Source organism: Bactrocera neohumeralis, chromosome 6 (assembly GCF_024586455.1).
Source record: "Bactrocera neohumeralis isolate Rockhampton chromosome 6, APGP_CSIRO_Bneo_wtdbg2-racon-allhic-juicebox.fasta_v2, whole genome shotgun sequence".
Lineage (NCBI taxonomy): Eukaryota > Metazoa > Arthropoda > Insecta > Diptera > Tephritidae > Bactrocera > Bactrocera neohumeralis.
In genome coordinates this window covers 50,646,564-50,778,839 of record NC_065923.1, presented here as the reverse complement: position 1 = coordinate 50,778,839, position 132,276 = coordinate 50,646,564, and the positions used below count along the sequence as shown (strand labels likewise).

Below are 132,276 nucleotides of genomic sequence, written 5' to 3'. Positions count from 1 at the left end.
GGTCAATTAGCATTTCAAATGAGTGTTTAAGGTCATTTTCGGAATGCTTTTGACAATATCGGTCGTCGCCTTTTGGATAGCTGAAATGTCCTTGCAAGAAGGAATTTCATATAAAAACGAATTGTGGTTGACCAGGCGCACAGAAAAAAAAAATAGCAGAGCAGAGTTATGAACGAATGCATTTGACTTTATAGCATGGGCGTGATTGTTATGGTTGTTTTTTGAAATATTAACAAAATATGTTGCAATTTTCCTTAATACATACATCTTCCAGTTGCCAGACTCCCTTATAGGGTGGTGAAAATTTTCTTGGTTCCTTCTACGAGTTGTGAAGTTTGATGAATTCCCTTATATAGTGGAATATTTTGTTGAGTTCTCTTATAAAGCGAGGAATGTTATTTTATGACGTGGTGTACTTTCATTTACAAACTTCTGCTTTTTCAATTTTCTCTTATAATATTTTACATTTTAGCCAGGCAACATTTTCTCTATTGATTAACATTCTCCCAATTCCATCAAGAGCAAACGGAGAGTTGCACTTAATTTCCAAGCAGGAACCACGATTTGTTTATGAAAATGTTCTATCGTCTCATTTTAGTAAAAAATAAAATGCTTTCTTATTTATACAAACATTAACTATAAATTTTTGGCTTTCTTGGTGTTGGGCAGTACATCAGTTTTGGTCCAACATTTCTGTCATCGCAGTATAAATCGAAACTAATGTCCAATGAGCATTAACTGAATTGAACAATTTTCAGTTGTTAAGTTTTTAGGTTGGCAGCATCAATGAATCTTTGACTGAAAATAGTTGAAGTTCGAAATATCAAAAAAAGTTGGGTTGAACAGAAGTTGAATTAACTTTTGTTTTTTTTTCCGAAAATCTGGAACAAATATCCTGAGGCCCCGTTTTGTTATAAAAAAAAAGACAGCTTCGATCAGGCACTTGATAATAAAACAATTTTTTTGGCTGCTCGACTTTAGATGAATCTCCGAGGATTAGTGAAGGTCACCGAAGGAACTAGATAAATACATTTAACATAAATACATTTAACAATTACTTTTTAAATAATTTACTTTTTGTTTCTTTCAAGTCCTGCCAAAAACTTTTTTAAAGGTGCAATTTTTTTTAGTTTTATAAAATAAAATACTTTTTTGATTTCATTAAAAGACTTGGAGGTCTGATACCTACCTTGATGTAATAAGTTTTCCATTTGAAGTAATACGTTTTCAATACAAGTATTTGTGTATTAAAATAGCACACATTTTTTTAGCTTACAATGAAGTGAGTTGTGCAAAAATTACGATGTTTAATGATATCGACAAATTAAGTTACATAAATATATATGTATGTTACACAGTATATTTCGATATTTAATTTTTTATCATCTTAATATGGAGCTTGGTGATGTTGATATTGTTGAACATTCATATTTTGTTGATTCGGTAATTGTCTTTGAAGTTGAGCGACTAAATTTGGAGTTTGTTGCTGGTTTATAGTTTGATTTTGAGATTGCACCATTCCACCTAAAAGTAGAAAGTTTTCATCAAATGGTTATGAAATTCTAAAATCCACTGGCTAGTCTTGGCCTAAACATATAATGAAAAATTATTATCTCACACACTTTTAAATTGCTAACATTATATAAATGTTTATTTCTTTAGCTCGGGTTTTTTTCGGTTCTTCTAGCATGTTTCTAACTAATACAACCCCAATTTTTTATTGAGACCGTTACTAAGAATTTGTATTAAAATACCTTTTTGCGAAACGTAAAAGTACTAAGCCTAAAATTATTTATAAGAATTATGTAAGTTTCATCCGATTCTGGACGATGAAAGAGGTCAGCACCAATTTAATATATTGTCACGAGCATAAAGTCCATAAACGTGTAGTGCATATCAAAAATAGAAGGCATAATTTTAATACAAAAACGTTAAATGCCGTTCGTACTATGGTTGATGTTGCAGTACCACAGAAATTTACTAAAAACAACAAATAGGAAAAAAAAAACACTATTCTGAAGTTACCACATTCATTATTTTACTAAGCAAACGCTTAGCAACTACCTATACTGGTTTTTAATTTTTAACTCTGGGTTGTCTACCGCTATACAGAGGTACATCAGAACATAGGCAATAATATTCAATACTAAAAATTATAATATAAAACACCCTCCGCCCTTTGGTATCGGATGTATAATATCGAATATTTATATATGTATAAATGAAAAATTATTTAAAAAATTAAACAATAGATAGTTTTGCTTACCTTGAATTTGCATCATTTGGTGATGTAATCGCTGCTGTTGAAATTGTTGCTGTGTGGAAACTACACTCGGTTTTCCACCTGTACATTGTTGCCTTGAATAAGGCTGTATAGTATTCTGTCCTATAATATTTCCCATGGTTACATTGGGAGTCGGATTGACAAACTGACCACGATTATTAGTTACAGGATTAGTTCCGCGTTGTTGGAGATAATCTGCAGAACCGCTCCTCTGGTTCATTTGATTGTAGGAGCCTACCATGTTGGAGGGTGGAACCTGGCTATTTCCGCCATTATTCATAATTCCAGACTGTTGATACTGATTAAAATTATGAAATGGATTCGTTGGTTGATTAATGATGTTCTGATTCGAATTTCCACCTCCTATGTTAACATTTTGCTGTAAAACATTTCCTGACCCTACCAATCCAGATGCAGATTGAACATTCATCAAGTTGTTTTGATTATTTGATGACGTATTTATGATACCTGTATTTGGGGTCATTGGCATTGTTTGATTACCAGCTTGTGAGTTTACATTCTGGGCGCCCTGCTGCGCAGCCAGGATTCCGTTTGCATTTAATCCCTGAGGCATATTACCAATATTACTTGTTAGCTGGTTCTGATTTGATGTTATTCCTCGCATCCCTCCTCTAACGAATTGTTGTTGGACGGAGTTAACAGCACCTTGCGGTTGTAGTCCCTGTGTCTGTCGTATTTGTTGATGCTGCTGAAGAGCGTTAAATGATGATGAATTATTTTGATTAAAATTAGGTTGACGCTGCCGAAGCATATTGCATAAAGCCTGCTTAGATTGATTATGTTGTGGGCGCTCAAAACGATTTGCTATTCAATGAGAATTGATAGAGAATTAATGAGAAGTATACATCTTTGGTCCCTATGTTCCATTTAGGCACTGTATAATAACTATATAAGTTAATAAATACTTGCACACCTTGATGTGGATAAAATTGTGGTTGTTGCTGCATCTGGTGGTATTGATTTTGTCCTATCCATTGTTGTTGATTTTGACCAGTTAATTGTGTTACTCCCTGGGGCACGTTTCCCATAAAACCAATTTGTGTATTTTGAGCATTGCCAAGCTGCTGTAAATTACCTTGCATTTGTTGTTGCATCATCATCGCAGAATTTTGTTGAAGGAGTTGATTAGAATTAAATTGTGGAACAGTAGCCTAAAATGCATAAGGAAAAATTTCATTTTTTAAATACTATTAGGAACATATTTTACATTTTACAACGAAATTTATTATAAACAAATAAATTATTTTGATTGAGACTTCGTCGCGCTCAGTTGGCAAAGTTTACGAATGTATATCATAATTTCATATTTCAAACAGTTATTTATTAGTTAGTAGTCTGCCAAAAATCCAGTTTTCAGTTTTTTTCCATCCAAGTTCTAAGTTAAGGTTTTAACAAGAGCACGTATTTTTTCACTTTAGATGATTCTGTAAGGAGTTATCATGTCAATGCCGGCGCCGAGGAGTTACCGGAAATGGCGTCGCAAAGGAGGAGTTTAAAATATTTTCTTCCAATAATTTCAGAATTTCTTTGTTAATAGTGTATGTATGTAACTAATAAAAAAAATTATAGTAAAATAATTCATTTTTAATATGAGAAAAAAATTGTTGAAAAAATGATGTTATCCCCAAGAAGAAACCCATGTAATCCCTTAATAAGAGATAGAAACTTCAAATCGCGCCTCTAACTACTAGGAAAATAATTTTCTTTCTTATGATTTTTATAATTCAACTAGAGGATCCGGCCACGCCTTGCTTGTGGTATACATTTTATACTATTATTCATTTAATAAACTACTCAATACAATGAAAATTTTATTTACGTATAATTTTAAGGTTGCTTTCTCAATGTCTGGTTACCAGCTTTTCTGTCCAGTTAATAGAGTTCTTCGCTTAATAGATTGTACTTAATAAACATCAATAATGTGCACGGTTAATGGAGATGTCCGCTTAATAGGTCGTTCATTTAAAAGAGCTTTCACTGTATTAATTGTTTTAACTATCCTATCTTCTAAATTGGTTCGAACTGGACACAGTGTACTCAATTTTACTAAAATCAAACAACGTTGGCCTACACCTGAAGGTATTTTCCCGGATTTTACCCTTGCTAGAGTATAAAATGATAAACGATGCATGCGAAAAGCATACCATAGTTTACGCAATTGTGCTATGAATTGACGTTTTATAATATATGATAAAAAAATAACGTCCTAACCAACGCTAGAATAATAATTATATGCTATTTACTAAGTTTCCAAAAGTAAGACTTAAGTGTTATGATGTGTAAGTTCCACATTCAGAATCTTTCTTATAATATTGGCAAAAGTTTCTTGAATTGACACTTCAGGAGACTTCTACTAGAAGTAATAATAAAATATATATGCATGAAAAAAGAAATCATACCTGTGTATTCATTTGAAGGTGATTAATTTGACCTTGTGGGTTCATCTGTTGCGGTGTCTGCGATTGAACTTGAGGCTGCTGCGATTGCGGAGTCACCTGGGCATGCGTTGGGATATTTGTAGGAGAAGTTTTCGAAACTTTCGGCTTACGCTTACGTGTGGTTCCCTTTCCTCGTGTTCTCCCAGTGGTAACTGCACTAGGTGATTGATCAATTGATGAGGGAGTATCTGGTTTCATCTCGTCTTTCTAGGATGTATAGAAAAATTTAACAAAAACTAAACAACTAAAGAATTCTGCTTTCGTTACAATGCAGATCTTTTCCGGCACAGGCTCTATGTCTTCTGGAGGCAGCGGTAAGGATTCATAAAAATAACTAATGGGTTTAACTAAACTATGCGCGTGATATTTAAGACTGCGATGTGTTTCTTCATATGCTAAGCTTTTTCTTTCAGATTTGACTGCACCAAACCAGACCCATGATAAGGGTGCTGGATTCTTATGACCTTCCAATATGTCCCAAACACTTATACGTTGCTTGTCTGATATACGAAGTTGTTTCTTGTCCATATCACATATTTTATTTCCTTTCATATCGATACCGGCCGGCTCACATGATATAACCTGCAATGTACATCAAGAATTAGAACAATTATAAAAGTTACAATGTACTGAAACATTAACATGTTACAATTTATATTTTGATTTTTATTTTTCCCTTACAAGATAAGAGTTATATCATAACTTTTATTTATTAATTAAGAGTTTATTAAAACTTAGCGCATAACTATAATTCTGCGTCGCAATATACAAAAGTTATGAAATAACTCTTATTTTTTAAGCGAAAAAAAATCAAAATAAAACGATAAAACAATCGAGAGGAAACAAATAAAAATCAAAATTTAAATTTCTTTTAATTAATTTTATTTTCACATATTTGTGTACTCCTCACAAAAAACAAAAATTTTCTACTACTACATCATACATACATATACATATATCTGACCATTCCTTCATAATGTTTTTTAGTCAAAAATTATGCAATAACTGTTATTTTCTGTCCTTGATAAAAAAATAAAATTTATATACTTTCTTTAAAGATATTCAATGTATTCCAACTATTCCAACATTTACAATAGTAAAACTGGACATATGCAAAACAAAACTTGGTAGCATTGAAAATAGCGATTCTACCACTTTAAAGAGGCCATTTTAAAGCGGTATTCGATGTTGTTGCTTTTACATGCGTTTGTTCTCTTAAATGTGTTCAATCCGTATTATTTTTTTATCAATAAATCAAAAATATCTTCTTATTTAGAATAGGTAATTAAATAACAATATTAACATACCTCGGTTGTTTGCTTGTAAAGTGGCAGTAACTGACGAATAACTTTTATTGAAGCATTATTTTTTTCACCAATTTCTTTTTTCAACTTTTTCATCAGGTTAAGGTACAGTTTTTTATTTTCATCTCGTTCAGAATGGTTCTCTGTTAATAATGTTGAGTGAACCAGCGTAACTAACATATCCACTACAGTAGTAAAGAGTTCTCTAAAATGATAAACAGAAATATTTTGATATGAAATTTTTATTTTATTTAAAATTTTTTATTTGGAATAATAAGAATAGTAAAGATTATATTAATTTAATTCATTTACAAAATTTGTTGAAAGAAGAATTATATTTTCCTGGTTCCCTAAAATAGTGCTTTTAGAATATATGGTAACGATACAAGCTGAAAGAGATAGTATAAGTTTCAAGAAATATACAAATAGGAGTGTATTAAGGGGTTAGGGGTAGTCAGAGGCACGAAAAAATTAAAATTTCCAGTTTTTTTTTTGCTATTAAATCGTGTTATTTTATAGAATGTGTTGACTTGAAGTCACGATAATTTAAAAAAAAAATAATTTCCAAAGATATAGTTGTTTGTGTTAACCCAGTTCCAAAAAAAAGTACTTGCGGTGACAACCATAAGTCCTTGGAGATTCATCTAAAATCAATCGGACAAAAAAAATAGTTTTATAAATAGATAATCCTGGGGCTGATCAAAGGATTTTTTTTTTCAAAAACTAACAAAATGGTGGCCTCAGGAAAATTTTCTCTAAATTTTTGGGAAAAAATCAACAGTTAATTGGTCTTAAAAAATCGAAATTTTTGAAAAAAAAATCCTGCCTCCGGAAAATTTTTTCTAAATTTTTGGGAAAAAATCAAAAGTTTTTAAGACCAATTAAAAAATCGAAATTTTTGAAAAAAAAATCCTTCGATCAGTCCCGAGTTTATTATGCAATCTAAAAGCTGTATAAATTTCATTAAAATCTACTGAACGGTTTTCGAGTTACAGTTGTCACCAGTTCAAAAACATAGTTTTGAGAAAAACGCGTTTAAAGTTTTACTCGAGCGCTTAATTATCGGATCAACGTGAAATTTTCAGGGAATATTTTTAAGATATTACACTTAACGAAAATGCGAAAAAAAATTATTTATTGAAAATTCTGACTACTCTTAACCCTTTAAGATGAGAGTTGTACTGCTACCAATATAGACCTCTACTATCCCCGCAGCATGACTCTCAATCTGATCACAGTGTGACAACCGCCCCTGCGGGTTGTATAGATCAACACTCCCTCTCTGCCAGGGTCACCCAGACACCCGCGACAAACTCGAAGAATCGCGGAACTCCACCCCAATTTCTCAGCCAAAGCAGCTATTTTACATAACAAGCGACGCAGCTTTCGCCACGCCGGTTCCTGTGATCCTACATCGAACAATCTACGTCTTTTCTGCAAGGAACCAACACTCTCCCCCACTGAATCCACAGCGACCATATTCACGAATTGACCTTAACATTGTTAACAATCTTAAAATTTTTAATCTACAATTTGACAGCCTATGCTCTTCACTATTAATACGACCGTGATAACTGCGGAAAAGGCAACGAAACGTTATTGGAAACATATAAGGCAATCGGTCGGCCGGTCTTAAACTACGCCGCACCGATGTGGTCGCCTGGATGCAGTGAACACAGACGAAAAAGCTTTAAACGTTTCAGAACACTGCACTGCGGACTATAATTTTAAATAGATATTTTGTATTAGAATAATACTTTTTTTTAAGTTGTCGATTTACTTGTTCAATGTAAAATATCAAAAATTCCTTTGTTATACAAGTATATATAGCAAAGTCATATGATGTTGGCACGGTTTAAATTGAAAATATGGAGCTTATTTACGTTGAATTCTTGAACTGAAACATCTGTTCAAAGAAAAATATACTTTTTAAGCACTTATATGTATTGATCAAAAAAATTGGTCTTACAGCGTCTTCTGTAATTGAGATTTACGTTAGCATTGCGCTTTAACGCATGCGGGTGACCTATTACTTCTATTATTCTTGAAGTGTCCCGATCTCTTCCCAGAAAAGGTTCTAATCCCATACGTTTACACCGCCGTTTTAAGTCGTACAACCAACCTTAAGGGGAACACAAATTTATAATTTGTAGGAATATGTTGCAAGAGTATAAAAATGTGCGTAAGAATTCAACATTCAGTGTTTGACGAACCCATAAATTGTTTACAATCTATGAATACGATAATAAAATCAACCCAATCAACTGAAATGAGATACATTGCGCATAAACAGATTATTCAGTAAGCATGGATCAATTGACCAGCTCCTGCGATATCTTTCTAGATTTCTGCCGCTACAACAACAATAACAGCGTATCTTTTTAGCCCAAAGTGGAGTGTACGACGTTCATTGAATTACTTGCCCTTAGCAAAATTCATCTCACCATAATGATTACTTTATACCAAATCCAATAGCTGTTATTTGTCAAAACTTCACTTTTTAGGTTGGCAAGATCAATGATCACTACGACTGAACTTAGTTGTAGATATACAAAAACTTTGGTTGATATCAAGTTCAATTGCTTTAACTTCATTACAACTGAGTCATGTTTCAAACCGTAATAGTGTATTAATAGATTTTATGCAAATCAGTATTAACATTCGCGTTTGAAATTTTTACCGAGGCAAAAGGTTACAAATGCTTTTTATATTATGTACCATTTACTCACCGATTCGAACTTGCATCAATTACTCCTTGACAGACCAGCTGCGCCAGTAATATGGCCCATTCCGTTGTAGAATTTCCATTTTTTTGAATTGTTTCAAACATTCCCCCTACCAGGGAAAAACGTAATTGAAGCGCATCTAAAATTTCTTCTCGGTCTAGTAGATCATTAATTCCATTCGAAGAATCATACTAAAATTATGAAAAAAAAAACAAAATTGCTATTAAATTTAATCAGTATGCCTAATCAATGATTTTGTATTTAAATTTACTTTAAAATATTATATATGTAGAAATTTTGTAACACGTTTTAAACATCGTTATGTGTTATGGATCGCACTATAATTCTATGGAAAAGTACATTAGCTTAAACAAGAAAAATATTTAATTTCGGTTGCAGCTAAGCTATAGTAATGCAATCTGAAAAAAACTTCGGATATTGTACCGTCGCTTTTTCGTGAAAAGTTTCGTCAAGATATCTTTACAAATAGTTTTCCATAGAAAGGCATATATTTGTTCGTTGTGTTCGTATGGCTAGTTCGTCTATACACAGACAGACATACGGACATGACTCACCTTGTTATGCTGGCCTTTTTGGGGATTTTTTGTCTTAAAAGGATGCATAATATTTTTAGAATGTTGTGTCTAAAGTTGATTGCAGCAAAATTGAGGAAGTTATGAATATTTGTATATCCTGGTCATGGTATATTAAGTTTATCACAAAGTTTGTAACACCCAGAAGGAAATGTAGGAGACCCTATAAAGTATATATGTATATATGTATATATATATAGGAAAATATTTAGCCATGAACTGATCCCTCAGTTTTTGAAATATCGACTTGAAATTTTGCACCCGTCGTTTTCACCCCAAGAACCTGTTCATTCATCGTAACCGTGTATATGGGAACACTATAGCACATAGCTGCCTTACAAATTGAACGATCGGAATCAAGTCCAAGACGAGGTATCTTCTTTAAATTTGACATGACTAATAAAATTGTTCACTTCGGACTACTATAGCATATAGCTGCCATACAAACTGAAATACCGGAATCATCGGAAACTTTTTCTTTTATTGAGGTATCTTCACGAAATATACCACAGATTATTAAATCGCATGCCAAGTGCAACCCTAAGTAAGGCGGCAATTACACTAAATTATGTTTTAAACATTCATATCTTATAAGTTTATGTAACGTAAGAATTATATACATAACCATATGGAATATAATATATGAAAATATTGCATATTTACCTCAGTAAATGACTGCAAGCAATGAGAAAGTTGAGAGTATAATGAACTCAAAAGACTCTCTTTATATTCGTCCTGACCATTTAAACATGAAAGAATTAATCCTAAGAAAGGTTGATAGTTTAAAGAGAACTTTTTGAAACCAGTAGAAATATTGAATCCGCTTAGAGAGTAATTCATAGAGGTACTGCTTCGTTCTCTTTCTTCTCCAATGTTATTGCAATTATCAGATTTGGGTATTTTTGCACAAAAATTCATACTCTCAAGTGCTCGCCCCGCAACGCGTAGAATTCGGCCTTTAACTGCTGGTGTGAGTTTTGAAATTAAGGGAACTATTAACCACGTAGATTGGTTTTCACTATATACTTCTTTTCCTTCAGCAGATAAGGCATCTTTCTGAAAAACGGCAATTGCAGCTTTGGCAACAGTGTCTAACCAATTATTAAGTTCAGTTTGGTTGTTCATAATTTGACGGTGCATTAATTCTAAATCTAACCACGATATTCGAAGAGTCCACTGTTCTAGATTTTCCAAAATTCGAATAATCATTGATCTCTGATCCATTTCGGAAATTATATTATACTCAGCTTCCGGATAACAAATCATATATAATACTCGCTGAACTTGTTTTGTAGTTAGCATATCGTCTATAATCATTTCACATAAATTATCAGCATGTTTCAAACAGCGTTCTAATACATGCTCTTGTGAACATATTTGCTTCAAGACATGATTCGCAAATTCAAGTAAAGACACCTGCTCCAAAGATTTTGCACTACTATTTCCAGTATTCGGTTTATTGACATCTTGGTCATTGCCATTACTAACATTTGACAAATCACTAGTACCAAGTATTTGGCTTAAGTCCGCGGGCCTGTCGGTATTTTTTGGAGTACTCCCCGGATGCACAGGTGTGTTAACGCCACTACGCTTGCCACTACTTATAGCAACAGAGTTATTGCTTGACATAGTTGGTGTTTTCAGATCAACAACAATTAATATTGCCTTTATGACAGCTAATACTGCTTGTATTGGTATGTTTTTGTGTGCGCCGACTAAGAGGTGACGATCGCAGCTCAACTTTATGTTGAAAGAATCTTCAATAACGTTAACGGGATTCGGAGAAGTGCTCACAGAGTACATTCTTGGTTGCGGTATTTCAATTGTTTTAAATAATTTCAAGACCAAATGGCAGGTAAGACGTGCGCCAGCTTCAGCATCGGTGGTGAATTCACCGCCTACTGGATATGCATATGCTAATGTTGGTAATGCGAACTTAAGGACAAAATCAGCCAACGAGAAACAGTGTCTTGCTACCAAAATGCAAATGAAAACAGCTAATGAGTTGTGAATTTTGTTATCATGTATGTCCACTTGTTCAAAAAGATGAGGATATCGAAGTTTTTTCGAAGCATTGCAAATACTTTGCAACGCAGCTATCCATTCTTCGGAAAGACTGTTACACGAAGCCGTTAACTCTGCACATAAAATGGCGATTTCATTTAAATGATCGTTATCAGTTGCTTGACAAACAGCCAAAATAGCGTTCGATACAAAACTATAAACATTGGCTGTGGACTCCTGCAATTGACGAATGCAATGATATTCTATTCTACCGCCACGTTTTGGAGAAATAAACAATTCTTGCAAAAAATGCGGATTATAAGACTGCGGTGCGGCACTGAAAATACATTTAAAATTAGATTTTCTTCAAAAATATAATTATTGTGGTTTACCTTAATTGTTCCGGTGAATTGTAGATTTCTTTAAACGCCTTCATTGTTCCAATTATCGGAAAATACTCTGTCTCATTTTCTTCAGATTTAAGTAAATCACACATTTCATATAAATCGGAAAGATACGCGAGTATACAACGTTCTGCTGAGCTGCATTCCTTTGGATTGTTTACGTGTTTAATTGTTTTGCACAACCCTTCGAATACTGATAAAGTTTCTTCTGTGCTCAACAAAAGGCATGAATGGTATCTACGTAGTATGCCAACGATATAAAGAGCTAAAGAAGTTGTATACATTCGAACCAAAATGGACTTCTTAGCTTGTAACTGATTTTCAATTTCGGGCAATTCCTTTAAAATGTGGTCACAAAAATCCAGCAAGCTATGTATATTCAAAGCCATTTCCATCAGATCAAACAAAAACGCAACGTGTTCTTGAACTGGCAAATAGTTATTACTGCCCGTTGCAAAGCCATTGAGTTGCTCTAAAACAATAATTGCACACTGGGATGTAACCACATGCTGTTCGAAGTACGACATGCTCTTGCATTTGCTAGTGGTAGCCTCGAAATTGAATTCATTTCGAGAATGCTTCTTAACTTTGCCACCTTCGGCGATGTCAATACTGAACTTTTTAGAGAAGAGTTTACAAATTTCCTTAGACATTTTCTTAACGGCGTGCTTTTTTTCATCACGTTCCTTTCCGACGCCAAATAATAAAATATATCTCTGATTACATTCATTGCTATAAGATACACATGCCTCCTCCTGAGGTATGGGAAAATGTTTGGTATATATGTAGTGGCGTGAAATAAGGTATCCACTCAAAGTCATATGCGAGTTGTCAGCTATTTTCGGACTATCTGGCGTTTCTAATGCACTCTGTCCTTTCTCTTTAATGTTTTGTAACAATTTCCCCAAATCATCATCAACATTGGAATCATCAAATTCACTATGTTTAAAATCAATGGCAGAACTGAATTCATCATCAAAATTATGGGAGGGAGAAGGTTTGTTATCTACCGACTCTAAACCACATACCGAAGAAGCTTCATTTCTGTTTACGTGCTCTAATTCTGGAATGCAGTTTTCTCTTAAAAGATCACCTCGTGAAATCAAAGTGTGCATATAGGCATTATGAGAAAATACATCGTAACGAATTAATGAACTGAAAAGATGCACAAGATTTATAAATTGTGTACGATTTTGTGTTGTACCATTTTCATCCAGGACGGGAGCATCGCGATCAAGAAAATCCATTAAAACGGATTGAAATACTGGAAGTCCACCAATCAATCCAACTCCAGAATTAATAGAATCTTTCTCATCCGGTGCATTTGAATTTTGTTGAGGATCGATATCTACAACTGAAGTAACTTCAATTTGTCGTTTATCCAGCAATATAGCAACAGCTATTGCACGATGTTCACCCCATCTAAAATTAAATTTGATTTAATATATGTTAGCAATACGTATGTAAGTAATTTACCTTTGATTAGAAACCGCCCATTCACATAATATTTTTACAGTGGCAGCGTCTTTATCAGAATTGTAAGTGTATTTTTTACGTTTATGCTCAGCGTCATCATATTTTAAATCATAGTTAGGAAATATTTTGGAGTAAAGCGAGTCTATGTTGTTATCCTTATCTCTGCGATCAAAACAGTGGGTGTCCAAACTGTCAAGAATATCTAGTACGTGAGTAAAACAATTTACTTTGGAACTACGCCATTTCTCCGCAAACCAACGATTTTCAGCATGTTTAGACCTCAATGCAATTTCAGCTTCTGCGATTTGCAATTGCCGCCTAATATTTTCATTCGAGTTTTCGCACTTAAATGGCATTGGTAGTTGAGAAGGAACGACAGAAATAAAATCAAGTGGGCTACCACACAATGAAGATAGGGCTCGACTTTCATTGATTCCATTCCATATTAAAGCGGTGGGGCATTCTAAAGTTATGGTTTGAAGTATTGTACTTAAATATATTACCATATCTCGGTGATGAGGGCAATGGTTGCAATCACTTAAAGGTAATTCTAAACTATGTGTGACATTTTTTTCCTCTGAATTGGAAGCTTCCATGGTTGCTGCGTTTGCCTCATGATGTTTTGCTGGTGCAACAGTTCCTGAACCAAGTTCCAAAAGTATAGACAAATTTTTTGCAGCCAGCACTGCCAATTTTCTACTTAAGCGCTCTGATTGAACGAAGTCAGGCATGTATTGCAAAGCAAATACAAGAATTAACTTTTTTAAAGACATATCAAATGATATTTGTGAACGCATTTTTTCTATTAATTCCAATATCCAATTGAGGAATTCTTGTCGATCAAGCAGTGATTCTTCGTGCATATACTTGCAAAGACGTGTGCAATATTTCCAATATTTCAATGCATTTCGGCAATCCTCGAAGTTACTGCCAATACCAGATATAGGAGATCCTGATCCAGAACACAGTATACTTCCAGATGGGTTTGATGATGGATTTGTTGAATATGAGGGGCAACTTGTAGAGGTCAACGTGTTCGCGGTTAATGGACTATGAGCAGTTGCAGGACTACTGACAGAGGGAGCTGACATCATATGACCTAAATTTATTCCCGAAGAGAAATTGCTAGAACCCTGAATGTTTTTATCAGCTCCAACTGAAAATAATATTTTTTAAGAATTTTTAAAATTTATTTATCACCTATTCTTACGTTGAAAATACTCGTGAAGTTTTGGTAAAAGTTCTCTCATAAATTTTATTATGTTTCCAGTCCATTCTACAGCAGGATCATAAATACTACGTTTTTTATTTTTTGATTCGGTGAAACTCAATGTGTATGCTGCACTTAATTTAATAAACCATGCGGCTCGTTGCATATTTACTTGATTATCACAGAGGACTATTAAAATTTCTTCCTTTTTATTAAATGACGGTGCTTTTTTAGCTAAACTCAATAGAGGTTTGTTGCCTGCAAGATCTTTGAACCACGCATCTAATGCCGTTTTTGTACGCGGCGATACTGGCCAAAAATTATCTTTACAATTAATTTGTTGTTTTTTCCTCATAGTATCTTGTAAAGTCATAAGCTCTTCCTTTTTTGACAAAATAGAATTAATAAAAGAACCCACTTTACTTGCATTCATATTTGAGTTATGAGCAGTTCCAAATTCATCCGCCAATGGAGGCGTAGTTGCAAAGCCGTGTTTCACATTTGTCGGCGTTAATTCATCTTCTCTCTGCTTAGCTTCTTGAGGATATACATCTGGAGGCCCCAAGCGAGCTCTCTTTAAAGGTCGTTTTTCTTGTAATAATGACAACATTATTAGAAAACACGATTTACTAATTTATTAAAAACAGATAACAAACGTAGCGCCTATCCCACACACTTAAACATTTTCCAAAGTAAAACATAAATACTTAGCGATAATAAAAAAATCGATAGCAATAATCGAAATAGCATCTGAATAATATAATTCAATTTTTATATCTATATATAAAGGTGGTCACAAACGATATACATGTTCGTTCAACCGGTATGTCTGCAAGTGAAATTTACTCATGTATGGGCTTGTGTGTATACATATCCAATTAAGGAGGAAAAACCGATTTTTATTTTAATTTTGGGTCTACATAAAGGCATTTACATAAATATGCTTTTATAAGAAATTTCTACCAGATTTAAAAAAAAATCACAATTCATTTATTCTGAAACATGTTTGCCCATTGAAAGGCGAATGTAAACTTTTATTTTAATGTCGTGTATTGAAGAAAAATTTATGAAATTGAATTGCTGTTGAGAGGTCTCAGGCCGGTCGCACTTAATAAAACTCAGGGTACATCTAGTCCTTACTGAGTATAAATTGTGGTTAAAGTCTACGTCAAAACTGGTAATCTCTCAAAACGGAGTTGAGGTTTTCCTCTTCCTCAGCTTCCATCGGCGAGTATTGAATCATCGTTCCATCGACTAAAGTCGTTTTCAATGAGCAAAGGACCATGAATGTTCCGCAAAACCTTTTTCTTTAACATTCCTAAAGCCGACTCATCAGATGATTGAGTGAAATGGAGTATAGTCATTCTCCTGGCTAAGCAGTTACAGTCGTAGGGCTGTAACTGATTGCGATAGATTCTTAATCTTGCGTCCTATCAGCGCACTCTGGAAACATGAGTAGCCCTTTTGTAAGATGTAGTGGTCAACACCTTTGAAGCGTGGGGTCACGACTTGAAGAGAAGAAGCTTAGGCGAAGCCACTCCGAAATTTTCGGTTTGCTACAGAAATATATATAAACTTCATACTACTCGCTAGTGAGGTGTTTGCGACCAGCCTGGTCTAATGAAAGAGAAGCAACAGCTTCGGAACGCTCATGTTTTACTCATGAACACGAATTGATGTTTTTATATATTTTTTTTTGAGCAAGAACTTTTTTTTGCAGTCTATGATTGTTTTGCCCTTTTAGACAGGCTGCCGCATTAAACCTCGAGATTTGAGGTTCTCTTAATAAGAAAATGGGGTAGTTTCGGCTCATTTTTTCCGTGTATATAATTCTTTAGGGTAATTAACCGATAGTTTTCTTACCGGGTTAAAGTAAAAAATCGTTACAAAACTGATAATGCTTCGTCGTTGATTACCTTGGAATTGATAATTAACCGATAGTTTTCTACTGGGTTTATTTAAAAAATCGTTACAAAACTGATAATGCTTCATCGTTGATTACCTCGGAATTGATTGTTCGCGACCATTCCTGTTTGACTTAAAATCATAATGTTGTTTTGTAATAATTTGCGACAGAAACTTGTTTTACGGGGTGCCAGGACATTTTCATCTTTGGTGCAGTCAAAAGCTTTTATAAATGGGAATTGGATTAATGCAAGCAGTAATAAAACCTTTGATGTCACCAATCCTGCTAATGGAAGTGTGGTCGGATCAGTACCTAATATGGATGTTAATGATGCTGCTCTCGCAGTACAAGCGGCTAAGAATGCTTTTGAACAATCTGAGTGGTCTAAATTTACAGCCAAAGAACGTTCGAGTTTGTTAAAGGTACTGAATTTTTTTGGAGAAATAAAATAACTCAAACTTTATGTATATTGCAGAAATGGTTTTCTTTGATTGATAAAAATGTAAATGAAATATCTTCTATTATGAGTGCGGAATCTGGAAAACCAATTAATGAAGCTCGTGGAGAAGTTGCCTATGGCAATGCATTTATCGAATGGTTTGCAGAAGAAGCGCGCCGAATATATGGGGACATAATACCAAGTCCGGCTAAGGATCGTGAAATAATTGTAATGAAACAGCCTTTGGGAGTCGCAGCTCTTATTACTCCCTGGAATTTTCCTTTGGCTATGATAACTCGAAAAGCTGGTGCGGCATTAGCAGCAGGTTTGAAATAATGCATACCAATAATACATTCTTTATTTTTTCATAACAATGAAAGGAACGGAAATCAACAAATACCTAAAAGTAAATGTTTATGAGCAAATAAAATCAACCCGAAGAAGGTAAATACGGTGTTAAAAACGGGATTCTATCGAATAATAATATATATTTGCGTGCAAATAATTAACATCGACAAGGCCCTGTAAATATTTGGGAATGTCAAGCGGTAATCAGCTTTAATGATTTTGCATAAAAATATTGAGTTTTTTAAAATATTTGTCTCATTTAAAAACTCGTAAAGCGTTGTTAATTAGTTGAACGACCCATTTATACTATCTATCATTATAAACTGTAGTTTTTACAGAACTGTTTTTGGAGATAAGCAACTATGATTGCTTTGTATTAAGTATGCCCATACCTTTCTTGTAAAGAAGGCTAATTTTCAAAATCTAAAACCAAGATAAAAATCAACATACCATTGCTTGGTCTTATATTGTTATTAATTATTAACATGCAACTGTACAGTTTAGTGCTGCCAACGATTTTGTTATGTAGTTAAACTTCAGGTTAATTTAGAGTAGAATCCGCCGAATTCCGGTTAAACTTGGAATGGGCGGATAAAGAAGGCTTTCCAGATTAAGACTATGTATGTATAATCTATATAATATGTACATGTAAATGGAAAAATTTATTTATACAAAAAAGGAGTGTGGATGTAAGAAATGGTGCGATCAAAATTCGATACAGTGCGCTATTCCTAGGTATGCTCTGTTTGAGTAAAATTGTTTTGAGTAGATGTGTACAGCGTTTCGCTCCTCTTAATTCACTGGAGTTTAAATCCACTGTGGACAATTATAGTATTGCTTAGTAATTAACACCTCTTTAACAACAATATATATGTTATGTTGTGCAAAACAACGTTAAATTCAATTCTACTGTCAGCAAGGAAATATATGTATGTAAGTTGCGCATCTTTGAATATAATAAATACGGCAGTTTCAGGAAATGTTCCTTTTATTAATTAAAAAAAAAAGAAAATGATTCCTTATTTGAACAAAAATAAATTAAGAATCTTCCATAAACATTATATAAAAGCATTTTAATATGCTGAAGTTGTTTTCAGAGAGAGTTCCAAACACCCCACACACCTACACAAAAATTACCACGAAATAAAAAATATTAATCTGCTAAAGAATAAAACCGTTTTTTCACATTCATGCCTGTTATAACCGATTTTATGTTTTTTCAAAGCGTGTATAAAAGTTTGATTGATTGAAGCTCGAACAGATGTGGCCGGACAACAAAGAAATTTAAAAGTACCAGAATATTCTAGTAATTTTGAAGTGGTGACTCAGCCAGGTTATCAGGAGTATATCGACTACATAATCCCAAAAGTCTCTCTCGCAATTGTTCTCTTGTACTGAGAGATAGAGCTCGTAGAGAAGGTGATGCCTTGAAAAGCAATAAAGAAAAAAATTAACAACCAAAAAACTCATTTTTATATCGTATCTCGATTGCTGTTAGGGGTTACAAAACACCGTTGAACAATGGTGACAAATTTGTTAGTGTTTTCATTTTCTTATAGTTTAAATGGACAGAATATTAAGTGATATGAATGTTCCTCATCCCGAATAAATGCCTAATTTTGTTGATTTCTTTGGGTTGCTTTTGTTGTTGTAACGGTTGTATAAACCCCGCTTAGGTGGTAAGGCTCAGGTTCGTTGTCATCTGTAGGTGTATTCAGTTGCTGATATCAACATTAGATTTTGTATCTGTAATATAAGAAAAATTGTTGAGAATATGAATTACTGCAAGTCATCATCATCTTTAGTTTTATTTTAATTGATGCAAAATTAAAAAAAAAATACATTTGAAGAAAACAAATTTTTTCACAACATTGAATATATCAACAACATATAAACTTTCTCTTTACTATTCGAGCACTTCAATATTCCAATTAGTTAAAGTTAGTTTCAACTTTTTTCCGGTACATTTTTTATTTAATAAAAGTAAAAACAGCATCGTTAAAAAAGATTTCAACTTGATATAAATTAAAATTAAATTAAAAATTCTAAAAGTAATGGCTGTTTATGTTGATGCTGTTAACCGAAGCTCCTTGCGAAAAGTATTTGTCGGATAATGCGATAGAAACGAAGTTAAGTTGAAATTTGCATTAAAGCTTCTTTCACTAACAGTAAAGCGATAGGTGGAACAGCATTAAGAGTATTATAGGATATAGGAGCTATCATTGGTGGTTCAGAAAACAACATATTGTCAAGAAGTCAAGCCAAGGGTTCCCTTAAAATCCAAATTATTCTAAAGTGTATTATTTATGTACATTATTTCCTATATGTAAATTAAACTTAAGTTTTAATTTTCAAATAGGCTGTACTATTGTGATCAAACCGGCTGAGGACACGCCACTTACAGCTCTAGCCCTTGTTAAACTGGCGGAGGAGGCTGGTTTTCCTGATGGAGTGATTAACATTGTAACGACGAATAATGCTGCGCCCATTGGTGAATTGTTTTGTAAGAGTCCCGACGTTAAGGGTATATCTTTCACTGGATCTACAGAAGTTGGGAAATGGTTATTCCGAAACTCCTCAGATGGAATTAAACGTATATCATTGGAATTAGGTGGAAATGCTCCATTTATTGTGTTCAACACTGCCAACTTAGAAAAGGCTGTGGATGCTGCCATTGCTTCGAAATTTCGAAACTGTGGACAAACTTGCGTATCAGCTAATCGCTTCTTTTTGCAACATGAAATACACGACAAATTTATTGATTTACTAAAACAACGGGTTGAATCACTAAAAGTTGGCGATGGCTCAAAGCCAGATGTTCAAATCGGACCGCTTATAAATAACATGCAATTTAATAAGGTAGGAAGGTAAAGTTATAGCAAAAGAATTACTTATATTTACTTTTCCCAATTTAGGTTAGCGGTTACGTTGAAGACGCACGTTCAAAAGGTGCTGAAATATTATTTGGTGGTAATCAATTAGAAAAGTTGGGAAAGCTTTTTTACTCGCCGACAATAATATCAAATGTACCATCTAATGCTAAATTGTATACGGAGGAAGTTTTTGGTCCCGTTGTCTCAATAGTCAAATTTAAAACCGAAGAAGAGGTTATACTTGCGGCAAACAATTCCAGGCGGGGTCTTGCTGGATACTTTTTCAGTGAAAATATTCAGCAAGTATTTCGAGTTGCTAGACTTTTGGAAGTTGGTATGGTTGGCGTTAATGAGGGATTAATTTCTGCCGCTGAAGCACCGTTTGGTGGAGTTAAAGAATCGGGTATTGGCCGCGAAGGTAGTCATCATGGTATTGACGAATACGTCGAAATTAAATATATTTGTATGGGAAACTTGAAGTATTAAAAGTTACCGTTTCCTTATTAAATAATTTTCTATTAGATTACTATATTAGAACATAATTAATTATTATGTACTATTGAAATATAATATTATAAAAGTCATATCAAAGTATAAATTATGGATCATGTAGCAAAATTTGTCTATACATTAAAAGTGTGTACATGTATATATATTAATGCAACGTAATAACGTTATAAATGGTTCCTATGGATTTATTTTCTTGTCTTCCAATAAAATCTTATGCAAAGTGCATACCGCTTTATGTAAAAGAATGTGCATATAATATGAGTATTTAAAGCTTGTCGTAACAAATTTAATAATTAATATTACAGTTTTGTCGTGGCTTCTTTTTTATTGGCGTAGACACCGTGTAGGTTATAGCCGAGTTTACAACAGTTCTTGCTTTTCACTCTTTCGCGCCAATAAGAGATTCCAAATGTAACCAGGTCCTTCTCCACCTGGTCTTCCTCTTCCTCTGCTTCTCCCGACGGACACTCCGTCCATACTCTCAGAGCTGGAGTGTTTTCATTTATTCGGACGACATGACACGCATAGTCATTGTCTCTCAGCTGAACTGTGTCAATGTCGTATATTTCGTCCACCTCATCGTCCCATCGATTGCGGTACTCGCTGTTGCCAATGAGCAAATGACTTTTCTCTCCAACAGTCCTAAGAACGGCTCATCAGATGTCATCCTCCATGCCTTTACACCATATAGCAGGACGGGGATGATGAGTGACTTGTATAATTTGGTCTTTGTTCGTCGAGAGAGGACTTTACTTCTCAGTCCGAAGTAGCCCCTGTCGGCAAGAGCTATTTTTCGAGGCTATCGAGACTGCATTCATAATATGTCACACTATATATACAATCAGTGAAACCGTTCTTTAGAACTTAGGTAAGTTGGGTGGCTGTCTAACGATGCACGTAGACCTTTGGAGACCTTAAAGTTCCCTCACTCTATGGGTTTGTCAGTACGAAAAGTTTTTTCTGAGCAACTTAAAGGCCTTACAATCGCATAGAAGGTATGTATTTAATTGTGTCTCAAAGCCGCCATACTATCTGATATATATAAATAAATTCCTTATTGTGAGCACATCCCTTGTCAGACGGGAACTTTTTAAGTATTATAGAAGTACTGACGACTAAAAGAGAGGATTTCCTCAGTCTAAGAGGAGTTGGCTTACAAAACAAATCTGTTGGTATTACGTGTAAAATTACTTTAAGTGACTGGCTTGGCGTTGTTCTGAGGGCTCCACTGATGAAAATACTTGCTGCTCTTTGTATGCTTTCCATATGTCTTATTGCGTATTTCTTTTCCGTTATTGACCATATATCGTAAGTCCTAATCGGTCGTACAGTGGACTATCCGAGGTGTTAACCCCCATTTGGGACGCACGATTATATTACACGTATTTTGGTTTCCGTGTGAACTGCCTGTGAAAAATTATATTCCAAGTAGCTTGCTTTATCTCCTATTGCTACCTTAGTAACATTTAATAATGGCGGCAAATTTCTGTAATCCTGTCTTTCTTAGTGAATAATACTAGCTCATCGACTAATATCATTTAAAATTGTCTGCGAGTTAGCAAAGGTATTCGGAAATTTACATCTAATCGGAACCACAACGACAGCGTAGCCAAAACATGTACTCCTTCATTTCCAGGTCCGCCAACAATATCCAAAGAAGTGGAGATAACGCCAACATTTTGTTTAATGTTAATATCCAAAGAAGTGGAGATAACGCCTCCTTGCATCCCTTCGGACAGATCTGCACATCGTTGAAACTTTCGGCGTTGAAATTATTGACCTGTTAATGAGCATCTGGGAGATTCCCGAGAGATTGAGATATACCCAAATCTTTTAGGGCGCTCAGTTTTGTCTTAGGCTGGATGTTGTTGAAAGCGTCTATGTCTAGGGAAGCTACTAATGTGTATTCTTTTACGTCCAGAGATTTTTCAGTCTCTGCTACCACAGAGCTTAGTGTTGTTTCAGCGGATTTCCCTTGGAATTCGCATGCTGTGAAACTGCCGTTTTTTCTGGGTTTAGGTCGTTTCGTCTTCGTTTGTGTTACCCTATTAGCCTTTCCAACGTTTATAAGAGGAATCAGGAACCTTAGCTTTTCTCTGTAAAGAGGAAGTATGTATAGTTGAATTGCAATGCGTCTTTAAGCATGGTTGTTAACAAAGTTATTATGTCGCTCTGGGACTCGTGCAACTGAACTCCGGCTTATTTGAAGAGGTTGAAATTGCATACATTACTAACACAATGTCTTTAGGAATGAACTCTGTCTCTACTTCACTGCCCAGTTTACACTTCATTAGAAGGCATAAAGACTCTTCACTGGATACCGTCCATCTGTGATTTGGCTTCTGAAGGTGTTATGCACCAAATGTGCCTTTATTTTTCTAGGTCTTCTGTCATATTCTCAAAGACATTATATTCGAGTTTTATAATACTTATACCACTTCTGTTATCCATGGGATAGTGCATAGTTTGATGATATCCGTGCTGACCTATAATGTGTGGTGTGCTTTGGAGTCGTATTCAAGTAGTAGTTTAGAGAGTTTGTCTGGCAGCTGAGATCCTGGAGAACACTCACCTTTCTACGTCAATGAATTAATACTTCCTCGACATAGTTAATCTCATCGCCTCTTTTCGTCAGCGGTTCTATGGTTTCTTTGTTAACAACAGCAGAATCTGGATTGTGGCTCCTTTAGTCTCGACACCAGATTCTGCTGCGGGGTCTTCGAAGGTCTTGCCGAGTCCCCGTTTCTCTGCTGGCAGATTCCAGCTGCCATGGTGAAGTAGGGATTTGTCTTCCCTTAATGGAAATGCTTTGTTAAATAATTTCACTCATAGTTAAAATCGCCAATTGGACTTTATTTACTTCAGAAAGATAAGCGTATACTAGGCACTAAAAATTTGAATTATTTTGAAGTGACATTTAGCACAGATGTCACTGACAGTCATATCAACATGGAAAAACCTATTTCATAACTTATATTAAAAATATTAGTTCATCGATATAATTAAAACTATGCGGTCAACCGTTGGCCGCAAACTATGTGGTCAATAAGGCCGGCCGGTCCTCAACTACGCAACACCAATATGGTCGCCTGGATGCAGTGGTACGCAGATGAGGAAACTCCAGACCTGCCAAAATACTGCACTCCGGACCACGTCGGGAATGTGTTTTGATGTCTCCTATCGAACACCTTCACAGTGAGACGCTTATGCTCCCAGTTAAGGAGCATAATTAACTCCTCTTCAAGCAGTTCTTGCTGGGATGTTTATGTAGAAATCACACTTGCAGCCATCTGCTTGGAGCGGAACTGCTTCCTAGGAGCATCAAAAGGTCTTTCCGTATGTGGCGTTCGGGACTTCGCACACGGACGCGAGAAACTGACTTTCGACAGGATATTGAGCCATTCATACTTTTCCAGTGGAGCCATTAACACCTTCACTGATCTAACACCTTCCCTTTGGTAAGTGGAGTTCTTGGAGGCAAATCACCACCCATCGCACACGAAGAGCTCCGTTAAAACAACAACAACAACAACGCGAGAGACGTTGATATTGCGCAACTTTTATCGTTCTGGATATTAAAGCAGGTTAAACAATCTCTCTTTTCCTATACGAATAGACTTTTAGCACTGATAATACCCAATGCCTTACCAACCCCACTCATCTAACACCTTTTCCCTTTGGTCCGACCCAGTCGAAATAGCACGTTTCCTGGGCCTCCCGTTAGATGACGTCGACGACAACACAGATGACCCTTACCATCCCAACGGGGATTGATAACCGTTAAAACAACAACAACAACATAACTTAATGTGAGACGTTGATATCAAATCGGTGTGCAAGTACGAAAAGTGTGTGTTTGTTAGTGAAAAAGTGTGAACATATTGTAATAGAAAGAAATTTCATTATCGTGTAATGTCCGGGTAAAATCGATAACGATAAAACTATTTCAACACTTCTTCAAAACATTGCAGATTGTGTACGAGTAGTGTTGATAAATAACGCATGTTGAAAATATGGATATCAAAAGGAGTACTTTTAAAGTGAAAAGCAACTCCAAAGTAAGTCGAATTAGATAATTCGCTAACATGATTTTTCTGTAAATGATTTAGGAAAGAAACTTTTTGTTACTTTGTCAAGTAACGCTTAGTACCACTTTGTTTGCTTGTTTACTAAAATCAAGTTTCGGCTGTGAAGTTACACACGGTTCTTGGCTGTTAGAGGACGGAGCCGCCAGATTAGGAGTATATATATTTGGCATTTATAATCATCCACCGAATTCGGGTCACAAATTATATGGGCTGATGAAGGAGGGTCTCCAAATTAAGAATATGTATATAAGTATAAATGTAACTTCTGGTTTCCAATAACAATCAGACTTCTGTATTGCCTTATATATTGAATCAGAGTTCTTAAAATTGCCAATATTAGTGTATTTGAAAACTTAATCACGGAAATTTTGTAAAGTTACCGCAAAGGTACAAATTTATTTAATTCTGCTAAACATACTCTGGCAGTCGTTAAAGTTAGCCAATTAATGGGTAATTCACACTTCTATACAAAATTTTTCTATTCAGTGTTTTCAGACATTTTCTTTGACAGAAAAGTTCGGCGTATGCTTTTGTACGAATACTTTCACATCGAAACGAAATACAGCAAAGTGACGCAAATTGTCGGCAATTCTCATCTTTAAACGTTTTGCCAGGCAAATGCGCTATTTTTTTATTAACGATTAGCACGAAAAGCAAAGCGTTAATTCTGAGATAACCTTTGCTTTCTTCACTCTGTTATATTATGAATTGTCAAGGAAAACGAGGAAAGATGTATGTGAATCAGTTATAAGCCTTAATTGAGTATTTTACTATGTGTAATTATGATGTTTCATCTTTTTTCCTGTATGGTTCTCAGTATTTAGCCATTATACATATGACTAGCGCAATTTTAGTAATGATATTGTAAAGTCACTGATTAAATATTAGAAATATAAATAGGTTATACACGTCGATCGGTATGAAATCTCTCTACAAGACACGTATAAGTTAGCTAACTGGTTACCGAAAGGTTATCAGAAAATAATGCATTCGTTATTCGATTGGTTACTTTTGTTCTAACCTCGGTAAAAAAAGTAACTACTTCTTTAAATATACGTCGGTGTGATTATTTTACTCACTCTCTCTCACAAACATACATTTTACTGCTCTGATTTGCGGACTATTTTGGAAACTATCTATTACTCTTCTGTTAACAGCATTATTTTCACGGCTATTTGGTTAGCTATCTGCTACTGAAAATCGTTTCATAAATTTTGTTGAAAGTAAATCTAAAATTAAAAAATCGCAAAGTTCCTACATGTAAAACAAAAGAATATGCTGACAGAGCCATCATCAGATATAGCAAAGTTGATCCTTTTAACCATTATCGAGAGATTATGGCGGAAATTAATAAGAAATTTGGGTTTAGCGTCTCCAGTAGACTTGTACGAAGGCGTCTCAATGATGCTTAGTTGTTGTACGAATAAGTCGAAAAAACCATTGCTGTCATAAAGAAACATTAGTTCACGACAGAACTTTGCCAAAGAACATTTAGAAATGGACTGCAAATTTGGAAAAAGAGTACTTTGGAGCTTTGAAATAAAAGGGATTAAACCCAATGGAAAACTTGTGGAGCGATGTTAAAATGCAGATTGCTAAGAAAACATTCAAAAATGCTAAAGAACTTATAAACTGGGATCGAGAAGGCATGGCACGCAATTCCACAAAGTAAGTTCCAGAAGTTAGTGGAGAGTTTGCCTCCACGATACCAAGCAATTTTGAAAAATTGTGGTCACACTACAAAGTGGGTGCTTAAAAGCAACAACAATGAAACATTCCAAATAAAGTTTCTAAAATTCTGCAGAAGGTTATCTATGGCAGAAGCGCTCTAGTGTGCTATTGCTATCTCCAGACCAAAATATGCAATTGGAAACTGAATATTTTTTTTTTAAGATTTTTTGAAAAAATATATTTTATACATATATATTTTTTTCTTAATCCACAATTTATTCTATGCTAAAGAAAAAATTCAATTTGCTTTCTGTTAATAGTAATAATAAACGGGTCCCCACACCATAAAGGAGCTAGGAGCTACTTCGCAAAGAAGAGGGAGTGTGCAGAAAGAAGTATTGGCTACGAACTCACGGCGGCATGCCAGGTTGCTAATGGGAGGGTACAACATGAGCAGGTTCAAAGTTGTAATCAACCTCCCCAGGAATAAGCTTAGGCTCTTGGTCGCATTTTATACTGGCCACGATAAATAGGCATTTATATAACATGGGCCTATCTTCTTGCACTAACTGCCGGTTCTGCGACATGGAGCCTGAAACACCGGAACACCTGCTGATCGACTGCACAGCAGTCTGCAGACGCAGGATTAAGGCCCTCGGATCCATGTTTCCGGACAGGAATTGCATCGACTCATTAGCACCCAGTAAAATATTGGAATTCATCGACATGCTTCGGCTAAGTGAGTCCATGTGATTTAGGAGAGGGCACAATAGACACAAGTTGCGGTGCATTCCTCATGAATAAATCTAATCTAATCTAATAATAAACGTCCTTTTAGTACATGCTCAAAGTGTATTATTTCTTTGTCCACGATTTCAAATACATACATACACTTCCGACTATCTTCAGCTATATATAATTGTAAATTTGAAAAAGTTCCACTAGATATTGTAGGTTCTGAGAAATGAATAATTTTTTTTTATGAACTTGAGTTGAACACTTCATTTAGAGTCGTGTTTTGGTTGTGTGTTTGTAAAGTTATGCAAAATGCCAAATAATCAAGTAATTAACGCGTAACCAATAAATTCGCATATTGCCATTAGATGAAGAAAAGTGATCTCAGCAAATAGCAGCTAGAATTAATTTTGGGAATTCAACTATTGTTCGTCTTTTACAAAATAAGACAATTGAGATGTATTGGAGCGTAAAATGAGTTTAGGTCGTCCTCGAAAGTCAACTGAGAGAATAGATAACTTACTGCGACCGGTTTAAAAGTGCATTTTATATTATAGCGAAGATGCAAAATTTTCACCAAATGGATTTAAGTGTCGAAACCCTATGTCGACGGATTTTGATTTATTTGTAAGATGCCCTGTAATGTGCTAATAATGGGTACTATTAACGTAAAAAATTAAGGGTGCACGACATTTTTGGGCTAGAAAGTACCAAAATCGGAACAGATTATGTAGTCTGACGAAAGCAAATTTAATTTGCTAAGCTCACAAAATTTGCTTTACCTGCGCCATTCATGTAGTGAGAGGTTCCAGGATAAATGTGTAGTAAAGAAAATTAAGCTTCCTCACACAAATGATTTGGGGTTGTTTTTCATACCATGTTTTGGGACATCTACACTTTGTTGATGGAATCATGAATGCAAAAATGTTAACTATTTTTAGTACCCGCAATTGAAGAGTATTATCCTTATACGGATCGCCTAATCTTCCAGGATGATGCAACGCCATGTTGCGCCAGAATTTTTATTTTTATTTGAACAATATATATAACGATCTAATGATGCAACGCTTGGATTGGCGTGGAAACTCGCCCTATGTAAACTCTATTGAGAACTTATGACACATAGTGATTCGGTATGGTACCGTCATGAGGAAATCAATTGAGATTCTAGTGAATTCCACGCCTTCAGTAATTTAGACAATTAGGAGCTAAAGCAGAAACGACTCGTTATTAGAAGATCCTGTTGTGAAGCATATTTTTAAAACGTTAGTGGTGATTATGATTAATTATACATGAATATAATAAAATGTAAATTTTTGTTAAATTTGTTTAATTAATTCGCTATTCTTTAATTTATGATGCAGTTTTAAAAATAACGTTGATATGTTTTTGCTATCGTTCGATGCTAACAAACTTTTTGTTGCCAAAAATGGAAGCTTCAAACTGAACTTGGTTGACATGTGGTTTCAACAAGATGGCGCTAATGCCACACAGTCTCGCGATTCTATGGCCATTTTGAGGGAAAACGTTTTCGGAGAAAATTCATCTAAAAATGGATTTCCGTAAGTTCGTCAAGACCATGCGATTTGAAGCCTTTAGACTATGTTTTTGTGGGGCTACGTCAAGTCTAAATCTACAGTAGTTGGTTCAACTATTCCAGCTATGAAGACAACATTTCCAAATTGCTATTCCGGCCGAAATGCTCGAAAAAGTTGCCCAAAATTGACTTTCCAATGGACCACCTAAGACGCAGCCGCGGTCAACATTTAAATGAAATTATCTTCAAAAAGTAAATGTCATGAAAGATCTAACGTTTCAAATAAAGAACCGATGAGATTTTGCAAATTTTATGCGCTTTTTTTTTAAAAAAAGTTATCAAGCTCTTAAAAAATCACCCGATATAATACAGGTGTATATGACCCAGTTAGAATTTTTATTTTTATTTGAACAATATATATAACGATCTAATGATGCAACGCTTGGATTGGCGTGGAAACTCGCCCTATGTAAACTCTATTGAGAACTTATGACACATAGTGATTTGGTATGGTACCGTCATGAGGAAATCAATTGAGATTCTAGTGAATTCCACGCCTTCAGTAATTTAGACAATTAGGAGCTAAAGCAGAAACGACTCGTTATTAGAAGATCCTGTTGTGAAGCATATTTTTAAAACGTTAGTGGTGATTATGATTAATTATACATGAATATAATAAAATGTAAATTTTTGTTAAATTTGTTTAATTAATTCGCTATTCTTTAATGTTTCGAAAGATGATCGTTGCACACCAAAATGACGTAGCCCTGCAAGAGATATCTCGTTAATTACGGCAGTGGCGACATATCTGTGAGCATGCGCTTATTGATGTGGAAAATCTTTCGCACATTCCAATTCATGCCCTGCTAGTATTTGGTCTTTTCAACCGTAAAGTAGAAAGTAAGGCAATCTGCCCAAAAAACAACAATGATGACCTGACACAACGCTCCACGGGGCACAATTGATCTCACTCGATATGCCAGCTCGGTTTGCACATTGAGAGTTCTCCTCAGTTCTGTGCAATTATATAATCAATTCTTTAGAAACCACATATACTTAATTCAAGAACTTACCTTTTTTTATAAACGTCTTTTGACCCCATAAACAAAATAAGATTATAAAAAATTTATTAATGATATAAAAAACCGCTTAACTCAAAACATTTTTCCAAATAATGCCGGGCATTGTTGATGGAAAATGGTATATACATATGTATATCTGTATATCTGTATTGTAAAAAAATTCCAAACGAAAATACATATATTAACCAAATAATTTTTTTAAGACATTTTACAAAACAGTTTTGATATGTTTTTGTAAAGTTAATTATAAATTAATTGCACTTTATTCTGCGTTAAACACACATACATATGTACATCTATAATAGGAAAATTAATTTATTCTTAAAATAAATTACATAATGATTCATTTATAAAAAATCGTATATCCACGAATTTTTTTTGAAAATTTCAGCCCATCAAAAAAAGTAAAAATAAGGAGAGACAGTAAATTCGGTTGCACCAAAACTATAATACCCTTCATAAATACAAAATATTTCTTACAAGAACTTGATTCCGATCGTTCAGTTTATATGACAGCTATATCCTACAGTCATCCGATTTAAACAATTTCTGCGGTGACTGCATTATTAGACAATAACTCTTGCTAAATTTCGTGAAGAGATCTTGTCAAATGAAAAAGCTTTTCATACCACACTTCATTCGAATCGTTCAGTTTATATGACAGCTATATGCTATAATGGTCCGATATCGGCCCGACAAATGAGCACAGACGGGCTTGGCGAAAACGACTGCTCGTCTCGCTGATCATTTAGTCATGTATATATTCAATAGGAGCTCTTTCGTTTCCTACTGGTGTTGCAAACCGAGTGGCAAACTTAATATGTATTCCTTATTTTTATTATGTTATTTGATTATCCACGTATTATTAAATTAAAAGAAAACAATTGTTTTATAATTTTAGCCTTCCAGCAGCAGTCGCAGTGCTGAACTTCTTGGTACCCAAACTGGAATTGGATTCCCCACACAATCAAAGAAAATCAATCGATCAAATGAAATAGCGCATTTTTCTGATTGCACAACTAATAAAAGCCTTCATAATGCAATTCGTAAGCTCAATAAAAAAGATCCGACTACTAAAAAAAGGGCTTTGGAAGAGCTGATTCATGACATAAATGAAAGGAGTGTCGAGGAACTTGTGGTAATTTTACCACTTTGGACTAAAATCTACCTTGAATTTGCATATGATCCGATACACAACATACGCGAACTTACACAGGAAGTACAAAAAATGCTTGCATCGAAATGTAAACGCATGATAGCCCCATATTTAAAAGAATTAGTACCCGTTTGGATCTGTTCTCAATTTGATAATTACGTTCCAGCTGCTAATATTGCTCGTGCCAGCTTCTTCGATATTTTTAATGCCAAAACAGACCGTGTTAAGGAAGTCTGTTTACATTGTCAATCAGAGATACTAGAATACATATTTAATAATCTTTCAGAATCGTCAGATAGCAAAAAAGGTACTGACATTTATGCATTTGGCTATAATAAAGTTTACGGAAGCCTCGAACTTCTTGCTTTTTTTACTGAGCAAACGAAAACCGCAGATTTGTCTTCAAAGTCCCACAATATATTACGTTCCATTATAGAGTTTAAGAGCTTTTGGAACTGTGGAAGAAATGGCAATAAATTAACAAGGTTAGTAAGAATTTTCATATTGCATTATGTCGGTAAATTGATATAAAAACTTTAGAAACATTAAATTTTGCAGTAGACATAAAATAGCCTACTTTTGATTGCAATCTCCTATCATAATCGACACATTTTAGCCAAATTTGGTGCAAGAAATTATCTTACATCTTAATGTTACGCTGCTCAAATGGGCGAGATCACGCCTACTTTGGCTCACATTTTTACAATATAGAAATCAAGTGCCAACGATCACAGTCCCTTGTTGTTGTTAATTTTACACCGTAATTTGTATACTTACGGATAAAAATTAACTTCAGTAAAATGAAACTTAATACACGTGTTCCTTGACATATCGGGGGGATGAACGTAATTGCATCATTGCCTCGGGAGCATTAGTCTAATTATATTTTTTTTTTGTTTCAAAGTAGATCTATGTCGCGGCCACTTAATTTCTCTCCGGCTAACTTTTTTTTATTCTTTAGAGAATAGAGAGAAAAAATCAAACGGTGGATGCTGAAGAAACTTAAACCCCAATTATATGGAGTACTTTATTACCGGGATTGTTCTTCATCATGCAAATATGGAAGAGAAGAAAACAAACTGATATAGAAGTTTTCACTGTTTATAAACGTTTGGAAACAATGAAAATGACATACATAACTTAAGAAATTAATTGAAACAAATTTGCTCCAGTATTTAATATTCGCTGTTTTCGATTGGTAATTTTTCTCCTCTCTTGTCAAAACATTGACATGTGAAAAAAACAACAAAATTATCGAATTAAATTGATGTCAGAGACAGTGGCGTAGCTACAACTTCGGGCGCCCGGGGCCAAGGATGTTCTGCCGCCCTCCTTTATCTACCTACGTACAAGTTCCATGAGGTGGTTCGAACAAAAGTGAATTTTTACAAAATATCTTCGATATTAAGTATATAAAATTTAGGTACTAGAAGCCACGCAAACTCTGAAGTTCCAAAATCCTCACAATACGGTTTTTGAGGAAATTGATAGTAAATTTACAAGACATCTTATTAAAAGTCATAGAAAAAACCCATTTCCGCCCTATATCTCGTACATTTTTGACACAATTTGCAGGAATTTTTGCCAGAATTGGAGTTTTTAAATTCCATTTTTGAAAAATTTGGAGAAATAAAAGTATTTGGTACATTCAAAGCATAAGGTAACTGTGAGAGTGACACGTCGCCACGACAGAGTAAAAATAAAGATACTTTTTTTTTGTCACTCCTACGTCGCATTGTGTCGCTCTCACAGTTTGGCCTATCCTTCCACTGAAGTATTTTTCTGAATATTAAAAAACAGCGAAGATCGTTTTTCCGCCTCCAAGACGTTGCGCCCGGGGCGACGGCCCCCTTTTTATGCCTTTTAAATGGCTGTACTTTTCGTCTATAATAATTTCTGTAAAATATTTAAATATGTATATATTCTTATAGGAGAGCGTGGTTCAAAGCAATACACAATATGATTTTAAACACATCTCTGAATGCCATAATATCTGAATGGAAAAAGGATATTATTGAAATATGTTTCTCAGGAATTGATGAAAGCGATCGGATATTATCTCTGCATATATGGCAATGCATATTGCTTGTACAATCAACCTACGATGATTGGTAAGTTCAAATATATGTATTATAATTTACGGATTTTAGTAATAAGAATAAGAACTAAGATAGAAATACTCTAAAAAAAAGAACACAAAAAGACATGGATATATATACATTGTGACAAAAAAGTACCCGGAAATTGCAAATTAAACGCAAAATATTTAATTATTCATCAATATTTATTTTGTCGCCTTAAAGCAATCCCCACCAGATGTAATACACTTATGCCACGATTTTTCCAGTACTCGAAACAGTCCTTTTAATAAGCACTTTTTGGGATGGCCTTCAGCGAATTTAGTTTTATCTCTTCGATTGACTGAAAACGGGCTCCATTTCGATGATTGTTGACATATCTTATCGGCAGTTGTACTGCTCTTCATGAATGTGGGATCGGAATTAGCAGGATCAAACATGTCCAAGAGACATGTTTATGATGCTCTTTTTGAAAAAAGCTTAATCGGGACGAGTCGAGCAAGAACGCGTTTCATACCCAAAATATGCACCAAAATCATTCGAACGAACTCGCGAGAGATGTCAAGCTCTATTGCCATCCTTCTAACTCTTGCCTGACGATTATCATCAACTCATTCTTGCCTTTTTTAATATTTTCTTCAGTTGAAGAGGTCCACAACGAGTTATGTCTTCAACGATCTCTCGACCATCTTTGAAGGCTTTATACCACTCGTAGGCTTTTTGATAAAACTGAATCACCGTAAGCATTTTTCATTATTTGCAACTATCCCGCGCATAAAATTTGGTTAGAAGTACAAAATTTGAAATAAATTCGTTGTTCGATATTTTTATCCATTGTAAAAGTCGCAACACACTAATGAGGTGTACCGACTTAAGTAGCTGATGTAAACAAACTGGTTGACAGATCGCGCTCATCAACTTAGCAAAATACATTTTTTGAAACATCATTTACCCTGGGAATTTAATTACATTTTACAGGTTTTGTCACAATCCATGTATAAAAGAGCATTTATTTCTGTAGTAGGAGGAGTTTAATTCCAACATTAATGTTTTTGTAATATGTATGTAAATAATGTAATATTTTGTGGGAAGATAACAATACAAGCAATGAAAATGAAGCCACTGCTAACTCTTACACCTGGTTCACTTTTTTTCATTTTAATAACCAAATATTTTGCAAAGAGAACACATTATTCACACAGATACATATATTACATGAGTAAAATATTTTTGTTCTTCTTGAATAATTAAATTGTTTCTCAATTGAAGCCCGCACAACTTAAATTATATTATATAATAATCGATAAAAAGAATGCTGAAGGATAAGTTTATGAGCCAAACAATTCATTTAATTTTTCCAGTGAGATGAGAGTATTAATACTTAAAATCAACTTTAAAATAGGGAATATTATTGCCCGATCAGTAAAGACAACTAATGAAAACAATATTAGAAGCGGTCCTTAAGTTATGATAATCATTAATAAATATATTTACAAATATTTGAATACTAAATTTACTCTATTTGTAGGTATATACATTTGGACTTCAGCAATTCGGTTGAATACAGGCTGTGGAGTTTGCTTCAAAATAATTTCTTTAATAACTATGAAAGCATCTGTCCTAAAATGTTACCATTTTGTTCAGCATTAATATCAATTCGTATTAATAATTTCGACTGGTATATTTTTATGAAATTGTTTCTAGAAAAACTAAAACATGTTTTTTGTTCTGAAACCTTTAAGCCTAATGGAACAGATCATCTAGCTATGTTGAATTCATATTTTGACTGTTTAAAGCTGGTATTAAATAAGATGAATAGTTCGGAAATATCGTTTGATGAGAAACAACGAAATACCTTGGAACTTTTACATAAAAACATAATTGATCCTACTAAATGGTTACTCAGAGCAAATATAATTAATTCTTGTAAAACATTTTTCGATTCAACTCTTCAAATGTTTGCTGACATTCAAATAGAAAGTGAAGATAATGATCAAATACAAGCATATCTTTTAAAGGAATTCTGGAATTCGATATTTGATTTGGTAGCTTCACTAATTACTGATACAGAACATTATCCCGAGGGATTATTGATATCTTCCAAAGTCTAGTTAAATTGAATCAAGAAGGCATAAGTAATAAGTTGGACTTATTATTACCTATTGAAGAAAAAGATAGAAATCAGATTAAATTAAAAAGCCTAGCCTCCGAATTAGTTAATCATTGCTTAAAACGAATTTCTGGTAAAGAATGCGAATCTTGTCTAAAACACCTGTTGTTACTTATGGATCTATTTTCCGACACCAAATTCCATATAAATATTACAAACAACTTCGATATTATAAAATCTTTGGAAATATTTATTGACTTAATACCTATGGCGAATGAAAATCTTTACGTTGATATTGCCAAAAATATTTTCAACTTTTTAAATTACTTGGACGGTGATCAACAATTCGATTTTATCAACAATAGACTAATCTGCGTAAGTGGCTCTAGAATTTTTTTGTTAACTTGATAACAAGCATGTGTTCTATTTTCAGGTATCTTCTAGGCATATGCAAATTTTGATTACTGAGCGTTTATTGTTGCAACCATTGAAAATTGGAAAACGTAAAGATATATTGTTATCCAGCCCAGATGTCAGGACAATAATAAGTGATATAACAAGAGAAGCATTACTCGAGAAGTCGAAAGAAAAAATTAATTGGTTGCAAACACTGTTTCTACAAAATGATAGTGGTAATTTCTTCATTGGTTCCACCTCATTGGATGAACTGCTAAGCATAATTTTTGAGCCTCTTGAAAGAGATGACAACTATGAGCTGGTTGAATTATGTAGCCAAATTATTTCTAAAGTGTTGCCGAAGATATTTTCATGCGGAAGTGTGTTTATTGAAACAAAAACCAAATCATTCATTAAACTATTTTCGTTTTTGATTAAATCGTCAGCAAATATTTCCCTTAGGGAAGAAACACTTTCTGAGCTATCCAAATGTTGGGAAAGTGTGTTATGCGATGAACATATCGTAAATGAAGTGACAACTTTACATTGCATTTCAAATTTGCGAATGATGAACACGCTTACCGTGTCCAATATATCAAAAAGTGCAGATTTTATAATTCGTTTTATATTCCGCAGTACTGCCAAATACACTACAGCTCAATTGAGACTTACTGCTCAAAATAATCTAATAAATATGTTTACTACGACTAAGGATATTTCTGCATTGCACGAAAAATTGAAAAATTATACTTTATTTATGGAAGCCATAAATGGCATTGTTTCCACAAAAGTAGAAGTGCACTATGAATGTTTAGAACTTCAGACCATAATCACAATTTTAAAGAGATCACTTTTGAACGTATATATTATCAAAAGATTACAAGAAAATGATTGTAAAGAAATGAGCACAATAAATCGCCAATTATATGATGAATTGCTCAATTGTATAGTTCTTACATCTGCTGCAGAAAGTGTTTTAAACATTAAACCTGAGGTAAGAGTTATTTGTTTGTTGCATGGTTTATATATGTAAAAATATTTGTCTATATGTACATTTCTATATCAAGGCTAATTCATACTCTGAATAATGTATTCTGTTTGCAAGCTTCAAGAAATATTCAACTGTTTTTATACCCTGAACAGAGTATGTTAAGTTTGTCACGGACATAAATGAGCAGCATGATAAGCTGAGTTGATTTAGCCACGTCCATCATTCTGTATATACACGAAGTTTTTGAGATATCGATCTGAACTTTGGCACACGTCGGTTTGTCGGAACCGTCAATATCGGACAACTATAGCATATGGTATACCTGTCATACAAGCTATCCTATCGAACTCAACATATACATACATGTCTCTTCCTTCCTTCCTGAGAACAAGCCTTTTTTTCCTCTCCTTACCTTTTGCTGATCTGATCAAAAAGCTCCTAGCCCCCATAATTAAATAAGAATTTCAAACTTCCGGTTGGCTTTATGCCATATACATATGTATGTATATCAGTCAATATGTAAGCCTTAGCAAAATATGTATAAATATAGTATAATATTGGGCTACTATTGGTATTTTAATGACAAAAATGTGCGATATTGATCCATGAATTACCGCAGCTTCCATATACTACTACAATGTGACAAAAAAGTAAAGTTTACATATGTTTTTTAAGATATTCAATGTATTCAAATTCGCAAAATAACTGCTATTGAGCTGTTTCCTGATTTTTACACTCCTATCTTCTAATTGCTGATAGTATTCGATAAAATATTCAATTGTCTGAGGTATGTTGACTATATTCTCGAGTAATGAGGAATTTGGTATCCTCTTGTCGAATGGCAGCTGTATACAGGCAATTATAGATGCGTAATAGGTTGGTAAGCCTCCGTGTTATTAGAATTATATTATAATGGCATGCTATTGTTAATATGTACTTTAAAATACAGTTTATATTTGATGATTTTACATTTAATAATATTAATTTTGCAGGAATGTGTTGCTCTGAAGATTTGGATTGAAGAAGTACAGGATCAAATTAAATTTTTGATTCAAAATGAATCTATTCTATCGGAAAAAGTACATGAGATTCTTCTTCGAAATGCTATAGAAGCTGACGAAATATCGTATTGTCGTTCTTTACACATATTAACTTACCATCACCGATATTTGCCGTTCGAAGAAAGCGCATCAATCGTTTTTAACGAGGAACTTTTCAAACATCTTATTGCTAAAGACGCTTTATCAGCTTACATTAATTTCTTACAGGTACATATTTATATAATATAATTTTTCGACAAACTTTTAGAGTTATTATGTGATGTTTAGTTATGAAACTCTACTCAGTTGAATTCAACTTCAGATCAACCGAACTATTTTTATGGTACTACGATGGTGACATGATCATTTTTTTCCTGGTGACATCAATTCTCACGGTTCTACGCGCCGTGCAGATATTTTCTTGATATTTAATTACCAATAAAACCTTGAATTACTTCTTGTTCAGAAGTTAAATTTTCTTTACTATACCAAAAAGAAGTTTTAATGTTTTGAAATTTAATTGCTTTAGTGTTCCTTCAACTGAGTAGAGTTGCAAACCATTGTAGGGATATAAAGTTTGGCTTACACCTGAAAATATGTAGCCGTTTTAAAGCCTTGCGAATTGCTAGAATACGCAAAGGTCGGTTATAACCGATATTAGATATTCCTTACTTGTTATGTGACTAGCTTTGCGTTCTATTACTACGAATATAATCAGTGGTAACATGTTACGGTACAACTTATACCCCTATAGTTGGTAGTATATTAACCTTGGCTATCCAATCCATTCAAATTAAATTATTTAAACTGTGCGCACGACATAATTGACATAACTTTTTGCCAAGCTGGAAAATTTTTTGTACCCTGACCAAAGAATAATAAGTTTGCCACAATATTTGTAACATCAAAAAACAAATGTCGGTGACCCGATGAATTATATGTATTGTATATCTAAATGATCAGCGTGACGAGCTGAGTCGATTTAGCCATATCCATCTGTCCGTCTGTCTGTATGTATATGCGCGAGCTAGTCCTTCAGTTTTTGAGATATCGATCTGAAATTTTGAACGCGTTACTCATTAATCGGAACCGCCGATATCTACTATATCATATAGCTGAATCAAATGCTTGAATGGAGAATATTTTTGGGATCGCGTTCTCAATTTTTGCCTTTTTGTAGAGCGGAAAATTTTGTATTAAAATATCACTTTCTTAAAGTTGCGCACTTGTTTGCTTTGGAGATAAATAATTTTATTGCTAAATATCAAAAAATTCCTTATAAAGTACATGGGTAAAGAAAAAACAATAAATTTTGCCCATTTTAAACTGAAAATAAAGATCTTATAAGGAACCATTTTTAGAGCAGTAAATTCCTTACAAAACTATGAGCTTTCCGATTTATGAAATTTTTCTTCATTGAGTTATAAAATTAATAAGAAAAAACTTCAACCGTTAAGATCTTTTAAACGGTTAGGCTTACGAAAAATCGTAAGATACCTTTTTATTAGAGTTTAAAATTTCTTACAGAATGAATAAAATAAGATACTTTTTCAAGTAGTTGAAAGTTGATTTTTTCAGATAATATGAAAAAATAGAACATTGTCCGTTACAATTAGAGCTCATATTTGGACAGACTTCCTTATCTATTCTTCGAAAAAAAATAATTCGATTTCTGTTTACCCATCTTAATGTTCATAGGTTGCTATATTAATAATAATGGGTTGTCAAAAAAGTCTTGCGGTATTTTTATTGATTTTTTTAATTGAAATTGAAATGAATTTTTGATGACTCATGCCCAGCTCTTGACCGATGCTACGGCTGCTACTATGCCGGTCTCTTTCGATCAATTCAGCGATTTTATCGCAATTTTCGACGACAGGCCTTCCGGAGCGTGGCGCATCTTCGACCACCTCTACACCAGAACGAAAACGTTGAAACCATCGTTGTGCGGTGGAAATGGAAACTGTATCGGGTCCATAAACTACACAAATTTTATTGGCGGCTTGAGATGCATTTTTGCCTTTATCGTAGAAGCACTGTAAAATATGCCGTATTTTCTCTTTATTTTGCTCCATGTTTGCGACGCTATAACTCACGAACGACTTAAAAGAAACGACAATCAATCAAACACGTGTTAGCGCGTGAAATGAGCTTTCCAAAAAGGTATAGCATGACTCGATGCGACGAATAAAATTAGAACTACGCGCTTTCAGCGCCAAATAGCGAAAATACCGCAAGACTTTTTTGACAACCTATTATAATCTAGGTATAACTTTTATGTATGTAAGTCAACATTTATTTATTTTCAATTCGTTTTAGTATCAAACTCCGCGCCTGAATTACCGTAGTATTACCGTAAGCAATATTTTTGATTGTGCAAAATCAAAAGATATTTGGATAAAATGTGCAGCCTTGCGCTGTCTTGTAATAAATAATTTTAACTGTGATGAATTAAGGATCAGTGACAGAAATGTAATCAAGCAGTTGTTGGAATCTGTTCGATCAATTAATGAAAATTTTTATATACGAAATAAAGTGTAAGACTTATTACTTTTTATATTTACCATAGTGTATGTAAATAAAATAATTACTTTTTTTAGAGAAATAAATGAGCTTGAGTACGGGGCCGTTATTGAACTAATTGAATACATTCGACTCTTAACAGAAATACTTAAAAAAATACCTTTGAGTCTAGGTGCTAAAGATTGGGATAACATTATCATTGGACTAGGTTCTTGGGTACCAAGCGTACATAAATCAATCGAAAATATTGAAAACCCAAAGGTTTGTTTTGTAAACATGTGTAGTGTGTATTGTAATTTTTCATAGTTGTATTTGCCGTTACAGATGACGTTATTTACGATCAATATTTGTAAGCTATTTTCTACGTTCCTACAGTTTATAAAAGGCGAGAAGGAACGTAGTTCAACCACATTGCTGCAAGATATGGTAGATGAGTGGGAGTCGTTATTTTCAAAGGATGCAATTTGCAAAATATTCGAATCGTTTTTTGGTCTTTTACATCTACAAGGTAAATATTTACACAGCAAAAATTTAAAATTACAGGCTTGGTTAGATAACGCCTCATTAAGGTATCTATGTTATTCAGGGTTGTTGTGGAAGCATTTTCATTAGTGTCACAAAATCTGATTATTTTTGTTTTGTTTGAGTATGAATGATTTTACTGCATATCTGAATACATAAATTAAAAGTTATTTCTCAATTCTCTCATCTGTAAGTGATAAAATTAGATATCTATGTACATGTTGTTACAATACATATTGGAAAAAATCTTTGCAAAAATAGTGTCCCTTAAGGTATACTATCTTAAGTCTAAAAATTATCGAAATCGGACCATAACTTTTCAATTCTGCAAATACGAAATCTATTACCGTAAATATCGGATACTCTGTTCGAAATAGTAATGAAACATCTTTGATCTTTGAAACCTGTGAAAAACCAGTTATAATTCTAAGGTCGGCACTTCCTTTTTTCGTTTTTGCAGTTTAGTAACTGCTCAATAAAAAATAGTGATTACAGTCACATGTTATTACTTTTCGAAAACTTGAGTGTGAAATACAAATATAAATACAAATTTCATATTTTTATCTATGTATATTCAGAATTTTAGACAATCTCGCTACAGCCACTTCTACTGCCAATACGTACGTTTTAAAGCTTAGTTGGATTTACAATTTTAAACAGTAAATCTTGGAAAGGGATAAGTTAATAATAAGTAAAGTGTATATATGTAGGTACATTTAAAGCTGCGAGAAATCACATGGAGATTTTGAAGTAATATCTCGCTGTAAGTGGAAGTTCGACTGTGTTTCGTACATTACCGTATATTTTGAAACTTTTTTCATGATTTCATGAAAACTTATAAAGTGACATAACTAAACATTAACATTAGTGTAAATTTAAAAAAAAAGTCTATCTGCGCTGAGTTATAGATTAAGGTTTAGAAAAGAATGACATTTTGCTGCTCTCCAACAACTTTGACTTACATACTTACACAAATTGTTAAACAATTAGATTTTTCCTTGCTTTCCATGAAAGGGTAACATTTTTTTATTTTCAGAAAAGTTCACACCTGAATACTTCATGGTGTGTTTTAGGGAATTAAAAAGCGTAATAATACTTTCCGATTTTGATGTCATTTACAACGTAAGTATTCGTTATATTTCATTGATAATTAATATAATTAATATTTTATATAGTTTTGCAAGTATAGTCGAACCACATCTACGGAAAATGTTTTCAACATTTTGCTCAAAAACTTCTTTAACCCTAACATATTTTTAAAACGGACCTGCCATCATATTTTGCACGAATTAACTCATGCCTATGTTGTTGACGACATTAAGAAAGTTCACACATTAAATGATAACTTGAGTCATGGTGGAAAAACTCAGCATTATTTAAAGTTATTTGAAGGGGTTTTAACATCTCAACTTAATTTTGTTAATAAGTATATATCAGAATTCAGGTAATTATATAATGTTGTAATATTTATTTTAAATTAATTATTTTTTTGATTCATTATGTAGTTTCAAAATATCTGAAATAGATGAATTCGAGCCTATTGATGTTGAAATGGGATTTAGCTATTTCTTGATGTGGGACTGCATAATACATACCTGTGTTAAATCTCCACTCAATATACGCAATATATACACTTCTTGGCTTTATGAAAACAAATTCTTCGAGGTAAATTTTAAAGTTTCTTATATTACTTCATAAACTGGAACTGCAAATATATACATACATATGAAGCATCTTATACCGTTGTGTAGTCCAGGGGTGCTTATGCAATAGCTCTTTTGGTTCCGAAAAACATCTTTTATAACAAACACCGCATTTCTAAAAACAGAACGCCAAATGATCACAGCAAACAAGTTTCTCGAACTAACTAAATTTACATAGCTATATCATGTAATTTTTATACTCTTGCAACATGTTGCTACAGAGTATAATAGTTTTGTTCGCCTAACGGTTATGTGTATCACCTAAAGCTAATCGAGATATATATAGGGTTATATATATATACATATATATGTATGTAAATGATTAGGATGACAAGTTGAAATACGGGATTGTTTGTCCGTCCGTTCAAGCTGTAACTTGAGTAAAAAAGGTACGAGTTTGTAGATGGGCGTTTTCGGACCACTGCCACGCCAAGAAAACGCTATTAACCGAAAACCTATAAAGTGCCATAACTAAGCATTAAAATAAGATATAAAACTCTAATTTGGCACATGGAATCGCAGTGGCAATGGGCATCTGTGGGCAAAAATTGGTCCCGTCCTCTAATAAGTTTAATTTACTATCTCCTGAACCACTAAAACTACAACAACCAATTTCGCCTACCGCAAATATCATAGCAACTTCTACCGACAGTGTGAAAATGAATGATCACTCTCCATCAAAAATCCATTTTTTTTTATTTCTTACTACTCCTAAAGCTGATTTCGTTAATTATTAAATCGTAAAGCAGATGAACTTCTCATTAGAAATGAGATATATTTTTTCAAAAGACTGCGGCCGAAACCTTTTTATTACGTTCGCTAAAAACTCCTATACGACCATGAAATTCTGTTTAACGTAAAAATTATTTGAGGATTACAGAACTTAACAAACAACATTTAAACATACTTTTTAAAGGTGGCAAACTAACACAAAAAATATCGCACCTTTTTTTTAATTTTACGTCAGATTAGAAAAAAGGTTATAAATCTCACTAACCAATTTTTATAAATAATATGAGAAACAGCAACTACTGTTTATTGTTAAAGTCACATTATTTTAATTTTAGATACAATTTTTTCTATTCTAGCATATGACTAAAACGAAGTGCATTATTTGAACAATATTACATGCCATTGTGGCGTGATTTATTTATTTATAAAAATATGCTCTTCCATTTCAATGCTTGTTGGATTAATTTGTTTTAATGATTCTTATTTTTCAGAAATTTTTGCTTTTTGTTATACGGGCGATGCCAGTAGAAGTTTTAAAAAACCATGATAGTAAATTTCTATCGTGTGAAATTTTCAATCGTCTTTCCCGGAAACAACTTAACGGTTTGTATTAGTTATTGTGTCTTCAGTATTGTACAAAAAATCATTATCTTCTTCATCCTCGGCAGAAAAATAAATATTCTGTTCCGTCTGGTATTCTTCACTCTCAACCAATTCTGAACATGATATATAGTCTTTGACAGGCAAAAAGGTATCAGGCTCTAAGTTTTCAGTTAATACTGGGGGCGGCGCCAGATGTATGTTGAGATTAGATATAAATTTATTTATCCATACTGTGAGATTGTTTGCTAAGACTTGTTGATATTCTCTTAGGTTACTTGTAGTGTAGAACTCATTATCTAAATTTTAAACATTTAATGAAAATAATTATATTTTAAGAACTTTGATATAGGAGATCAGCCGATAAATTAATATATTATTACATTATATTTTCATTTAAAAAACAGAGTTTATTATTTATGGGAAATAATCGCTTGTAAAAATTAATAGTTTTAGAATTTACATACCTGTGAAATTCCTAATTTGCTCCAATATAACTGCGCAAAGAGTTGACCGCTCATCTATCAAAAACTGGTCGTTAAGTAAAAAATCTCTCATTTCCTCAAATAACACACAAATAATCTTTCTTATTTGACGTCGCTGCTTACGAAGTATATGCTTTTTGAGTCTGCGACATTGTCGCTTCTGCAACACTTTAGCAACTCTTTCTAAACGCTTTTCTTCTTCAATATAAGAAAGCGCTGTATTTATGCTATAGGACACAACTTTAGATTTGTGATCCAAATGATGTTTTAACGACTTTATTTGACGTTTTCTAAGAAAACTCTTATGTACGTCTAGTGTGTAACGGACGCGCTTTACATCGGGCATAGCCAGTTGCTCTATGCGTGTCGTACAATTTGGCATAATAATCTTTTTTTGGTAATATCTAGGTCTTTTTCGAGGAGCAGCCACATTTTCTCGCGGGGTGGATAAGTAACACATATGTTCCTCTTTGGTAAGAACATCACGGTCAATTATTACGCTACCGGTATGCTTACAGGCATATTCGGGGTTGTATTGTGGGCACACGCAAAAGAATTTGTATCCATATAAAAGTGGCGCCCGTTTGGGTCTTTTGTATTTATGTTTTATGGAGGCGCACTGAGTTTTTCGTTGATGCAGCAATGCTTTCGCGGCCTCGAGTTCTTGTGAAACGGTTAGTTTCTTGACTGGGTCCAGTTGAATTTCGATTACACTAGGAATTTTATCAAATGTTGAATACATTTTAAATATTTGATGATCTTAATAAACTTAAATAACAGAATAAGAAAATGTTTTTTCTGGCATTTGATTGTTATTTTTTTATTTTTATAGATGAAAATTTAACTCTCGAAAGGTATGCTTGCCATTTATATATTGAAGTTTTGAAAAAATTACCAGCAGTAGTTCGGAAGTGGTGGAGTGTTTCCCCATCCCGCCAAAAAGCTTTTGTAGATAAATTAACTATTAATTATGTTTCACCTTTAATCTGCGAAGAGGAGTTAAAGGCAATTGGTGCTAATAAAGAGAGACATGAAAATATGCAAGTAAGTATAATGTTAATATTTAATACATCAATATTTATCCTAAATATATAAACATTTATAAAGGTGTCCGTCCATTACTCAACAAGAGAAGTTATAGCAACGTATTTCATTGATGATGTACGAACAGAACTTACGATTACACTTCCATCTAATTATCCATTAGGTCCGATTAAAGTTGATTGCGGAAAAAGTATTGGGGGCCGCTTATCATCACGTACCGATGGCATGCAGCTAGCGTTATTCTTAATGCATCAGGTAAGCTCTTATTATATTCATATTATATTTAAACAATCTTAATGAAATAAGTAAGAAAAATCTTAAAATGATTAGCCAAAAATATTTTTTGTTTAAAATCATTCCATACACATTTTGTACTTTGATATACTATATGTATTGTTCACAACAAATGAACCCCGGAATCCTGATTAAAGCAAAATCAACAAAACACTACAGCGATGAATTTGTTTACCCCGTACAAGTTTATAATATGTGTACATAAGTGCGCCATGAAGACAACGCTACAAACTCCGATCAAAATTAAGTTCTTGTATGGAAACGGTACAACCGTTGTTAACATTTTTTTATTAGAGTGTAAAAACAGCTCCTAGCATAAAAAATATTACCAAATTTTACACGAATTTATTTGTGTATTTGCTATCATTAAAATTGCAATCTTTTTCACTTTCTTTGTATTATCTTTCTATCTATACTATTTTTATCGATTGTCTCACATGACTAAATTAATTAATAACAGGATGAGTTCTTTGCTTTCTTCGCTTATTTTTAAATTACCCATAGCACCATAGATAAAATAGATAATAGTTAAAAAATCATAAACTCTCGTGCTGTTGCAAAACTCTTGCATGGTGCAGGGGTTGTAGGGATTTCAAAGTTTTACAACCCCAAAATAGGCAATGGCTGCAAAATATGCTACACCAAAACCTGTGTTAATTTTCGTGCAATGAGGAAAAACAAAATCATTTCAACGCTGTAATTTTACATACACACAAACTTTTCACAGATATTTATGTTACTGCAGTGGGGTGTTCTTATGCCCTTGCATATTTTGGTATATGACTTTTTTTAATTTCGTGCAGGAGCAAGAGAATCCCCCTAATATTACCGAACTGACTAATATAGCACATTGTTAATTAATTTTCATACAGAACGGAACAATAATAGATGGACTAGCGCTGTGGAAGAATAACTTGGATAAAAAGTTCGAAGGAGTCGAAGAATGTTACGTGTGCTACACCGTTATTAATCAAGATACCTATCAGTTACCTAAACTCACATGCAAAACTTGCAAAAAGAAATTTCATGGATCGTGTTTGGTGAGTACCATTTTATATAAAATTCATAAATTTTTTATCACTATATTTGACAAAGGATAAAGTTTAAAGTGAATTTAATAATCATCCAATATATGGTATATTTAAGAAAAAAAAACCAATTAAATAAAAAATCATTGGGTATGGTATTGAAATTATTTTTGCATTTAGAAAATTTGCATGTTTAAATAAAATTAAACTAACATTTTTATGTGAATATATGGTGAAATATTTAGGAAATTTATGCTTTCGAAGCATTGTAGAATTTGTTTGTATTGTTAAATTGTATGAATATTTCCCACTATTTCTTGTCCACTGTATTTGGGATGATTATCTTCAAACAATTATAAATCAAAATTCTTTTCACCAACGTCGTTGCTTGAAAATATATTACAACCAGGGCTCCAATTGTTCATTAAAAATAATTGAATTGTGTCCTGGTGTTAATTAATTTTAAAACATATTTATGTTTCTTTTTATGTTAGTAATAGGTTGTCAAAAAAGTCGTGCGGTATTTTCGCTAGTTGGCGCTGAAAGCGCGTAGTTCTAGTTTTATTCGTCGCATCGGGTCATGCTATACCTTTTTGAAAGCTCATTTCACGCGCTAACACGTGTTTGATTGATTGTCGTTTCTTTTAAGTCGTTCGTGAGTTATAGCGTCGCAAACATGGAGCAAAATAAAGAGAAAATACGGCATATTTTACAGTGCTACTACGATAAAGGCAGAAATGCATCTCAAGCCGCCGATAAAATTTGTGTAGTTTATGGACCCGATACAGTTTCCATTTCCACCGCACAACGATGGTTTCAACGTTGTCGTTCTGGTGTAGAGGTGGTCGAAGATGCGCCACGTTCCGGAAGGCCTGTCGTCGAAAATTGCGCTAAAAACGCTGAATTGATCGAAAGAGACCGGCATAGTAGCAGCCGTAGCATCGGTCAAGAGCTGGGCATGAGTCATCAAAAATTCATTTCAATTTCAATAAAAAAAAATTCAATAAAAATACCGCAAGACTTTTTTGACAACCCATTATAATGGTTTTTTTTTTTTTCATTATGTTTCACTAAATCATAATACATACCCAGACGGAAAACAGTTTTGGCGCAGCGGGTTTTGGTTCCTTATGATATCCGTAGTTCTGTTAATATCTTTATTTATTTTATTTGAGTAATTTAAATCCGGCGGGCCCTGCATGATTCTGTACCACATAAGAGTAACCGTTAACTTTTAAAGTGGAATATGGTCTTGCATAGCGTCAGTAGTAACCACAGTTCCATAAAATGGGTCGCAAGAGAGCGCAAACCACAGCAGAGGAGCGAAAAAAAAAACAAGTACTATAGTAATTATCCCCGAATTAATATTAAAATTGTATCGGATATCTGCTTTAGAAATTTGTTTAAAAGAGGTGGAATTATCTCAACATTTCCTTTTTGACTGCCCCACCTTTGCGAGGTCAAAATTCAAATGGCTTATACCTTCAGAAAATCAGGTGAACTAGCGGAAATTGAAATAAAACGTTTAAACAGATTTGTGAAAGGTTCAGGCACATTGACGAGACTTGAGATCCGCTTATAGGAGTTTGGCCGGTGTCAATAAGTACTGTCCTTAGCCGTAAAAACTAATTTAACTTAACATATGCAATAGTGTAAAAATAATAATAGATAATAAAATATTAAATGTTAAAATACTCGAAATACTATATATATTTTTTTGTTTTAGCTTGTCAATAAATTGCATTATATGTACAAAACATTTATCTATTTAACTTTACTTACAGTATAAATGGTTTACAACCAGCAGTAAATCAACATGCCCAATCTGTCGAAATGTTTTCTAGTGACGAAATGAGTCAACCAATAAAAAAGACAAGCCAATAGTGGAGAGGGAAGGATGTTGTTCATTCCAAGGCTGCTTACAAACAAAATTAATGGAAACTATAAATATATGTACTAATAAATATTCACAATGTTTTTTGATTCAATTCTGGTGAAAACGCGTTAACACTCTAGATGTATGTAGCATTGACTATCGGTTGTCCATTCAAAGCACAACCGCTATACCTTCAAAGAAGAATATACATATACATTATTTATTGTAATACATTTTGGATTGTTTATATATTGTTATTGCATTGAGCTATGTGTAAATTTTTTATTTTTATATATTTAATTTATCATCCTTGTCGAAGTAACGTAAATAGGTGACAAACGCAAATTTTAAAATGTATAAAAAAATTAAATTAATAAATAATGTGTCCAGGTGTTTCCATTTTGAGAAAAATTAAAAATTATAGTTGATATCATTAATATTGGAGAAGTTCCCGCGAGAAATGAAAGCGGATAGTGCCGGCTTGACGAAGAACCAAGTTTTTACGAAGGGTATGGTTATTAAGGTGTGCCAACGAAGTTCGCAATAATGGGAGTTCTAACGGGACACTATCCTATTGGTACTGATCGTTTGTGACGAGAGATGGATAGGAAACATCTAGACACTTCCTCCTCTATTGTCTCGTTTTCGCTAGACTTAGTTTTTCCATCTCGGTCATTATAGCTTCTCCGACACAAATTCGTAACAGGCTCGAAGCGCTTTGTCAATATGGTAGACGGTCGTATTGATCCATACTTGCTCAACAGGCCAGCATTTTTAACTGTCCCAGTGGGCTCATTCATACATTTTATAATAATAATTATTCTTTTTTTTCATTTTCGACATGCGTTTTTCACTTTTCTTTGCTAGTTGCATTTAGGAAACTATAAATTTACAAATTCGCCAAATCATTTAATAAAACTTCCGCAAATTAATAATGTCAAAAAAATAGTTTGTGTTATATATGCAACTATTTGTGAATATACACTTACTAATTAATTATGGATCTCTTTATCTTTATTACTTACAAACACGTTTTATATTTATCATTACCAAATTGAGATTACCAAAAACTAGAAAAAGACTGTCTAAAACTTCTCTGAGAAAATAAAAAGGTTATTAAGTTGTGGTTTACGACTTATGTAAAAAAAAAAAGAAAACTGAGAAATACGTCATTAACAGGCAGGGCGGGCTTATGCATGATATGCTTAATTGTACCTGTCTTGGTTGTTACGTCTGCGACGTGATTACGATGACTCATCCTAATACGGTAGACGAGGACGAGGTTATTGGGGTGCAGCTATTTGTTGCGCTCCTAACTGGCTCACTTTGCCGCTTATATTGGTCATTAGTAAGTGTTCTGGCATTAATCTGTTTTTAGTCCTCCAAGGGATCTATATCTTATCTTGCATCTTTCGTAAATTGATCTCGTAGAAAGTGGGCGTCTAGGGCTAGTTTTAGCGACTTCCCACAACTCAATAGCCAGTAACTAGCTCCATTTCTCAAATACCCCTAGAGGATAGCGTTCTTACCGAGAATATGAATAAACCCAGATCTTTTGGCCTTTCTAACCAATGTAGTGGATTGGTTTCTTCTTTTTCCTGTTTTTTGGGTTTTATACTTGACTGCAACTCAGGTTTTGTCCCTTGGGGTTTTCGTTTTTTTACGTCGACCAGATTTTCTACTTTTTCCTGTAAGTTAACAATTTGATTCGGCATCGCTTCATCATGGGAAGTTTTGAACTTTTTTGGTGCCGAGTGACTTTTCCAGAATTCCATCACTTAATTGTTAAATAAAGTCCCAATTTAATGGTTATGCACTTATCTTTATTTCTTACTCAAACAACTTAGCGCTTATTACTCGTAATTCGAGTTTATAACTTATTTCTTATAGCTCTTTACTAAGAACCACTCTTATTAGTAGATTGTTACCAAAACATCGCCACTCGAACATTCTGGCAACTACGAACTTCGCTACCTTGTTCTTCTTTACTGGCATAGACGACACTTACGCGGTTATAGTCGAGTTACGCGTTTCTTCTTTCCACAATGTGGCGCAATGGTGATTCCAAGCGAAGCCAAGTCCTCCTCCAAAGTCCTTCCTTCATCGTCCATGCCTCTGCACCACATCGCAGGACAGGAATAATGAGTGACTTATTGAGTTTGGACTTTGTTCGTAAGGAGGACTTTACATCTTAATTGTCTGCGCAGTTCGAAGTAGCACCTGTAGGGAAGAGTTATTCTGCGTTGGAATTCGAGGCTGAAATTGTTGTTGATGTTAATGCTGATTCCAAGATAGACGAAATTATAACGCGACTTCGAAGTCATGACTCTCAACAGTGACGTGGGAGCCAAGTCTAAGAGGACTAACGGCGCGGATGATTCCATTAATATCATTAACATCGGCATAAACCAGCAGTTGTTCACTCTTATATTAGATTGTACCTGATCGATTTAGCTCTACAGCTCGAATTATTTTCTCCAGCGTTAGATTGAAGAAGTCGCACGATAAGGAGTCGCCTTGTCTGAAACCACGTTTAGTATCGAACAGCTTGGAGAGGTTATTTTCAAAAGGCAGCTTTAAAATCGACAAAGATATGGTGTATAGATTCTATATTTTCACGATCTTTTCCAAGATTTAGAACATGGTGAATATCTTCACTTTAGATTTTCCAGGCCTAAAGCCACACTGAAAAGGTCCAATCGGTGTGTTGACGGTGGGCTTTAATATTTCACACAATACGCTCGATAAACCCTTATATGCGATGTCGAGGAGGCTTATCCAATTGTAGTTGGCGCAGATTGTGGGGTCTCCCACCACGGTCAGCCTTAACCCATTTGGGGATATTTCATCATGGAGTCTGAATTTATCTACCGTAGTGACAAAGTAGTGGTCCCAATCGATATTAGGACCTCGGAGGGAACGCACGTCTAGAACACTGGAGGCGTGATTGGTGGCTTTTCGATCCAGATACAGCCAGGTAGCTTGATGTATTTTCTTATGTTAGAATCTAGTACTACAGATAACCATATTTCGGGCCCCGGCGAAGTCGATCAGCCTCAACCCTTTTGGAGATGTTTCTTCGTGGAGGCTGAATTCACCGACTCTCTATACCTTTCTTGCCCACCCTGGCCTTAAAGTCGTCAAGCAAGATTTTGACATCATGGCGGGGGCATATCTCATATGTGCGCTCCAAGCGCTCATAGAAAGCATCTTTGGTCACATCGCCCTTCCCTTCCGTCGGGGCGTTGGCGCAAATCAACGATATGTTGAAGAACTGCGCCCTGATGCGGATAGTGGCTAGACGTTCATCTACCGGAGTGAATACCAGTACTGGGCGACAGAGTCTCTCTCTCACCACGAGTCCCACACCAAATTTGCGCTTTTTATATGGCCACTGTATTAATCATTTACAAAGACCTTGTCCCGCCCATCGTATTTATTGGACAGCGGTTGTGTTACTCTAACGAGGACATCAACCAACCGGGCAGGGACACCTCCCAATTAAAGGACCGGATATTCCAGGTGCATGCCCTTAAATCGTTATCGTTAATGCGTTTGCCATGGTTATCATCAAAAGGGTAGTTTCTCTTCCGCGGCTGTTTTTTACTTGTCATTGGGGGCGTTTTTTACTTGGCGGGTCCCAAGGGATAATTTGCCTTCTCACTTTAGTTTTTATTCAAACCGCTACTTTTAGAATACTTGGTCTAAGACCAGAAGTCGTGAACTGCTTGAGTCATATGTAAAATAATCGTTTCTGGCCGCTCCCAAGCGAATGGTAATCAGAGAACTTTCCTCACTTGCGTAAACTTCTGCACGGATTTAATTTCAGCTGGCAGATACGGTTTTTCAATTTGTGAAATCTTCAGATCCTTTATATTGCTATTTGGAATTTATTAGATAACGCACTTCTAACACTAATTTTAACGGATTTCTCGATCGTCTACCTTGTAACTTACTCTTGAGTTTGATCATTACATTGTTAAATAAAACTCCCAATTTAATGGATATGCATTTATCTTTATTTCTTACTGAAACAACTTAAAGCTAATTACTCAAGATTCGAGTTAGCAAATTATTTCTTATAGCTCTTTACTCAATAACTCTAATTAAAACTGTGTCCGCGTTATTACCAAAATATCGCCACTCGAACATTCTGGAAACTACGAATTTTGCTACCTAGTTACTACTGACAATTTATCGTCGATTCTATTTTGTTTTAACATTCGTATTTGCTACAATATGTTTGCTGAAAGCCTTACAGAATACAATCACGTTATATTAAGCATACGCAATAAGTAGCCTGCATTGGCTATAGTGAGAGCAATAATGCTATCTAGACAACGTCTCTTATCAGTGGAGATGCTCCGTAATGGGGACCGTTTCATTTTGATTAAAAATGTCAGCGGGAGGACAGTGTGAGGACTTTTTGGAGTTCCAGGTAAATTATTTACAAGTGCATATAATGACCATTTCATTAATAAAATGTAATTAAAGGAAAGCATAAAACAAATGCGAGCATTAGACGACAATATAATATATATGCTAAACACATCACTGCCAACTGAATCTTTTAAAGGTCAGGTTAATTCCGAAAAAGTGTGTACGAACTTATTTAACCAGCTTCAACAAGTCCACAAGTCGCGGGAGAAAAAAATTAATGATTGCATACTTTCATCTGCTGAAACGTTAAAAAAATTGCGTGAGTTACGTGAAAATAACCGCGATGATGTCGACATTGATAAGAAATTCAAATCGGAGCAGCGTAAGGTTAGTAATAATTGATAGTGAGGTGTTAAAGGAAGGAGAAAATCACATCATAATAGGTCTCAACACTTGAATTATAAAACCGGAGCTCTTTTCCTGTGTCTACAAATTGTTGCGCAATCAAAAATTATGTGTGGCCTGTTTTCCGCATCATGTCACAGAACCGGCAGTTTACACAAGAGGCTATACTAATGTTAAAAATGTGTTGCTAGAGCCTCCAATGTCCAGTGGTAAATTCCAATAATGGTCGCAATTTGTCTCTAAGAAGAATTATAATTATTTAAACTTTGTTAGGTTGTAACTTTCAATTATAAGCATCATCTGGTGCATGCCTGCCGCTTCGCAGCATCTTCCAACATGGTAGAATCACAACACTTTAAACACTCTATAAAGGAGCTGCAACGTAAGGAGGATTAAGCAGGGCAATTCCTTTCGGCAACAACTCCAAGGTATGCGCCATGCCAAGTTGCTAATGGTGGTTACAATCTTAGCAGGTTTAAATATGTAATCAACCTCCCCAGGAACAAACTCCGGCTACTTGTCGTATTCTACACTGGCTGTTCTAAGCTCAAGATGCACTTATATAATATGGGCCTAGCTTTTTGTGCAAATTGCCGGTTCTGCAGCATAGAACTCCAGAACACTTGCTGATTCACTGCACGACCAGAGTATACATCCTTCTGATGAATGCTAGTATACAGCGCCAATTCGCGTTTTTAATCAAACTTCACATCAGGGCTAGGCCTATTCGATTTCATTACTAAGTTCTAAGGTTTTTACGAATAACCGAATCGCATTGTGAGTGAAAAGGTGAAGGAACTCTTCAGTTATGCTCCATAACAAATTAATTAATATGCACGCAAAAAGTAGTTTATCGAATACCTTTAAAATTATTTATACATTATTTTTTAAAACTTCTGTATTTAGCGTTTAAGGCTTGAATTGTATTGAATACGTTCTAACCTATTTTGTACAAAAATTGTTTTTATTTTAATTTCAGCTTCGTCTTTTACAATCTGAAGTTAACGTGGAAGACATTGTAAATCAGAGGTCATTGAAAGCCTTCAAAGAACGATGTCGGACCTACATTCGTACCAGTGCAACATAGTGGATTGTGTTAAAATATCTAAAAAATATATTTTTTTAATTTTTAATAATAATGAAATTTTAATAGATTGATCAAGTTTTTGTTGACAAAAATTTACAATTTCTTTTCCTGGATTTAGCGTTGAAAGTTAAGATTATGATATTTTATCCACCTATCGGTTGAACCAACGGTTAATTCCCAAAAGCACATCTACAGACTTAAGTTAAAATGTTTAAAATGAGTTTCTTAAGGTACAATTGAATTGACAATCGAAACTTGTGTACATATTAAACGTTTCGTTCTATCGCAAATTCTTTCGATGTATTGGAGTTTCGGAAGCGTTGATGTCCCGGGACCAAATTTGCGGCAGGCTAGTGGATTATAGTTGCACTCATGCTTGCGTTGTATACTTAAATAGGATTGTTATTTACAGAGGATTACAGAAATGGTCTACTTGAAAACGCAGATAGCAACTCTGAGTTGATGTTCTTGGACTGTGGTTCCTTTAATGAGCGTGTCATTTTTATGGCAATTAATTGATAGAAAATCCATTGAACTGCAACGGTTTTTGAATCAAAATAAGTGCTTATCTGAGAACTATAGGGGTTCACTACAATTTAGCGCAATATTTGCTAAATATATTCTAAAACCAGCCTTCAGCATACATAAAACACAACAAAAGTTTTTACCGTTATCAATAAGCATCGAAATCTCAAGAAAAATACAACAAAAGTAAAGAGCAAATCATACATACAAATTTGAGTAGACTGGCCACTGCTCATGTCTATTTTTTTGTACTTGTCTCTGCTTTCCATATATACTAAATAATTGCTTACTGAACAAGTCTGCTGGCAGCAAGTATAAAATTACATTTAGTGCCTGACTTGGCGTTGCTCTAAAAGCTCCGTTGAGGCATATACTGTCTGTTATTTTTAGGCTTTCCATACGCCGTACCGCGTATTTCTTTTCCATTTTTGGCTACCATACCAATATACTGCATGTCATAATCGGTCTAACAACTACCGTGTACAGCAAATGAGTTGCCAGAGAGTTAATGGCCGTTTGGCCTTACAACCATTTTACAAGTGTAAACTGGTGTGGTTGCCTTCTTCACCCTAGCGTCTAAGTTTGACTTCCAGAAACGCTTCTTGTCTAAAATTAGTCCTAGGTAGATTGCCTTATCTCCGATTGTTAGCCTGGTACCTTTTAATAATGCCGGCATAACTTCTGGAGTACTGCGTTTTCTAGTAAATAATACCAGCTCTATCTTGCTAGTACGGTCTAACAGCTTATGCCATTTAATGCTTAGTACTGTTTCTGTAGATTTTCTTTGAGAATGGTTCCTAACCATCCCATTATGTAGTTTTAAGACTGCGGTAAATGAGCCTCGAATAAACTATCTGGTCCCGGCGATTTGAAGGACTCTGAATTTCTTATTGCCCAATATACAATGCTTTCAATATCTGCAGAAATGGAATCTATACCGACTCCCCTGTCTTTTGTTTATTCAAGCGTATGGTTTTCAGGCTACCTGGGAAGTGCGTATCCATTAGTAGGCCTAAAGACTCCTCACTTGATAAATCAAACTGCTTCCTGCAATCTTTCTGTAATTTTTTAAGGGAGACCACATTGGGGCCTAATTCTTCCCCTACTGCGTGTTTTTGGACAACCTACATCCAATGCTTGCCGGTAAGATTCCGTGAATCATTTAACGAGGATGTCTAGGATCTCCTTGTTCTTGGGTAGAAATGGTGGAATCCTAGGAATACGTTCTTTTAGCTCATTTAAGTGCACCTGCAAATCCGCTTGTAGACTTTGCCCACACTTTCTTCATACAATGTATTGGTGATCTGAAAAGGAGTGTACTTCAAAAACTCTCCAATGGATTAATTTATTTACCACTTCATCCGATACAAGTGTGATATTTAACACTTCTTGTCGGATTCTTGTGATAAACGTTGGCATGCCTCTGTTGCACAATAGAAAATTAGTGCCTAGCCTCAGCAATATTCCGCTGGGTGCTATCGAAGCGATGTGATCCCTCATTTGGAAACATTGATCCAAGGGCATTGCTGGTCCTGCCATGTTAGTGGATGCTGCGAAGTGGGCGAGGTGAACCGATCCCCTCCGACGTTTTCTAGCCTTTAGTGTACCAAATGATCGTACTATCCCTTAGCAGTAGCTCGAAAGTGGAATCATTCCATTCAGCCTTGCTGGCAAGAGTACCTTGAACTTCTTGGTGAAGTTAACCCTTTTAGAAATCCTGTCCCTGGAGAGAAGGGCCAATGGTATAGTACTACTTAACTCTTTCATCCGCTCAGACGAGATTACCTTACCTCTGCCACACTCTTCTGCTGTCATTTGAAGTGTGTGCTTGGCAAGTCGTTGCAGCTACGATAGTTGGAGCCCTACCAAAGTTTGCGAAGCTTTTGAGGACCAGGTCACCGCCACATACGTGATTATCGGTCGCACGAGCATGGTGTACAACCACCTAACAATCCTTGGCCTGCAGCCCCTGGATTTCCCAGCCATCCTATTGCACACCATTAGTGCTTAAGTTGCCTTGACCAAGGTCAGGTTAACATGCTGCTTCCATCGCATAGTGGAATCCAGCGTGAGACCAAGATATTTGGCCATATTGATCATATCTACCTCTCTGCCCCCAAGTGTAAGGTTTTTTAGGCCGGGCAGAGACTCACGTCTCGTGAGCGGGACGATGGTCGTTTTAGAGGGATTGATGTTCAACTCTACCCCAGTACTCTACGCTTTTGCCAGGTTTAAATCTCTTTGTATTAAGCCACAGAGAGTGTCTTCGAATTTACCTCTGGCTGTGATGGCAATGTGATCCGCGTAACCTTGACAGCGGATTATCCCATTTTCAGTTAGCAATACTAGACATAAAAGAGACACTTACCTCTATCATTGACGTATGTGTTGCTTTTTGAGTCATACACTTGGATACTTCGCTGCCTCGTTCCAACTGGAACGTTTTCCTCATTGTATGGTATATATCAGTGATCGGCATTTTTATAAAAATACACCAGGTTTCTTTTTTAAATTAACTACATAGATATTACAACTATATGAAAAAACTGACAAACGGTACGTTAACGAAAGGGTTAAAGAGCGACGATTAAAAATCTTTAAATATGTTCAATGTATTCAAACTCAAAAATTCGCAAAATAATGCAAAAAATTGCTTTAAGTAGTTCCTGATTTTGACACTTCTATCTACCTTAATAATGGTTGATAGTATTCGATATATACATATATTACCTATTTGGTATTCTGTTGCAGTTACACTTTATTTTTGTTTTCTGTAAGTTACTATAACTGATTTTAAGAGAGCAAAGACGAGCCTTTGAAAGTGAAAATTCTAATATTCTCATCAAAAGGTTGTGATATTTTAACCTAATTATGTGGACATGTTTTCTTTGACTTAATGGGGTTTAGTGGGGAATATGTATGTAATTAGTCTAAACCCCAAATTCCAAATGTAATGACTTTTGATTATTTAGTTGAGATTTTTCTTTTTTACTTTCGCATTCACTAACTTTCCACACTTTTTTTATGGGGTTAACATCTGTAGACTTTGCATATAAATGCATAACTTCAACTCCATTGCTTAAAGGACATTTTTTGCCAAACCACAGGTGTGTTTGGGGTCATTGTCTCGCTAGATATACCCATATTAAAATCATTTCCCACTCAGCAAAAGGTGGCATAATCTCTTCAAGTATTTGGACGTAGGTCTGCTTTTGTCCATGCTTTCCCTAATATAAAATACAGGCTCAACACCAGGCGAGGAAGAACACCCCACACCATGATGCATACATTTGCATGATTTTCCTGTATTAAAAAAATTTTGTTTGGCGGTTTACAAACTTTTACGTATATTAGTCATTGTTTATGACATTTTAATGAAATTGGATAAGTTTTCTTGACCACAATGTGGTTTAGCGTCGAGCTACATTAACATGAATAATATTAAATCATCACACTTCCATTCTTGAATGTGAAATAATATTGTCTCTGAGGTGACTTGTAAAAAAAAAACAAGAATAAATCGTTATCGAACCTTCTGCCTTTAACAAAACCGGTTGAAAAGATAATCTTGTAAAATTGAAATTTGGCAACGTATTGGCGGGCAACCCTTCAAATTAACATTTATTATAACTCATCTAAGTAAAGTTTTCAACGTTTCATGTTAAATAAATATAAGCTACTGGTGTCTACTTATACTTACCTAACATTAGTAAATAAAACAGATGAATTTAGACCTTTATATCTACAAAAACAGCTATACTAATATATTTGCGAGTTAACTTATAAGTAAATTTAATCGATTACATCGATGCTATTATCAAAAAATTTAATTAACTTATAACAATCATTTAGTTTTCTCTTGTCGCCAAGCTTTTCCAGAGTCTTGGCAGCTTCAGCTAACATTCCAACTCTTTCTCCAGGCGAACAAATTAACGCATTTGGTAAATACTTACATGCAATATAAAGTGCTGTCGCTCTTTCACGTTGAAATCCTACACAGTTATTGCTTTTATCTTTTCCTCCACATATAACGGATGATCTAAGAGTTCTATGCCGCAAACTGCGATCCAAAAGTTGTTGTGTAGGTCCAGGTGCTACTCCGGCCATAAGACGACATACAGCTTCATACAGGTAAATTCGTTGATGACCAATCTAAAAATAAATAGATATACGATTTGTTGCGTTTTATCCACATGATATTTTACCCTTAAGTCTGTGTAAATAAAATAATAATGTAAGCTTGTATTAATCGACTGTACGCTAATGTAAAAAACTATGTGTAAACTGCGATTAAAGCAAAACTAAGACTTTGTATGTAGACCAAGATAGATAATTTTTGAAACTAAAAGAAATCATTGTAGTATGAAACATATAATTTTGCATTATAACTCTTTTCCAACCGATATAAGCCTTTTTTAACTCTTAAAAATTCAAACACTCCCCTACTCATCGCTTCCCGACCGTATATCGCCCGTAAATTACTTACCCTTTAATTTTTGGTATTTATCTTTCCTTTCAGATAGGTTTCAATCTACTACGACGACTTCTTTTAACTTTTTATCCTTTTAAAGGCTTCTGCATTGGCCTAATAGTGGTCAAAACATAAACTACGTAGCAAATAACAATTAAAAACAGCAAAAACCGAACTATACGTATCTATAAATATACTTAACTTATAATAACGGCCTAAAAAAAAATTAACGAAGAGGAACATAAAAGAACTAAAAACAAAAATTACATTCCATGATAAACAGGTCCTTCCTTTTTAAAGTTAGTTGATGACAATTTATCCATGCATAATGAAAAATATAGGGGACATATTTTTAACAGATGATTGTTGTCTTTTTGAAGTTCACTTCTCTCAAAATGCCACAAATTTAAAACGATTCAATTATCTTAGAATTGACACACCATGGCAACAGCACAAACAATTAACTATCCCAAATACGATATATGTATGTAGAGTTACCATATTCCCTGATTTGTCAGGGAATACCCTGATTTTGACCTTCGGCACTGATTCCCTGATTTTCGTGAAAAATGCAGATTCCCTGGTTTCTTTCTGAATCAGCGATTTTTTTTTTAATTATTATTTTTTTGAGCGAGTGCGTCAAAAAAATGAGCATCACAGCGGTTTAGCCTATGTGGGCGTTTTGAATATGCGCGTCACGCGCAATCATATCATTCATGCTTGCGTTCCAAAACTCGCCCGAGTTCAACTCGCGCAGTTTTTTTTCCGTATAAAATTCCGCCTCTCAGTTGAGACCGTTAAGAATATTGTACTTGTTGAATATAACTTCAAAGAAATTAATTGAAAGGATCTTCACAAGTATTTGGCCAGCGATAAAAATTTATATATTTTTATATGGAAATTTTTTGCTGATTGTCGGAAAACTCTAGCTACTACTGATGTTTTGGTAGCATAATGTACCACCACAATCACCAGATATGAATACCATAGAGAATTTGTAAAAGAATTTAATTATAAATAACGAAATTATCATTCAAGAAGCAAAGAAAACTGAAAACATAAAATAAGTAAGACTTGGGAGGAAAGCACACCCGCAAATTAGTAGAATTCTTACCGCCACGAATGCAATATAGAGGTGGATCAACATAATTTTAAGATCTTACATATTTTATTAGAGTAAGATCGAGTATTGTGGGATGTTCGGATAATGTGGGCATGTGTATCTGTAACTTCCATAGTAACAAGCCTACACTACTATGCTTAGGTGTTTGATTTTAAGTTTACATAACCGCTGTCAAACTCTATTATTATTTTTGTTTGTATTATGTGATTATATTGCATATTTCTGTTAAGCTTAATACGAATTCAAATGCGAAAGAATAGTTTGCTAAGTAAACAAGTATCCATAAACTTTCAAAATCTAGCTAGACTTATAAAAGGTGAAGTTAATGCCAATAGCAAAGATTCCGAAGCTTAAAGGAGCAAATTATCAAATAATATGACCCATTTAGATGAAAAATATTCCTGTTTAACATAAAATTATATGGATTATCAAAATATTGCAAATCTATTAATATTATTAGCCAAGAATAAGAAAACATTTGCTGAATTCCACATAATTTCACACTCTGCAGTTGTGGCTAGAGCACAGCGGGGGGATCGGCGAGGAGGATGATGTCGTTTATGAGGCTGTTGCGGAACTTGCCCTTCTAGAGGGGAGTCTAAAGCATGGAGATCCTTCAGACTAATCTCCAGTACGCAAAAGCGGAATCTGAAAATGTCGTGATTCGTCTGGAGCAGTGACGGTATCTCTGGGCTAGGGACAAAGAGAAATAAAGCAGCAGACAGCCAATTATTCAGTTAGAATTAGAGCTTGTTTGCTTGTCAGAAATGAACTAAATGTATTTCTATTATTTAATTTTAGTAAAAGGGATTTCATCACCGCAATGCTAGAGTTCTGCGCCACAGAACTCTGGTTGGTTTCAGCTTATGTGCCGCAAAACCACTACAAACCAAGGGGAAACAGCATTTTAATTGATTCCGATGCGAACTCGAGACATACGTTAAAGGGTGGCTTCTTAATTTTATCTGCAGCGAAGGTTTGATATTTATATTTTGTAGTCCTCTACACGTTCCCACTTTCGGCATTTTAGATAAGAGTGATGTTCTGTACCCCTCCTCCCCTGATCTAAGAATTGTGGGTTCTTAATGACCGCTTCTTCTCTGATCATAGAAATACTAGTTTTAGCTTAGACGGAATGTATCAACGTTACCCGCAAGCGCGACTGATAAGTTTGTCAGCGCATGGTTAATGTGGCATGCTGCTAGTTGGAGACTTGGAGACAGATTATGATGACATTGATCCTGAAAGAAATATGCTGTAGGTTGTAGATATTAGCCGCCTCAATAATGTTATGAAAAGCCCCAAGCGCTTTTTTCTACGATGTGTAAGTGGGATTTCGTGACTTATATCTCAAAAATCGACCGTATCTCCTAACCAATTCAAACCATCACCAGTAGTGATTGGATTAATCTGTGTCTCTTTGGCCACACTGCTACGAAATTAAGCAATAAAACTTACATGCAAATCTTCTATGACATAACGCATCGAGTTAAGATCCTTTTGAAATTTTTCCAAATAATCGCTGGGAACTTGTTTGCACAGAATTTGATCAGCGTTCATGTATTCCGTCTCCCATAGCTGGGTTCTTGTTTCGAGCACCCAATCACAAGTTAGCAATTGAAACAACTGTAATAAAAATGAAGGGTATGTTAATCAATTGTTGTCAAACTAATCAATATAGATTCAGAGTTATCTCAAAATGATCAGAATGACACGAGTTTAATTCCGAGGGACTGTCTGTACTTGCGTAGCGATGTGTTCCTTGGTAATTTACATATTTATGTACGAAATTGTTTTATTGCCGCGGTCACAAAATGCAGGTAATTAAAATTCTACAAAGTACTGTAACTAATATCAATATTAAGAAACAAAATTGTAATTTTGTACAGAAAATCACAGTGTCTATAGTAAAGCGAGCCGATTTATTCTATAAAATCGCGTATGCGGAAAATGCTCTACTTATTATTCTGAACAACTTTGCGTAAGAGACTAATTTTTCAAGTCTGAGTTTTTAAAACAGACTATGGGTCTAAAGCCAGTCTCGAACCAGCGATTTTTAAGACGAAATTTAAAAAATCTGAAAAATTGATAGTGTTATCTCCCATATGGGATATAATTGTCCGAAAACCGATTCCGAAAAATGATAAATAAAATATTAAAGATGCACCTAAATATTAAATTTCACTGGAACATCTCAAAAACTGACAAAAACAAGTTTTTACGATCCCTTAAACAACTTCGCCTTAAAAATTGCTGGCTCGAAACCGGTTTGTGACCTATTGTCTGTTTTAAAAACTCAGACTTGAAAAATTTAGTTGTTTTTAGAAACGCGCTGGGGAGTGAAACACATTTTGACATGAGTATACGCATGGCTAATGTGGAAACGTGTTCATATTTTATCTCAGAAACGGTAGGGTTTAGATAAGTATTCAATTATTTATTTTTAGCAAAATATATGATACATATATGATATTAAAACTTACCAATTTAATTTTTTTCACACTTGTAATTTTATTAAATGTTAAAGATTCTTGAAGACAGTTACTGGATCGATTGCAGATATCTATTATACTTTGAGAATCACGTTTGTAGAAGCCCGCACTATACCTGCAAAATAAGGAATCTTGTACTTTTTGTATAAAACACCACAATTTAAACCCAGCATAACGCTGACCGACTAATAGGCGTCGGCCATTTATGCCGATTCTCTTTGATTTTAAAATTAACGTAAACTTTAAAATATTAGTTAACCGCTTTTTATCAATCAGCTAAATAAATTTCATATGACTCAACATGTAGCACGCTCAAAATTTTTTAAATTGCGATCTTGCAAATAAAGCTAGAGCCTGCCGATGATGATGATGGGTCAGAAAATTTAATGCTAATAGATAGATTGAAAGACTCAGCTGTGGTGACTGCCTAAAGAATTTTGAATTTTGGATTAGTTTTTAACAAAAATACTGTAAAAACGTTTTAAAATTTAAATAAACAAACTGGCGGTTTCGAAAAAATGTCGAATCGGCCAATCGTCGTGTAGAGATACATAAACATAGAATTTAAGTAGAAAAAATCAAGACGATTTATCTTTAAGTTACAACTGCAGCCAATTTGATAAATGTAATTTTGAGAAACCGATTATGTTATATAAATTTGATTTTAGTAAGTGTGTGTTATTAAGACAAATACAGATTTTATTGTCTGTCGTCTCCGATGTGGAGTAGGTGCAGTTGTTTTTAGTAGTTTTAAATGATCAGAAATTACAGATTTTGTTTTTTCGAATTGGTCTAAGCAATTTTCGGATTTGGCGTAAGCCGCAGATTTAAAATTATCTAGTAGATCTGAATCGTTAGTTCTACTATTGCGTAATAAGAAAGAGATGGGTTCAGAAATTTTAGATTTTATTTCTAATACCGTTTGAGAGTATTTTGTAGATGAAGTCGCCAAAGAAGAAACTTTTTTTGCTTTTTAAGCAGTCTCTTAAGCACAGATATAAATTTGATAACACTTTTGCTTATACGAAGTATTCATTCAGTATTCTTGTTTTTACTTACTGCAGTGATAAAAATTTTGCTTCCAATGCCAAGTGTAAGGCTTGTGGTAGTTTGTCGTTACTTGTCTCAAGTTCCTTCGGTAAAAGTCTCGCACGTTGATATGATTTTTCGGCTTTTTCATCTTCGCCTAATAACCAATAAACAGAAACTTCAAGAATGTTAACCCACCACTCAATCTTTTCATTGCTGGAATCAGCAGAAATGGAATCACGCAGCAAAGAAACAAAAGTCAGTGCATTACTAGCCACAGTGTTATCTCCTATATCATCTGCCTTAAGATTTGTTCTTTTTTTATCAGAAATTTGGATGGATCCAACCAGACATTGAATAGCTTGATGAAGCAAATATTCTTGATAATTCTGTAAATAGTCGAAAAATGGAAATCAACCAGAAGTGGAAAAGTCAAACAATCTTAATGTTATACCTTTAATAAGTATGTTAGGGGATTCACACTGTTCGACAATTGTATAAACATATTATTTGATTGCAAGTTGTTGTTTAAATCAAACTCATGATCAATTAAAAATTGTGTTCCGAATGGAGTAAATATCCACTTATATTGACTCGACTTTCCTGCAGACTTAAACCACTCTTGTTTCCCCTTTTTAATGCAATATCGTACAAACAACTTCAATGATCTAGGATAGTTTTGTTTTACCAGTAAAGTGGTTATTAAGTAAATATCGACCAATTCTTCATTTGTGAGGGTGTCTTGAGATAACTGGGCCATATCTAATGCATATAATGATAACGTCAGGCCATGTTTGGGGTTGTTTTCAGTTGTTAAATGCAACTGATTCAGCCTGTTGAAGAAATTGGCCAAATTCTTCGCTGTCGTAGTACTGTGCTCATCTTTGCGTAATCTTGAGACAGATTTTGTATATTTACAGTTAATCTTTAGATGACCAATGAATATACGAATAAATTGCCAGGTTGTCAATATAATAAAGTCAAAAGTGGATGTCGGCAACGTTACTCCAAGGCTTTTCAAGCAAGATATATACTCCAAGTAAGCATCTTCTATATAGCCCTAAGTGAGAGAAATGTTACTACCATATGATCAAATTTGACTCGGACTGATCTATTTAATCTACGCGCGAAAACGAAAGATAATTTTTTCCTAGATTGGTACATATTTTTCATGTTCGTGTAAAGTTTGATCTCCATATGTCAATTAGTACGTATGTATGTAAATACTAAATTTAATTGTAATTAAAATTAATTGATTGAAATCGTGTATTTTGAGTGAAATTACATCTACGGAATCGCTAAAAATGTTGCAATAGTGTTTTGAAGAGTCTATAAACACACAAGTATTTGAGTGACATTAAGCGTCTAGTTAAGGTCGTGAAGTCATCGAAGGTTTGCCTAATACCAGTCGTCCATGCATATCTTTTAATGATTAAGACATCGAAAAATGCTTTAAGAAAAAAAAACAAAAATTTGCTGAAGGCACTGAAAGTCATCCCAGCCAAATATTATAGCAAGTATACGGAAAATTTGATTAATAATTGGCATACTTGTATTGCTGAAGACCCTACTTTGATAATACTTGAAAACGTAGTGTTTTGTCCGGGTCAAATTTGATCACATTGTATATAAATTGTTTATTTCCATATTATACCTTTTCAAAAAGTTTATCTCCACACTCCTTTCGTGTTTTGAATTCGACAGCAGTTGTATTTCCTAATGGATTCACATAACCAATCAGTTTTACAAAGCAGACCAACATGACCATCAAGTTCACAAACCACAAGCATAAAGGTCCCCAATAGGTTTTCCAAATAAAATCGTTATTTGTATCTGTGTAAAAAAATAAGAAATACATAAATTAATCATAATAAACAATATACATATATCTACAAGATATGTAATTATTGAAAAAATAGGTTATTTGCACAAATATTCATTATTACATGGCAGTGGTGGAAAAAAGACATTTGAGCAATTCACAACCTGTCGTAAAGCATCGTAAAATCGTAAAATTATAAAAAAACAAGTGTAAAAATTTATAATTTTACGATTTTACGATGCTTTACGACAGGTTGTGAATTGAACAATTGTTTAACTGTAGCTGTTAAATAAAATTAAAATATTCAAAAAGTGGGTAGAAATTGGAATTGTACTTTGGAAAAAAGGTAAAAGTGATCCTAATTCGATGAAAAATCAGTAAGCCATGGAGGAACATGCTAATATACCCATCATCAGAAAAAGAAAAGCTAATTCTTTTAAATCTTCCCGAGAGATTTTGGCTAAAATAAATGATAAATTTAGTTTAGCGTCTTCAGTAGACTTATACGAAGGAACCATGTTTTATGTTAGGTTTCCAGAACAATTTCCACTCTAACTACTTGACACTCTCATGATCGGACGCGGATACTTATTTTACTACTTTTTATTTCGTAACCTTTCATAAGCGGACGAATTTGATAATATTAACAAACTCATAAAACAAAGTAAAGAATAAAATGTAAAGACTTTGTAAAACGGTGAGATAAGATTTTCAAAATAACATATGTTCTTAATGTTAAAAATTTAAAAGATTACTAAATTTTTAAAACTCTAGTTCTTAACTTACTGACCATCCGAAAAAAGAAAAAAAAAAACAAAAAAAATTCAATGTTAGATACTTACTATCATCGTTGAAGTTTAGAATACGACGGTGATGAGTATCATCAATACTTCCATAATTTCCCAGAGTGTCCATAGTATCAGTAGGTCTGTATAAAAATATCTTAAATGGGTTTATTGTGATAAAAGCCAACATAAATATGCATAACGTTAATCGTGAATGCGACATATCACGAATAGCAGTTGAAACATTTTTCATTTTATATGAATTAAAGCTTTTAACAGACCCGTTGACTGGGGAACATGGTAAAGAAATATCAGAGTGTGTTGGAGATTGTGAGGCATTTGACTCGTCACTACATGGTGGCGTAATAATTCTTTGTTTTTGTGAGAACTCATTCGTTATTAATGGCTTATTCCTATTATCAACTTTATTGATCTTTGTGGAGTTGAGTAGATTTTTAACATTGCAACTGCTTCGGTTTACGAGCTCATTTTGAAGTCTCTGTATCTCATCACGCATCTCAGAATTTTGCTTTTGAAGATCGCGTATTTTATCAATTGACTTGCGCAAAACTGCCGATTTGTTGAGTTTTGCAGATTCTCCTATTATAAGATTTTTTAGTTCCGAAATTTTGTCATTTATTGAAGTACGATAACGCCGCTCTATAGCATTATGAGCAGACCTTTTGACTTCTTTCTTTTTTGGTTGAATTCGATTAATTGGCACTTTATTCTCTACCGATGAGATGTTTCCCACTTTGGGTAAAGTGCACGAAACGTTTACAGTTGGTTCAAATATGACAGGTATTTGTGATATAATTGAAGGACCAGCAGCAAAGGACGCAGAAGAAGTAGGTGGAGTGGCATACATAATCGTTGGATTTCTTTGTATCAAAACATGTTGAGCTGATTGTATGTCCTTCAAATCTTGGATAGTTATATTTGCTTGGCTTATCTGAAAAAAAAAAACAATAAAGTTGAATTTAAACAAGTAAGGAAGGGTTAAGTTCGGGTGCAACCGAACATTTTATACTCTTGCAGCATAAACTTTTATGAATAAAACACACCGTCTTATTTGAATTGGGATAACTCACATATTGGACGATATATGCAGTACAAAGTCACCCGGAAGTTCGAAATTCTTTATATTAAGTATATGGGGGCTAAGGGAAGTATTGGTTCAATTCAACCCATTTTTGATATGCATACATTATAAGAGAAGGATTATCCCTTAATTCCAATTATATATATCACACATTGACCGACGTTTTAGATCAAAAGTCAACTATAGGTACTGGGGTCCATATATTCAGTACCTAAGGTCTTGAACAGTTTTAGTTGGTCTTGCACAATTTTTGATCATAAGGATATGGGATTTCACCAAAAAAGTGGGCGGTGCCACTCCCATCGCCCAATTTTTACAACGGTCAGCAAATTTTTATATGGAGAGTGAGCGGGGTTTTCATCCGATTTCATTCATTTTCACACTATCGGTAGTAGTTCTTGTAATATTCGTGCTGGCAGAATTTTGTTGTTGTAGCTTTAGTGGTTTAGGAGATATGCACAGTAAAAATATTAGGGGCGGGGCCAAACCAACTTTTTCTAAATTTTTTATCTATAGGTCCCCTTTGCTACTGTGATCTCATGTGTCAATTGACAGTCTTATATCTTAATTAAGTGCTTAGTTATGGCACTTTATGGGTTTTCGGTTAATGGGGATTGGTGGGCGTGGCAGTTGTCCGATTACGCCGATCTACGAACTTGAATTTTTTTGTACTAAAGTTTCATCAAGATATCTCAATTTTTACTCAAGTTACAGCTTGCTTGGACAGATAGACAGTCAACCGGATTTCAACTTTTCTCGTCATCCAAGTCATTTATATATACATATATCCATATGTAACCCTATATCTAGGGGTAAGTTCGGGTGCAGAAGAACATTTTATACTCTCGACATACAGCAGAGACGAAATTCCAAAGACCATAAATTTTAGAATCTAATTCAGCATAGCTCTAGGAGAAAAGATATCGTGGGGCCAATTGAAGATAAAAGAAGAAACAAAGCCACACTCACAGATGTGATGCATGCATAGATCAAAAACAACAGAAGGAATAGGCGCGGATATTACGAAATTAGACACTCAAAGATATCATCTTGTTTAGCAAGAATAATTTAAGAATACAAACAAGATTTTTTACAACACACTGCAGACTGCGAAACATCTGCACAGGATAGGAATGGGCTCTGAAGAAACGTGTGGGCTCGTAAGCTAACGCCCGAGACGCCGGCGCACATATTATGCATTGCGATTCTGTAACAAGAAGAAGGCTCACTCATTTAAGATTTATGCAGCCGTACCAAAATGATGTGAAAACCATCAACCCTTCGCGCATTATAGATTTTACAAGAGCTTTGGGACTAGATTAAGTAATATGAAAAGGATTAGAGGGCACAATAGACCAAAGGTCGCTGTGCACATCCTCCCACGTCTATTTATCTATTTACTACATTTGCAACGATCCAAAATGAGGAAACATTTTTCAGGCGTTGGCAAAACTTTATTTTTAACAAGAGAAAAAGGAAACTTCCGCTGCACCGAAACTATAACGACCTTCACAGCCAACATAAAACGTTTTGCTTGGTTTGCCCAGTTACGTCATTTGATATAGGCAAGATGCAAGTCGAATTACGGTCATGCAATAAAGAAAAATATTGTTAATGAAGATCTTTGTCTGGATTTTGTACGGTTAGTTTGAATGACAGCTTTATGGTATAGTGGTCCGATCTGAATTTATTGGAGAGATTCTAGAAAATAAAAAAGTTACTCAGTTATTATTTACTAGCAAATTGAATGTAATTTAATTTCCTGTAGGCACCATTCCATAATAATTTTTATAATATGAATACATCAGCAGGTATTAAAAATGGTAAAATATATTTCTTAAGAAAAAACCTAAGAAACGAAGTAAAGAATATTTCAAATATACGTGCACAAAAAATACTTAAAAAAGAAAGAGTCTAGCAGCCCTTCAATATGATTTACGGAAAGTGTACAGCCCCACCTCAACACTAAGGGTCATAAAAGGCCAGATAGTTCATGGCCTAAATAAAAAATCAGCCCCGGGGGGACAGTAAATCACAAAAATTCAATAATTCTAAGCTAGGAATTAAATTGCAGTTTCCTTGAGTTGTTGTCTCCTCCTCGCTACTTTTTAACTTCTATATATCGAAACTCCATCAACCATCAGACAAAATTTCCATCATCGCAGATCACCGTACAATATTGACAGTACATGTGAATTTAAAATTTATGCCTCGTGTTTTTCGAATCGGTAATTTTTTTTTCTGTAAGTTGGTAGTACTGTTAGTGACATCTATGTATGTATGTATGCTAAGTTTCACGTCAAAAAATTCATTAGTATTTGAGATACGCGTCGTTTTGTGAGGTTCTAAAAGTGAATTCTTCGATGTTTACTACATATGTCTGAATTTATTGAACAAAGAAGTGCGATAATGCACCATCTCATACTGCATTGGTTATTCGTGATCATTTCGACACATTTTCAACTAATATCGTGTCGCATCAGGCATTCGGCTGATTTAACTTCATGTAACTTCACATGACCGCTCCGAGGACACCGTTGTGACTCAATTGAGGATATAAAAAGTCTCACTGCCTTAAGATTTCCTTCACTCCAAATACGACTACGATTACTCTGTACTTGGCAATACCGCAAAAAATCCTGAAGGCCCTAGGCGGCAGTTTCTGGAGAAAGGACAAAGAAACAATATGGGCGCATGTTTGTGGTTTGAGTATAGCTACATACAATTTGTTCTACTTAATTCGCTACTTATTTTCAGAAAGGAGTTCAAAGCGGAAAAACTAAGGGCTTTCCAGTACTGGATCGGACAATTTTTGCTGCTAGCTTCTGTAAAATTAATCGATTTTTCTTTATTAAATGGCAAAAAAATTAACAATGAATTGATAAGCAAGTTCTCATTTTATTGAAACTAATAAATTTATAAAATTTTATAAATTACTTAAAAACTAATTTAGGCGCCAGCAACAAAAAATGTATGCACAATCAAAATTAAATTGACTCGGAATGGGTCATTTATAGTGTCCCCGCTAATCGAATCGATATAAACTTTTTTCCTTGATTGGTACAAACTTTTTTTGTGCATTTGAAATTTGATTTCCGCATGAAGATTAGTATGTGATTGCAACTGTTTGTTTTCGACGCCAAAAGCTTAACTAAACACGCGAGTCGTGTGACACATTAACCCTCATCGAGACCCTCGGCTCTGGCCAGGCATATTTTGTTTATCTAGGTCAAATACTTTAGCCGCTAGAGCGTTTTAAAGGTTAAGAAAAATGTTCCATTTTTTGTGAACGCTATTGCCACGCCAAGCGTGAACAAGGCAGTCAATTTGATTTCAACCAAATCGAGAGGTATGAAATTTCAAAAATGTATCTATATTGTACATGCATATATGAGCGTAAATACAGCACGTATTTCCATACAAATGTATGTAAACACCACTTGGCCTAGCCAAGCACCATTGGTCTCGACTAATTGTATCAGACCGTTGGTCTCGACCAGGGTTAAGGTCGTTTGACAAGGGTCTAGCATTTACACGCTTCATACTCAAAACATTAACCAAAATAGTTGAGTCTCTGAAGCCAATTAATTGATATTATCATCACTAACAGAAGTGGCAAGTTTTCGCTGACTTCACGACCTTTTTGAATGCAAATATGGTATTTGTATTCGTGATAAAGGAGACTATCCAAAACACTGCATCAGGATTTTCAACGATTGCGTAGCCGTGATTCCATTGAAAACACAAAATTTCAAGTAAACTGTTAAAACTTTTTCCATGGTAAAAATCTCCAGACAATCTTTTTGCATCGTAAGAAACTGCTGATAAACACACTAATTGACACATTGAACATAAAAATTAGATACCAATCTACGGAAACAAAATATTATCGATTCGGTTTATGCGCTCAAAAATGGGGCACAATTCCGATTTCTTTGGTACCGTTGGAAAGGTAAAGTAGTACTAAGCGAAAGTGCTTCAGTCACCCTGGGTATTGGCTCGACAGGGTTATTTTTTGATAATATTATCATAGAGTTTTACTTATTTGTGTTTATTAAATATAAATCACATATTATATATATATACATATGTATTGGAAAAAGTGTTAACGACTCAATTATAGCTTGAAAAATTTTGGAAAGTTAATATAATATTTGGTGTTTAAAATGTAGCAACGCTCGTTTTCTTCATAATTGGAAACAATCTAATCTTTTCAACAATGAGTGTGCTAAGTGACTGTTAAATTAATAAATTTAGCTAAAATGTACGAAAATAAAAGTGAAATGTTAACTTATTTCAATGTTTAGAAAGTATATTTAAAAAAACAAAGTGAAAAATGTGAAAACATTTAGTGGAACATTGAGAAATGCCATGTGTTATTAATACAAATTTTTGAATTTTTAATCGGAAATATTTTAAAAAATATTATTGTTGCTAACATTATTTTTGCATATCCCCCTCTGAAGAAGCTCCCCTATCCGTACATACTCTATTTACACCGAAATTCGTGTTTTTTCCCAAAGTAATCGGAATCGTGCCAAAAATGGGCTAGTCGGAATAAAGTTGATCACGAGGTGATTCGAGGCACATCTCTGTTAGCGTTTACTGAATACGAATAGATTGTAAATAAGACAAAGCCATCAAAATATAAACAGAAAATTCACGAGGAAAACAAAAACCAAGTGATTTTGACATTGTGAGTACAAACACTTCATTCGTAAGAGGAAGCACGCTTCATATCGACACCACCTTCTATAATTGAATCATGTAGCAGAAGAGAGCACAAGTTGGGATCGTAACAAGCAGAAAGAACATTTTAATATTTTTCTGCTGGTAGCAGGTGCACGCTACGGATCAACACAACCTAATATAATTGAATCATGAGCTAATCCTACACTAACTAAAGCATACCCTCAACTTTGTAGTATTTTTAAGTAAATTTGTACATACCTTTTCATTGTCATAAATGCCTTCTTTCAACACATCATTTCTGAATTCAACAGATTGTATATGGTTCTGAACATTTTCCAAGGCATTGGATTTGTAACAATCATTTTTAGAAAAGTCGGGTTTATCTTCCTTTACAGGATTAACATTGCAGAACTCTTTCGGCTCATCGACAACTTGATTACTTCGCACTGGATTTTGTTCATTTCTTATTATCCATTTTTGATCCAAAGGCAAGCTATTAGACGACGAATTGAACTCAACTGCATGAATTGAAGAAGGTAAAGTAGCGACATGATTTAAATGGCCAGCCATCAAGGGATCTGAAGAGCTGTAACTGTTCGTACAAATTTTTCCAGCATTATTAACTAAATCAGGACTAGACACTTTCGGTTGCAGTAATAAATCAGGTCCAATGAAATTTAATGTGTCCACATTACAATCGTGTAACAAATTATTTGACAGGGCTTCATCAGAGAATTCCATTTGATCAATGTCCTCGAAAAAGTTCTGCATTTCTATTTAATATATGATTGTATACATGTACGTTAACATAAACATTGAAATACTTGATTGCTTACCCAGAGGCACCATATCCTTTATAATGTTCATAGTATCTTCTTCCTTAAAAATATCCAATGAATCAAAACCTGTTCCATATGAAAATTCCATGTCAACAGAATTTGACGAATTATTTTCACTCATTTTAAATCTATTCAATTGCGTTTGAAAACATCGTATGATTTATATATAATACATTTGAATCGATAATAAAATTCCCGATAACCCTCATTTCCTCAGAGAATAACCCAACAAACCAATTATCAAAAATTTATTGCCAATAGGAGTATTTCTGTGCGAATTGATCTCCTGACTGAGTCATGTTCGAAATGGCGTCAGACAGATATTCTAGAATAACGCTGCAATTACATCATCACTAACTTCGTTTCAAGTTGATCGCACAAACTACCATACTTGTCAAAAATAATTTAAATTGACAGCCGTGACTTATGGTGCAAGCAACTTCATAATCAATACTAGTTTCAAGATCCCGTCGTCATGGAAACCGCTACAAAGTCTTGAACTTTTTGGATGATATTAAAAATCCAATCCATTATGTTATATCATATACACATATTTTGGTATTAATTCATGGATGTTCGTGTCGTTATCATGCTGAAAATTCTAATGGTAAAAAATTAGCAGAGTTTCAATTTAAATGATCTACTAAAATATCTCTGTAAATACTGCCAGTCATTTTGCCTGAACTTGTACAAGTGGTCCCACCCCGAATGAAGTGAAGCACCGCCATACCATTACTGATGACCCACAATGTTTCACAATATAGTTTTGTATATCGACAGTTTGATACTTATTCGGATTCGGATTCCACAAGGTTCCAGATTTTTTAGTCCTTTTGGTGGTACTCTCTCGCTGACGCTACCTTTGTTTGATGTTCTTTGATAGCTCCGGTTTGTGTAGTGCAGTTCGGCCATGTAGGGAGTTTTCTTGCATTCTGTCGCCGACTATTTGGGCTGATACACGTACACCTTGCTTATGTATGTTCCATTTGGAATCTAATTTCATTTAACCTCAAAAAAGGATTCACCTTGTTCCGTACTATTTGTCTATCTTTGTCTTATGTTACATTAGGCGGTTTTATGACCTATATTTTCATTGATCTAGAAAAAATTCATTAGAAAAAGTCAAATATTATGTTACTTTCGCAATATTATTGTACTTTTGGTAAAATTCCCAAATAACTTTTTTTTTTACATGGAGCTCTGTTCTTATTTAGAAAATTTCCCCTTATTTAGAGAATTTTCCAAAAAAAAACGTATTTAAATTAGTGAAGACACTATTGTTGTTGTTGTTATAACGATTATCCAATACCCGTTAGTATGATAAGGATTATCTAAGTGGTCGTGCACGTCATCTAACGGGAAGACAATACTCTTTTCACTTGCTTAATATTTTTTTTAATAGTGTCTTTTGTCACACTGGCTTAAATATACTAGTGTGAACATACGCGATTAGACCAACTGCAAAATATAATAAAGTTTTTTACTGTCAAATCTCAGTAGGTTTTGACATTTAGTAATTGCTCTCTTACAATGAGAGATGAGTTGGGCATCTCTTTATCACTTAAAGTGGCCAGTCACGACACACATGTGCGTTCCATCGGTATGGGTGCGATTGCGATTTACTCGTGTATGAGCTTGTGCGCATATCAATTCATGTTCGCGAAAATGTTTGATTTTTTACGATCGGCCATGTTTGGCGCTGTGTGCACACAAAATCTCATTTTTCTCGTGTCCCCGAATAGGATTTGTATGCCGTGTATAGCGAACGATTTCATACAGATCGAACGCACATGTGTGTCATGTATGGCCACTTTTATGTAAAAATTGTGTGATGTGGATACCGATCCAACAATATTGCCTACTAAACGTTGTGATATTGCAATCTGTAAAATGTAACAGCTGTGTTATGTTTATTATCGATGTTTACGATAGTATCCCTCTTATTTTGTACTTTATTTAATTTGTCCTATACGTAAATAATACCGGTGATACATGGATTTGGAAAATTCAATATCTGTACACCCATTAAGCAATAATCCAACAGCTGCTTGGAACGAGATTTCCAAAACGCAGCGTGTGATAAAAGTGTCTATGAGTAAGACGGTCAAACAGAAAGATCCTAATAAAATTCGTGTTGTTTGTATGAGCGATACACATTCGTTAACACCTTACTTAAAATTTGATGTACCCGACGGTGACATCTTTATTCATGCTGGCGATTTTACGAAATGTGGTAAATTAGACGAAGTTATTGATTTTGATAAATGGATTGCTACTCTTCCTCATAAGCATAAGATAGTCATAGCGGGAAATCACGAACTAAGTTTTGATACAACCTTTACAGAAGGTTCTTCAAATAAATGTCCTGCTAGTCGGTATGTCTAATACGAATGAAAGCTTTAAGAGTCATTATTATTTATTGCTCTCGTGTACAGCACTAAACACACGGGCCGCTTCAGCCTTGACAGTATGCCGATGCTGGGAAATCCCAGAGAAGACATTGAAAGTGCTATACAAACTGAAAATATTCGAGACGTTTTAGTAAATTGTACCTATATAGAAGACCAATTAATTGATGTAATGGGTATACGTATATATGGTACTCCCTGGCAGCCAGAATTTTGTAATTGGGCGTTCAATTTACCCCGTGGAGAAGCATGTATAAATGCTTGGAACCGCATACCAAATAATGTGGATATATTGGTAACACATACTCCACCCGTTGGCCACGGAGATTTATGCTGCTCTGGCGTACGTGCTGGTTGTGTAGATTTGCTAACTACGGTGCAGAAACGAGTTAAGCCCAAATATCATGTATTTGGGCATATCCATGAGGGTTATGGTATTACATCAGACGGAAATATTATTTATGTGAACGCGTCTACTTGTGATATTAATTATAAGCCTAATAATCCACCTATTGTATTTGATATATCTTTAACACATAACAATTTTTAATCCTATCAGTGTATAGGATAGGATATGTATGTACATATGTCACTAGTCATATATATATATATTAGTCCGGTGTTGATCATTAACGTTACTATAGACCATTTTGATAGCCGTGCTGAAGCCATATGTATGGATAGAATTCTAATCAATGATATCTGTATCTAATAAGCTATAATATTAGTTATAATTATTAAACTTTTGGTTTTAATTAAAGATATTATTTAAACTAATAATTGTCTGATAAATTCTATTTCACTAGTAAAAAATTGGGTTAGCACACAATTTATATTTTGAAGTCTTGCAACTAAATTTCAAAAATTCGACTACTTTGATTATGTATTTTTTGTATTTATAATGAATTTCACACTTATATTGGTAATTTTAATACTCACTAACACATTTATTTTATATTAATTAGTATATAAAAAGCTTTAACTCATAAAAAGTAAAAAGTAATAAAAAAAAGAAAGATTATAGCACAAATACAACATCCATAACCCTGTTATGAGTAACGAAAAATCTCTTCGTATTTCCAGTACCAGTATTGCTGGTAAACCAGCATGAGAGGACTAAATTGGTGGAGCTCCTGATTTCTTGTAACCTCTCCACTGGACCAAGCAAGTTATGACTTGCTTGACTGCGTTGAAATCCATATCCTTGGTCTTGCTTTCTCCAATCCGAAGAGGTGAACTACTTTAGCCAATAATTCATATCGCAACAATAGCAACATCGCACGATTTGACGTATTACCCGACGGTTTTACAAAACGGTAAACTGCGCACCGCTTGCTTTTCACGACGAAGCCGCATATTAACTTGACTGCCAAACATCTAAGCGTGACGGGAGGTATTCAACCTGTTATTACCAATCCTTGCGCACATGAAAAATCGGAAGACTGGTCACTGTAACAAAACCTGGGAAATCCTTTAACTAAGGGGAGTCATCGCCCACTAACGCTCAGATAACTAATGGCTTCAATCAAAAACTACCATGCGAGGAGAGCATTGTAGGAGCGTTGGACTTGTCAAATACTTTTGAAGCTACCGGTCATACAGCGCTACTAGAAGCCATAGCAAAATATATGACATGTGCTCAAAAGTAAACGACCTTAATCGCTTCTTCTCTGCAGGGAACCTAATACTCTCACGCACTAAATCCATAGAGAGCATATTGACAAACTGCTAAGGAATACAGACGAGCTTAACTTTGCAGTCGATGACGTTAAAACCCTAACTATCAATAGTCTTCATACGATCGCGATAACTGCCAAAGTACAAAACTATGGGGTGAAGACAAAGAAACGTTGTTGGCAACAAACAAGGCAATCGGTCCTCAACTACGGCGTGCCGATATGGTCGCTTGCATGTCAGAACATTGCACTCCGGCCTCCTTATGTCTCCGGTGGAACATTCACATAGCGAGGCCTGCATGCTTCCGGTTTAGAAACATTATGAACTTCTCTCAAAGTAGTTTTTTCCTTGACTACGTCGACGACATTAAACCGACAATCATTTCAGACACGCATTGGCTACTATCCACTGAAAGGGAATCGATGAAAGTGTTAATGACTCCAATGGCGGTCAGTGCGTTCTTAGAGTCAAACCACCACTCATTGTAAAACTGGCACGAGTTGCCCCGAAAATCTAAAGTGACACTTGCGCAGCTTCGCCCTAGATACTGTAGTAGGTTAAACTCCTACTTATCATAAACGGGACGATGCCCGTCTTCAAGAGGTTGATGTTTAGTTTGATGCTACTGGACCAACCCTCGGCCAGGCCTAGTCCCCTTTGTACGATATCGCAGAAAGTACCCTACAATGTCGTCCGCATTTCCTTGACAGTGGATTCCATTGTCAGTTAGCAACACAACTCCTCCCTGGGGCAGCCCCTTGTAGTGCCGAGGCGAGTACTGGTATCTCCTACTATGGTTTCAGCTATTCTGGTGCGGAGTACGGCCTCTATCCATCTGCGCACAGGAGCCACTGCATTCCTTATCTCCAGGGCCCTTGCCACGCACTTTTGAGACGTGTTGTCAAAGACACCTTAGATGTCTAAGAAGGCGCATAACGTCACCTCCCCAGTTTCCAGCAAACTCTGCATCTCGGAGGTGAGCTCCTCTGCCCCCAGAGTCTTCGCCGGGTTGTTCAGCGTCAGTACAGCCATCCGTATGGCTTTTAAGGCATCCACATATCTACGCTGTCCCTCAGCAGCCCGAGGAGGATTCGGTGCGGAGGGTTGGCCTCCAGCTACCTGGGCATAGCTACCTCGTTGCCTTTTGGAGTTTGGTGACCCCTGTGGCGTGATCTGGCGCTTTTACGTTTGGCTGTCCAAGACGCTGGCTTCACGCTTCCAGTCCTCCCGGTTGGATTTGCGTTGACTGGTCTGCTGCTCCGAACGCCGCTTACTGCAGGATGCGGTATTTCCGCCTTTACGCTCCTTCGAGGCCGGAGAGGCGTTATTGTGGAACATATTGCCAATGTTTCTTTCTTTTGTTTCTCAATAGTACAATATCTTTTCTCAGTTCTTTATCTTCAAATATTATTTATCATATTTTACTTTGCTGGAAAATATTTTACTCAAATTGTCCTTTGGTAGATTTTTCACAACGAAAATCTTTTTATTAGTACATATTAAAATAATATATAACATAAATCTAAATTTCAGTGTGCTGAGTACTTCAAACCGCTTGACATTGATAAGGAATGCTGTATGGCACTATTGCCTCTGACCCTGTTCCTCGCCATCCTTTCGGCTTCCTCAGGAGTTCTTCCCTTCTGGAGGTGCCTTAGGTACCATTTTAGACTGGCACCATTCATTCCCTTTCTGCGAGGGTCATCATGGTCACCCGAACGACCTGTTGGTGGTAGAGGGGGCAGTCTTCCCCTGCGCCTCCTTTTTCTTTTGCCGGCGCCTCCTGCTGTACGTTGAGACTCTCCTGAGTCCGAGGAGCTGATCCTACTTTGGGGAGTTGCGGAGGTATTCGATGCGTTCTTTGCGGGTGCAGTGGATGTCGCCTGCTGAGCACCGCTGCATGAGGGCATGTCATTATCCTCCTTCCTGGCATGCTCCTCAAACAGCGCTCGCTCCTCAGGCGATAGGGCATCCAGGAAACTAAACTTGCGTTTAGCTGCTGAACTCCCCCTTCCCTGCAACAGTACCGCTGTTTTTTTCCGTTGTCCTTAGTCGTCTGTAACGGTCTTTGCCTAGTTCCGGTTGTATTTTTAGTTTTAGTGTCGTTGTTGTCCATCTGTTTCTTGCAACCCTTGGCTCAACGAGGTGAGCGGTCGGGTCTATGTAAGTTAAGAGGAACTCAAAGGTCCGCCGCGCCAGAGCCCCATAACGCAGTAACGCCGTCGTCACTTCCCAATTTCGCGCGGTGTTGGGAAGGTTCAGTTAAAATACAGCCGATATTACCTCCTGGCTGAAAATTATCTAATGGGCACGGGAGTCGCATAACACCCTGGATTAGGAAGAGGTAGCTCTTGGTTACCGCACGCATGCGGCGCCCGACATCCTACCTGGGCAGTGCCAATCAACACCACCCACATCGGTTGGGGAGTGCCGAGTATGTCTTGCGACTTAAGCCCCTACACCACGGCAATGTGGCTACCATTCGCAGTGAAAGTTACACGAGCAAGAAGTTCGCTTCATGTTGATCACACAATATACTTGTCAGCTGTGACGTATGTTACACGCAAATAGATAATACATAATAGGTTCAGGGTGCTGTCGTCAAGGAAGCCATTTAAAATTTAAAAATTTTTGCCCCAAATAAATTAATAGGGGTATTTTAGAACCTGATTTTTGTTGGAAACAGAATTGAAACCGATGAAAAATGTGGTAGGTTATATAAATTCAGATATAATTGACTTGACGTTCGAAACAGAAATTGTATCCGTTTCGGGTGTCACAGAAAACAATTTTATCGGTTTTGTTGTCAGAAACAAGTACATGTGTAATTTTAAACCGTCATGAACGCTTTTGTGCCATAATTATTATAGTGTATGGTAAATTCAAAGCAATTTCTTGATCGTGTAACGTCCGTGTAATTAGGATGAAATGTGATTTTTAAAACAAATCGATTAGTTTTGTCGACTATGGGAAATTTTTTTGTAAAATTGTTTCATTAAAGTAAATGCATAGTCTCTGGAAAATAATTTGATTATTTATTTATCACCATGTCAACGACCCATAGGCATCGCTATAAAAACACGCCTTTGGATTCCACGGAGATGCGTCGAAGGCGTGAAGAAGAAGGTGTCCAGATTCGTAAACAGAAACGAGAACAGCAATTAATTAAAAGACGTAATGTTGTTTCCGAAGTACAACAATCTGAAATTGAGGAAGGCGGCCAAGTAGATATATATATTTTCGGTTTTTTTGCATCCATTTATTTTGCTTTTTATTTAAAAGGAGGTTGAAATGCAGAGTGGTGCACATCAATACAATGTAGAACTGCAACTTCCAAAAATACTGTGTGAGCAAAGTCTCGGAACTGTTGATATTGTAATTAAACAGGAATTAATAGACCAAATACATAGTGAAAATGAAGCCGATCAACTTGATGCTACGCAGAAATTCCGCAGGCTATTGTCTCGGGATCCAAACCCGCCGATAGAAGAAGTTATACAGAAAGGGATAGTTCCCCGTTTAGTATATTTTCTGGGAAATAATTCTAATGCCTCTTTACAAGTAAAATCCAAAGCAGTGATATATGCAAATTTATGACAAATAATTAATAATTTATTAATTTCAATGTTAGTTCGAAGCTGCTTGGGCGTTGACTAATATTGCTTCAGGAACATCAAATCAAACTAAAATTGTGGTAGAGGAAGGTGCTGTGCCTGTCTTCATAGACCTTTTATTAAGTCCCCATGATGATGTTCAAGAGCAGGCCGTCTGGGCTTTAGGAAATATATCTGGAGATTCGCCAAGTTGCCGTGATCATTTACTTAATTTGGGAATTCTTCAACCCCTATTGCAGTAAGCTATATAAAAATGTGGAACATATTGCCAATGTTTCTTTCTTTTGTTTCTTTCATTTGAAATTTAAATTGTTGAGTAATATTCAATAGTACAATATCTTTTCTCAGTTCTTTATCTTCAAATATTATTTATCATATTTCACTTTGCTGGAAAATATTTTACTCAAATGGTTCTTTGGTAGATTTTTGACAACGAAAATCTTTTTTATTAGTACATATTAACATAAATCTAAATTTCAGTGTGCTGAGTACTTCAAACCGCTTGACATTGATAAGGAATGCTGTATGGACACTATCGAATTTGTGCCGTGGTAAAAATCCTCCAGCGGATTTTTCTAAAATTGTTAGTGGTCTACCAATCCTAGCCCGGCTTCTAAATCATACAGATCCTGATATATTAAGTGACGCTTGTTGGGCTATAAGCTATTTGTCTGATGGGCCTAACGATAAAGTGCAAGCAGTTATAGATGCGGGAGTTTGCCGTCGCCTAGTTGAACTCCTTATGTAATATTTACTGATTTTCAAAATTACAACCGAATTAAAATATTGATTAATATTTTATTTTGTAGGCATCCGCAGAACAAAGTTGTTACAGCAGCACTTCGAGCCGTAGGAAATATAGTAACGGGAGATGATGTTCAGACTCAAGTCATATTAAACTGCAATGCACTATCATGCATAAATGATTTATTGAACTCTCAATATGAAACTATTAAAAAAGAGGCCTGTTGGACTATTTCTAACATAGCCGCTGGAAATAGACAACAAATCCAAGCGGTGATTGATGCTAATATTTTTCCCGTACTTATAACTATTATGCAAAGTGCTGATTTTAAAACTAAAAAGGAGTCTGCATGGGCAATCGCAAATGCCACCAGTAGTGGAACAGCCGAACAGATTAGATATTTGGTAAGCAACACGTCTCTTATTAACATTATTTTATTTATTTGAAAGTCGGCTATATACGAGGAGATCACGTAAGAAGTTCAACATTGCCTTAAAAAATTAAACATTAGACAAAAATTAATACATTAATAGAAAATAGACTGTATTCCGTGTTCTTGACGCATAGCCACTGAAGTCGATTTCAGAGTGGAGAGGGTTGACATGGAAAGAAAATTAGTTATGTGGTCCGTTGAACACCTAGTTTTTCTGGGTTTTCGTTTTTTATAGGCGATAATGCTTAAGATATTGATATCATCGGCCTCAACACCCGCGCCGTTAGTTCTGCTTTCTCCAGGCTGGACAAGGAAGCACAGAAAATGGGTCTGGCAGTGAACGAGGGCAAAACGAAATATCTGCTGTCATCAAACAAACAGTCGTCGCACTCGCGACTTGGCTCTCACGTCACTGTTGACAGTCATAACTTTGAAGTTGTAGATAATTTCGTCTATTTAGGAACCAGCATTAACACCACCAACAATGTCAGCCTGGAAATCCAACGCAGGATTGCTCTTGCCAACAGGTGCTACTTCGGACTGAGTAGGCAATTGAAAAGTAAATTCCTCTCTCGACGAACAAAAGCCAAGCTCTATAAGTCGCTCATAATTCCCGTCCTGCTATATGGTGCAGAGGCTTGGGCGATGACAACAACCGATGAGTCGACGCTACGAGTTTTCGAGAGAAAGGTTCTGCGAAAGATTTATGGTCCTTTGCGCATTGGCCACGGCGAATATCGTATTCGATGGAACGATGAGCTGTACGAGATATACGACGACATTGACATAGTTCAGCGAATTAAAAGACAGTGGCTACGCTGGCTAGGTCCGGATGGATGAAAACACTCCAGCTCTGAAAGTACCCGCCGGGGGAAGCAGAGGAAGAGGAAGACCTCCACTCTGTTGGAAGGACCAAGTGGAGAAGGATCTGGCTTCGCTTGGAATATCCAATTGGCGCCACGTAGCGAAAAGAAGAAACGACTGGCGCGCTGTTGTTAACTCGGCTATAATCGCGTAAGCGGTGTCTACGCCAATTAAGAAGAAGAAGAATGCTTAAGAAAGATTACAGAGGAAGCAAACTCAAAAATTCGAAGTACATCAGGTGCACCAATGTGAATAAGTACTACTTTCTAGGAAAATGCTATGTCATCCACTTGACGTCGATCATTTAAGCTGTTGACTTTAAAGGTGGATGAAATAGTGTATGGTTATCATATGACAGTACAGTATCCGAATATAAGAATTGCGGAAGTCTCTGCTAGTTCTTTTAATGAGTCCCTGAACTTTGAAAGACTTCAAGGTTATTTTATCGACGTGTTTCACAAATGTGGGCTAGTTAATAAAAAATCTTCAGGAGCTTGATATCCGCGACTTCTTGTAAATTCTGACCATTGAGCTTGTAGTTAGCGATGATATTACCGACCGAGTTTCTTGTTGGTGTACCAATTTGTAAGTACCTTTCAACAGGATATGAGTAGAGCTGATCCAACGTATTACCAGTGACACCTTAACTGCGAATCTTGGATATAAGAATCTATTGACTGACTCCGTCAAATGCTTAACTAAAGTCTATGTAGATAGAATCAACCTGATTCTTACACCTAACAATGTATATCTAAGCACCAATAAAATTAACATAATACAACTTTGCACAAAAAATGCTCTCAAGATATGCCCAAAAATGGTTAGAATTACATCAAAACTTTTCAACATCCCGTATACCGAATATGTGAACCTCAGTGCATATGGCTGATTTTTTACCGAAAATATCGGTCACTGTGTGAGATATATGAGTGAAAGCCAGAATACATCTTTTTTTCATACTAATATGTCTTTGTGTTAAAAATTAATTCTAATGGGATGAATACTTCTCCGAGTACCCAAATAACTATTATCATATTACATATACATATGTATTGGTCTACCAATATATATGTACACCCGTCTCAAATAGATGGTAAAATTTTGTGTTATCTTGAAGAAAAAAAATTTGGGAAATGTGTTCAAGAGTTTTAGTTCAACACTAATGTTATCTTCTTTTCTCAGGTCCCAATATTTTGTTTTCCAACTTTCCAGCTGACCTTAAAGTTTTTTATACCTCACTATACATAGTTAACTCTCATATACCATATATAGAAAATTGCGATCCTTAAAATCCACTTTTTCACAGACTTGTATATGCAAATCCCGTTTTATATAACTCCCAACCGTCAGTTGACCATACCAATATGATTTTTAATTCATTCACAATTAAGAACATACATCAAAAATTATCATTTACCTTTGGTCGGCCGGAATACAACTTTTTACTTTTGGTCGGTAAGCTGTCTTCGATTGGTTATTTCTCTGCTCTTTTGACACAAAATTTACATGTGAAAGCAACAAAAAAAATTATGGAGCTACATTGAAGCAAGCACACTTTGGATATCTCATTAAAGTGTGGGTGTTCGTATATTATTATCTATATTATTTGATATAAGTTTCTCGATAGTACAAATTTGTGACTAAAAATGTTCTTGTGGATACTATTTTATCAATGTATATCATTGTAATACTTAGAGTTACATATCTTTCTAACACTTTGACAAATAAAGATTATCTAAGCTGTTATGCACTGACCAAGTGTGTATCTTTAACACCCTTACGTATGCGTCAGAAGACATGTTTGTTTGGAAATCTGGTATAGTTTGTTCGATTCGCTGAAGAGTAATGCTTGACAAATCGAAGACAGCTATTATTTCAGTTTTACAAAACTGTAATAAGAGATGTTTAAACCGGTGGAGGCGTTTCCACAGCCGCTCCATACCGTATATGAGAATATTTTTTCTTCCGTTCGATGGATTATTGGTAAGGATTGTAAGATAAGTTAGTTATATAGTCCACAACCTTAGAAACCCTTTATATATCAAAAAGGACAATTAATTTATAAATCCACGGTCCATATCTCCGCTTATCCCTAAAATATTAGTGTATAAATATTAGAATATCTAGTTTTGTTGCTCGTGATCTACGTTGTATTATTAAATATTGAAGAACGAAATACTTTGTATCCTAAAGATTATTTTTTATTGTTTTAGGTTCATGTGGGATGCATAGCACCTATGTGTGACTTCCTGACCGTGGTGGATTCAGATATTGTTCAAGTGGCTCTAAACGCACTAGAAAATATTTTGAAAGCTGGTGAAAAATTTGCTGCGCGTCCAAATCCATACGCCATAGCAATAGAAGAATGTGGAGGTACATTAATATACTTTAAAAAATTATTTGTTTGTATATTTTATATTTTGTTGTGTTTATACAATACTTTTCATCCCCTGACTATACATGTATGATAAATTATATTTTTATATTCCTAATGTTTGGGTATAAAGCATTAGAATCGGAATTTAACATTTCCCAATTCGTGGTTGAAATGGGTATAGGCGGATGGAGAAGGTTCTCCAAATTAAAAATGTATTGGTATATACCATATATCCAACTGTTATTTACATTTAAAGTTAAAAAATTCTACAATTTAAAATATGCAATATTTCTATTTAAAATGAATTTCGCTAATTTGTTTTTACATATTTGTTTCATATTAAATAGTTCACAGTTTTAAATTATAATTGAAGTTTTGTATGTATTCTTAATATGGAGAACATCCGATTTCGGTGGATACTATTCTAAAATTTACCCAAAATAAGCGATATTGACCCATCCTTTTTCCAGCACCCAAAAGTATGGAGAGTTTTATGCTTTATTGATATAAATATACAATTAACTTGATTTCCGATTATTCAATTAAAATTGTCATTGTTATGGAGACAATAGAATTATGCGTATTGGTGGACTAAATAATGCTTGTTCTAGAGATGTTGTGTATTTATGTAATTATTTTTATATTTAAGAAATGAAATGAATCGACTTATTCAGCAAAATTGTAAATATACTTTTCTCTTTCATTTCAGGTTTAGACAAAATTGAGTATTTGCAGTCTCACGAAAATCGCGACATTTATTGCAAATCATTTTACATAATTGAACAATATTTTAACAACGAAGAAGAAGACTCCCGTGTAGCTCCAACAGAGGAAGAAATGCATTACACATTCAATCCAAACATTGCTACTCCGAAAGGCGGATTTTTATTCTAACCCAAAAGATTTATTTTGGTAGAAAGCGAATATAATATAATGCATCTGTAGACACTTTATACTACTTCCTAGAAAGCACATATGTTTTGTTATTGTATCATTAAAGATTTAAATTTTTTTCTGAAAAAAGTTCAAATACATATCAAGAATGATAGAAATAAAGATTACGACAAATTCGTTTCGTTACTTGTTTTGAGTTTGGCAGATATACATTGATTAGTGATGTCATAAACGGAGGGAAAAGTAGTTCACCAATTCGTTTCGTTTATAACGTCACGGGATGCAATCTTGTCTCTATCATTCTTGAATAAATATATTCTTACATACATACATGTATGTATGTACAGATATGCATTTTAAAAATTGGATTGTAATGACAAATTCTCCAAAAATTTTGTTTAAAGTTCTTTTCTTCATAATTCTTGCAATAAAAAGTGGATATTGAAAGCAGTATATGCTTCTAATGTGAAGATTTAGTTTAATTTTCTTGCCAGTAAAATCTTAAAATTTATATAACTTCAACCTTGCATGGTAGTTCTATTCGCATAGGCTACAATATCTGAGATCGTGCGGTTTCAGGCCGACATTTTTACTAATTTTCAAGAATTGAAACATATACATATGTATAATGTGCATAAGATAGGCTGCGTTCGAGGTATGTACGAAATAATTACAGCAGTACAGTAGCTCTGTGCATATTTGCTGATACTCTGCTGCTGTGCTGAAAAATATTAGGTTGTCAAATATCTCCCTTCCGTTTTTTTGCTCTTTATTCAATGTTTTATGAAAAGTGTTACAGTGATCGGATCTAGTTCAAATATGCTCCGTTTCGTTCGATAATCGCAATAATGGCAACTTCATAATACCCCCCTCCTAGAAGCCCTCCTCCTTATTAACGAAGAACTCGGACAGCCACTTTTCACAAGCCTCTTTTGAGTTTAACTTTGCACTTTACAACGTGATCCTTGACATTTGCAACATTGCAAACTTGATTGACATTTCGAACGCATAGCCTGTGTGCCAAACGGTAAAAAATTAAAATTCTGACTGATAAAAGCGAAATTTTTACGTTATCGTGGTGAATCCGAACGAGTTTTACCCAGCTCCCGAGCTAGGAAAAATTTTGACAACAACTTACAAATATGAATACAGATATGCATCCGGAATTAAACGAATTTAAATGAACCTCTGTATACATAACAAGTAAATATTATAGAAAATGTGATTAATTTTTAATTATTAATCTGTTAATGTTATTATTTATTCCATTTAATACAATTGGGGTACTCACAATGTGTCATAAAGCATCGTAAAATCATAAAATCATTAATTTTTATACTAGTTAAAAAAATTGTTGTTGCATTGCATACTAAAATAAGTTTACGCAAATACAACTCTGAACGCTATATTTTCGGATCGTTATAACTTATAACTTTATGACACTATGTAAATAATTATACTCTAAATAAGAACAGTTTTTGACCCTTTTTTGAATTTATTTCATTTAGCTGAAATATTGCAAACTAAAATTAAGATGAAAAAATTATTAAAAATAATCTTTTCGTAGTTGATCAATGTAAATGTAATTAAGTATATGTACATATGTGTATCGAACGCAAGTTGTGTCTTCGTAGACTAGTGTGTTATCTAAAAATCTCAGTTAATAAGAAGTCTTTGAATTTTTTCTAATTTCTGTAATATTGTTATTAGCAAGCAAAGTATATGCTTTTCTACGAATACATTGAATAATTTAACTAACTGTTTTGAAATTAAACTGTCAAAATTTTACTTTCCATTGGGGCACACCTTAGGAATTTTTTTCACCCCAACTCAACACAGGGGAAAATGTTACCGTTTGGCACACATCCGTTTTTGAATTTTTACATAATCAACGCAAGTTGTGTCTTCGTAGAAATGTTATTAAAAATCTCAGTAGTCTTTGAATTTTTTTCTAATTTCTGGGATAGTAGTTTTTGCCCAATGTTATCCATTTTAGGAAAACATCTTTTTTTTTGCAAAATGTTCCCAAATAGTGAAAAATTTAAAATTTTTCGAAAAACTTCCCCAGAGTAACCTGGGATTTAATTCTGATTTTTTTAATTTCAGATGATCTAGCATCGAGTTATGATGCGCAGCGCAATCCCCTTTTACTGTCTGCCGTTTTGTTTTTAATTTCTTCATGGAAATTTAACAGAATATTCTTCAAATGTCTTGCTAGAATGTACCAATGGTTTTTAACAATAGATTTAAACTGTTTCAAAAAAATCATAAAATAGTGATTTGTTTTACACAAATTAACGCTATCCCCCCCCTTAAATAGAAAATTACAAATTTATGTCATCTCGGTTGCTTCATGTTTTATTTGAATTAAGGTACACAATTCTATACTTAAGTTTAAAGAAATTGGACCAATATGTATACTCTAATTAAAAGCAGTCTCTGGTATTTTCTTATTGTCACAAAAACTTAAAAAAATCAGTAAAGATTTTTTAAAATTCCATTTGGCATCTTCCAAGAAGCTAATGTATGAAAAAGTATATTATTATTACTTGCATTTTACAATATTCTCCTACTACATTCCCGTTAATATATTTTCTTACCGAGTACACCACAGAGGTTTGAGTTTTGTTACTTCTTGGAACATTATTAAGAGAGCTTCCTTATCTGATACTGTCACATCATCGTTGTCATCTTGACATTCACTCTTAAAATATTTGAAGGTATTTTTAACCTGTTGACTTGTGGGATTGTATATACTTAATTGTTCATTGACAATTTGATACTTGATAGCTTTGTTGAGAAAACCCTGTAATAAGATAAAGATATTAGGCGGATAAAAGTTTTGCAATGGAATTACATATGTACATATAACTCAACATACAAGTTTCGTTTCCACAGGCATAAGAACAAATGTTCGAGTAAAAGACATCAATATGTCGGTGTCCATAACACTGGGAGCTTGATCATAAAATACTCCATTGATTGTTAATGTTATCATGTTTTCCTGTTAAATATAATATTTAAAAAAATGCGTATATGGTTGCGGTGTATTTTGTGGAATATATGTATATAAGTACTAAGTAATATCGATATGCATATCTTCTTGTTTTTCTATAAATTCTATGTCTCATACAAAAGTATATGGTTTCCTTTATTCAAAATAATAGTTTTTCTGAAGTAAATCCGACAAATTCTCTTCGAGTTATTCGACAATTAGCAAAGAGTTCTTTTACGCACGCAAATTGAGTGTAAAAGTTCAAAGCGTTTTTCTCAAAGCTGTTTTTTTAATGGTGACCATCGTAGCTCGAAAGCCGGTCGGTAGAATTCAATGAAATTTATACAGGTTTTTGAAAACATGAAAAACTAGTGTATCATTGAAGGATTTTTTAATTCCGGTTTTTTTATTTTTTGACTTCGATAAATGTCGATATAAAGCAATTTGATAATAATATAATACATACGTTGTAAATCATTGTATCTGTATTGAAGGTCAACAAATCATGCCGCGTGCTGGGTAGCTGAAAAAACACTTCCATGATATGATTAGCACCTAGATATATACTAGTGTGTGCTCGGGAAAGATCTGAAATTTTTAGTATGTTTCTACAATTTTCACGATATTTGGATATGCGTTTAAAATTTTGCGAAGTCATTTGACCAACGATATAATTAAATGAAAAGGTGAAAATTGCGTTCCGATGATATAATTCTGAAAAGTAAAATCGTTTATAAAATAAAAATGAAATAATCCGAGCAGATACTCACCCTTCAAACTTGAACGATTATGGGAATCAAAACACTTGAAAAACCGTGGTACAAATTCATTAACAAAATCATAGCCTCTTACATCGCACAAGAAGTTCTTCTGAGAGCTTAAGTAACCTTTATTTTTTATTTCAATGTTATCCTGAAAAGAATGTATATACAAAAAGAAGTATATATTATAACAAAAAGTATTCCTACGACTAAGTTTGTCTATAGAGTATACCGTGGAATGTATGCTTTCGTTAACTGGGATTGAAGTCATATTGCTCATTTATATGAATAAGATCATAACTAAAAAACCTTAAAAAAAATCGCTTTTTAAGGAGAGCGGTTTAAAGTTTTCAAGCAAATATAGAAAAGCATCAAAAATTTATGAAATAAACCTGTGGCATGTAATATATATAAATAAAATGCTTCCTACTGCTTAGTTGTTCTTTTAAGGACCTTTATTGGGTCCTTGTTGGAAAGGACGGCGTAGACGAGTTGATAAGGCTTGAGAAAAACAATGAACAATATCAACAAGTGCTGATTCTCTTCAATAAGGAATTAGCTGTAATGCTATACTGTTGAGGGTTTCAGCCCATAGATTTTTCATTTCTATTGAAAACGTTGGAAAGGCTTATGAATCACCATACGATGGGGCACTTAGAAATGATTTAGAAGTCAATGAAATAAAAATGAGTTTGTTTTATTTACTATTGAGTTGGCATTCAATGTCATATTACACGTTACATCTGTAGACATAGCTGGCAAGCTGCTTTGTGGCGAATACTGCTATCAAACTCAGCGAAACTGGGTACATGAGGGGTTCCAAGCATGAAATTGCTGAAGTTTGTAAGACTGAGATTGAAATATCTCGGTGGACACACCTTCGACGAACTTAGCGAAGTGGGAGGATTAATATCAACCGCCTTAAAAATTTGTTGGTAACCTCAAAACGCTACTTTGATCTTTAAGGACCTGGTGATAAATTTTTAGAAGTTTTTGGGTGTCACAATGGACCAGGGTTTACATCTGTCTAAACGAGATCCAGCTATCTTTGGCACGAAGGTCAATTACACGACCTAACTAAGAAATTTTCTTTGATTAATTGTTCTCTAATCACGAAATATTAAAGGCAACCCTATTATAGTAGTGTACCAAATATGAATATCATTTCGAAAACTTACCAGTTTTGTCAGCTCCGGAAAGAGTCTTCTAACAGCTTTTACATATTCACCAGCGGATGAATATTTGGTGCACAAAGGATTACCGTCTAGACGTAAGGTTTTCAAGCCAAGCGCAGAAAGCTTCTTAACGTCCTCCAAATCCACGATCCAGTTGTTCCCTAAATCTATAGCTTTTAAATTACTCATTATATTTAAAACTTTTGACACATTAGCATTAGTTATTTTATTGTGTGTCAAACGAAGTTCCACACAACTGGTAAGAAGTTTTCGAGATGCCTGCGTTAGAACTCGCCTCAAAATTTTTGGCGAACTTAAATTGATGACAATATTTTCCAAACCTGCGAATTATCATTGTAATTTTTTACACTTCTCTACAAATGGATTTTACCTTCGACGCTTTCAAAGTTATCCAAATTTAACTGCCTATTTATACCGTTATAACGACGTGTGAGGGCTTTATCAATACATTCCATGGGCTCTATTTGTCCTTGTATGAACGGTCTAACATTCATAAGCATATAGTATTTTAAAGTTTTGTCTATTTGAATTTCCGAGAGCGCCGAATATTTATCTACAATAGTAGTTAAGCGTGGAACATTTATTTCCATTTTACAAATATCAACCAAGTGATAGAGCTGATCAAAGCATTGGCGCACCAGAAATTGATGTTCACCAGCCGAAAACTATGAATGAATTGCAAAATTTAAATTAAATATTTTACTTAAAATTATATATAGACAAAGATGTTCACCTTATAATAACAAGGATATACCTCAGATAGCTTTTGTGAAACAGTAATAAAAAAATAGTCCATAATTTCATGTTTGGTAAATTCTTGTCCCGAATCAGGTATCTGTTTATATTAAAAAAATAATAATATGAAATAAAAAATAATAACATACATATATATAAATACTACATGAAAACCAATTTTAAGTTGAGGAGTAACAATTTAATTTGTTTTACCACAATAGCATGCCAATCATTACTTTGTTGGAACTTGAGAATATCCTTCTTATTGTTTAGATCTACTCGATGCCCATTCCTGTCGATGTCTACTTCGTAGTCTAAAGGCGAGTAGAGTTTCGATAAATTCTCGACCGGTATACCATCCTTCAAAAATAATATACATAAGTCTTTATAAAAATGTACATATGTATTGCATGAACTTACAATTAATTTAAAGTTTTTTTGTATAGGTCGTAGACACTCTGGATAATTGTTGCCAGTTGTGATCGGGTTACCAGCGAGCAATAATTCGTCTGCTTTCACTTCGCTTAAATCGCGGCATAAACGAGATGTCGAAGTAATCTGTGAAAAGTTATTAAATTTTATTACAAATATTATTTAATCTCGTTTGAGTTTTTACCTTGTTTTTACTTAAATCCAAAACCACAAATTCAGCACCAGCAAAAAGTTTCAGAGGTGTTACAGTTGTGATACCGTTATCGCTTAGGATCAACCCATTCACTAAGCGAAATTTGTCTTCATTGCGATAGATTAAATTACAAATAGTCTCAAAGACAGCACGATTACCCAAATTCACTGCTAGATCACAAAATTCCATTTGGGTATTAAATCGGCATAAATTTAATATACCATCCACACCATTTACGCGCTCCATACAAGTATAAAGTCGGTTGAGTGCTTCCCCAAGCTTAGCGTGTGGTGATATTTGTCCGAACTTATAATCACCTACATTAAAATTTATTTGCAGGTGTACAAAAGAGGCATCAGAAAGCTGAACGCGAAGGTTATGTTCAAACAGTTTATTTATTGCCGCTTTACAATTCCGCACGAGAAAACGATCATTTTTTACACCGCGCTATTATATTAAAAAAAAAGAATTAATCCAATAGACTTAAAATTTTTAATACATAAAATCTTATATAGTGTTATATAGCTTAGGCCCTGAGGCTGACGGTAAACTAATAAAAGAACAAGTAAAGAAAGTTAAAGTTCGGGTGTAACCAAACATTTTATTCTGTCGTAAGCTAAAGTGATTTTCGTACATATGTATGTATGTATTTGAATTAAAAGGAAGTATTGAGTCCATTCTTCACAATCATAAGCAAGAAGAAACGCAATTATAAGAATGAGAATCTTTCGGAATTTCAGTTAGATTTTTTACATATGCGATGCGATATAAAGTCAACCAGAAGATCGAAAATATTTATACTAGGTATTTGAGGGCTATGCCAAGTCTTGCCCCATTTTTATTTTTGGCAGAAGGGTATGCTGTTTATGCAAAAATATTCTCCCCGAATTTCAATACACACAGACTGGCTGATATATTGGAAAAAATTATCCATATGCACTGGGCTCTACATTTTTGGAGTCTATTCCTCGGAAAGTTATAGTCGACAATTTTTGGGCGTAATGATGTTTGATTTCTACATTGTAAAGTGAAAGTGGGTTCAGTCTGATCGACAACAACACGCGCGGGATGGGAAAGGTATCGAGAGTTGAAGAGGGAAGCGAGACGCACTTGTAGACAGAAAAAGAGAGAGGCTTCGGCCTCTCCAGAGCTTGATAAGCTGGCCGACCAGGGTAATGCTCGAAAATTCTACGAAAAAATGCAGCGACTAACAGAAGGTTTCAAGACTGGAGAACCGAAAAAAGAATCGACACACACCACCTTTTCGCCAATTTCAAAGCTGCTTTTGACAGCACGAAAAGGAGCTGCCTTTTTGCCGCGATGTCTGATTTTGATATCCCCGCAAAATTAATACGGCTGTGTAAGCTGACGTTGGGCAACACCGAAAGCTCCGTCGGGATCAGGAAAGACCTCTCCGAGCCGTTCGATACCAAATGAGGTTTCAGACAAGGCGACTCTCTATCGTGCGACTTCTTCAATCTGCTGCTGGAGAAAATAATTCGATCTGCAGAACTTAATCGAGCAAGTACAATTTTCTATAAGAGTGTACATACAGCAGCTGGCATACGCCGATGATATTGACACCATTGGCCTCAACACCCGCGCCGTTAGTTCTGCCTTTTCCAGAATATATAAGTAAGCAAGACAAATGGGTCTGGTGGTGAACGAGGGCAAAATTAAATATCTCAAACAAACAAACAGTCGTCAAACTCCCGACTTGGTTCTCACGACACTTTCGACGATCAAACTTTGAAGTCGTTTACAATTTCACCCTTCTTGGAATCAGTATCAACGCCACGCTCATTCCCAATTTTTACAACCGCTCTCATACAGACCTTTCCTGCCCTTCTAGTTGTGAAATTTAAGGTTTGTGTTCAGTGAGTTATCGTAATTTTCAACATAATCGTTATTTGGGGAGTGCGGACGTGATTTTTATATCATTATACCAATTTTAACAAAGTATGAGGAAATGATAAAAAAAGACTTCTTCTCAACAAGAGTGGATGAGCTAGCTTCACTTGTTTGAATATATGTACATTTAACCATTTAATCCCCTGTACTAAATCACAGTTAATGGTGTATCTTAATTATCATGTCCGATTACGCTCCTCTGCAATACCAACCCTCCCTGGATGTCATGAAACATATCAAGATATATCAATTTCTAATCAAGTAATCGCTTGTACGGTCAGTCCCGGATTTCAACTCGTTTCGTCACGCTGATCATTGGTGATGCAATAGTTATATAGGATATTTTAAATTTCTTTCTCATTGATGTAGTTTGCTTTTATGATCAACTATATTCATAATTTGTGAGAACATCATGTCTTATATTTTTTATCACGTTTAATTTTTGTAATTATGTATATGTTTTTTTAACTGTTAGGTCATAAAATTATTTCATAAAATAATAAGGTGATGAATTTTTGTTACGACCTTAATTTAGAAAATATTTACCCGATATGCAACAGGAAACAGCTCTTCTCCTTCTACAGCTTCAAAGATTACTTGCAAGATTTCTGGCATGCCATCCCGTCCACCGAATTTCCCATTGTGCTGAACCACAATTTGATGCCAAGCATTTCCTTGTGCAATAACTCTAGGATCATAAGTATTGCAGCGCGAGTATGTTGTGGTATTTTTATAAGAAACCTCAATAGGCAGATTATTAGAAAACTGATAGACCTCATCTATAACAAAACATAATATTTAGATGGTAAAATTTTAAAGCCCATATGTATTATACCCGGTCGAGAAATAGCCATTTCTTATCTATAAATATTAGACGTTCAAACAACCGGCAAATTAATATTTGATATAAACAATTCAGTGATTCCTTTGACACTTGTTGGTTTCGTAGGAATGTTAGGCGACTGCTACACTTACAATATTAATTGATCTTGATCCAACATTGCGATATTCAATAAACTATTGTTAAGTAATATTGCTGTATTCCACATCACAAGCGCAGGAGTGATTTTTGCTTTCGCAAAAAAATATTTTATAAAAATGTTGCAATCACGCGTATAAAAGTTGCTTACATAAGAATAAGAATAATAACTTATTAATATTATTGCGTGTTGATCAACTGCGACAATGTTCGCGTTCAAAAACAATAAATTCAACGTAGTTTTGAGGAAGAAGTCATGTGTAGAAGTTCACGCAAATGAGGAAAGTTCTTTGATCGCCCTTCACTTGGGAATGGCCGATCCTTTTACATATAACTCAAGCAGCTCACGACCACCGGTCTTTGATCAAGTATACTCTGGGTAGCTAAAGAACATCCGTTTGAAGGCGAGCTGAAGAGAAAAGGCGAGACATCCCCTCCACAGGGTTTTGCGCTAGGTTTGGAACCCGCCAAAACGGCCCCAATGAAAAATTTTCAATAGCCTCATATGCGAGACGACCGTGACAAACGAATTAAGCATTCCGATTTGAGGGCATGCACCTGGAGTATCCGATCCCATAATAGAAAGGGTGCCGCTGTCAAGCTGATGGATGTTCTCGTTAGAGTAAAGGGGGACATCACCGCGGTCCAAGAAATGTGGCGGACGGGATGAGGACTGAGGAGAGCAGGTCCTTGTGGCATTCACTACAGTGGATATATAAAGGAGCGCAAATTTGGTGTGGGATTCGTGGTGGGAGAGAGACTGAGTCGCCGAGTACTGTCATTCACCTCGGTGGATGTACGTCTAGCCACAATCCGCATCAATGCGAAGTTCTCCAACATATCGCTGATTTGATTCTGTGAGCTCTTGCAGTCCACCTATAAGAGCTGCCCCCGCCACGATGTCAAAATCGTGCTTGGCGACTTTAACGCCAAGGTGGGTAAGGAAGGTATATTTGGTATAACAGTCAGTAAATTCAGCCTTCACGAGGAAACATCCCAAAATGGGTTGAGGCTGATCGGCTTAGCCGGGACCCGAAATATGGTTATCTGTGGTGCTATCTTCCAGCATAGATAAACTCTTTAAGTTACCAGCTGTCTCTGAATCGAAAAAGCACGAAAAAGATCGATCATGTTGTGCTAGACGGAAGACACGTCTCTAGTATTTTAAACATGCGTACGCTCCGAGGTCTTAACACCGACTCTGACCACCATCTTGTGCAGCAAAACCACTTGTCAACAAATACAAGGAAAATTCCCCGTCGAGAAGCTGCAATCAAAACAGATAGCCGAACCATTTTCTACTCGATTTCCACTCCTGTTCTCTTAGAACACTCGTCAACAACTCGGTATGAGGGAACTGTGGGACGGCAATTCAAACTACTTACGTGCTTACAACAGCAACCGAAACCATTATTTTTCGGAAAAAGCAAAAGAACAACTGGTACGATAAGGAGTGCCGTTTTACAGCGAAGATAAAGCAGACTGCCTACCTCGTAACGTTATAATCGGCCACAATACGTGTGGGAAGGGATAGATATCGAGAGTTGAAGAGGGAAGTGAGACGCTTTGCAGACAGAAAAAGAGAGAGGCCGAAATGCGTGAGTACGAAGAGCTTGACAAGCTAGCCGACAAGGGCAATGCTTGAAAATTCTACGAAAAGATACGGCGTCTAATAGAGGATTTCAAGACCCCCCAGAGGTGATTTAGTGACTGAAGATCAGAGCATACAAAAATTATGGAGAGAACACTTCTCCAGCCTACTGAATGGTAGTGAAAGTATAACGCCATGAGAAGGCTAACCCGATTCTCCAACCGATGGCGATGGGGCAGACGTTCCATTGCAAGACCATGAAGAAGTTCGAATAGAAACTACCCGACTGAAGAACAACAAAGCGGCGGATGCTGATGGATTGCCGGCCGAGCTATTCAAACACGGCGGCAAAATACTAAATGGTCGGACGAAAGCATGCCCAACGTTTGGAATTTAGGGGTGCTCTGCTCAATTCACAAAAGGGGAGACCCCACAATCTGCGCAAACTATCGTGGGATAAACATCGCATATGAGGTTCTATCGAGCGTATTGTGTGAAAGATTAAAGCCCACCATCAACAAACTGATTGGACCTTATCAGTGTGGCTTTAGACCTGGCAAATCAACAACCAACCGGATATTCACCATGCGCCAACTCTTGGAAAAGACCCGTGAAAAGAGTACCGAAACTCACCACCTCTACGCCGATTTCAAAACTGCACGAACAGGAACTGCCTTTATGCCGCGATATCTGAATTTGGTGTCCCCGCAAAACTAATACGGCTGTGTAAACTGACGTTGAGGATCTCTCCGAGCCGTTCGATACCAAACGAAGTTTCAGACAATGTAACTCCCTATAGTGCGGCTTCTTCAAATTGCTGCTGGAGAAATAATTCATGTTGCAGAACTTAATCGAGCAGGTACAACCTTCTATAAGAGTGTATAGCTGCTGGCGGATGCCGATGATATTGACATCATTGGCCTCAATACCCGCACCGTTAGTTCTGCTTTTCTCCAGATTGGAAAAGGAAGCAAAGCAAATGGGTTGGTGGTGAACGAGGGCAAGACGAAATATCTCCTGTCATCAAACAAACAGTCGTCGCACTCGCGACTAGGCTCCCACGTCACAACAAGGTAATTTATTCGTGATGGACTTCTTCAACATGCGCAAGCCAGAACTTAATAAGGAATGTACAGATGCTGTGGTTCCCATGATATTGATATCATTGGCCTCAACACCCGCACCGTTAGTTCTGCTTTCTCCAGATTGGAAAAGGAAGCAAAGCAAATGGGTTGGTGGTGAACGAGGGCAAGACGAAATATCTCCTGTCATCAAACAAGTCGTCGCACTCGCGACTGGCTCCCACGTCACAACAAGGTAATTTATTCACATGCGCAACCACAATAGTGAGGATGATATGATACTAAACTCACAGAAAGAGCTGTTAAAACCACAGTTTTTTTGGAAGCACAGATTTGGAGATACTTTCAGCAATTTTATTTCTGGCATCCCGCTTTTTGGTATCAGTTGATCAAAATTCCTTAATCTTAATAATCAGGGAAAGTGATAGGAGAAAAATTAGAAAAAATGAGAGAGTCTTTCACATGTCATCCTTTACAATAGTATGCTTTTTCAAGTAGTAAAGGAAATAGTTATGATGCAAGTAAAAATAAGTTTCGAAATTTTTGTATATGTGTCTCCGACTAAAGCTTGTTTCATAAAAATCAATCAAAACGTGCTCAAAATCACGGCTGTTAAAAGAAAAAGGGTTGTTATATTCCAACGTCTGAGTTGGAGGATGAATCTGAACCTGAAATTAGCCTTATAATACCTTTCAGGGCCATGTAGCGAATTCCAATATATGAGTACTTTGAAAGGTCTAAAAGGAGAAAATATATTTCTCTCCCTCCATACAAATAAAATAATACAATAATAATACATAAAAACATTTGTAACTAATTTTTATTTTTACGTTAATACATTAAGCGTAAGATTATAGATGTACAAAATAACAACAAAGATAATGACGTTACTATAGAAACAGCACTTGCACCCGCACAGTAAAAATTGCTGCAATCAGCGGTGTAAAGTGATTGATACTGTTTTAAAACTTCAGGCCAATCGCACAAACTACCATCGCACCAATCCAATTCCACAGCGTTTTGATTAAGAAAGAATATAGCCTTATCGGGCATGTTATCGTTGCATTCATACTTTACTGCAATAAAATTTGATGCGAAAGGATCCAAATTGCTAGTTCTCCATTTGTAGTCGGACCTATTGTAATTGGCGGCAGTAAGAGGCGTATTATCCTTTGCTATACCCAAAGCAGCAAGAAGTGTCTGCACTCCACTAGTGTGCGCAAAATAAGCAACAACATTAGGTGTAGTTTCGCTGTTAAGATGTGTCAGCATATCCTGAGCAGCACGGCAATTAAGTCGAGTATTTTCTTCATAACCGTAGCCGAGTTTATAATAGTACTTCATATCGTCTTCGTACTCAAGTATGGTAACTTGTTCAGATGTAAGAACCTATAGAAAAGAAAGTAAATTAGAAATATAGTGAAAAAGCAATCAAAAAACTATGGAAGGGTAAAATTCAGCCGCATTCAAACATTATACATATATTTTCAAAGTGTAGGAATTTAAGGATGGAAATTTTTCTTGGTAACAGCGAAAATTGTATAATAAAAGAAGTAAGGAAAGAAGGGCAAAGCTCGAAGGTAACCACATATCTTACATAACGGCGGACAAATTTCAAATTTGTACCTTAATTTTCGAGCATCAATTGTACTAATTATTTTCTGCAACATCAACCTCTGTATATTACCACAAAAAATTTAGCAATGGTTCGATTTTCCTTATATGCAATGCCAACCTATTTACAGTAATACGTATCCCAAGCTTTATCAAGAGATTTAAATTTATTCATTCGCAGTATTATACAGTAGAACTACAGAAAATATCGTATATATGTATGTAGTTTCAGGTAAATTGTATATATCTTACACGGAATATTTGTTGAGGTTTCCATAGGCATATGACCTTGGAGAAAACGTATGTTTTAACCGATTGCCGATGACATATGTAAGTATAATTTACTAGGGAGTGATATATTCGGATATACTTATTACTGAGAAACTATCGTATTAAATACGGTGAATTATTGAACAAATTTGAGTTCAGTAGTCACAGGGGGTATTCATCTATTCTATTATTATTATATTCTTGCGATAGGGTATTGTGAAACCTTCTAAAGCAATTGATGGCTTAAAAACATTTTAATTCAAACAGTATCGGAGTTCAAAAGAGTTGTATACAGATACTTACAGCACACCATGCGCTTATGCGATCAACTTGCCAGGCCTGTTCATAACGACACATATCCCACATCAATTCAACATCACTTGACTCCAAAGGATACTGAAATCTGACAAAATATTTATGATAAAAAATGTTTTCATAGTTATTTTAAAATACTTTTGTATATACATATATTTCAAACTGTTAAATTATTTATTGAACAGTTCCGCTTGAACTTAGTACTTCATCGTTCGTTATTAGTTCATAATAATTGTTTTTTCGTCCAGTTATTTGCTAAGTAATAAACGTTTTTAAAAAGACAAAAAAAAAACTGACGAAAAGATACATTTGCATTGCATAAACAATAAAACAGTTGCAAAGATGCTATCTTATCATACTGAAGAACAATCACTCAGGCTATTGCTATATAACTCGTACTTTTGATTTGCAATAGCTGGATATAGATAAGTATCTTCTAATTAGCCGTGAAATCATATCACTGTTCAATGCTCATTGTGATAAAAGCATCAACAAATTACAAGCGCTAATTTAAAAAGGACAGAAATAATATCAGCACTAAACTTTCAACACTTCTCTTTATATTACGAACTTTTTCATGCCTAAAATTACTCTACTTACTTAATTTTCAAACAATAAAACAAATAATGGAAAATATTCATACCCCAATCGTTTTGAGATTTCTTCAATAGTTTTATTCCAGACAGCTGAATGCTTGAATTTATAGCTCTCAGAGTTAATTCCGCTGTAGTCATGAGCTTTCCACGATTCGCAATAGTCATAAGGCCGTAAAAGCAAATCCTGTTCTGGAATTGGTTCTGGTTGTACAGTGTTATTAACACCAAAGAGACCTTCTACAAAAGCCTTAAAACTTTCTGTAGTGCGTTGCGTGTCTGTGTGACGGAACTATTAAATTAGTAATAATTATTAAAACATATAATTACTTCAATTACAGTTTCTGACAAAAAAAAGTATTAATACTACCTTATAATGGCTGTTATTGTAATTTTTATTTAAAACATCACCATAAAACCTTTGGTAAGTTTTTGCTGTTCCTTTAAGATCTTCATATCCCTAAAAAAATTAAATTTAATAGCATGCATTAAATTAATTTTGAGGACTTATAACACGGTCAACCCAAACTCTCACTTTGAATTAAAAATTTAAAAATTATTCTCTGAATAATTTTCATTCATAATACATTTTCCTTGCCTTGTCTTTCCTAGTATCGATCTGATCATTTTTTTTAGCATGTCATCAACTAACTTTTCGCAGTATTTTCTTACGTTCAAACTCAGAAACCCTTGCTATAAAACTTTTCCACTCGGTTTTTGAATACGATTCATCATCGTTGAAAATTTTTCATTGGCGAAAATATGTCTAATTGACGGACCAACAAAACCCAAGCTTTACCTTTAGCTTCTGAGAACTTCGGAAAAACATATACTTTGTATATCCGCTCTGTAGACCTATTAATAATCGCAAATCTTCAATCAGCTACCAGTTTTATGCGCTATAATTTACAGATTCAAGCAAGAAACATCGTCTCATTTAATATTATTTATTTCCGTTGCTTCGTAAGTTATACAAAGAAAGTGAGATATACACCCTCCAACCAACTCTTTTTTTACACGGTTTCTTTTTACACGAATTTAAAGTTACACGGTGCAAAAAAAAATTTTGTAAAAAAATTTCAATCTAGTACGGTTTCAAAATCACTGTCTGGTAATGTTATGTTTGTTTTTACCACACTTGGTACCATTGCTGAAATGAACATACATAGTAATAACTGGGAAATGCCCTTATTCGATAACTCTTACCTAAACATTTTGTTCGCATGATATTTACATTGCTGAAATGGATATCTTCAGTGATAATACCGACTTAGTCCAGTTCGTCGCAAAGAATTGGGCTTGTTATCAAGTAGCGACGAATAATTGTGTGGCTATGTAAATATTTTTTCTTTATTTCTATTCTAATTTTTCTGTTCTTAATTTTGAATTAGATGAATTACAGATTTCTTTTATTTTTTGCTTGCTCTACCAATTTTTCATCTGTATGAATTATGTATTTTAAATTTTAATGCTCAATAAAATGCCATATGAAGATACAACTTGTTTGCATATGCGAAATTTTATAGTTTTCAACATTTTTTACACGCTTTTTCGAAGTAAATATAGTTCTTTATTTCATCTTACTCGGTTTTCAGATGACATCGTAGGTATCGAACGTATCCCCCATTTTACTATAGGAAACGTCTCTTTTTTTTACACGGTTTCTTTTTACACGGATTTCTGAGGAACGTATCTACCGTGTAAAAAAAGAGTTGGGTCTATTTAGTCCGAATTTTACATGTCGAAATTCAACAAGGAAGAAAGGTTAAGTCGAGTGAAATCCTACATTTTTACACTACACTATTACAATTTTCATGAAACAAAGCGGGGAAAATACGAAACATTCAAAAAAATTATAGCTAAAATTTTAGCGAAAGAATTCAATATTCGTTATTCGACGAAATTAGGAATGTATTAGAATCATATCTAGAACACATCATAAAATCACTTATTTTCATATCCAAGACAACTTGAGTAATCGGAAATGAATGGAATTTATACCCTGTACAACATGTTCCTAGAATATAATAGCATTCAATTTTTTGTGAAGAGTTATGTTGACTTCTTACAAAGTGTAACATCAATCTGTTATATTTACAATATACCTGTGGAGTCAAAAACTGTTCTTGATCAATTGTAATACTGGCATTCCATTTCCACATGGATAACAGAGTGAGGTCTTCTAAGCAGAGCGCATTTGTGTCCGGTTTTGTACGGCGAACGCGGTAGTTTTTAACAATTTCATCTCGAAGCTATAAAAAGAACATTATTGAACACCGAATAGTTTTTTCATAAATTCTCAACATACTATTTCTAATCTTGGAGCCTTTTGTATGGTGCTTACTGTTGGCAATCGAGTTCCATGTCGGTGTAAAATCCAAATTTTTGTTGCTTTACATCCTGTAAATAAAATTTTTGGATATACATGTATAAAAAAGCATTAATAAATTAAGTTATTGTAAATAGTGCTCGTATCGAAATGTAATGTTGTTTATTAACTAAGACAAAATTAACTGGAAAGAAGTAAGGAAAATACATTTCAGGTGACAAAATCTTAAATAGATTACAATGATATGTGGTATCTTATTAATTTATATTGAAGGTCATAGACTCACTTAGTTTTTCTACTACAGTTGTTTTTGGTGATGTAAACAAAAACTTTTCTTTTATTAAAATCATGTAAAATCATGCCAAATACATATTCATTGGGAGACCTTATCTACATGATTTTAACAAATTTCAAAATCGATAGTGAAATGGCCATAATCAAACTTAATCTATTCGGGTATATAGGCCTGAAACATGATGGAAATTTTGTGCAGATTCGCTGACTTCAAATCACAAACTCCCTGCAATAAAATTTATGAAGGCGCTGCGCTGAATTCACAAGAGGGCATTAAACAGACAGCTATTCAACAAATTTCTTTATTTGTTATTCCAGACTTTCTGGCTGATTCGTATATATCTTTATATGTAAGGCCAAGTTACATTAATAATAATATATTAAGATTCAATGTTGCTTTTTATAAATAAATAAATATACCAAAACTGGAAGTCATTAAAGATTTTTCTTGATGAAACAAATTTCCTTCAAACCATGTTTGTGCAATTTATAATTTTTTGAGTTTAATTTCATTAACATAGCACAAATATTTTCATGGAAAACCAAGTTGGTTTTAAATGGTATTCGATGTGTAAACATCAGAATCACGGGGCTTAAACCATTATTAAACCGATTTCACATCAATTTAGTACATCCAGTATTATATTTTCACTTAATTTTCCTTTCATACCATATATGTACATATATATTTAGGTATCTATCCCTAGCTCCCGTACAGTACTTACTCGATTTTATCAATTGTTAACATTTCAACACATCATTACCAAAAATAGATGCTCTCTGAGTATTACTGTGATAATATTGTAGTTTAGTTATAACATTTTATAAGTTTTCGATTAACGACGTTTTGTGGGCGTGGCAGTTGTTACGCCCATCTGCCAACGAACACATGTAAGAAGTTACGACTCTATATCTATCTTAGTACGCTTTAGAAGTTATAAACAACCGTTATATGAACAAAAATATTACACTGTGTAGTATCATGTTGCGAGAGTATAATGTTATGTATGAGTTTAATATGCAGTATCCAAAAAACCGAATGCTTTATAGGCAAATTTGATATCTTATTAGCTGGTGAATATTATAGATCGTACACTCTCTTAGTTTCATAACTACAATTTGCTTTTCCTAAATATATATGTATATTCAAGAAGAAAATCCACTTCATTTTATTAAATGTCTCACAATTTGATCAACATTTTAATAAACGGTTTAAAGTCAGATGGAAATTAAGTATTACTTAAATGGTGTTTATTGGGAAAGAAAAGACTTCACACATTTTCAGAATTAAGCTATAGCATATCTAATATTATATGTTCACCTAATACTGCTAAGACATTTTACTTATTTTACACATTATAAATTAAACCAGAAGTTTTAAATTCGTATTATAGAACGACTTCTTGGTTGGTGGCTTTTTATATTGTAAAGTAATTAATACTGTAAAGTAAATAAAGAAATTCGAAAATTATTTTTAATTAAAATTTTTTCTCTTTCAAAAGGAAAAGTAAAACCAATTTTTAAACAGAGTTGATGTCATCCCGGCTGATTTTATACTTTTTTACTCCCCTGGGCAGTTCAAATGTTTAAATACTCTAGGATTTTTTGCTTTTCAAATTGCAAGTAATTTAATCTTGTGTTTTCTAGTAGCATTGATACACACCAAAAATGTAAATTTTGTAAATGTAATACGCTGTTTTTTTTTGTTCTGGACATAGGCCAATTTTCTGAATTTTTGCTTATAGCTAAGTTTTGAACGGCTCTACTAGTTCCGGTCGCGAAGATCATTTTTCCCCTGAGATTGAAATAAGGCGTGTTCCATGACGTTGTTTTTTAATTTTGAGTCTATCCATCGCTGGCAAAACACCTTGACCTGTCCTTGCTTAACTTGGCATGAAACTCGTTAGCTTTTTCTTTAAAAATCAATCCGCTGATCGGTTAATTCTTACTGCGTTGTAATAAGAACCATTTGTAAAGTGCCTTTTCCATTTTCGGAAGTTCTGAAACACGGAGCGTTTTACGTTTTCCAGGGCCCGATAGCGTATTGTTAACACATTCTAAAATTTGTTTTTCTTTTTTTACGATTCCACAAATTGTGAACTTAGCAATATTGAATTCTTTGGATAGACTGCATTAATTATTTCAGCCTCTTTTTGCTAAACTCAAAACATTTAATTTTCGTCCCATTATGCAATTAAAAAAATACGTATCTAACAACAACAGTGCATGTATCGGTCGTTGCACAATTTCTAACTGTAAACTGAGGTGGACATGTTAACAAACAACAGTACGAATATGTATGTACATATGTCGTGTATGATATATTTTCGCGTATAAGATAATGGAAAACTTTTGTTCGAGTTTTAAAGTAGCCAGTGGAGAAGAAAACATGTTCTAGTTTTCGAACGTTGGAGTTGTTTGTGTGTTCGAGTTTTCGCGAGTGTCCTTTATAACTTATAAAAATTAACAATAATGTGTTTAAAATATGGTTATTTTGAGTAATTTAGATATGGAAAAACTGAAACTAAAATTTGCATCAAAATAAAAGCATAAGCCTACCCCCATCTGAATCAACTTAAATAATTTTTGTATTGTTAATGTGATGTTTTGGTTATTGACTGATCTAAAAACACGAATTGTAAATCTGGCCCATAATTTTAAGTTTCTGCAAAATGTATGTAGTATAACTTTTAATCATAGATGATAGTATATGTACATGTACATATGTAGCGAAATTCGTCGTTTAAAAATTTTTTGCTGATCTTTCTTCAGAATTTGTAGAAAACTTAATTTGAATGCAAATACATGCAAACATATCCACAAGAATTGAGCTATACTGGTATAGTAAGATTTAAAATAATTTAAAGGGAATATGAGTAAATGAGTAAACAGATGAAAAAAATGTTAATTCACACCTGGAACCAAGTACTCCTTTTCCATGTTCGTTCCCTTAATTATCTGATAGGCTGTTTTCGAAGTAAAGTGTCGTGTCTGAGGTCTTTCCGTGTCCTTGCCGAAACAGTAATCATCTTGACTGTGAACACATATTTGCAAACATAACACTAAAATGATAGCCAACAGGAATCTCATATCTGCAAGATAAGTGGGTTATAGTTTATTATTTTTCATATTCAAAAGCATTTTGGGATTAATTACGAATTTTACTACACTCACACTGAAATAACATAACACTTAAGAAAAGTAATTGCAAGAAAGTGAAATTGGCAGTATTCAGTTCAAATTAGTATACTTTATCATCAAATTTCTAGTATTGATTTCTATATCGTAAAGTGAAAGAATCTATGGACAGAAAAATGAAGCAGGTCAAAAGTTAAACTTATAGAGCCATACTTAATGACTTTTTCGTGCTTGGATTGGAAAATGTTAACGTTGAAGATTCAATTTATTGAAGGAAATTTTTAGTGAGCGCATAATCTCTCATAATTGGCTTGTTTCATGGCCCCCCAATCGTACAATCTAACACCGCTATACTATTTTTTATGGGGAGAGTGTGCAGATAAGCCCGAGATTGCTGCTTGGAAGAGAATATTCGGCGCGTTATTGTTGGCATACGGTTTCAATTGCTGCAAAAAGTGGTCGAAAAGTATTTGAGGATCAGAATGTGAAAGTACAATTCAATTATAATACAAATTCAAATTCATTATATTAAATTACATACTTTACTACAAATCAATTCTAGATTAATATATCTATAGTAGATATACTTATCTCGACCGCATTGCAGACGTAGCGTATACGAGTAGTAGTCAGATAAGTGAAAATCAACTAAATCATTGATTATTCAGTTAAATGTCATCAATCATGTGATAATCAACTTAAATATTGTAAAATTTGATAATAAACTAGAGATATCAATAAATTATTTTAAACATATTGGTGCACGTGCAAATGAATATACTTAAGTTAAATAAACTTCGGCAGGCATTTTTTGGAATGAAATTAACATGTCACTTAGTTTCAGATTTAAATAAATTAATCTGAGATTTATTACTAGGTGTTTTTATAACCAAATAAACGTGCTTATGGTTACCAAGGCAGGGTTACTTTTATAGAAGAAAAGATATATCACGCGAACGACTGAAAAAAGAGATCCAATAAAATCAAGTTCCGAAATTAATTGAAATTGATATTATTGTTCCTCAAATGGAATAGATGTTCCATTGTCCGACTATGATGAGGTTCGAATAGCAATTACCCGCTTGAAGAACAACAAAGCGACAGGGGCCGATGGGTTACCGGCCGAGCTATTCAAATACGCTGGCGAAGAACTGACAAGATGCGTACATCAGTTTCTTGGCAAGTTATGGTCGGATAAAAGTATGCCCGACTATTGGAACCTAAGTGTGCGCTGTCCAATCCACAAAAAGGGGGACTCCACAATCTGCGTCAATGATCGTGCGATAAACCTCCTTAATATTACAAGGTCTTATCGAGAGTAGTGTATGAAAGACTGAAGCCCACCATCAACAAACTGATTGGACCTTATCTGTATGGCTTTGGACTTGGAACATCTACAAGCGACCAGATTTTCACCATGCGCCACATCTTGGAAAAGACCCGTGAAAGGAAGATCCACACACACCATCTTTTCGTTGATTTTAAAGTCGCCTTCGACAGCACGAAAAGGGACTGCCCCTATACCGCTATGTCTAAACGTGGTATCCCCGCAAAGCTAAAAAGGCTGTGTAAGCTGACGTTGAGCACCACCGAAACCTCTGTCTGCATCGGGAAGGACTTCTTCGAGACTTGAGCATTTTCATATTAAGAAGAGTATGATTACAGATTCGCTTATTTTTAATGCGTAAACCACTCTGAATTCAATTTAAAGATGTCTTATTTATACAGGGTTTACCAATAAGGGTGATACGATTTCTTAAAAAGAAAACACACTAATTGTTAAGAAAATTTAAATGTTTTTTAATTTAATGTGAAATAAAATCAATACAATTAAGTTCTGAATATAACAAATTCGATGAACCCAATATTCGAATACTTTTTCCACTAATTCAAGTCGTATTCATAGAATCTTTTGAAATATATAATAAAGTACTGCCTTTACTTTTACCTATATACATATCTAGATAATATACATTGAATGAGGTATATGTAGTACATACAATTATATATTTATATGCTTTAGTTATAAAAGTGTTTATCACATCTTAAAAGACATAACATTTACGTATGTAAGCTACTCAGTCAAGAATTCGATACTCGAAACCTACCTTCTGCCGACGCTGCATCAGCAATATTAGTTCACACTCGTTTTCAGAATATGCTTGCTTTATTTTTGCAGTGATTTCCGGTGTAAGAGGAATATCATCTAACCTAACTCGCGCGTTTGATCAACTGCTGACACCGCATCAGCAAATCAACAAAACTAGCAACGTGACCTAGGACAAACTTTGCTTTCATTTAGAAGTCAATTGTAATTAGTCTTAAGACAACACTGAATCCAAGTCCGTTTCTGTTTGAAAATGAAAATCATATTATAAAATTTTAACTTGTATAAAGAAAAAGCCTTGGAAAATGGTAAAAGTTTAATAAAACATAGTACGTTGAAACCCATCGGCATAAAATAAAAAAAAATTAAATTACGGACGATCTGAGATCGGGAAGTGAAAGGAGAAGGGTGTGGTTATTTTAAAGAGTTAAAAACAGCTTTTGTTTTATTTTTGCCAAAACCAAGTATCCTATAGAAAACAGTTATATGACAAAGTTGTAGACAATGAAAATATTTTTAATACTTTTGTATTTACTTCTTTTTCACATAACCTGAAAATGAATGTGAAAAAATTCAAATAATGAAGTTTTTGGATTTTTTTATTTTTGTCTTGTACCAAAATAATATTTTTTTCATTAAGACTCGTAGTTTTGCCGAAAATCGGAAATCGAGATAAAACGTGTTTAACCTTTGAAAATGCAACTACGCATTTCCTCTTCCTCTTTTCTTGGCTTCATTACTGTATTTTACTTTATACCAGAAATATGTATCTTTATGAAAGCTAACCCAATTTACAGAAGTCACTCAAATCATCATATTAGGTCTGTTTTTTATAATATCAATTTACGCACCAGGGCTTTTACTTGGTACAGCTTTACATATGCTTGATTTTAATACTTCTGTCCGTTAAGTCCGTTTGCATTTACTCTAAGTAGTTGCGAAGATAACCGTTGTGTGAGTGTGCTCGCCGGTTATTATTACAAATATAATTTTATTCTGTGCCATGTAATGCTAAAGATAATTGCTTGCACTAAGTCTGTTTGTTATAGCTTTGATTGTTTGCGTACCACTTACGGTGTTCTTCTGCACCAAAGATGGTTACAGATAACTAGCTTTGTTATTGCTTAGAAAAGTTTTGACAACAGAATAGCACTCGAAGATATCGAGCAAGGAAATGGCGAACCAAAGACGACTATTATATGTATATGTATTTACACCACTTCAACTTTTAGAGGCCTATAGCCAAAAGAAACATGCAATTAGGAAGGAAGGCCGTAATGGAATTGATTGACTATATCTACCTTTATGTATATTTTACTATATAATATTATAATATAATATATACATATATTATGTATATGTATATACGTAAGCATTCTTCAAAAGGAGTCAGCACAGCTAATTTGAGATTTGAGCTAAATTTTGTCCAATCACTTTCGAAGCACTAATTCCTTTAATTGCTTTTTATCACGAAACCAAAAGGAATAAAAACGTATTGATTTACTAAGAAAAAGGGCCAGCTATTAAGCTTACTTACATACGCACATAAATTAATTTCCTACTATTAATAAGGTAGGGAAAATAACATACCTGACAGCAGTTAAACTCCGGCTAATACTTTAACATATATATAATTATATGTATACATAGTTGAATGTTAGACTGTTACTCAGACAACTTACTCAAGTAAAATTCTCTTGAGAGCTTCTATTTTTATTGTTTTTTTCGACTTTTACTTTAACTTTATTAATTAGGGAACTCACAACTCGTCACAACGCATCGTAAAATCATAAATGTTTACATTGGTTCAAAAAAATTGTTGTTGAATTACATACAAAAATGTATTTACGTAAATTCAATTCTCAACGCTATGTTTCCCCTAAATGTATTTTTAGTTTATTTGATTGTATTTTGTATGTATTTTAGTTTATTTCACTTTATTTTGGAAAGTGATTCCGGACAAACATTTTTTAATAAATTATATTGGAAAAAATAAAAAAAATTATAATAAGCTTTTTTCAAACTATTTTTAATTGTTAAGTCTATGTAATATAATAAATATTTTTCAAATCTTTGCTATATTAATAAATATTTTCTTTTGCACTGTATCAACACATTGAAAGAACTGCAGTTGAATTTCTCTCCAGCATTTTCATAAAATTATATTCATTGCAAATGTTTTTATAAAGTTTTTCAAAGGTGTGATTTCAGCGAATTTCTGGGTAATCTTAATCTCTTAATCACTTTAAATCGCAACTGTTTTGGAGAAAAAAAAGAAAACAATATAACAGATATATACATTACATATATACATATGTATATAATTTGTGTATAAATCGTCAAGTTAAGAACATTTACAGTTTTGAAATCAAATAGAAGAAAGAAGCTGAATAAATATTTTTGTTGTCAGTCCAAACACAATTGAAAATCCGCCAAGAATATAAACAGCACTATGTAATACTACACAGGTATGTATATATAGTATGTATAGTATATCCCCTAAAGCACATACATACGTAATATCACTGTGGCTGGAAAAATACTATTTCAAAACAAACTATGCATTCAATACAATTATACTATTCAAAATAAGCAGTGTACTATACTTATTTACATAACTGTATATCTACAATTTTGCACTAATCAAGTTCAATTAAGAAGCTGTTTGTGATATTTTTTAAATAAAATTAGTTTTTAGTGAACATTGCAATAACAATAATTAGTATGATTATTTGTATTTATTGAATTTTACGTTTGTTTATTATCGTCTAAATAACTCAACGCGCACCTGCATGTTTTTGAACACAAATGTGAATACACATAAATATGTATTTTCACGTACATATATTAAAACCAATGAGCTCAGCATTTTATATTTATTTACCAAATACACATATAACTAGTAGTAAAGTGAAAATTTCGTTGCGTCACTTTATTACAAAATATTATATTAATTTAATTTCACTTTGAAAGAGGAATGTTTTCACCATTTTAATACTATTCTTATTTATTTAATTTTTTCTTAGTATTGAATTAATTATATTTTCATCACAACAAATATTATATTTATTTTTTTACCTTTAGAAATAAACGCGCGCTTTATTTCAATGTATCTCAAATTGCTTCGTATTGAAACAAAACGTCCGTATACAAATGTATGTAAATAGCTACTGAGAACATTGGTCAAAAGGAACGCGCTTTTAAAGATTACAAAAAACTTGTTCGCTGTATCACCAATCAAATAACCAAATACATTTCAGATTAATACTCTCAAAAATGACCTTAGAATATAGTATATGACTCTCACATATTAGATTCTCTACTATAGCTGATTGAAAATCATATCTGAAAGCTCGCTGTGCATTTATGTTTGTATAATTTCTATTATAGGAATGTATTATGTATGTATGTGAATGTTTGGGCGACTTATACAATACTTGTAATTAATTTATTATGCATATGAGCTAGGTGGCCCTTATATTCCGTAGAAGAATAAATAATACCTGTATACATATGTGTTTCTTTTGACGTTGTCAAAGGTACATTTATCACGAAATTATAATGACAGTTGCTATCGAGCAGTTATCTTTATATTTAGAATTAATAAAATAAGTAGTTACTATTGGGATAGATGATTGAAAGATATTTGACTCATTATACGCTTCCATGTAGAAATAAAGCTTTTCTAGATTGCTAAGAGAAAGAAAATATCTTAATAATCAAAGTCCCATTTTGCACATGTTTTAATAATTTTGTTAATTAAACAGTTCACCAGATCATTTGTGGCAACCGGCAGGGAGGCATCTTATCCCGGGCGCAATCAAAATTACATCCACAAAGGCTCTGGAGGTTATCCTCGATATCTGGCCAAAACATATTCAACTGAAGTACGAAGCAATGCTTTAATGTCGGCTGGCCATTGGAGCCAGACTGGGTATAACTACGGATATGGTATCATAATAGACGTTGTAAATCGACAATTCGATCTATAAAAGAAGACCCATGTTTAAATTCTCAGTAGAGTAGAATGATAATATTGATATCATCTGCCTCAACACCCGCGCCGTTAGTTCAGCTATCTCCAGACTGGACAAGGAAGCAAAGCAAATGGGTCTGGCAGTGAACGAGAGCAAGACGAAATATCTCCTGTCATTAAACAAACAGTCGTCGCACTCGTGATTTGGCTCTCACGTCACTGTTGACAGTCATAACTTTGAAGTAGTAGACAATTTCGTCTATCTTGGAACCAGTATAAACCACCAACAATGTCAGCCTGTAAATCCAACGCAGAATAACTCTTGCCTTCAGGTGCTACTTCGGACTGAGTAGGCAATTGAGAATTAAAGTCCTCTCTCGACGAACAAAAACCAAACTCTATAAGTCACTCATTATTCCCGTCCTGCTATATGCTACAGAGGCATGGACGATGACAACAACTGATGAGTCGACGTTGCGAGTTTTCGAGAGAAAGGTTTTGCGAAAGATTTATGGTTCTTTGCGCGTTGGCCATGGCGAATATCGCATTCGATGGAACGATGAGCTGTATGAGATATACGACGACATTGACATTACGCTGGCTAGGTCATACTGTCCGAATGGACGAAAACACTCCAGCTCTGAAAGTATTCGACGCAGCACCCGACGGGGAAGCAGAGGAAGAGGAAGACCTCCACTCCGTTGGAAAGACCAGGTGGAGAAGGACCTGGCTTCGCTTGGAATGATGTCCGCAAAATTATTTGCTGAAGTGGCCGGATCATTGGTGTGGTGGACGAGGGAGATCCCGGATGAAGAATTCCCACAGCCCAATGAAAATGGGTACAAGCTGCGCTGATTAATATGTCCATGGAGATGCTATTAAGCAATCCAGGTCCGCCACCGATAGCCTGTGATGACGAGCGGTCAATCCAGCTATACATTGCCGCAATAGCCAAGGGTGGGGAAGAATTAGAAAATAGAATTAGAATTGTGTGTTGCCTGTCTTCAGAAATGAAGCTATAAAGTGCATAGTCTTTCGGTGAAAAATATGGAAATGTAGGTTAGGAAAACAAAGCTACCAAATTATATATGTATGCTGCGAGAATATACAATTTATTAGAATATTTTTTAATCCCCGTGTAAACCTTTTTTCATAGAACGTGAGCCTATGTTAATGTTTGATTTCTGACATATTAAATTCCTCCTATCAAATTATATGTTTTCCGGATAGAAAACAATGCAAGTAATAGAAAAATTAGTAACTCTATCGCATATATTATTTTTTTTATGCGACAACAAAATTCAATCATTTTAATTTTTTAATATATTTTTATTTGTATTTTGAAATGTACAAACATTTTTTTTTTCGTTTTTTACATTTTTAATATATTTTTTTTTAATCAAAGTAGTTCACTGGTGATGGTGATAGCGGCTGTTCATGTTGTCTGAAATAAAAAAATCGAATGGATTATTATTCAGTAGTTCTGCGGCTGTCGTCCCTACCAAATATAATCAATTTCATTAAAAAAAGTGTCAAACTTCAAAAAAAAGTCACGAAAATCTTGTTTTTTTTTCGTTAAAAATCGTTTAAAAAATAATATTAATAAATTCGAAAATATTTTCGAAAATAAACAATTCTGGTAGGGACGATAACTATAAATGAGTAGAAGAACATATGTAAATTTTAAAGCAATCGGTTGAAAACTTTTTTTTAGGACCATGACAGTTTCAGAAAATGATGATTCGAGAAAAATGCGTTAAAGACAGTCAGACAAGTAGACAGTCGCTTACGACACGTCGGCGACTATGAGCTGTAACTTATCAAATACTATGAATTTCGATCTGAATTTTTCACAGCATGTTTTCAATAGGTTTTACTGTCAAAATAAAAAAAATCGATTTTTCGAAGTGATTACATGAGAATACCCCCTTAACAGTCAGTGCTGCCCATTTAATATTGTTGAATGTTCATTTATCGAAATAATTTGACATTGTATATTTATTATCAAATGTATATTTTTGTACGAAATAAAATGAGAGCGGTATATGTGTACATATATTTATAACGAAGGTTTTTGAAGATTTATACATTTGTTATAGGTCCTAAAAAATTTCTTAGACAAATTAATTGCAATTCGTTCATACATATAATATAGAAAATAAAAAAAAAAAAATAGACCGAAAGATTCTTATTCGAATTTGTTCTCAAAATAACGGCTAAACATTGAAATGCTAATCACCGTACAGACGTTGCAGAACGATACGTTTGTAATTGAAATAAATCCTGAAGAGACGGTGAGCATTTATGTATATATTATTATTAAAATATATTTACTTTTCATTCGTTTTAATATTTTCGATCTTATAAAACTGTAAATGCTATATTTATGAGTTCTATTGGTTCCAGCCGATATTCCGAATTCGGGGTTAAAATGGGTATGGGTAAGCTAAATTAAAAATTTCTAATTCTTCCAGTAGCTTATCAGTTCCACCTTTAATTGTTCAACTCTCTTGCGAGATCCAAAAGGAAACTCTTGATCCTTACAGACCGCAGTACTTCGGAACATCACATCAGTCATGTGAATTTCCTGTTCTGTCTGTTATTATTTTCCAACGTGTTTCGTCCTACGCATCACATCTTAGTAGAGTCTGCAGTTCGTTGCTTCTTGCTGTAGGTGTCTACCCCGCAATAATCCAAATATCAATATATTGTGATCAACGCATCTGTGTGTAAGCAGGAAAATCGATAGCTGCGGTCTAAGCAACCAGTTTAAAAAGTCACTCAGATCTTCAGTACAGGTTCTAATGTAATTCGTAAAGATCGAGATTGCAATTCGTGCAATATCATCCCATTGTCGCATCGCAGGGATGCTACCCTAGTATAGATATCCGGTCAAAAGATGTCTACCCCGAAATATTTAATGTATTCATCCGCGCCCCCCTTTATCTACCTACCTACAGGTTTCATGAGGTGGTTCGATCAAAAGTGCATTTTTACAAAACATCTTCGATATTAAGTATATAAAATTTAGGAACTAGAAGCCAGCCAATTCTGAAGCTCCAAAATTCTCACAATACGGTTTTTTAGGAAATTGACAAGATATCTTATTAAAAGCCATAGAAAAAACCCACTTTCGCCCTATGTATATCTTGTACACTTTTGATACAATTTGCAGGAATTTTTGCCCATTTTTGAAAATTTGGAGAGTGTACAACTCTTTATCTTTTATAATAAATTTTGTAAAAAAATGTGTTGAAGTATTTTTCTGAATATTAAAAAACAGCGAAGATCGTTTTGCCGCCCCCAAGACGTTGCGCCCGGGGCGACGGCCCCCTTGAATTTCTATTACCTTGTACGCTGACGGTTGACGATATTGACTTCGGGCACTAAAACTCTCTCCTGCTAAATCAAAAGTGACTCTATTCACCAACTTAGTTGATTTTTAAGTACTTCTATTTTGTTTTTGAATATGTTTTCTCCATGGAACTGTGGTTTACTATATTGAGTTCTCATTTTATTTTCGTATATTGTTGTTATTACAGCGTTTTGCTACATAACAAAGGTGGGCGGAGTTTTTATAAATATATACGTTATCTGATTTGACCAACATATAATTTTTGTCGGCAAAGTTGGAAATTTTATGATTCAGAGATAAAGAGATGCCCAACTCTCCTGTCACCGTAAATGTGAGAACCGCTCATCTACCCATTGACAGTTGACTAGATTGAGTAGGTTTTGACGTTTTGCAATTGGAATGACTGGAACGGACAGATTGAAATCGTTCACGATCGCTAATAAAAAATGTAATGCAATGAAAATCAAAGAAAATGCGAAATTTAAATATATTTCATGAAACGTTTTGCATTTGGATGCATAGTGGAATTAATTTTAAATTACAAATGATTAAAAACGTTTATTAATTGAGAACTAACCGGCTTAATTCACCTTATTAAGTATTGAAACATCAAAAGTCAGTAGTTTTAATTTTACCATAAAATCATAAAAAAGGATTTAAGTAGTTTCGCCATGTATTAAAAGTCCAATATATAATAATTTGCAATCGTAATATAAAATGTAAATGTTAGGTGTTTTAATTTAAATGTTATAAAAAAGGCTTATTTTGAGGCGCTCTCACATTGGAACCATTATCCGTGGTTAAAATACTCTCTATACTCTCTCTCACTGTAAAATCGGTTGGTGGTAAGTTTATTACGGTGGAAGTTTGACTATATAATATTTCTCTTGGTATATATAATACATAACGAATATATTTTTATTGATACCAAAGCAAATTATTTTGTATTTGCTCGAGTATATGCTTGCTGTCAGGATATTGATTGAATTGGTTGTTTGTGAATGGGAAAGATGCCGAGAGTTGAATGGAAAGCAAGACGCATTTGCAGACAGAAAAAAAGAGAGAGGGCGAAATGCGTGAGTATGAGAGAGCTGGCCGACAGGGTTAATGTTTAAAAATTCTACGATAAAATGCGGCGACTAACAGAAGGTTTCAAGACCGGGGCATAGTCTTTTGTCGAACCCAAGGAGGTGATTTAGTAACCGATGCCCATAGCATACTAAAATTATGGAGGGAACACTTCTCCAGCCTGCTGAATGGCAGTGAACGCACAACGCCAGGAGAAGGCGAACCCAATTCCCAAATCGATGACGATGGAGCAGACGTTCCATTGCGCGACCATTAAGAAGTTCGTATAGCAATTACCAGTCTGAAGAACAACAAAACGGCGAAGGCCGATGGATTGCCGGCCGAGCTATTCAAAAACGGCGGCGAAGAACTGATAAGGAGCATGCATCAGCTTTTTTGTAAAATATGGTCGGACGACGCCCGACAACTGCATTTTAAAGTGTGTTCTGCCCAATCCACATAAAGGAAAGACCCCACAATTTGCCCCAATTACCGTGGGATAAGCCACCTCAACATCGCATATAAGGTTGTATCGAGGGTGTTGTGTGAAAGATTAAAGTCCACCGTCAACAACTGATTGGTCCTTCTCAGTGTGGCTTCAGGCCTGGAAAATCAACAACTGGCCAGATATTCACCATGCGTCAAATCTTGGAAAAGACCCGTGAAAGGAGAATCGACACACACCACCTCTTCGTCGATTTCAAAGCTGCTTTCGACAGCACGAAAAGGAGCTGCCTTTATGCCGCGATGTCTGAGTTTGGTATCCCCGCAAAACTAATACGGCTGGGTAAACTGACGGCAATATCAAAAGCTCCGTCAGGAACGGGAAGGACCTCTCCAAACGAGGTTTCAGACAGAGCGATTCCCTATCGTGTGACTTCTTTAATCTACAGCTGGAAAAATAATTTGAGCTGCAGAGCTGAATAGAAATTGTACAATCATCTTATCTGTCGGGATATGAGTTTTCGAGAGAAAGGTTCTGAGGAAGATTTATGGTGCTTTGCGCATTGACAACGGCGAATACCGCAGTCGATGGAACGATGAGCTGTACGAGATGTACGACGGCATTGACATAGTTTAATGAATCAAGAGACAGCGGCTACGCTCGCTAAACAGGTTCCCAAAATAAGTCGTCCTCGAATGGACGTATATAAAAACACACCAGCTGAAGAAAACCAGTGTAAGTGAAAATATTCGACGCAATTAAAGTCGAAAACGAGTTTTTCAGTTTGCCGGCCGGGATTTTGCAAAAGCAGAACTTATAATATATGTACATATATATTTATATACAACACAAGAAACGTCTTCTCCATTTGAATCACAACTTAATAGACAATTTTATTATCAATAGGCCGATATATTTCTTTAGAAATGATTCAAATCTTTTCACTGAACAATATTCAATCACTTCACTAAAACTTTTCATTAAAATCGAAAGAATTAATAATATTTTGCGGGAAGTTTTTCACTCTTCTTCTTCTCAACACGTAACTATGACGTTTCATAATGGCGGTCGTCGTAATCTTGTATTCTATCATTCTTGGACCAGGTGGAGAAGAACCCGGCTACACTAGAAACCTCAAACCGCGTAAGCGGTGTCTATGTCAATAAAGAAGGATAAACTATTTTTATTAAGATACCGTTAAACTCGAGCGTTCGACTTTGAGGAGTGTATTGCAATGACTAATTTGGTTATTAGTAGTATTTGTGCTTTGGAATTTCGCCTTCTTTGCTTGCGATAGTACTTCTTTATGAACTCGGAGCAATTTAAGTTTTAGTAAGAAGCAGTATTTAGCGTATCTATATAAGTTAGCACCCCACACATTTAAAAAGTATCTTATGATGCATTAATATCATATTATACAAAGCAATAGAATACGACACCAACTAAATCGCTGAGAGTGCGACACGTGTAGTGGCTACCTGTGGGACACGCAGCGTCAGCGAAGTGCCAATCTGTGGGAAGTGCAGCGTCAGCAAACTCCATACTCGTTGCAGCGGCAAACATAGGTTTAGATTAAGTGTAATTAATTGTAAACTTTAGTTCTTGCACAGAAGTCAATAAAGGAGCATAGCTCCCAAAAAATATTTTTTTTTTTAAACTAAAAAGTTTTTTAGCTGGCGCCCGAGCAGGGACCAGCGCGCGAAAATAGTTAACAGCCTGAAAATCAACAAGTAAGGCTACGCGAGTGGCGAACGGTACTAAATTGTGAAATGAAAGCAAAAACAAAATACACAAACGCGAAACGCAATAAAAAAGTAAGGCTACGCGTGTGAGAACTAATAACAAATACTGTGCTGACGAGCGGCTACAATGCAATACCACATGGGATTTGGCAACATCGAGGGACCCCAGCATCATCAGAAAAAGGAAAACCCTGGAACGTCTTAAAAAAATTCAATGGAAAGCTGGAAACCACTACTGTACGCTTTTAAAAAATATTTTAATATTATTAAAGAAAATATTGTTATTACTAAGAATAAGAAACTTAATTATTCGATACCAAAAGGGAGAATCAAAAAAAGGTCTTAAACTAGAAGAAAAGAAATTTAAATTAAAGAAATTTAATTAATTGACATAAAAATAAAAGAAAGAAATCGAGTGCTATTACAAAGGAAAAAAAATTTAATTAATTGACATAAAAATGAAAATTTTAATATAATGTCAGACACTGCTGAAGAATTGATTGAACAACTAAACCAGATGAGGTTAGATTATGGGCAAACCACCCATCCTTTAAACCCTCCCACCCCTAACCTCACTCTAATAACGACATAGTTCGAAAAGTACTCGAACGAAAAGTATTAACTGGCATTACCGAACCCGACCACAGCGTTACACTGAATTAGGCAAGATTCCGGGCATGGTTAAATGCTTCAGAGAATTTTCGGGACGACCAGGAGAATTTAACTTCTGGAGGAAAAGCGTCGACAGAATTTTTAAAGCATATGAGGGAGTCAAGAATACCCCTAAGTACTTCGCGATACTCCATACGATCAGGCATAAAATAATTGGCGATGCCGACACCGCATTGGAATCGTACAATACTCCACTTGATTGGAGTCAAATTCGAAAATGCCTTATGATGTATTATTCGTTTAAAAGCGACATAGGTAGCCTCGAATACCAGATGACCACTCTGGTCCAACGCCACGAAAACATTCCGACCTTTTACCAAAAAGTTTACCAACACCTTTCCCTTATATTAGACAAAATTTCATGTCTCGAGTTAAGCGACGACTCCATACGGACTATGACCCATAAATATAGGGACAAAGCCCTTGACACATTCATTAGAGGACTAAATGGTGATTTACCTGCCTTCTCAGCATGAGAGAACCGACAACCTTGCCCCAAGCCCCACATTTATGTTAAAAACTTGACAACATGACGTATAAAATTTCCCACCACAAAGCCAATATTCAACCAGACATCCCCGAAAAGATTTAAGTAATGATTCATGTATAAATATTCTTTTACGAAAATCATGTATTGTCAAACTACACCAATTATATGCAAAATAATCAAGGATTCCGAGACGCCGAGATTCAATAATTACGCGAACAACTCCCATATTACTGGAGGAAATACCTCTTTTCACAACAGACCGAACTTACCACCTAAACCAACGACCCCAATGGAAGTAGACCAGTCAATACAATCAAGACAGATTAACTACCAAAATAGACTCAATACATTCCAGGACGATCGACCACCGAAATGTCTGATTTCCGCACAACTGACTCACCTCCCTAAGTAAAATACAACGTAATTTCTTTACCAACGCGAGTGTAGATCCGTACGGAATATATGCTGACATTTCCCACCATAACAATTACGATAAAGATTTAAGTAATGATTCATGTATAAATATTCTTTTAAAAAGTCGTTTGTCAAACTGCACGGAGGTCAACAACCAGCATCACTCTAATCGTAATTTTAATAGTCATCGCTTTAATTTTCGGGTAAAATCTTTTGATGAAACAGAAAGAAGATGAACCTAATAAACTGTCTCAACCGGCAATAGAAGTACTTAACCGAATTTTTTATACACCAAAAGATTCAAACGAGGACGTTTGAATTTCAAGGGGGGACTAGTTAGCACCCCACACATTTAAAAAGTATTATATGATGCATTAATATCATATGATACAAAGCAATAGAATACGACACCAACTAAGTCGCTGAGAGTGCGAGTGTAGTGGCAACCTGTGGGAAGCGCAGCGTCAGCGAAGTGCCAACCTAAGAGAAGCGCAGCGTCAGCAAACTCCATACCCGTTGCAGCGGCAAACATAGGTTTAGAGTTAAGTGTAATTAATTGTAAACTTTAGCTCTTACACAGAATTCAATAAAGAAGCCTAGCTCCCAAAAAATATTTTTTTTTTATAAAAAACTAAATAAAAGTTTTTTTTAACTTATATATGGCTAAGATATTGCATGATTGTGGTTTGTACTGGTGTTGTTGTTATATTTCTCAATCTACTTATGCCATCCATTGGGTGAATTCTTCTTCTTATTTTCTCTTAGTTTCCATCAGTCCATTTTTGGTTTATTTTTTTTTTTATTCATTTTCTCATTTTATGCTATAGACCTTGTTGACTGGTCAGTGTTTAATGTTTTGATGACTTTTCTAGGATTCGAAGTTGTTTGCTGTTTCAGGGTCTTTTGTGAATCTTAGTAAAAATATTATCTGATATTTCAAAGCTTATACTTTGGTGCTTTGCTAATGATTTATTCACTTTTTTTAAACGTGAATACGTCTTATTTCCCGTGGTTTAAATTTATTTTATCATATTTTCGACACAATTTATAGTTAAGTCTGTGGAGGTATGAGAATAATAATATATAGTCATATACCAATACTCCCACTACCAACAACATACACTTCGTTCTTCATTCTTTCTTTACCTGTCTTACTTATCCTCTCATATCTCTTTTTCTCATTTCATAATTTCCATACTTGCTAATTGATCTTTCCTTAAACTAAATTCTCTCTTTCTCTTAAATAATAACAACAACAATAAACATTTGCACTCATTAGTTTAAACTCACATACATTATGTTAACTTCCTAGCTGTAAGGATTGGAAATTGTAATTGATTAATAAAGTTACATTTGAAAAGAACGGACTTGTTATTGGCGCAGTCGGACGCGAACTTAAAACGCTAGAAAATAAAAAGTAAAATTTTTATTTTTATGTAAAGTAGTTAAATACTTAAAAAAAAAGGAAAAAAAACGAGATTTTCAGTGCGAAAAGTGCTAAGAATAATAAAAAAATACACACATAAAATTTAAAAACAAAAAAATGTGAAGACTTTTAAAGAAAACCTCAATTTATACAAATTATAAACATTTCTGAATGCTCAAAGTGCGTAAAAGCAACAAAAATAGAGATATTCAACGAAATTAAATAAACAGTGAAGTTAATTTATTGTATTACAAAAAAATAAGTAAAAAATAATTATAAAAGTTAAGGTCACCTTCAAATTGTATAAAGGTCACCTCAAGGACAAGTGAAAGAAGTTATGCGATAGCGGTTCCAATAAGAAAAAATTAAAAACATTTACATCAAGGATACTTGAAAGAAGTGAAGTGAAGCGAAAGCGGTTCTAATAAGAAAAATTTTACAACAACATTTACTCTTTGGGGAATAGCTAGAAGGTCACCTTGAAGAAGGAAAAAAGCCGTTTTGGACAGACCAGAACATTCGACTACAAAAAACATCATTACTACAGGTATTTATAAAAACAACATTTCAACAACAAAATTGCATATCGAACTGCAACAACTAAACGCCAACAAGAAGAAGAAAAAGCAGCTGTAATATAAATATTGCAACAACACTGCACCGGAGTACTTTTGATAACACTGTACAAAAACTCACAGTCAAAATGGAAAAATTAGATATTAATGCTAAATTTAACCTTATTTCTACAAATCTTTCTAGCATACTACCATATGCTGGTAATGAAAACTCTTTGTTAGGGTTTATAGAACGAATTGATTCTATGATCCCAATTTTAGAGTCTTTCCCAGTAGATTTTAAAATATTACTAATGGGAAATATAAAAGATAAAATCGTTGGCAATGCAAAACAATCATTACTAATTAATGGTAATGTTGATACTTGGCCTTTGATTAAAAAAGTATTAATTGATAACCACGGAGAAAAAAATTCGGTGGATGAATTAATCGATAAAATAAGGTCTTGTCGTTGCGATTCAACAATAGAAAATTTTTATAATAAGCTTAATATTTTACTATGTCGTTTAAATAATGCCTTATATTTTAGTGAAAATAAGATAAATGGAATTAATTGTGAAAGTAATGGTAGAATAGCTCTCAATTCTTTCAAATACGGTTTACCAGAGCCAGTTAAAAGTATAATAGTTAGTCGAAATCCTAAGGATTTAAAAGATGCGTATGATATTATAAAATCAAATGGGTATTTAAAATATAATAATCGATTAAATTTTTATAGTAATTCTAATAAATATGAACAACAAAATAACAAAAAAATAAATAGATATTCGAATGCAGATCATTTTTATAATAATAGTAATAGTACTGGACAAAATTACAAATACAACAACTATGGTGAACCATACCATAACAGCGTTAGCGGGACACTACTACAACAATAACATCAATAATGAACGACTTCAACAGCAGTATGGACAGCAGAATAATAATAACTTATACCCAAATCCTTCGGTACAGTCGAGGTTTACATCTAATATTCGAAATATTGGACGAAAACTTTTTTCCCAAAATCAATATCAATTTGGTGCAAGTAATAATACTTCTCCGAATAATAATATTCCAGGCCAATCATCGGCCGAACCAATGGAAATTGGAAATTTTCAATTAGTAGCCGAAGAAAACTACCCTATATAATTGTAAACACGCATATAAGGAAATTAAGATTCATTGTAGATACAGGAGCGGAATTTAGTGTAATAAATCCGAAGTTATGTAGACCCCAATATGCAGTAAAACCAACAATAAGGTCATTAAAAGTTTTGGGAAGATGTATTTTAACAAAAAATCAATTTCGTGTACCACTTTTTAAAGAATTCAATAAAACTAACTATTTTGTGAATTTTGTAGAATACCCATTTCACAATTATTTTGACGGCATTGTAGGGAATAATATTTTATTTGATTTAAATACAATAATTGATTACAAAAATAGGAAAATAACAACGGACGATGCAACAATACCTATATACTTCAGAAGAAGAAAATTCTCTAGAAGACTATATAAGAAATCAAAGCTTACAGGTACTTAGTTGCGAAGAGGAAATAGAAGCAAACTCAGTAGTAAATTTTGCCAAACATTTAAACCCAAAAGATGAGGAAGTCTTAAGGACGGTTTTAAATAACTATCAGGACATTTTCTACAAAGAAGGAGAAAATTTGCCTTTTACCACGGAAATTAAACATAGAATAATAACGAAAAGCGATACTCCAATTTACAATCGACTTTATAGATATCCAGTGGTACATCGCGCAGAGGTAGATAGGCAGATAAAAGATATGTTAGCGCAAGAAATAATCGTTCCGAGTAATAGTCCCTACAATTCGCCATTATGGGTTGTACCCAAAAAGGCTGATAAAAACGGAAAACCACAATGGCGTGTAGTTACTGATTATCGAAAACTTAATGAGCAAACAATAGATGATAAGTTCCCAATTCCAAATATGCAGGACATATTTGACAAATTGGGAAAATGTTGTTATTTTAGCACCATCGATCTGGCGAAGGGATTTCACCAGATTGAGGTACACCCTAATGATAGAGCCAAAACAGCTTTTTCAACGGCAGATGGTCATTATGAATTCACAAGAATGCCGTTTGGTCTCAAAACAGCACCTGCAACATTTCAGAGGCTCATTAACTATGTTTTAAGAGAACATATAAACAAGATTTGTGTCGTATATTTAGATGACATTTTAATATTTTCTACAAGCTTTTATGAACATATTCTTTCCATTAAAAAGGTTTGCAATACCTTACGTGCTTCTAATTTAAAAATTCAATTTAACAAATGCCAATTCGCTGAATTATCAACAAAATTTTTGGGACATGTCGTGTCCAGAGAAGGTATAAAGCCGGATCCCTCAAAGATAAAATCTATCGAAAATATGAAACCGCCAACTAGTATTAAAGAAATAAAACAATTCCTAGGCATGACAGGATATTACCGTAAATTTATACGGGACTACGCAAAAGTAGCTTATCCTATGGTGAGATTCTTAAAGGAAAATGCTGTTTTAGATTTTCAAAATATTGATTTTTTAAACTCTTTTAATAACTTGAAAAAAACTTATAACCAGTGAACCTGTCTTACAGCCGCCAGATTTTAATAAGAAATTCATACTTACCACCGATGCTTCGCAATTCGCTGTTGGCTCTGTTTTGAGTCAAAATAGTCACCCAATATGTTACGCTTCTCGTACCTTGTCGGATCATGAAATTCGTTACTCTTCTATTGAGAAAGAAGCCTTAGCCATGGTATGGTCTGTGAAACATTTTCGAACTTATTTCAAAGTTCATAGCCGAAAGTTCATAATACAAACTGACCATAAGCCTTTAACTTGGTTGCATAATATTAAAGAACCTAATATGAAGCTACAAAGGTGGAAAATTCTACTAAATGAATATGATTTTGAAATTACGTATATTAAAGAAAAAGGATAATACTGTTGCTGATACTGCAGATACTTTGTTTCAAATAATGAAAATTTTTTTAGATAGAGATATATATAAATAATTTTGGAAATAGTAAAATCGAAAGTAAAAAAGTAGCATACCATAATCCTACGTCAATAGATGCAACTGTACACAGCGCGTTAGAAGATAATTTAAAATATATATTTATAACGGAAAGGAGTATCAATTGCTATAAGAACCAAATATACTTGAAATATGGCCAAGAGGAAAAAATATATTTAAAAATCGTAAACAAAAAGTGTCAAACTCACATTACAGTGACTCAACATTCTGACCTAAAGAGTATTTTACAGAAATGTCTCATAAACAAGGGTGCTATATGTATTTTTTGTGAAAATAATGAACTTTTTGTAATATTCCAATATTTGTATGTAAATTTCTTTGAAAATAGCAATCTTAAACTATATAAATCAAATATTAAATTAAATGAAATTGCCGATAAGAATGAAATATTAAAAATCATAGAAAATGAGCACCTCCGTAATAATCACAAGAAGTTTTCCTTGAATTGAAAAATAAATACTTTTATCCTAAATTATATAAACTAATAACTTACGTAATTAATAATTGCTCAATTTGCCAAATATCTAAATTTGATAGAAAACTAGTTAAAATGCCATATCAAATTACAGAAACGCCCACTCATTTTAATGACATAGTACATGTAGTCATTTGGTTTCCAAGCAGAAATGTAATGTACCTTACAACAATCGATAAATTTTCTAAGTATGCCACTTTTCATAAGATTAATGATAGAAATTGGATAGCAATTTTAGCAGCGTTTGTTTTTAAAGGAACAAAATATTCAAATGCATACTACTACAGCGTATTTGAAAACTGGAAACTCAGACGTAGAACGACTACATGGAACTTTAAATGAACATCTAAGATTAATGGAGGCCGACAAAGAAAATAAAGATTTAACTTTAGAAGAAAAACTTTTTAAAATTTTCAACTGCTATAATAATACAATACATACAACAACAAAAATGAGACCCATTGATTTTATAATAAAAAATTTTGATAAAGAGTCCATTGAAGAGCTAAGTAAATTATACGAAAAACAGAAAGTTGAAAGGATTGAAAGGAATTGGTAAATAATATTGTGCTTAATAGGCAAATCCCTAAAAATAAACCTAAATACAAAAAACTGGTTAAATATAATAGAAATGGGAATTATGTTACCGACATTTCAAGCAATCGCAAAACAAAATATTATAAGACACAATTAAAGAGACGATATAAGTTTCAAGAATAAGTAATTACTAATTTAAAAATATTAAGAAATATTTATTTTATTTATTAAGTAAAAATTTAATTTTAATTTGCGAGGTCGCAAATGTCTTAAGAGGTAGGAGTCATATACCAATACTCCCACTACCAACAACATACACTTCCTTCTTCATTCTTTCTTTACCTGTCTTACTTATCCTCTCATATCTCTTTTTCTCATTTCATAATTTCCATACTTGCTAATTGATCTTTCCTTAAACTAAATTCTCTTTCTCTTAAATAATAACAACAACAATAAACATTTGCACTCATTAGTTTTAAGCTCACATACATTATGTTAACTTCCTAGCTGTAAGGATTGGAAATTGTAATTGATTAATAAAGTTACATTTGAAAAGAACGGACTTGTTATTATATCTATATTTATATTGACCTGCGATATACTCATATTATATTGATAGCTTATATAGTACAACATCTGAAGACTTGTACCTACTATTTTTCTAAAAAAGATCGCGAGGGTTACGAAAAGAAGAAAATTGGTTTATACCATAATTTGGTAGAGAATCGGAATCGACTGTGACCACTCTTAAATGAAAAATAAGTAAAGTTGAGGTTTTGTTAACAAAGCGGTCTCATATTCTCCGACATCATTAATTAGTTAAATGCTAATAGTCTGAGAAGATTTGTGGTCAATTTTCTACAAGCCAGCAAAAACAGTGCATTTCGGATTGTAACAGGTCGCCTTTTGAGGTCTCCGAACACCACCGTTACATACCTAGATAATTTTAGCAAAATAAAAAAAACAAGAAAAAAGATAATATACCCTTCACAGGTGCATTTCTTTTAATAACTATGTGTACAGATTGTATAGAAGCTTTGTGCTATAATAATCCGATCTGAGCAATTTTTTCAGAGATTATATTATTACCCTAAGCAATAATCCATCTCAAATTTCGTGAAGATACTACGTCAAATGCGAAAATTTTCCATACAAGCCCTTGATTCCGTTCGTTCAGTTTATATGGCAGCTATATGTTATAGTGGTCCGATATCGCCCGTTCCGACAAATGAGCAGCTTCTTGAAGAGAAAATGACGTAGGCAAAATTTCAAAACGATATCTTAAAAATTGAGGGACTAGTTCGTATATATACAGACAGACAGACGGACAGAAGACGGCATGTCTAAATCGACTCAGCTCAACATACTGATCATTTATATAAACACTTTATAGGGTCTCCGACGCTTCCTTCGTGGCAAACTTAATATGTATATCCTGTTCAGGGTATATAAAATATTTTCTAAAATACTTGTACACTAATTCGCATGCGTTTTAAAACGTGTGTCCTCCCAACAGCGGCTATGCAATTTTTCGTAAGACACCTTTTATGATTCGAAGCACTGTCAACGCACATCAAGAGCTTGATTTATCTTAAAGCTTAAATATAGTTTTGAGTCGAAAAATTCTTTGCCTTTTTGAAACTATAGCATACTTGACCTTAACCATTTTGTCGTATACTTCTTTATATGGATCTTAAGTATTTAAATAAGTTAATTTCATACAAATATCAAGTTTTCATTCAAAAATATATTAATATACTTTATGTTCTTTTTTAAATAGATATTTCAATTAAAGGAGAGAATCTATATTGAAAGAGGGACAGAATACAATGTTGAAAATCAAAAACTGATATATTCTGGTTAGTACCACACATAAGGACCTTTCAACTCTTTTCTAAAACAGTCTTTTTCTGGTGAAATAGGTGTAATACTCAGTAACGAGCGCAGTATTAATTCATATAATATAGACGAAAGCAAGTTCATCGTGATAATACTTAACGGTAGTTTTGAAAACTATTTTCAGAAACCTGATGGAGGATGTTTTCCCTCATCCGTTGTATCATCGGTTTCCACTACTCAAAAGGCGGACGAATGTAACAAATTACCAGACCGTATAACAACAGCGGATTCATTCAAAGAAGTATCAGTGCCGCAGGCCACACAAACTGAAATTAAAGCGATATCATTAAATAATGGCAATGATGACTCTGTTGGGGAAAGTCAATCTGTAGGTAGTACTGACAACATTAATGGAGCAGCTGCTTTGGAATTCACTGAAAGCAATACAAGCATATTGTCTAGTGGGTCAGGGGTTTTGTTTTTTTCCAGAAGCGGTAATGAATCTGGGGGCTCTGAAACTAGTCATAGCACTTATTCTAGTGGTGATCTTGCTGGAGTGTTTTCTAATACTTCAATACAATCAAGAGCTGAAATAAATGTACCCTTGGACTCAGAATACGAACATACAATTGAGTCTATAATGGAAATGGGCTTTAGCCGTGAAAATGTTGAAAAAGCAATGTCAGTCAGTTTTAACAATCCAGAAAGGGCCGTAGAATACTTAATTAGCGGTACAACTGAAACATCGGATAGTTTCAGTACAACTACCACAGTTGCACGAGATAGCGTAAAGCTTAAATATAATATTGATGCAAATAATGATGGCGAAAACTGCAACAACGCTAGAGAGTCCGCTCGTATTGGCGATGATGAAAGCAGTCAGGTGTCATCAATCCGCTTTAATAGCATTAGCAAAATATACCATTGTCAAGAGAGTGGTTGTTGTGGTGGGCCCCGGACGGGGGAAAGTCAACATGCGACATTATGTAATCTTGTTCGTCTCAATCAAGATAGTAACATATTTAATATAAAACTTTGAAATTGTTTTTGTTCACCTTTATTCTTTATTTAAAAATAGGTGACGTCGGTAACTTAAAGGATTATAAAACTCAGCCCCAAGATGACAAGGAACCGATGAAAGAAAATTCTAAGGAACTTGATGAAAATATGCCAAAAGAAGTCCAGTCTTACAACCTTGTCAGTGGAGATACTCAAAATAATGGATTAGGGAGTGTTTTGGCTTCTGTCGGAAGTAATACTAGTATGTCCTCAAGTGGATCCGGCGTATTTCCTCTTTCCGGCAGAAGTACTAGATCTGAAGGTTCTGAAAACAGCCACAGCACATTTTCAAGTGGTGACCTCGCAGGTGTGTTCTCTAATACTTCAATGAAATCAAGATCCGAATCAAATTTGGCAGTGAGTGAAGAATATAATCGTACTATTGAATCAATGATAGAAATGGGTTTTAGTCGTGAAACTGTTGAACACGCTATGACTGCTTGTTTCAATAATACGGAGAGAGCAATAGAATTTTTAATAAGTGGATTGTCAGATACTTCAGAGATATTTAATAGCAATACAACTAATGAAGCAGATAATGGCTCCAATATTGTGGAAAGTAATAGTAATAGGGTGTATGACGAAGAGAGAGATCGTTTGTCAAATTCCATTGCTGAAATTGGCTTAAATTTCAGTTACAGAGTTGAAGAGTATGACGACGATCAACGGCCTTTAGAAAACAATCGCACGGCATTGCGATATGTTACAGGTGAATGTGACTGTACCAAAGCCGAAAAATTCTTCATGATTTTTCTTTTCAATGTTTATAGATCCATTTGAAATATTTCGCAATCAACCGCAGTTCTTACTAATGCGTTCGTTGATGTATCACAATCCGGACGCTTTACATGGAGTACTCCAGCAAGTAATTATAAATATTTAACATTAAAATTATGACATTGCATTTTAAAGGCATACACTCAGATTGGGCAAACTAATCCAGCGCTTCTACAACTTATATCGGAAAACCAAGATGCTTTCCTAAGGATGTTAAGTCAAACTTTGGAGGGACGTGCTGATATAAACCGGCAACATCCTCGTCGGATGACAGCGGGGCGACGTGCACAGCTTGCTGCTGCAGTTCGCGCTGCAGCTGGCGGAGATGGATTGCATGTACGTTCTACTGATATAGACCCTGGTGCAGGCGGTGACGGACTACTTACACACCAGCGACCTGGAGAAAGTGGTGATGCAGGGGCCGATACAGTACCACATGTCTTTTCATCTGCACAACCAGATAGAGCGGCAGAACGTCGAGCAGCCGCTGCTGATGCGTTCTTACGTGAAAGAGCTGCAGCTGCAGTTGCAGTAGCGACTTTAACTGCAGATACCTCTGATACAATTCATAACGAAATTTATGAAGATGGAGGTGCTACAAGCACAATAGATAACGATAATTTATCTGCCACTAGCCGTCCACAAGGACATAGAAACATGAAATTTCTACTCACAACACAAGACGAGGAAGCAATTAATCGCGTAAATTTTGAGGGTTTTCCTTAATACTTTAAACATCTTACTAATATTTCTTTCTTTGTAGCTTAAATCACTTGGTTTTTCAGAATCCCTGGCATTGCAAGCATATTTTGCTTGCGAAAAAAACGAGCAATTAGCGGCGAACTTTTTACTATCTTCAGCGTTAAGTGATTAGGAAATTTGTTTTGTTTTAAACTACTTAACATTTAGACTCGTAAGATAAGTAATCATATTACAGGATTTTTAATAATTATTTTACTATAATGACTCATTTGTACATTTACTGAACTTATCTATGTGAGTTATTAAAATATCGCTCTAAAATATATTATATCCGTAATACATAATGATCTATAATACAATATTCCTTATATTATACAAACTTAAAACATGTATTTATTATAATTTCCTATAACACCCCTAACTTTACTTATATTATTAAACCCTTTTTTTATTGTTTCTAACAACTTCAATAAATAGTGGCAAAGATGACTCTGTTGGGGAAAGTCAATCTGTAGGTAGTACTGACAACATTAATGGATCAGCTGCTTTGGAATTCACTGGAGGCAAAACAAGCATATTGTCTAGTGGGTCAGAAGTTTTGTTTTTTCCAGAAGCAGTAATGGATCTGGGGTCTCTGAAACCTAACCTTACTTATGTATATTAACTATAAATTTTTTTGTGCTGTTTCTAACAACTTAATCTGGACCGAGATACGAAACAATCTCAATGAAATTTACCATTAAAAAAAATATTTTATCTACTCTTAACAAGTAATATTTAAAAATAATGAACTTACTTTAATCTAATTCTTAATGTTGGCTATAGAAATTTTTGTTTCTGTAGCTGAGCAGCTAAGATCGCAACGCTTAAAACTCTCTTGCCTTTTATGACTCGGCTAATTCCGCTCGTTAGCGGATTGCGCCCCTCGCGTCGGTTGGGCGGGAGGAGGGTAATCGTTGGGTATTATTATTATAAATGCCTTGGTTCTAAAAATGGATAATCTAATATAATGTATGTAAATGACGTGTTCAGACTGAAATTGCGCAAGGATTCCTAGATTTTTGTCCTCAAGCATGTCATTCACTAAAAGGGAGTCAGTAAAGGTTTTAATAATTTCGCTGTAGTTCTGAAGTTGAACGCGTCCGAAGATTGGTTGGTAAG

At 34.5% G+C, this 132,276-nt stretch overlaps 11 protein-coding genes across 12 annotated transcripts; 6 read left to right on the top strand and 5 right to left on the bottom strand.

Annotated features, from left to right (window-relative positions):
* Positions 1–1,237: 1,237 nt before the first annotated feature.
* LOC126761050 (mediator of RNA polymerase II transcription subunit 12) lies at positions 1,238–15,143 on the bottom strand. Its single transcript, XM_050476957.1, has 11 exons — positions 14,461–15,143; positions 13,251–14,406; positions 11,763–13,196; positions 10,030–11,707; positions 8,777–8,964; positions 6,051–6,252; positions 5,011–5,325; positions 4,705–4,950; positions 3,219–3,456; positions 2,267–3,109; positions 1,238–1,524 (listed from the first exon to the last, which is right to left on the bottom strand). The coding sequence occupies exons 1-11, from the start codon at positions 15,068–15,070 to the stop codon at positions 1,388–1,390; spliced, it is 7,047 nt and encodes a 2,348-aa protein (XP_050332914.1). The 5' UTR covers positions 15,071–15,143; the 3' UTR covers positions 1,238–1,387.
* A 1,245-nt stretch (positions 15,144–16,388) lies between these two features.
* On the top strand, positions 16,389–20,781 carry LOC126761463 (succinate-semialdehyde dehydrogenase [NADP(+)] GabD). Its single transcript, XM_050477636.1, has 4 exons — positions 16,389–16,788; positions 16,842–17,130; positions 19,513–20,012; positions 20,069–20,781. The coding sequence occupies exons 1-4, from the start codon at positions 16,510–16,512 to the stop codon at positions 20,510–20,512; spliced, it is 1,512 nt and encodes a 503-aa protein (XP_050333593.1). The 5' UTR covers positions 16,389–16,509; the 3' UTR covers positions 20,513–20,781.
* A 3,720-nt stretch (positions 20,782–24,501) lies between these two features.
* LOC126763439 (E3 ubiquitin-protein ligase listerin) lies at positions 24,502–48,497 on the top strand. Its single transcript, XM_050480952.1, is given in 18 exon segments — positions 24,502–24,594; positions 30,551–31,290; positions 32,737–32,916; positions 34,412–34,965; positions 34,968–35,368; positions 35,427–36,383; positions 37,373–37,648; positions 39,740–39,957; positions 40,021–40,204; positions 40,268–40,451; positions 41,502–41,587; positions 41,641–41,909; positions 41,971–42,130; positions 43,392–43,503; positions 44,818–45,029; positions 45,093–45,284; positions 46,196–46,363; positions 48,136–48,497. Coding segments are annotated over 18 exon segments (4,998 nt in total). The 5' UTR covers positions 24,502–24,549; the 3' UTR covers positions 48,196–48,497.
* Positions 43,279–44,806, bottom strand: LOC126763459 (uncharacterized). The gene is made up of 2 exons (XM_050480994.1): positions 43,968–44,806; positions 43,279–43,799 (listed from the first exon to the last, which is right to left on the bottom strand). The coding sequence occupies exons 1-2, from the start codon at positions 44,725–44,727 to the stop codon at positions 43,498–43,500; spliced, it is 1,062 nt and encodes a 353-aa protein (XP_050336951.1). The 5' UTR covers positions 44,728–44,806; the 3' UTR covers positions 43,279–43,497.
* A 4,055-nt stretch (positions 48,498–52,552) lies between the features above and the next one.
* LOC126763467 (protein MIX23) lies at positions 52,553–54,191 on the top strand. The gene is made up of 3 exons (XM_050481003.1): positions 52,553–52,665; positions 52,722–52,994; positions 53,992–54,191. Exons 1-3 carry the CDS (start codon positions 52,624–52,626, stop codon positions 54,097–54,099), a joined length of 423 nt encoding a protein of 140 aa, XP_050336960.1. The 5' UTR covers positions 52,553–52,623; the 3' UTR covers positions 54,100–54,191.
* Positions 54,192–58,351: 4,160 nt separating this feature from the next.
* LOC126763441 (sterol regulatory element-binding protein 2) lies at positions 58,352–73,143 on the bottom strand. The gene is made up of 9 exons (XM_050480954.1): positions 72,977–73,143; positions 72,399–72,913; positions 66,404–67,298; positions 65,394–65,572; positions 64,194–64,799; positions 63,770–64,128; positions 62,702–62,825; positions 61,677–61,844; positions 58,352–58,776 (listed from the first exon to the last, which is right to left on the bottom strand). Exons 1-9 carry the CDS (start codon positions 73,098–73,100, stop codon positions 58,417–58,419), a joined length of 3,330 nt encoding a protein of 1,109 aa, XP_050336911.1. The 5' UTR covers positions 73,101–73,143; the 3' UTR covers positions 58,352–58,416.
* Positions 73,144–74,898: 1,755 nt separating this feature from the next.
* On the top strand, positions 74,899–76,167 carry LOC126763460 (metallophosphoesterase domain-containing protein 1). Its single transcript, XM_050480995.1, has 2 exons — positions 74,899–75,354; positions 75,415–76,167. The coding sequence occupies exons 1-2, from the start codon at positions 74,972–74,974 to the stop codon at positions 75,935–75,937; spliced, it is 906 nt and encodes a 301-aa protein (XP_050336952.1). The 5' UTR covers positions 74,899–74,971; the 3' UTR covers positions 75,938–76,167.
* A 3,837-nt stretch (positions 76,168–80,004) lies between these two features.
* LOC126763451 (importin subunit alpha-7) lies at positions 80,005–86,461 on the top strand. The gene is made up of 7 exons (XM_050480977.1): positions 80,005–80,288; positions 80,347–80,625; positions 80,696–80,916; positions 81,159–81,422; positions 81,488–81,827; positions 84,934–85,093; positions 85,807–86,461. Exons 1-7 carry the CDS (start codon positions 80,112–80,114, stop codon positions 85,989–85,991), a joined length of 1,626 nt encoding a protein of 541 aa, XP_050336934.1. The 5' UTR covers positions 80,005–80,111; the 3' UTR covers positions 85,992–86,461.
* Positions 86,462–88,322: 1,861 nt separating this feature from the next.
* LOC126763445 (nuclear RNA export factor 2) lies at positions 88,323–95,168 on the bottom strand. Of its 2 annotated transcripts, XM_050480958.1 has the most exons (13): positions 95,050–95,168; positions 94,761–94,993; positions 92,295–92,750; positions 92,099–92,236; positions 91,892–92,038; positions 91,677–91,778; positions 91,314–91,608; positions 90,926–91,263; positions 89,757–89,898; positions 89,453–89,700; positions 88,873–88,995; positions 88,592–88,797; positions 88,323–88,510 (listed from the first exon to the last, which is right to left on the bottom strand). In XM_050480958.1, exons 1-13 carry the CDS (start codon positions 95,066–95,068, stop codon positions 88,414–88,416), a joined length of 2,544 nt encoding a protein of 847 aa, XP_050336915.1. In that variant the 5' UTR covers positions 95,069–95,168; the 3' UTR covers positions 88,323–88,413. The 2 variants fall into 2 exon arrangements, with proteins under 2 accessions (XP_050336915.1, XP_050336916.1); XM_050480959.1 differs by lacking the exon at positions 88,323–88,510 and having other exon boundaries at positions 88,708–88,797; positions 88,857–88,995.
* A 3,492-nt stretch (positions 95,169–98,660) lies between these two features.
* On the bottom strand, positions 98,661–111,747 carry LOC126763456 (multiple inositol polyphosphate phosphatase 1). The gene is made up of 8 exons (XM_050480988.1): positions 111,605–111,747; positions 106,197–106,373; positions 102,967–103,058; positions 102,764–102,910; positions 101,029–101,118; positions 100,709–100,950; positions 100,054–100,153; positions 98,661–99,255 (listed from the first exon to the last, which is right to left on the bottom strand). Exons 2-8 carry the CDS (start codon positions 106,369–106,371, stop codon positions 98,698–98,700), a joined length of 1,404 nt encoding a protein of 467 aa, XP_050336945.1. The 5' UTR covers positions 106,372–106,373; positions 111,605–111,747; the 3' UTR covers positions 98,661–98,697.
* Positions 111,748–114,730: 2,983 nt separating this feature from the next.
* Positions 114,731–131,342, top strand: LOC126763446 (uncharacterized). The gene is made up of 7 exons (XM_050480960.1): positions 114,731–114,796; positions 128,519–128,597; positions 128,661–129,590; positions 129,656–130,357; positions 130,407–130,501; positions 130,561–131,115; positions 131,177–131,342. The coding sequence occupies exons 1-7, from the start codon at positions 114,731–114,733 to the stop codon at positions 131,285–131,287; spliced, it is 2,538 nt and encodes an 845-aa protein (XP_050336917.1). The 3' UTR covers positions 131,288–131,342.
* Positions 131,343–132,276: the final 934 nt, after the last annotated feature.

Bases quoted from the DNA above. Each gene is read 5' to 3' on its own strand.
- LOC126763460 (XM_050480995.1), top strand. From the start codon at position 74,972: ATGGATTTGGAAAATTCAATATCTGTACACCCATTAAGCAATAATCCA. The intron at 75,355-75,414 runs GTATGTCTAATA...TCTCGTGTACAG, and splicing joins AATAAATGTCCTGCTAGTCG to CACTAAACACACGGGCCGCT.
- LOC126763467 (XM_050481003.1), top strand. From the start codon at position 52,624: ATGTCAGCGGGAGGACAGTGTGAGGACTTTTTGGAGTTCCAG. The intron at 52,666-52,721 runs GTAAATTATTTA...ATGTAATTAAAG, and splicing joins AGGACTTTTTGGAGTTCCAG to GAAAGCATAAAACAAATGCG. The intron at 52,995-53,991 runs GTTAGTAATAAT...TTTTAATTTCAG, and splicing joins TCAAATCGGAGCAGCGTAAG to CTTCGTCTTTTACAATCTGA.
- LOC126761050 (XM_050476957.1), bottom strand. From the start codon at position 15,070: ATGTTGTCATTATTACAAGAAAAACGACCTTTAAAGAGAGCTCGCTTG. The intron at 13,197-13,250 runs GTAAATTACTTA...ATTTAATTTTAG, and splicing joins TGGGCGGTTTCTAATCAAAG to ATGGGGTGAACATCGTGCAA. The intron at 3,457-4,704 runs GTATGATTTCTT...TATGCATTTTAG, and splicing joins ACCTTCAAATGAATACACAG to GCTACTGTTCCACAATTTAA.
- LOC126763445 (XM_050480958.1), bottom strand. The intron at 92,751-94,760 runs GTAAATATTTTC...TTAATATAATAG, and splicing joins TGTTTCCTGTTGCATATCGG to CGCGGTGTAAAAAATGATCG. The intron at 88,511-88,591 runs GTAAGAAAATAT...TTCATACATTAG, and splicing joins AAACCTCTGTGGTGTACTCG to CTTCTTGGAAGATGCCAAAT.
- LOC126763459 (XM_050480994.1), bottom strand. From the start codon at position 44,727: ATGTATTCAACATTTGATAAAATTCCTAGTGTAATCGAAATTCAACTG. The intron at 43,800-43,967 runs GTATGTAAATTC...TTTAAAATTTAG, and splicing joins GCAAATTAGGAATTTCACAG to ATAATGAGTTCTACACTACA.
- LOC126763446 (XM_050480960.1), top strand. From the start codon at position 114,731: ATGCTAATCACCGTACAGACGTTGCAGAACGATACGTTTGTAATTGAA. The intron at 129,591-129,655 runs GTAACATATTTA...ATTTAAAAATAG, and splicing joins TGTTCGTCTCAATCAAGATA to GTGACGTCGGTAACTTAAAG. The intron at 130,502-130,560 runs GTAATTATAAAT...GCATACACTCAG, and splicing joins TACATGGAGTACTCCAGCAA to ATTGGGCAAACTAATCCAGC.
- LOC126761463 (XM_050477636.1), top strand. From the start codon at position 16,510: ATGTTGTTTTGTAATAATTTGCGACAGAAACTTGTTTTACGGGGTGCC. The intron at 16,789-16,841 runs GTACTGAATTTT...TGTATATTGCAG, and splicing joins AACGTTCGAGTTTGTTAAAG to AAATGGTTTTCTTTGATTGA. The intron at 20,013-20,068 runs GTAGGAAGGTAA...TTCCCAATTTAG, and splicing joins ATAACATGCAATTTAATAAG to GTTAGCGGTTACGTTGAAGA.
- LOC126763456 (XM_050480988.1), bottom strand. From the start codon at position 106,371: ATGAGATTCCTGTTGGCTATCATTTTAGTGTTATGTTTGCAAATATGT. The intron at 103,059-106,196 runs GTGTGAATTAAC...TTTTATTTACAG, and splicing joins AAAGGAGTACTTGGTTCCAG to GATGTAAAGCAACAAAAATT. The intron at 100,154-100,708 runs GTATGAATATTT...ATATTTTGTCAG, and splicing joins GAAATCTCAAAACGATTGGG to ATTTCAGTATCCTTTGGAGT.
- LOC126763451 (XM_050480977.1), top strand. From the start codon at position 80,112: ATGTCAACGACCCATAGGCATCGCTATAAAAACACGCCTTTGGATTCC. The intron at 80,626-80,695 runs GTAAAATCCAAA...TTTCAATGTTAG, and splicing joins ATTCTAATGCCTCTTTACAA to TTCGAAGCTGCTTGGGCGTT. The intron at 80,917-81,158 runs GTAAGCTATATA...TCTAAATTTCAG, and splicing joins ATTCTTCAACCCCTATTGCA to TGTGCTGAGTACTTCAAACC.
- LOC126763441 (XM_050480954.1), bottom strand. From the start codon at position 73,100: ATGAGTGAAAATAATTCGTCAAATTCTGTTGACATGGAATTTTCATAT. The intron at 65,573-66,403 runs GTAAGTATCTAA...TTTTTTACACAG, and splicing joins TCTAAACTTCAACGATGATA to ATACAAATAACGATTTTATT. The intron at 64,800-65,393 runs GTATAATATGGA...TCTCTCACTTAG, and splicing joins GAGATAAACTTTTTGAAAAG to GGCTATATAGAAGATGCTTA.